The sequence below is a fragment of the Macaca nemestrina genome, chromosome 8 (genome assembly GCF_043159975.1).
Source record: "Macaca nemestrina isolate mMacNem1 chromosome 8, mMacNem.hap1, whole genome shotgun sequence".
Lineage (NCBI taxonomy): Eukaryota > Metazoa > Chordata > Mammalia > Primates > Cercopithecidae > Macaca > Macaca nemestrina.
This window is the reverse complement of record NC_092132.1, coordinates 33,960,494-34,104,672: the sequence shown is the minus strand read 5'-3', so window position 1 is coordinate 34,104,672 and position 144,179 is coordinate 33,960,494. Positions and strand designations below refer to the sequence as shown.

Below are 144,179 nucleotides of genomic sequence, written 5' to 3'. Positions count from 1 at the left end.
CACAGACACCACCCCTCCCCCATGCTCTGGCAGCTGCAGTCTGCTACTGAGAGCATTTCTGCACCCTGGGGAGAGAGAGCGAAAGCCAACAATGATTGTAAGGCATTGAACTCAGTGTTGCCTTAGTTATAGCAGAAAGTAAAACCTAACCAAACTCAGCTGATGCTTGCCCAGGGAGAGTGCATCAAAATCAGCCCTAACCAGATGGGAATTACCAATCCCATCAGTCAGAACTAGAGTTCCCACAAGCCTAGACACCATGGGCTAAAAAGCTCTGGGCCCCAAATACACATAAAAGGCAATCTAGGCCGCAAGGACTGCAACACCTAGGTGAGTCGTGAGGCTGAACTGGGGCCAGAGACTGTGGAATGGGTGGGCACACGACCTGCTGAGATAGTAGCCAGAGTAGCTAAGGGAGTACGTACATCACCCCTCTCCTAACCCCAGGCTTCATAGCTCGTGGCTCCAAAAAAGACTCCTTCTGGCTGAGTACAGTGGCTAACATCTGTAATCACAACCCTTTGGGGGGCCAAGGAGTGAGGATCACCTGAGGTTGGGAGTTCAAGACCAGCCTGACCAACATGGAGAAACCATGTCTCTACTAAATATACAAAATTAGCCGGGTGTGGTGGTGCATGCTCCTAATCTCAGCTATTCAGGAGGCTGAGACAGAAGAATTGCTTGAACCCGGAAAGCGGAGGTTGCAGTGAGCTGAGATCACACCATTGCACTCCAGCCTGGGCAACAAGAGTGAAACTCTGTCTGTCTCAAAAACAATAAATAAATAAAATTTAACAAAAGATTCCTTCCTTCCATTTGAGGAGCGGAGAGGGAAAGGTGGGGAGTACTTTGTCTTGTATCTTGGATATCAGCTCAGTCACATCAGGATAGGGCACTGGTCAGAGTCTCAAGGCCCCATTCCAGACCCTAGCTCCTGTACATGGCTAGACATACCCTGGGACAGAAGGGAACCCACTGCCTTGAAAGAAAGTACCCAGTCCTGGCAGGATTTATCACCTCATAACTGAAGCGAACTCGAGTCCTGGGTAGACAACAGCAATTCACAGTTTCCACAATGAAGGTCTTCAGTGAGAAACATGCTGGTTTCAAGCGAGACTCAGCATTTTTCTAGCTGTGGTGGCTGTGAAGTGAGACTCCTTCTACTTGAGAAAAGCTGAAGGAAAAGTAAAAGGGACTTTGTCTTGACTCAGCCACAAGGGTAGAGCAACAAGTGGGTTCTTGGAATTCTTGATTCCAGGACTTGACTCTTGGGTAGAATTTCTAGAGCTGACCTGGGCCAGAGGGGAGCCCATTCCCTTGAAGGGTGAGTCCCAGGCTAGGCAGCATTCACCATAGCTGACTTCATAGCTCTGGGCCTTTAGGGAACATTGCTGGTAGTGTGAGACTGGACTGCTCCCTGTGGGATTAAGGTGGTGGTGGCCACTAGGTGAGGCTATTTTGCTTTTGGAAAGGGTAGGGAAGAGTGGGAAGAACTGCATCTTATGCTTTGAGTGCCAGCTCAGTCATAGCATAATAGAACATCAAGTAGACTTATAAGTTTTTTTAACTCTAGTTCCTGGTTCCCAGAAGGCACCTCTGGACTTTCCCAGGGACTACGAAACCTCACCACGCTGAAGAAAAGGGTATAGTGTTGGCTGGCTTTGACATATGCTGATTGTAGAGCCCCAGGGCTTTGAGCGAAAATAGACAGTAGCCAGGGAATTGTTATAACAGGGCTTGAACAAGACCCAATGCTATACTGGCTTCGGGACCAATCCAGTGCAGTTTTAGGGGTGGTGGCTGCAGGGGTTCTTGTGTCAAGCCACCCACAGCCCTAGGTGGTTCAGGGCAGAGGGACAAACTCTGTTTGAGTGAATTAAGGGAAGAGAACAAGAATCTCTGCCTGATAGTCCAAAGAATTTTTCTGGAGCTTCCCCAAGACCATCAAGCTGGTTACCTCTATGAGTTTGCAAGAACCACAGCGCTATTGGTTTTGACATCCCTCCTAAAGCAAATGCAGCTTAGACCACAAAACCCAAGTATTTTTTAAATATCTGAGAAGATTCATCAAGAAGAACAGATATAAAGAAGACCAGGTTGTAAAGATTACATAAATATCAAACTCTTCAATGCCTGTACTCAGACAAACATATACAAGTACCAAGATGATCCAGGAAAACATGACTTCACTAAATCCACTAAATTAGGCACCATGGACCAATACTGGAGAAACAGATATGTAACCTTTCTAACAGAGAATGCAAAATAACTGTTTTGAGGAAACTCAAAGAAATTCAAGATAATGTAGGGAAGGAATTCAGAATTCTATCCAATACATTTCACAAAGAGGTGGAAATAATTAAAAAGAACCAAGCAGAAACTCTGGGGTTAAAAAATGAAATTGGAATACTGAATAATGTATCTGTATCTTTTAACAGTAGACTTGATCAAGCAGAAGAAAGAATTGGGGAGTTAAATAACAGCCTATTTGGAAATACACAGTCCGAGGAGACAAAAAAAAAAAAGAATACAAAACAATGAAGTATGCCTACAAGATCTGAAAAAACAGCCTCAAAATGGCAAATCTAAGAGCTACTGGCCTCAAAGAGGAGGTAGAGAAAGAGATAAGGGTGGAAAGTTTATTCAAAAAGATAATAAAGAAGTCCGCACAACAAGAGAAAGATATCAATATCCAAGTACAAGAAGGTTATAGAACACCAAGCAGATTTAACCCAAAAAAGACTATCTAGAAGCATTTAATAATCAAACTTCCACAGGTCAAGGAAAAATAAAGAATTCAAAAAGCAGCAAAAGAAAAGAAACAAATATCATACAATGAAGGTTCAGTACGCTTGGCAGCAGAGTTCTCAGTGGAAACATTTTAAGCCAGGAAAGAATGGCATGCCATTATTTGAAATGCTGAAGAAAAAACAAACAAATAAACAAACAAACAAAAAACTTGTACCCTGGAATAATATATCCAGCAAAATTGTCCTGCAAACATGAAAGAGAAATAAAGATGTTCCCAGAAAAAAGTTGAGAGATTTCATCAATAGTAAACCTGTCCTACAAGAAATGCCAAAGTGAGTAATAAGAAAGAAAGCTCATTAATATACAATAAGAAATTATCTGAAAGTATAAAACTCACTAGTAATAATAATTACAAAGAAAAACACAGAATATTATAACAATGTAAATGTGGTGTGTATGTTACTTTTATCTCAAGTAGAATAACTAAACAATGAACCAATCAAAAATAATAAATGCAGCAACTTTTCAAGACATAGTATAATAAAATATAAATAGCAACAACAAAAAGTTAAAAAACAAGGGCACAAAGTTAGGCTATAGAGTCTTCATTGTTTTCTTTCTGCTTGTTTGTTTAAAATAGTGTTAAATTGTTATCAGGTTAAAATAATAGATTATAAGATAGTATTTGCTATCTTATAACAAATACTATAATATAGTATTATAAGATTTAACAAATCTTATATGTCTCATAGTAGCCTCAAACCAAAATTAAAAAACATACAATGAATATATAAAAATACAAAACAAGCAACTAAATCATATCAGAGGAGAAAATTACTTTCACTAAAAAAAGACAGGGAGCAAAGAAAGAAGGAAGACAATGTTATGAAACAACCAGAAATCAGGAAAATATAGCGGGAGTACTTAATAATAACATTGAATGTAAATGGAGTAAACTCTCCAATCAAAACACGTACCGTGGCTGAATGAATAAAGAAACGGGACCCAATTAATCTGTTGCCTACAAGAAACATATTTCACCTATAAATATACACATAGACTGAAAATAAAGGGATGCAAAATAATATCCCATACCATCAGAAACCAAAAAAATATCAGGAATAGCTATACTTATATCAGACAAAATAGATTTCAAGACAAAAGCTATAAGACGAGATAAAGATAATGATAAAGGGGTCAATTCAGAAAGAGGATATAACAATTTTAAATATATATGCACCCAACACTGGAATGCCAAGATAGATAAAGCTAATACTATTAGAGCTTAAGAGAGAGTTAGGCTGTGATATAATAATATCTGGAGACTTTAGCATCCACTGGACAGATCTTCCAGACAAAATCAACAAAGAAACATCAGACATAATCTAAACTATAAAACAAGTGAATCTAACAGATATTTACAGAGCATTTCACCTAAGAACTGCAGAGTACACATTCTTTTCCTCAGGACCTGGATCAGTCTCAAGGATAGGCTATATGTTAGGTTACAAAACAAGTCTTAAAGCATTCAAAAAAACTGAAATAATATCAAGCATCTTCTGTGACCACAATGGAATGAAACTAGAAATAAAAAACAAGAGGAATTTTGGAAAGTATCCAAACACATGGAAACTACACAATATGGTCTTAAATGATGAGTGAGTCAATGAAGAAATTAAGAAGTAAATTGAAAAATTTCTTGAAACAAATGATAATGGAAACATACCAAAACCTATGGGATACAGAAAAAGCAGTATTAAGAAGGAAGTTTATAGTTATAAGTGCCTAGATCAAAAAAGAAGAGAAACTTCAAATAAGCAACCTAACAATGCATCTCAAAGAATCAGAAAAGCAATAGCTAACCAAACCTAAAATTAGTAGAAGAAATAATAAAGATCAGAGCAGAAATAAAGGGAACTGAAATGAAGAAACCAATACAAAAAATCGATGAAACAAAAAGTTGTTTTTTAAAAGTAAAACGACACTGATTTCAAGCAAAATAAATCAACAATAGAAAAGCATTTTCTGATAGAAAATCTCAATATCGTAAATTTTTTTCCTTAAATATATTTCAAATGAATTATTTCCATAAAAATACTAAATAGGCAACTTTTTCAAGGTTCTTAATTTTAAGGTGGAAAAATAAATATGGAACATACAAAGAAACTGCAAGAAAAATTCTGAAAAAGAAGAGAAACAGATAAAATATATCACAAAATGCTTAATTAAATACATTAAAATATATGAATTCTGTTACAAAGTAATTTTACTAAATTTGCTAATTTATTGAAATATTCCATAAAGCCACTACTTTTGATTTTTATGTCAGATGGATACACAGTGTAATAAGGTGTTTTGTGGAATATTTTATGCAATAATTTTTATTATTTTTGAGTATAGTTAATGGTTAGATGCATATATTCATATATACAATTTAATATTTATGCATTTTACTTATTTTATGTTTATATAATTTATGTATATCTGTTATGTTATTTAAATATTATTTTGGAATTCAGAGATCCTTCTTAAGGTAAACATTAAACCCTTAGTAATAAATTTGGCCTATACAAAAAGAATAAAACATATATTTTCAAAGTAAAAATACATGTCATTGGTAAAAATACTAGCAATGTATGGAGCAAATCCTTTATCTCATTAATATCATAAACATGTTTACTAAACATGAGGAAGAATTACAAAAATTGCCTATCAGGAAAAATAAATGAACAAAATACTCAGGAGAACAGTTCATTGAACCTTTTTTTCAGTGCTTAAAAACATTGTGAGAAAATCTTCAAACTTAATTATGACAAAGAGGTTTCAAACTAAAAACCAAATCTCTATACAGAAATTATTTTACCAGGTTGGCAAATCTCCACCATTTGATTTCACACAATGTGGATGATGGTTTCAGGAATTCAACACTGGCATATACTGATGATGGTTGTATAATTTGATGATATACAGTGTAGAAATATTATAAAATATTTAAAAACATTTAAATATACATTAAATTTTGACTCACTCTAGTTCAATAAAAGTAAAATGCTTTAGAAAACTGAGAATTTAGATGTGAAAATACTCAAAGTAGTTTTTTAGACCTAAAGTTTGAAACAAACTAAATTATTAGTTGGAGATACAGTAAGTATGCATTCATATAATGAAAACTCTACAGCTATTACAAAGAAAAGGGATAACCGACATGTGCTAATATAAGAAACTATAGTTTGTTTTCAATGAAATAGAACAATATGTGAAACTGTACAGATAATCCCAGCTGATGATATACAGATTTGTTAAGGGTGTTAATAGAGCTTTATCAGTAGACTCCAAGGTTTTAAAAAATATGAAATTCCAAAGTCGGATCACTATTTGCAGAATAGGAAATGTCTGAGAACCAAATACCTATATTCTTGATTTCATTTATCACTTCGAGAATAAAAAAGAAAAAAGTTTAGCAAATAGGAAGAAACATCAGAGGGAGCTTCTGCCTTGCCATGCAGTATTGTGAGAGGGTATGCCAATTTTTCACCCCTGGTCTGGTAAGAAAGCTTCCATGGGTTTAGTTGGCATGCTTTTCAATATATTCTTGTAGTTGAGACATATATTGTTGCTGAACCCACACCAGAAAAAGTTTGGCTATGGGAACTAGAAGGAAGTGCTTTAGGTTTCCCTGGACTCACAGAGTTTTCCAAAGCATTAATGACTGTTTTTTCAATCTTTTCTGCTTCCCCACCTCTTCTGTCCCACCCCATGAGCAAGATGTGGACCAAGCAGGAGAAAAAACTGAGATCGGGCCATATTGAATCCTGGCAATGATGTCTACATAAGCACAAGAAGCAATCCCAGGCCAGCAGCAAAAAGCTGAGAGGAAATGTTGGGTGGTAGAAATGAATCACAAGAAACCATCAAAAATAAGTTAACTCAGGTGATGATAGCCTCAGTTGAAAAGTCACCAGTCCTCCCTAGCGAATCCATTAAAACTCAATAATAAATATTTGTTGGGACTAAGGGGTACAAAGTCATCCTAGGAAGGAATGGATACAATCAGAATCTTAGCATTCCTCTATACTATCCATCCCAGGTCTGAGGGTGTAAGAAATTCTCCGGCAGGTAAACGTAATGTGAGAATGGAGGAGAAATAGAAAGTTCCTCTTTTTCCATAGGGACTTCAAACCTGAAGCATGCCCACACTGGGGAAGATGAGAGAATGTTAAATCAACTAAGATCTTGATGGGTTTCTTAGACTGGATATTATAATAACTGAATTGAATTTTTCCTTGTTATTCAACTTTTGAAACATACATTGAGAAAAGAACTATTTCTTAAAAGTGCACATAAAAACTTTATATTAGCCTATGTTTTTATCCAGGGTTACATAATTACACCCACTTAACAATGAGCAATACAAATGCCTTATACAATGGACAAACACATAATGTTTTGAATATCTGTGTATGCGGGTATACATACTGTTCATAATAGAATGTTAATATGTGATTAATTGTATTAAGCTGTGAAAACTGAGATTTGAGATCCAGACTTATTTGCTTTTTATTATAATTTTTAATTATTAAAGCAATTATTATTTCCATAAAATTGTTCTCTTCACATGTTTTAGGAAAAAGTTATTCTAAACAAAACAGAATATATGAATTCAACAAAATTTGATAAATTAAAAGAACATTATCATTCATCAATAACCCCATATGTTAAAATCTTTTAGCTATTTTGTATCTCACATGCACAATCATATATAAACCAGATCTCCTGTCATATAGATAAATATATAGACATATAATACATATATATCTTACTGTAAATAACACCTCATTGTAGATAACAAAAAATAATTAAAGTGACTACAACACTGAGGAATAAAACAAGTAATTGTTTTGATTTTTTAGTGATATATTGATTTTAGAATAATATATGAATTTAAAGATTAATGCAAATACTATATGATCTATATTAAAAACCCACTCATTTTCTAAAAAAAAAAATAGAATAACATGAAATTTGAAGGTAAGAATAATGCACTTCTACATAATAAAAGGTGATTTAAATAAGACGTATTGCATGGTAAATTGGACGTGACTTATCTTGTAGAAGAGAAATATAATTTATATAGACAAAGCAAAGTGAAGCATTTGCAATTATGCCCTTCCCCATAAGTTCAAAAATTTAGAAACAAAAAACAACACAATTATAACATTTTGGCAGGAAGATGCTATCCAATCTTTCAATTTTCTTCAACCACTTTTTAAAATATACAAATGCTCCTAAAATTAACAATGGAGTTGCATCTCAATAAATCCACCATAAATTCAAAATATCATGCCAAAAATTCATTTTATACATGTAACCTAGTAAACATTATAGATTAGCCTAGTCTACCTTAAATGTGCTAAAAAAAAAAAACAAAAAAACTTACATTACCCTACAGTTGGGCAAAAATTCTGACACAAAGTATAGTTAATAATAAAAAGTGTTAAATATGTTACATAGTTTATTTAATACTGTACTGACAGTGAAAAACAGAATGGTTGCATGGGTACTTGAAGCACTATTTCTACTGAATGCATATCACTTTTGCACCATTACAAAGTCAAACATTCTAATTTGAATCAGGGACCACCTATGATGTCATAATCTTACAATTGTCCAGCATTTATAATTCTCTTTAAGAATTTAGGAAATTTAATTATATTCATATCTTTACCTAGTTTCTCTATATTGTAATCATTAAGAAAACAGTAGATTTGATCAATAGGTACAAAGAGTTTTTCTTTTAGAATAGATACTTAGGAATAGAGAAGAAAAAAGTAATAATCATCTTTACTTCTTTCAGTCAATACTGCTTGAAAAGCAATGATGAACCAAAGTCCACATGTGTACATCCTTAATCCTTTGCACCAATACATAAAATTTAAGAATATACTGAAAATTTTCATGACTACATTGTTTTGTTATGATGTATCCCTAGGCAAATGTGCAAAAATTGATAACTGATTCTAGAATATGTTACTTTAAAACTATAATAGCATGTAAATATTGTTTTAAACAAGATTATTAAATAACTTCTAAATATTGGGTCTTAAAAATTGTTACATTTTATTGTTGAATGGTTATACACATTTAAAATATCAACCACTAGGTATATATTGGGTCAAATGTATATACTTACTGATACGGTTTGGCTCTGTGTCTCCACCCAAATCTCATCTTGAATTGCAATCCCCATGTGTGGAGGGAGGGTCCTGGTGGGAGGTGATTGGATGATGGGGATAGTTTCCCCAATTCATGATAATGAGTGAGTACTGAACAGGTCTGACAGCTTAAAAGTAGCACATCCCCCTTTGCTCACACTGTCTCATGACACCACAAAAGACATGTCTTGCTTCTTCTTCACATTCCACCATGATTGTAAGTTTCCTGAGGCTTCTCTGCTATGTGGAACTGTGAGTCAATTAAACCTTATTTTTCTTTATAAGTTACCCAGCCTCAGGCAGTTCTTTATAGCAGTGTGAAAATACAGGCAATAAGTCTTATTTAAATCACTTTTTATTATATAGAAGTGCATTATTCTTACCTTCAAATTTCATGGTATTCTATTTTTTTTAGAAAATTAGTTCATTTTCATATATTCATATATATTATGATATCATAAATATATTCACTAAAGAGTCATAAGCAGATTTTTCTGAATATAAGATACATTAAACACTATATTAGTTAATATATTATATAGTTAATATCTTATTAATAAAATAGTAATGTATTATATTAATATTAATAGTAAATGTATACAATAATATTTCAAAATGTCTGTCATACAGTTGATGTTTGAATAATAAAACACTAAAGCATTTTATTTAATAATAAACACACACTGATAAGAATTTAAATGCCTTTAGATAGGCATGAAAATTACTTAACTTACTCAATAAGCAATATTAAATTGACAAATTATAATTCAACTTAATGAAGTGCTTGGTGTGGGAGTAAGTGAATTTCTGCAGACCATGTGAATGACCAATCAAACAGCCACTGGCTATTTTTTCAGTAGTATTGTCCTATCTCAACTGAAGATAAAATTATACTTTCTCATTTTTTAATAGAGCAAAGAAAAAATTCCAAAAAATGTAAAATTAAGTTATAATATGTTTTCAAATTTACCACACTGAAGTATATAGAACTAAAATTATTTAAAAGAATTACTTCTGTGATAGAAATAAAGATAGTATTTGAAGTTTAAACAGAGGAAGTAATTAATTGAAAGGTTTGTTAAACATTGAAAAATATATTTACCAGCATCATGTTCAACCTGCATTAATTCTCTAGGGTACCTGCAGTTGCAACATTCGTTTGTATTTGGCACACACAGAGAGAAAGCATTCATAGTGAATTTCCATAGAAAAGTCCAACCAAAATTGTGCTGCATATAATGAAAGGCAAAGAAAATAGCATATTTTAAGAATGTTTAATATCATACAAACATTTTGTTATGTTTTGCTTTCTGTGCGTTTAATGGAAAATAGGAGAAATACTATTTTTTAAAAAGAATGGTGATAAATGGCTAAAAAGACATGCTGGAATTCTGTGTGAGTGAGAAACAGGGCAAAAAAAAAGGAGCTAAAGCTTCCTAATCTCTTTGAAGCCATGTTTATGACAGACCTGGTGAAAACCCTAAATGTTTTTTGTTTAGAGAATAGTGCCAGTGTGTAGTGCCGGTTATCTAGAATACTTAAAAAAAACAAAACAAAACAAAACCAGACATCTAGGAACTTATATAAATATCTGGGTTTAAAACGGTGGCGTTTCATAATCTACCTAGCTCTTTTTACGTGAAGTGACCACATATCCCATTTAGAGAGCCCATCTATAACCTAGGTCAAAGCGTGTTCAATGGGAGAATAAGGAAACTGAGGAGCTGTGCTAGGGGATCCGAGACTTGCCTCTCATTTGTGCAATGCAGTTTTTATATCCTTAAACATGTTTAGTTAAGCTTGATACTGGTTAATATCTCTGATGTATGGGAAGACTCTGATTCACAAATCTGATACTGTGTGTAATCTCAGATTGGTACTGTTGGCATGATTGTGTTTTAAATCCATGAGTCATAGTTGCTAATGCACTTTATGGCAAGAAATAAAGAGGTAATGATAAAGCACTGTAAAGACTTAATGTCAGAATGACTGTTTCTCTGGCCTCTTAGCATGAAGAAGTGAGAGCTTTGAAAGAAATGATAACAGTGTGAGAATGAAGAGTAATGGCATTTGAAGGAAATTGGTTTAATTCAGGTAAACAGACTCAGTTGATAGACAAGAAGCACAAAACTGAAAGGGATGTTAGTTATTATTATTATTTTTTTTCTGTTTCTTCACTCTTGCTAGAAACTGTAGCAAAATCCAGACACACAAAGATCAGAACCAAAGTCCATGTAAAATTCATTTCTGTATTCTCTGGAAAGTCTCATCATTGACTTTCATACAGGAGTAATTTATAAAATATTTGTTGAATGAATAAATATGCAAATCTGTAAAGACAGCATTCCAGACACTGACACTCAAAAAAATGCTTGCTCCTGCTCTATGAAACCTGTAAGCAGAAATGTGAAGAGTAGGCCTACCACAAGTTGATCTTTACCCCGGCTCTGCCAAGTTAAAGCTGTCAGAGTTCCATAAAATATTATTTTACTCGTGTGATGCTTTGAGGAAATGACAAGTCCATAGTTCCAGCCAGATTAATAGACTATATTAGGTCACTGGGACAATAATTCCTTTCATTGACATAGATATTGAAAATTAACATTGGTGTTCTGTCTTTGAGGTTTAATATTAAATAATTTGATCAAAATCAACCCTTCTTGAGGTTACAATAGAAAATTCAAAAGGTTTAATTGATATTTCTAAAATTCATTTTTCTTCCATTTTCAGAACTTCCTTTCTGTATGGAGTTAATGGAGCAAATCTGACTTCCTGAGACAGTACCTCCAGAACTCAAGAAGGTATTACTGCTCAACCATGCTTAATAAGGGCACGGATGAAAAACCAAGTACACTTTCTCATCACAATAGAAAGAGCATAAAGTCCTAATTAAATTTTTTAAAACACATTTTATAATTTTTCACAATATGTGACACTCAAAATATGTTTAAAGATGGCTAATTACATGTTTGGAAACAGATGTAAGATGACAACTCTTCTTATTAAAGATTTTAAATTTTAAAAAGTAAAATAAGCTTTTAATATGAATGTAAATAATCTCATAATTATATTAGAAAGTGATTAATACTTAAACAGTAGAATCTAGTTTTTCTGCTTGTTTTTGGCTTGGGAATTTTTTCTCTTCAGTTTTTCATTAAGAAAAATTCTGCAAAAGAATAATGCCCAATTTTTATCAGAATCACAATAACATCAAAGCACTAAAACATAATGTTTTAAATTGAATATAATTTGGTGTAATTTTTAAGCAATATAAGGAGAAAATGCTGATGTTTAAAAAAAGAAGTAATTCAACTTTCCCTAATTATTTCACAAAACTATTTTTTGCATAAATTATAATTTTTAAATATTTAGAGGCCATTCGTTAAAGTTTCCTACTGATTGTCTAAACTTGGTAAAGAACATGAAAATAGTAAACCAGATGTTTCCCTGGTTTTGGTTGCTAAATTTTATTCTCAATAAAGGACTGACTTGCTAAACATCAATGGAGTAGGCAGAATATACCTGCCTCAACTGCCAAATTGCCAAGATGTTATACCCAAATCCCTGAAATATGTGAATATATTTCGTTACCAGCCAAAAGGGTCTTTCAGACGTTAAAATGTAGAGATCAAACATTGAGACTTGTAACCACAGAATAAATTTCACAAAATCTGCCTGATGTCTGAGCTGGAATATTTGGGAATAACCAGGAGAATGACACTTTATTGCATATTTACTTAAATATATCACATACTAACATATCAATATTAGATTTTTTATAAGCTCACTGATTCTTCTGTCCAGTAACTAATATTCTAGAATTTAGCTAGCATTTGAAAGAAGGGAGAGCAACACATTTCATCACAACTGAAAAGAACAAATAAATAGGTGCTGAAGGTAAAAGCTAGAACTGAAGAAGAAATATGACAAACAATAAAGAGTAGGTTTAATGACCATTGAGGACACGCGGGGGCTGGAAAGAATAGATATTTGGGGTAGTCCTGGCATTGGAGTTTATGTGATATTTAGCAATAGAAAGCTCAACTGAATTAAGAAGTTTTTCTATGGCTTATATGTTTAATTTGGCATTGTTTAATGAAACTACTTAAGTTAATGTTCAATTATGTTTGGACCTAGAGATACATATTCTAAATTTGAACAGTGCTAAGCTAAATCATGAAACAAATTAGGTTTATTCCAGGTTCATACTAATACAAAGTAGAATATATGGCCCTTATTTATCCAGGGTTCAGATTTTAAAATACAAGAAAAAAATGCTTATATGGATCCTGTGAGGTTGACTTCTATACAATATGTACATGTATCAAATTAAACATTGCTCAACATTTTCAATTTAATTTGAAAAATATTAATCAAGTAAAAGATGAATAAAAGGTAAAAGGCAGTCAATAAATGGCATACTTATAAATAAAGCTAGTTTTAAATTTATTAAAAATTATTAACATTTATCATAAAAATAATAGAATGTTATCTGCCTAGGGCTCTTCACGATTATCATGTCTACAATAGTCTGATTCTTAGGCAAAATGTGTGCAAATATCATGTCTAATTACTGTTTCTACATTATCAACACCACCCGAACACCGCATTACTTGCAAATGTCTTTCATATAATCACTGAAAAAAATTCTATTGAATTTAACTGAATTGATCTGAAGTCTTTTGCCTTGACATAATTCTGTAAGAAAATGGATGATTGCTTTATCTGAAATATTTGGTTTATTATTTAACATGGTTCACAGGCTTCTCAGCCCTTAAACAAGAACTATGGACAGGCAGGGGAAAAGACATATTGCTTGGTAAATCACAATCTGTCTTGTAAAATAAAATGACATGGTCATGCAGTTTTGGAAATAAACAGAGTAGATGTTTTAAAAAAAAACTTTCGAGTTTGTCACAAATATTTGTAATTACAACATAAGGATTGTAAAAACAGATACAGGGTCATTACATTGTACCTAAGCCTATGGTTAGCAGAGCTGTCATTGTTACCACTGTCAATATTATTAACTGTTACAAGAACTTCATTTCTGCCTGTTTTGGCAAAATACCACATGTGGAATACTCGAATAACAAAGCAAAGATCTCTTCAGGAAGATACAATACTAATCACATGATTCAATAAAAACTGAGAAGATTCCTGGTCCTGAGCATGAAAAAGGCTCACATGTGATGCAATATTGCTGTCTTCAAAGAAGGCCAAAAGCCAAAGAAAATGGGCAGCCTCTAAACTGGAAAAGACAAGAAAACTAATTCTCCTCTAGAGTCTCCAGAAAGAAATGCACCTTTATTTTAACCACGTGAGACCCGTATTGGTCTTATGACCTATAAACCTTTAAGAGAATAAATATGCTTGTATTAAAACACTAAGTGTAGAGTAATATGTTACAGTAACAATAGAAAATTAATACATAATTTATGAGGTTATATCATAAATATGTCTGCTAACTTTGTAATATATTAAATGATAATTCCTTTAATGCCAGAAGGTACTAAGTTGATTAAATGAGCATTAGAGCTTAGCACATGATCCATTATTAGCGCTTAGGACTTGATACATTATTAACAAATTAGTAACAACATTATTAATGGAGTGAAAATCCAGTTAAATGCTGAGAAAAGGAATAGATATTTCATTTTGTGAAGTCTCTATTCAAGGCAAAAATAAAAACTCATATACATACAATATCTCTGTATCAACTACTAGCTACTGAAAGAAAGTTAAATGAATTTATTAAAAATGAATACTCCAGCATGTTTTGATGGCATTTATACCTCTAAAAGAAAAAGAAAATTGAATCAAAACTTATTGAACAACTATATGAATATGACAAAATTTAAAAGAGATACCTTGGAATAAACAGATTATGTTTGTAAAAAATTTTTTTTGCTTATTCACATTGAAATTAATACAAATATTTAGAATGCAAAACATTAATGCTGAAAAATAATAAGGATTTAGTACATTTTAGTTCACTATTATTTAATTCATATTAAAGCCAGAAAAATATATATTATTCATATATTTGTATGTGTACATTTCTGTGTGTATATATGTATATTTATACATACACATGCATTCATTATTACTAAATCAACACCATGCTGTTTGTCCTAAAATATATTCTTTATTTATTTTAATATCCCTATATTACATACATTTCCTGTTTGATTCTCATGATACTTTCAATAAAATTGTCTGGGTTTATTTTATGTTGTTTTATCTATATTTATCATTTCATTAAAAATACTTAGTCAATTAAAAATGTATAAATAGAATATATATGGAAATGATTGACAAGTTACATTTTTATATAAAGTATATTTAATTATCTAAAAGCATGGTTGAATAGAACATTTTTGTCTTTAAAAAGGCAAAAATCTGAATACTGAGCATACTTAATTGTTTGGAACTTTAAGCAATATTTTGAAATAGATCAAAATTATAGCAAATGCAAATTTTAGTTACATATCGTTTGCATTAATTGAACTACCTGCATTTTTATCTTACTTCTTTGCCAATGTATTGTTCTTATATAGAGAGTTTTTCTCCAAATAAGCCCTCTGAGATATTAATTCACAAATAATTTGCAGTAGAAAGTATTCAAATGTATACAGGTATTATGAATACATATTTTTAAAATTTAGATGTTTTATTCCTTTAATTGTTCTTAAAAGATATTTTAAAATGTAAATTTCACAGAAGGTATAAAATGTGCAAATAGTCTCTCTTAATATGGCTGAAAAAATGCAAAATACAAATAAGCATCTCACAGGTAAATAATAAACATAAAACTATATGTTAAGATTTCCAGGCTGTGCCAAGGTGCTAATTACACAAAATCAGTTATATATATCTATATAATGTTATTATTTCATACTTATAATGCATAAAAACCCTATATAGTTATTTAATCACTATGGAAAGAATGTATGTATCTATAAACATTTAAATGTATATTTTATAACTTAATTGAGCAATTATAATTTTGATATTTTGTAGGAACATCAAAAAGTCACGAAAGAATGATGTCAGTAAGATGGCTGATTAGTCTTTCCCAGAAGATAGATGAAGGTTCATTTTTTCCACACACAAAAAAATCAAAATATGAATAAAACAACTAAAATTTGACTGCAGTATCTTAAAGACAGCACTGGAATGAAGCAAGAAGGTGGCAAGATTCCTGTGGCACACAGAAGCCCAGCATGGCAGTATGGAGAAGGGATTGAGGCATTCCGCCTCTGCCACACCGTCTACCCTACCAGGATTGGCATGGAGCCAGAAATAACTCCCTCTCGAGGGCAAAAGGTAAGCAGAATATAACTCCCTCACTGTACCACAGACACCTACAATTCTTACAATAGGAGGATCCCACAGTCTCCACAAACCATTAGCCCAGTTTGGGGATGCCTGAAATTCAGACAGCTGCATTACTCCAAAGCAGGAGCACATGTTGTGCACTCCATAACCATGACACAAGCTGCTGCAGCACAATGCCATCTTGAAACTGGAACCATTACTGGAGTATGCCCTGCTCTGGGGGGCCAGTAGTCACTACACCTTTTCAAACTTGAGGTTCCACCATCATTCCAGCAAGTCCAGACAAGGGAACACAATGCCAAGCCCCTACTGCTCAGAGGCAGGGCCCAGGAATAGCCATGACTCTGGCCCAGCACAGCTGGGAAGACAACCCCAAGTGAGCTGAACTGCCACACACCCACACCATTAGCCCGATGAATGTGTCAGTCCCTAAGCTGACCAACCCATCACATGAATGAATGCCTCCACAGCTTGAGAATCAGCCTGGAAAGCCCAATACCAGCAAATCCACGCCACCACTGCCAAAGACTTCTGCAGTCTAGGCCACCGAGGCACTCACAAACATCACTAACGTGAATTACACCTGAAGAACTCCACAAACACTACACTATTGTGTCCAAACAAGATCACGGCCAACACATCCTACCCAACTAAAACCCTAGGATTCATCTCTGTTGAAAACAAAATAAGTCTTTTCCTACAAAAGCTACTCCATAAAATTAGAAGAGGTAATTGTTCCACCAAATGTGCAGGTATCAATGTAGAGACACAAGCATTAGAAAAAGCTAGAAAACATGAACCTACAAATGAACACAATAATTTTCTAGTAACAGACTCCTCCCCAAAATTTACAAAACAACAACAACAACAAAAAAAACAGCAAATGAATCAAAATAATTATCTTAGGAAATTTCAGTGAGATACAAAAGAATACAGAGAGATAATTCAACAAAATGAGAAAAACAATTTATGATCTGAATGTCCCTGCATAGGTTACCAAAATGTCGTGATCAACAACTGCCTGAGGCCATTGCGTGGGTGATTAAAATAATTTACAAGACATTTGTGGGGAAAGAAAAGAAGATTTATTGGATAAAAGGAGGAGATACACCTCAAGGGAACAACAGGCAAAACAGCAGAAAGAAGGCCAAGAGGCATGGGCTGGAGGGGAGTTACATAAGGTTGTGCTGCTTGGGCTGAATGCTTGCTGAAAGGATGCTTGGGTGCAGGTGAGAGGTGAGCTGGATGATTGTAACAGAATGCTTGGGTGCTGGTGAGCCATCTGTGGTCAACCCTGTTTCTTGGAACATTTGATCTCCTCTACACCTGTCTCTGTTCCTGCCAGCTACACCCACTTTTAAGTTTTGTTTTAACTCTAGGTCTCTACAATACCCATAAAGCTTTATCTTATTGCCCTACTTTATTTTTCCCACTGATCAAATCTGCCATTTTATTATATATTTGTTTATTTTCTTCTGTTCTCAATAAAAAGTATCCTAAGACTGCACAGAGTTCTTGTCTGGTTCAATGCTGTATCCCATTAAAGTGACAAGTGTGATTCCAGAAACTTTATGAGATATGAAATCACAATTGAATATATTAAATTAACAGTTAAATGAACTTATAAGATCGGTTGAGGAGGTTAAAGCAACCCCAGCTTGAATGCTCACTGCCATACTGACTTCTGATTAACACTTGTTCCAGGAACACCTCTAAGATTTCCACACTGTCTACCATTGAATTGCGCTGTTAAGTCAAAACAAACTTGACCATAAATTCTGTTTTTAGAAAGATTCATATAGCGTTCTTGTCTTTCTCTGAGAGGTTGAGTTCAATTATATGACACACTCCTCCCATATCGATGGCAGTGGCAGGCCATTAGGATCGACCACTGCCATCGTGCCGGCTGCAGTGGGGAGGCGCAGGCAGTGGTGGAAAGAGCAACTGTGGAAGCAGCAGGGACAGTAGTGGGACCCCTGTGCCCCTTGGCCCTGAGGCAGCATACCTGGTACCCCTGCTCTTGCACAGCTGGGCAGGACCCACTCCCAGGCCCGGATCTACTGTCATGGCCTCAACCTCACTCCCTACAGTGTCCCAGGCGTCCAGGAGCACCCAGCCGAAGGTGTGAAGTTCCTGCGCCCCAGGAAGAAGCTCTTGTGGGTTTGCCTGAGGTCACGTCCTTAGGCTCCACCCTGCATCAAGGTGACCGCCAAGCCTGATGCTCCTAATGGCCGGGCGTGGGGCCCAAGATCCACTCCCTGAGGTGCTCCCAAAGGCACGACAGCAAGCCAGGTGAGGAGTAGAGCCAGATCGCTGCTGTGCTCCAGGGCCACAGGAAGAACTTGTGGCAATGGCACCCCTGCCGCAGATGCCAGCCCAGTCCCAGTAAGAACCTGGAGCCCTAGATTGTGAGGAATGGACAGGGCAGCTCCCCAGGGCCACTTCCCCGAGGTCCCCAGAGCTTCTACGACCTGGGAAAGAGCAGCTCCACGCAGGAACATAGGTCAGGGGGCAGCAGCCCTGCGAGCTCCTCAAGGGAGGACGCAGCAGGCAAGGGGCGACTCAGTGCATAGGTGGCTTCGTCGTATGTGGAAGAGAATAGCGGCAGGGCTCAGTGATGCTGTACCACCTGGAGCAAGCCTGGATGCCCTCAGCCTCCAAAGGTCACTGAGGTACCCTAGGAGGTTGCTGTCCTGCGAGCTTGGCCTCCAGTCAAGCGGGGCTTCATTACATCTGCACCCACCTGCACATTGCTGCCACGCACAGCAGGCAAGAGCCCTGCCCTCCCAGACGTAGCTGAAACCTCTCAAGCTGCAGCTGCAGACCCAGGCATTTCTGCACTCTTGGGGACCAAGGAAGGCCCTCTTTCTCCCTGTAGGCCCAGAAGTGCCAATTCCCACTCTCTGACCTCTTCCCGCTCCCAGCACGCACTCCCAGCATGGAGCAAAGTGGAAGCTTAGCCTAGGCACCACTGTAACCTGCCCAGGTATGCACATGCTCAGTGCAGCACTGACATGCCAGGCCCCTGCTGCCTTGGCGCCCTCTGGACTTTGGGCACTGATGAGCACGGGAGGTATACCAAGTGGGACCTGAGGGCAGCTCAGTAATATTTATAGACATTAGCAATACTAGCAGAAGATTTTAGGTTTTCACCCATCTGCTCACATACAAACTAGTGTATGTTTTTCACTAAAGAAGAAATATAAATTACAGTTTCAAAATATAGCTTAATTACCTGGAATTCCAAAAGGGATGTATTATACTGTTTTGAGTCTGTTAAAATGGCCAAGATTTAAAGACAAAGAACAAACATACAAATAAAACAATACAAATTAGATAATATTTTTGACTTTCATTTGTTCTTTAGGGAGACATCATTAGCTATTTTTAAATTGAGGTTGATCAGAAGCATTGAAGCATACGAAAAAATATAAAACATTTTTAAGCAAAAGAGCAGTATAATACCTTGTCTTACCAGACAGTTAAATATATTACCAAATATTTATGGATATTAAAATTTGAATTAACTCAATGTTGTGAACTCCAGTTGGTTAACCCTTTGGGTCGTAATAACAGTAAGTATCATCTTTTTCTTTGATGACTATTGGAACTTAAATTTTCACACACATGTATATTTATATATTTTTATATTGTTTATTTGAATATTATTTTTCACTAGAGAGTAACTTTCCATAATAGAGATTAAATTTTGTTCCACATATCTGACTAAACACCTATAAAAAATAAAACAGGGGAAAAAAGAAGGTAAATACATCAAAAGCACGTACTAATCAGTAAATGACAATTTTATAACCATTGCAAATTCAATAATATGGAAACAATACATTGATAATTAGATAATAGAAAACTTGAAAATACCTAGAAACTAATAAAAATAAATTCAATCTTACTCATAATTAAGGAGACTAAAGCTAACAATTTTCTGTATTAAAATCATCTTTCAGTTTGGAGAAGCTCTCAAATTTGATGATACACATACAGTTGATGGTTTAGGGAAATACAGCACTTACATATATTGCTGAGTACTGTATACCTTGATAACAGATAATGTTAAAATATATTTAAAAATAAGTGTAAGCATTTTAAATGCACATACATTTGTGACCCACTTATTCTACTTCTAGGAAATTACATGTATAATGGAACTTTTATATTTTAAATAGAAACTATTAAAATAAGTTTTTGTGTGTGGTTTTTATGTGTAAAAACTAAACTTCAAGCAAGATAAATTACCAAAAGAAAGCAAAATGAAAATATGTACATATAGGGCCAGGAATAAGATAAACACTTTGTAAATTAAAAAAAAAAAAAAAAAAAAAAAGTCAATTTCCTAGGAAAATGTAAAATTAAAAATTTTAGCAAATAAACAATTTAGCTTCAAAATGCATATAAACTTACAGGAGAAGTAGAAATAAACAAAATTATCCTGGAGACTTCTTGCTATTCTCCCAGGAATAGCAAGAACAAATAGATAGACAATATTTATAGGAAAAAGAAGACCTCTAAAACCACCATAAAAAAATTAGCTAATCAAAAATTACAGAATATTTTGCCCAACATCGTCAGAATGCACTTTCTTTTCAATCACTTCCCAAGGACCCTACCTTCTAATACCATTACTTTGGGAATTAGGATTTCAACATATGAGTTATGAGGGTACACAAACATTCAAACCACAGCAAGCATGGTTGAATAAAATGAAACAAATCAAAAGGTTCAATAAAAATAAAAGATACAAAGAAAACACAAATTTCACAACTAAAAATTATGATAAAATGAAAAATTCAGTAGGTGAGTCCAACAACAGAATGGAGAGGGTGGAGAAAATAATAAATTAACTTGAAGATAGAATAATAGAAAGTTTCCAATGTGAACAGCACAGAGAAAATAGAAAAAAATTATAAAGGACAGTTCCTTAAGGACAATGAAACTACAACAAAGATCTAACATTTATGGCATCTGAGTCACAGAAGGAGTAGAGAAAGAGGATGGGGATTAAAAAGTATTACAAGATATAATGACTATAATGGTGCTGGAAAAATTAACCATCTACAGACAAAACAATAAACTTTGACCTAAACTTCACATGTGAAAAAAATTAACTAAAAATGGATCATAAATTTTACTACAAAATACAAAGTTCTAAAACTTTTAGAAGATAATACAAGAGAAAATTTTTAGGATACAGAGCTTGGTAACAACTAATTAGACACATAATACATACGTATGTGTTATATTATGCATAATATACATAAAACACAAATTGATAAATTGGACTTTATGAAAATTGGCAAATATTGTTCCATGAAAGATGTTTTTAAGAAGGAAGAAAGATGAACTACAAATTTGAAGAAATTATTGGCAAACATCTGACAAAGGAAGTTTATCTAGACAACACTCTCAAAACTCAATGGTTAAAAAAAATCAAAAATATGGAAAAATAGAACTTTTACTGAAGATGATATATGGATGGCAAATAAGCACACACAAAGATATAAAATATAACTGGTAGGGAAATACAAAGAAAAGCCACAATACAACATTGGTTCACACTTATTAAATTTTTTTAATGTGATAATGCAAATGCTAGAGAGGATGAGAAGGAATTATTTTTCATACATTGCTGGTAGGAATATGAAATGGTGCAACCACTATGAAAAACAGTTTAGCGGTTTCATAAAAACTTAAACATACATTTACCACACAGCTGAGCAATTGCACTCTTTGGTATTTATTCCAGAGAAATAAAAACTTATATTCATACGAAAACCTGTATAGGATTGATGACTGCAGCTTTATTTGTAATTGCCAACAATATAAAACAATGTCCCTAATAATTGAAGAGTTAAAGAAAAAGTGCTATATTCATGCCATGGAATATTACTCAGCAATAACAAGAACTACTGATATACAGAAAATTTCAAGTGGGTCTACAGGGCATTGTGCTAAGTGAAGAAGCCAGTTTTAAAGAGGCACATACATTATGATTTTGCCTATAAAACATTCTCAAAATGACAAAACCATAAACGTAGCAATCATTCATGGACGGGTGCAGTGGCTCACGCCTATAATCCCAGCACTTTGGAAGACTGAGGTGGGCGGATCGCTTGAGTTCAGGAGTTCAAGACCAGCCTAGCCAACATGGTGAAACCCTGTCTCTACTAAATATAGAAAAATTTAGTCAGACATGGTAGGGTGTGCCTGTAATCCCAGCTACTAAGGAGGCTGAGGCAGGAGAATTACTTGAACCAAGGAAGTGGAGGTTGCAGTGAGCCGAAATTGCACCACTGCACTCCAGCCTGGGCGATCGAGTGAGACCCAATCTCAAAAAAATAATAATAATAAAAGAAAAATAGAAAAAAAAGAAGAGAAAAAATAATAATAATAAAAAAGAAAACAATCATTTAGGGATTAGAGATGTTGGTGTGGGGAAGGTGGGGAAGTAGAAATATAAATGGGTAAAACTACAACAATCTTGGTAACATGGTACAGTTTTTTCTTTTTCTTTGTTTTTTTGATGGAGTCTTGCTCTGTTGCCCAGGCTGGAGTACAGTGGCTCAGTCTTAGCTCACTGTAACCTCTGCCTCCTGGGTTCAAGCAATTCTCCTGCATCAGCCTCCTGAGTAACTGGATTACAGTCACATGCTACAATGCCCAGCTAATATTTTTGCATTTTTAGTAGAGATGGGGTTTCACCATGTTGGTCAGGCTGGCCTTGAACTCCTGACCTCAAGTGATCCGCCCGCCTTGGCCTCTCAAAGTGCTAGGATTAAAGACATGAGCCACCAATTCAGGCCATGGTACAGTTTTATAAGCTGATTGTAGTGTTGGCTACACTAATCTACACATATGATAAAATGCAGTAGAATTATACACAAATGGCAATGTCAATTTTCTGGTTTAGATATTATGTCATAGTTTTATAAGACATAACTGTATGAAAACTGCTTATGAGTGAAAAGATGTTATATGTTTGTTGATGAACTGTAGCACTCAAGTCATTATTTGAGTCAGGATTGGAGTATTTTCTGCCAAACTGCTAATACACACACACACACACACACACACACACACACACACACACTCTGAAAAAGATTATAAAGGAAAAAGAAGATAAAAATCTTTCATCTTGACATTTTAGTGTTGAATTCTGGGGCAATCTTTTTAACGTATGAGTTTTCCTGTGTCTCAAGATACTCTGGCTTCAATTATACATTTTGAATTTTAAAGTTTTGCTTCCTTTTCTTACCATTATTCTGTCAGATGAATTTCAAAATAACATAGATATTATAAATCAAATGGTAAAATATCAAGGCAAGTAATTGAAGACTTAAGAACATCCATAATGTTTAATCCTTAAACATAATGAAGAAGAAGGCTTTATTACAGCAGCTTTGATTCTAGCCTCCTGCAAATTAGGTAGATTTACCAAAAGAGCAACCTCATTCTTTATTGAGATTGAATCTATATCCAAATGTTATTTTAACATAATGTTAAAATAATAAAGTCATAAAATGAAAACTTTCTATTTGACATAAAAAATGAACTGCTATATTAATCACATACAGGTTTTATAAAAATTATTTTTTCTTTTGTGCTTTTTTCGATTCTATCAAAAAAAAAAATCTTATCATGATGGAACAGTAGATATAATTATTTTATAGTAATGATTTCAATAATTCCAATTCCTAACATTGACCATAATGCTATTTGCAGTTGTTTTTGTTTTATATGATACTAGACACTTAGAATAATGAACGTCTCTCAATTGGATAATTATTGCATTAAAACTTACAGTGTTTTGCAAATATTTCAGTTTGTCAGTTGATATACATTAATTTTCCAATTTGGGTTTTTTAAAGGGGAAGATTTTATATGCTAATTTTACCTCTGTAATCACTATTATGTAATATTACCTTATATTTTGGAGAAAATTCTATATTCCAACTATAGTAGTAATTTCTTCAGAACTGAATTGAATTTAGAACAGCAAAAATACATTCATTCTTCATTGATTAAAGGACTCCTGCTTTACATGTTTTTACAGTGTAGGCTACCAGATGATACTCCACACACTCTGGTGGCTATTCTAGCTTTGTTTTAACTACTTAAGTTCACCTAAAGGAGAAAGTCAGATTAGTTGGCTTTTTAAAGTGGGAATATGAGCAAAAGATATATTGAGATGTAGAAAATACTTCACTTCTTATGTATGTTTGTTTCTTATGTTTGCTTCCTGTATTAGTCCATTTCACGCTGCTGATAAAGACATACCCAAACCTGGGAAGAAAAAGAGGTTTAATTGGACGACACATGGGGATTATGGGAGTACGATTCAAGATGAAATTTGGGTGGGAACACAGAGCCAAACTATATCATTCCAGCCTTGGCCCCTCCAAATAGAATGTCCTCACATTTTAAAACCAATCATGCCTTCCCAACAGTCTCCCAAAGTCTTAACTCATTTCAGCATTAGCCCAAAAGTTCACAATTCAAAGTCTCATCTGAGATAAGGTAATTTCCTTCCGCCAGTGACCCTGTAAAATTAAAAGCAAGCTAGTTACTTCCTAGATACCATGAGGGTACAGGTATTGGGTAAATACATCCGTTCCAACTGGGAGAAATTGGCCAAAACAAAGGGCTTACATGGCTCATCCAAGTCTGAAATCCAGTGGGGCAGTCAAATTATCTAAAGCTTCAAAATGATCTCCTTTGACTCCATGTCTCACATCCAAGCCATACTGATGCAAGAGACAGGTTCTCATAGTCTTGGGCAGCTCCACCCCTGTGGCTTTGCAAGGTATAGTCCCCCTCCTGGCTGCTTTCACAGGCTGGTGTTGTCTGAGGCTTTTCCAGGTGCACAGTGTAAGCTGTCGATGGATCTACCATTCTGGGGTCTGGAGGATAGTAGTCCTCTTCTCAAAGCTCCACTAGGTGGTGCCCCAGTAGGGACTCTGTGTGGGGGCTCCAGGCCCACAGTTCCCTTCTGCACTGACCTAGCAGAGGTTCTTCATGAGGGATCCCTTCAGCAAACTTTTGACTGGGCATCCAGGCTTTTCCATACATCTTCTGAAATCTAGGTGGAGGTACCCAAATACCAATACTTGACTTCTGTGAACCTGCAGGCTCAACACTATGTGGAAGCTGTCAAGGGTTGGGGCTTGCATCCTTTGACACAATGGACTGAACTGTACCTTGGCCCCTTTTAGTGATGACTGGCGTGACTTTGACGCAGAGCACTGAGTTCCTATGGGATCCTGGACCTAGCCCACAAAGCCATTTTTTCCTCCTAGGCTTCCCCTGTCTGTGGTGGGAAGGGCTGCCATGAAGACCTATGACATGCTCTGGAGCCATTTTCCCCATTGTCTTGGGGATTAACATTTGGCTCATTGCTACTTATGCAAATTTCTGCAGCCAGGTTGAATTTCTCCTCTAAAAATATTTTTTTGTTTTTGTTTTTTGTTTGTTTGTTTGTTTTGTTTTTTTCTGCATTGTCAGGCTGCAAATATTCTCAACTTTTATGCTCTGTTTCCCTTTTAAAATGGAATGCTTTTAACCCAAGTCACCTCTGGAATGTTTGCTGCTTAGAAATTTATTCTACCAGATACCCTAGATCATCTCTCTTAAGTTCAAAATTCCACAAATCTCTAGGGCAGTAGCAAAATGCCACCAATCTCTTTGCTAAAACATAACAAGAGTCACCTTTGCTCCACTTCCCAATAAATTTCTTTGTCTTCTTCTGATCCCTCCAAACTGTTCCAACCTCCACCTGATACCCAGCTCCAAAGTCACTTTCACATTTTCGGGTATCTTTTCAGCAACACCTAACTTTACTGGTACCAATTTACTGTATTAGTACGCTTTCATGTTGCTGGTAAAGATACACCTGAGACTGGGAAGAAAAAGAGGTTTAATTGGACTTATAGTTCCACATGGCTGGGGAGGCCTCAGAATCATGGCAGGAGGTGAAAAGCACTTCTTACATGGCAGTGGGAAGAGAAAATGAGGAAGATGCCAAAGCAGAAATCCCTGATAAAACCATCAGATCTCGTAAGGCTTATTCACTCGCATGAGAACAGTATGGGGGAAACCAAACCCATGATTCAAATTATCTCCCACCGGGTCCCTCCCACAACATTTGAGAATTATGGGAGTACAATTCAAGATGAGATTTGGGTAGGGACACAGAGTCAAACCGTATCACTTTCCTATTTTTGTCTTTCTAATCTAGACCAAAAATTTGTCCTTCAAATGTCTTAATTAGTGTCCTCATTAAGATTAACCATTCTGTTACCATGCGTTACTCAATGAGCAAAGCAATTTTGCACTAGTACTGGTGCTGGGAACAAAGAGATTTCCCTGGATTTGGCTGTTACTGCTTTTCTGGTAAATGAATAAAAATGAATTCAACTTTGATGTATGGCATAGGTTCATATATTTAACACTTCATAATTATCATACTGAGTAGTTTTGCAGCTCCAACTATTTATTTTTTTCCCAATCGGATTGACAAAGCAGTCTCTCCAGGCTCTTGTGTTATCTATTATACATAATACATATTTCACTTTACTAACTGAGGACATAAAATGCTCCCTTGGGTTCTTATTCTTTTGAAAAAGAGTTCAGTATCTACTATGAGACTACACAAAATATTAGCTTATTAAATATATAAAAGAATGCAGGGTTTCTGATTGAGTCTATAGGGGAAAACAATTTATATTCTGCAAGATATCAAAATAATGTAAGTTTTACTTATCCAGATAGCATCTTTAATGATAATATATTTTTGCCTTCTTGTTTTATCATTGTTTTCTTATTTCATTTTTGTATGTGTATGGCAAATTAAGGCTTATAATAATATGAAAATTATGAAAATATACTTACATTTAATTTTTTAGCAACTATTTCATATCCTTAAGTTACAATTGGATTAACTGTATCGTTATTGAAGAAGCAAGATATCAAGATAATGTAAGTTTTACCTATCCAGATAGCATCTTTAATGATACTCTATTTTTGCCTTCTTTTATTATTTCATTTTTTGCAGATCCTCTCTTAATATTAAAGCAAATATCATATGACATGTGTGTGGCAAATTAAAGTTTATAATAATATGAAAAGTATGAAAATACACTTATATTTAATTTTTTAGCAACTAGTTCATATCTTCAAGTTACAACTGAATTAACTATGATTATTGGAAAAGTATAAAATTTTCTGCTTTTATGTATTAAATAGAATCCAGATAACATTTAAGACACTTTTCTTAGAAATGAATATTTAATATTAGTTCAGCACATAACCCAGCACTGTTGAATAAATGGTAAGGTAGAAAAGTAAAGACATAGATTGCCTTTGCCTTGCATCTGTGGGGATCTTGGGTAGGGAAGAGTTTCCTGTTTATCCTTCAAAATAGCAGACCTCTGCTTTGCATCAGTGCAGGATTCCAAGAGTGAGTGGATTCCAGACATTCTCTCTGAGTTTGTACTGCTATAACAAAATACTACAGATTGGATAATTTATAAACAATAGAAATTTATTTCTCATAATTTTGGAGGCCAAGAAGTTCAAGATCAAGGTGCCAGGAGGTTTTCTTTCTGCTGGTGTCTTGTTGCTTCTCCCTCTGGAGAGAACACTATGGCTTCACATGACAGAAATGACTAAAGGGCAAGAGAGTGCAACCTTTAAGCAGAGCCCTTTAATAAGGGTGCTAATTCATTTCATCAGGGCAAAGCCTTCAGGACTTATTTCTCTAAAAGCCACCCTTTTAATGCTGTTGCATTAAGGATTAAGCTTCAACAAGAATTTTGGAAGGGACACCATAATTAAAACCATAGTTCACTCCCTCAGGGGCAGAAAGTTGTTGTTTCTACTCTTCCCCTGGAGGCAGATGCTTGCAGCAGAACAGAAGAATGATTTCAAGACCAGAAATGTTGCTTTGGCTTTTTTCACTTTCTCAGCAGCAATGAATGTTACCTATGACATTACCTCATAGAGATTGTGGTATTATGGTTTCCAGGAAGTCTACGGGCTTTTGTGCTTCAGTAGCATGGAGAGTGGCAACAGGACTATGCCCTACTCCCAGTTTTTATGTGAGCACTAAGTAAATCCCTACTGTAAAGAGCTGGTGAGACAATGTGGATACCTATTGTGTCTGAGGATCCCCTACATATGGTCTTAAGATGTCAATGAAATGTGAGCAATCACATATACAAACACATATGCAAGCATACACAAACAATTTATTGATACAACTCATAGCATGACATTATCATCCCATACCCACCCCAATCTCTGCAGGAAAAAAAAAAAAAGAATTCTTTATATATTGAAGCCCTAACCTCCAGTGTGACTATATTTGGAGATGGGGCATACAGGAAGGTAATTAAAGTTAAATGTTGTCATAAAGGTGGGCCCTCATGTGACTTGACTGGTGTCCTTAGAAGAAAAGAAAAATAAATACCAGATCTCTCTTTGCATGTGCTAGCAGAGGAAAGGCCATGTGAGGACTCAGTGAGAGGATGGCAATCTACAAGCCAGGTAGAGAGGCCTCACTAGAGACCAACCCTGAGAGCACTTTGATCTTGAATTTCCAGCCTAGAGAACCGTGAGCAATGAATTTCTGTTGTTTAAACCATCCAGACTGTAGTATTTTCTAACGGCAACCTGAGAAGACTAATATACTCCATAAAGAAACCCCATATTTTTGCCATCACTCCTTATTTTTCCTCGCCCCAGCCTCCAGCAATAGCTAATCTACTTTTTCTTTCCTCTTTTAGATTATTCTGAACATTTCATAAAAGTGGATTATACAATGTATATGTTTTTATGACTGCTTTTTTTTCACTTATCATGGTATTTTCAAAGTTTGTGGTGTAGTGTGTATCAGTACTTTCTCCCTTTTTATGTCTAAAGGATATTCCTTTTGGGGGAAAGTTTTATATGTTTACTGAAAAAATACTTAAAACAATTCATTATTTACTGTGGATAAGAAAAGACAGCAGGATCCCCAGAGCTTTCCTTGGGGGTGGTTGTGAGAAGAGAGCTCATAGAAGCCCCATTAAATAGAAGTTGCCACCACATATTTCCAAATAGGAGTACAAAATAGGTGAACAGTCTCCAACTCGTCTTCAGCATACTGGGACTGCTTCTTCAGATCACATCAGCAGTATTCACAAAAGTTTCATTTGTCTGAGTGGAATAATACTGTTCATCATCTCTGAGGATGCGGATGTCCTCATTCTTTACAAATTAATGGCCACAATCTCCTGGCTATATTGACCTAATTTCCCAAATCTGTATATACAATTCTCTGTTATCGGGCAGGTCATAGTTAATAATGAAGGACACCTGCGAGACATTCAACTCCCTGACCCAGATGTGTGTAGAAATGAGCACTCAGTGGGTGCTGCATTGGAACTCCTTCATGATGGACTCTCCGTCTTTCTGAGGCATTTCCTTTGTGCATCAAGGACTCTGAAATTGGCTTCTCTCATTTTCTCCATCAATCAACATTCCTTTTAATGTTACAGAAGATCACTGCCTGAATAACGGTTTGCATGTTGCAGAGATCACACAGGGTGTCATGTTTTCACTCTTCTTTCCACTGCCACAAAAAACTGTGTGATGCCTTCCACTTCATCACATTTCATCAAGAAGCATACTGGGTGCAACATGAACTCATCTCCAGGTTTTCATGAGGTAGCCTGGCACCCATGAGAATTACCCGAATTACTAGAGGCAAGTACTGTACACATAGTAAATCCGCTCTCTGAAACATTTGCCAGTTTATTATAAAGGATACTGCAAAGGAAACAGATGAAGAGATGGGTAGGGCGAGGCAGGAGGGAAGGTGCCCAGAGCTTTCAAGTCCTTCCTGGGTGAGCCACCCTCCAGGAACCTCCACATGTTCAGCTACCTGGAAACTCCCTAAAGATGTTCTATACTTTCTGCCTATCTATTAGTTTAGGGACATTTGGCTAATGTCTAACGTCTACCTTTTGGCTATTATGAAAACACTACCATGAATTTTTCCATATAAGGCTTTGCATGAGCATTTGGTTTAAATTCTCTTGGTATATACTTAGGAGAGAAATTACTGGGTCATATAGTAGTAGAGAACTTGACAAACTTTCTTCCGCAGCAGCTCTGTCACTTTCCTTCCCGACCAGCGATGTATGAGGATTCCAAATTCTGCACATCCTTGCCAACTCATGCTCTTTTAAAATTATTATTGTAGCTATTTTTGTGGGTTGAAATAGTATCTCACTGTAATTTTGATTTGCATTTTCCTAATGACTGACATTAAGAATTTTTTCATGTTTGTTATTGCATATATTCTTTCTTTATATAATCATTTTGAATAAATGAGTATTGAAATCCTTTGCCCCTTTTTATTTGAGTTATTTGGCTTTTTGTGGTTGAGTTGTAAAATTTCTTTGTATATTGTGAGTACCAGATTCTTATCAGATATGTGATTTGTAAATAATTTCTATTATTTTCTCTTTTGATTTGCTTTTTTTTTTTTTTTTTGAGACAGAGTCTCACTGTGTCGCCCAGGCTGGAGTGCAGTGGCACGATCACAGCTCACTGAAAGCTCTGCCTCCAGGGTTCACACCATTCTCCTGCCTCAGCCTCCCAAGTAGCTGGGACTACAGGCGCCCACCACCACGCCCAGCTAATTTTTTGTATTTTTAGTAGAGACAGGGTTTCAACGTATTAGTCAGGATGGTCTCGATCTCCTGACTTTGTGATCCTCCTGCCTCGGTCTCCCAAAGTGCTGGTATTACAGGCATGAGCCACTGCGCCCAGACCTGGTTTGCTTTTTATATAAATCTTACAACTGCATACATAACAAGTCTCTCAATATAATATCTGCTTTACCAAATAATACATATTTTAATAAATTAAAAAAAGGAAAAACCAAAATATTAATCTCATAATTGACTCAAATGTTTACCCTGAATATCTTCCAGGTGATTTCCATTAGTATTTAGTGTCATTTTCCTTTAAGCTGGCTAACTTCCTTTATCATTTTCTGTAGTAAAACTTTGTTGATGACAACTTTTCTGTTTTGGTTTTATCTCAGTATGTTTTTATCTTGCCTTGTCTCATCTTCACTCTTTTGAGATAGCTTTACTGAACACTGAATTCTTACTTCATAATTTGTTTAAACTTTACTGCATGAAATATTTTGTTCCAATGTGTTCTCCATTCCATATTATTTTATTATTTTCCCCCTAATGCAATGTGTTGGTTTTCTATTGTTGCTTCCAAGACTTTCTTTTTAGCATCCACGTCTTGGACTTTACCCTGATGTTTCCATCTATAAGGAGATAATTTTGTGTTTATCTTGTTTGTAGTTTGTCAAGTTCTTGGATTTGTAATTTAATACTTTCATGAGTTAGAAATTACCAGTCATTATTTCTTCACATACTTTTTTCTGCACCTCTCTATCTCTCCTTTCCTTCTGGGATTACAATTTTGAAATTTTGTATCACATTCTATGGCTCCACTAAATTCTAATATTCTTTATATTTTGCTTATTTTTTTCCCTTTCTGCTCTTTAGATTGGGTAATTTGTATTATTTATTTCTTTTTAGTCACTAATTCTTTCTCCTTGTATTTTCAATCTCCTGCTCATATCACCTACCAAAATATTTATTTCAGCAATCACAATATGCAACTTCAGATATTGTTTTATAGAATTTTTATTTCTCTATGGAGATTATCAGTCTCATTCTTCACAAATGCAACGTTATTCTTCAATATTTTGAACAAACTATTATTGGGGAAGAAAATAGGTCCTTTCTTACTTCCCCATCACAAAAATCTTGGCCAACACCCCTATAACAAGATAAGTTAACTAAGAAAAATATAACAAATGGATTTGATCATAGTCTTATGTGACACAGGAGCCATCAGAATGAAGACCAAAGAAAAAGGAAAAACTATACATTTTTATGCTCAGGTTCAATGACGTGTAGACAGCCAATTAAAAATATGATTGGACAAGAAGTATGTGATCTGATACTAACAGATTGGGTGGGGAAACTCAACAAGGGCTCTCTGTTAAGATTTTTATTGGCCTGTCTGTATTACAATTTTTTTCTCCTGGTTACGGGATAGGGGCCTACTGAAATGAGAGTCTTAATTTCTTTGAGGCTAGCTATTACAGAAAAATCTGGTAGTAGTAGCTGTTTAGAATAATATTTTTAGGCATTATGGCTATTATTTTGGAGTAAAATGATTCTGATTTCTCTGACCTGCTTTGGAGAAGAAGGATGCTAGTTTCTAGGACTTGCCTGGGTGAGAGACAGGAGGATAGGAGAAGATCAGAAAGAGACTTTGCTTCTCAGGCTGCTTCTTAAGCCTCCAGTTTTGGGCATTGTTTTTGGAGCCTTTATACTACATTTGATAACTTTTAACTTACTTACAACAGCTGCTGTGAAATCGTTGTCTTCCAAATACAACAGATGATTCCACTTGTAGTCAGTTTCTGTCTTTTTTCCTGATTATAGGTTAGTCACATTTTTCTTTTTCTTTGTTTATCTCATAGTATTTGGTTGAAAACTAGACAATGTAGATGATATGTTGTATAGATTAGATTCTGTCATGCTTTTCTGAGATTTGTGGAATGTTTATGTAATAGGAAGTTAACTGGCTTCAAACTATAGCTAAAGTATGCTACTTCTTGTAATCTCCAATTCTTTTTTACTTTCCACTGTCTTCTTAGGCTGGTACCCTCTCAGTTACTCCTCTCCCTGAATAAAATATTGACCAAATAAATCTTATAGTAGATGATAGAGCTCACTCTCCTTGTGGTTTCCTTATCTTTCAGACCTCTCCGGTCTTCAGTTATTTTGTTAGCTATGGACTCTATACTCAACTCTTTGAGTCATCTTACACAATTGAAGCATGTATCATGGGAAAAAAAAAATCATACTTATAGCTTCTTGTTGCTCCTTTTTTTTTTTTTTTTTTTTTCCAGACTGCCGTGCAGTGGAGCAATCTCAGTTCACTGCAACCTCCGCCTCCTGGGTTCAAGTGATTCTCTTGTCTCAGTCTCCCAAGTAGCTGGGATTACAGGCACCTGTGACCGTGCCCGGCTAATTTTTTGTATTTTTAGTAGAGACAGGGTTTCGCCATGTGGGCCAGGCTGGTTTCAAACTCCTGACCTCAGGTGATTCACCTGCCTTGGCCTCCCACAGTGCGAGGATTACAGGTGTGAGCCACCGTGCCCAGCTGTTCTATCTTTTAAAAGTGGATTTCTCTCTGGCCTCTGCCTCCTTTTTTAGCATCATGCCTCACCGCAGCTCCTAGGTCAGACAGTATTTTAGTAGCTCAACATGTGATTTTTGGCAGTCTATTCTTTGCATATGTTTCACTTCTCCTGTTTTATCTAGCTTCCAAAATTTACCATTTAATTCCAGATGATTTCTTAGATAAGAACTCTGATTTCTGGACACTTTTGATAATAAGCAATGAGATTACCACACTGCTGTTTTCCATGGCCATACCTATGGAATTTGATAAACATCCTTTTACTAGAAACTCATAAATTTTTAATTCCTCCAATTTATTTCTGTTGTAATTTTTGGAATTAACTGTCTGGCTTCTATCTGTATTTGAATGCTAACTATCTTTAAATATTTTTAAATGTCCTACAGATTTTTTTTTATTTTATGTATTTATTTATTTTTGAAATGGAGTCTCTGTTACCCAGGCTGGAGTGCAGTGGTGTGATCTCAGATCACTGCAACCTCTGCCTCCTAGACTCAAGTGATTCTTCTACTTCAGCCTCCCAAGTAGCTGTAACTACGGGTTCATATCACCATGCCTCGCTACTTTTTGTATTTTTTGTATAGATAGGGTTTCATCATCTTGCCAGACTGATCCCCAGCTCTTGGGTTCAAAGAATCCACCTGCCTTAGTTTCCTAACGTTCTGGCATTACAGGTGTGAGCCGCTGCTCCTAGCCTGTAAGATTTTTATAGTCTAAGTTCTTTAGATATTTATACTACTCTTGGAGAGATGAGAAGTGGCAGATGAATGTATTTATTATGTTGTATATGATCTCTCAAGTGACTTTGTCAGCCATTTTCCATGTAGAAGCCTTTGATATTCTGCCTATTTAAAAGTCAACTTAAGTGTTTCTGCTCAAGACATCCAAGAATACGGTTTGGAAAACAAACTCTGTTCTGGGGCCGTGGTCACACTCAGCAGTCACAGCAATATTCTTAATGTATAAAGTGGGGTTTTGGACACCAGGTCAAGACAGCATCGACATGTAAAGCAGGACACAAAGCATTGCAATTTTCATACCGGAACTCAAGAGATTTTTATATCTGAAAAGACTCTTAATTTGACTAGGGAATAGACATCATCTCTCTAAGAAAGATGTAACATGTAAAAAGATGTAATATGGTCCTAGACGATGACAAAAAAAAAAAAAAAAAAAAAGCAGGCAACCTCTTTAGGGACATAAACATGACTTAAGTTAGCTTATACTCACTTTGTATTAGCAAGGCTGCCACTGTTACTCTAATTTGCTATCATATAAGGCAACACTGCCATTTGCTTAATTTCTAAGTTACGTCTTCATGAATACATATCCTCTTAAAGTTTTCAGTGACCCAATACTGTGCTAACCCACTTGGGATAGAACAACTCCATATAATTCCAATCTACTTTTTAAATTTAGGACAAACAACTTTAGGAACAAATAATTTCTCAAGCCGTTTTATAGGAATATATATCCCCTCTTAGTCCTCATAGAATTTGTAAGCTATAATGTTTAGTTGATGTAATTAATATATAAACTTTATTTGCTGGTTATTTTAAAAAGTTACTTATATAAAATATTTTACACTAAAATAGATTTAATACCTTTCAGAAGAGAGATTATGTATTAGATATCTTTGATCATCTTCAAGTTATCTTACAAAATATTTCCAAAATAGAAACATTCAGTACTTCTTTTTTATTCTGTTGTGAGAGCAGGCGATATGGAAGGCCTATTTATCAGAAAACCACTCAAGTACCACTTAAAATCCTTTCAGAATCACTACTTAATCCAGTCAAAGCTATGGCAACCATTTCTTTGCAATTTTAGACCAGCTATTTGGTGAAGTTAACTCTCCTGCTGTCAGTCTTAAGTAGTTACCAGGGAGAGCTTTAGTTGTCTGGATGTTGCACAAAACTTAATGCTGATCCACTATATTTGTGACATCACGCTAATTAGATTTAATGAGAAAGAAATGGCAAGATTTCTAAATGCTTTAGTAAAATACATACATGTCAGATGATAGTGGATAAACACCACAAAGATTCTGAGATCAATTGTGCAGAGGAGGTCTGATGGAATGTAGTCATTTGAGGCATTCTGAGATAAGGCAAGTGAAAAGATAAGTTGCTGCATTTTGAATTTTCTGCCACTAATGAAAAACAAGAGTATTTAATTTTGGGGAGATTCTGTGAATTCAGTGAATTTTTACCACACTTATATACATATACTACTTCTACCCATTTATTGATTATTCAGGATACTGATAAAATTTGATTGCAAGTAGGAGTAAAATTTACTCTGTAGTTCAGGCTATTGTTTAAAAGACTTGCCATTTAGGACATTAATATGGCTTAGAATTGTGTCCCCACTCAAATCTCACCTAGAATTGTAATAATCCCCACATGTCTTGAGAGGGACCTGTTGGAGGTAACTGAGTCAAGGAGTTGGGTTTTTCCCATGCTGCTCTAATGGTTGAGAATATGTCTTATGAGATGTGATAGCTTTATAAATGAGAGTTACCCTGAACAAGTTATCTTGCCTGCTGCCATGTAAGACGTGACTTTGCTCCTCATTTGCCTTCCACTATGATTGTGGGGTCTCCCCAGTCATGTGGAACTGTGAGTAAACCCAACCTCTTTCCTTTATAAATTACCCAGTCTTAGGTATGCATTTATTAGCAGTGTGAGAACACACTAATACAGTAAATTGGTACAGGTAGAGTGAGATGCCATTGTAAAGACACCTGAAAATGTGGAAGCTACTTTGGAACTGGGTAACAGGCAGAGGTTGGAACAGTTTGGAGGCCTCAGAAGAAGACAGGAAAATGTGGGAAAGTTTGGAACTTCCTAGAGACTTGTTGAATGGCTTTGAACAAAATGCTGATAGTGATATGGACAATGAAATCCAGGCTGAGGTGGTCTCAGATGCAGATGAGAAACTTTTTGGGAACTAGAATAAACGTGACTCTTGCTATGTTTCAGCAAACAGATCGGCGGCATTTTGCCGCTACTCTAGAGATCTGTGGAAATTTGAACTTGAGAGAGATGATTTGGAGTACCTGGTGGAAGACATTTCTAAGTGGCAAAGCATTCAAGAGGTGACAGAGCATAAAAGTTTGGAAAACTTGCAGCCTGATGATTCAGTAGAAAAGAAAACTCATTTTCTAGGGAGAAATTCAAGCTGGCTGAAGAAATTTGCATAAGTAGCAAGGAGCCAAAAGTTAATTGCCAGGACAATAGAGAAAATGTCTCCAGGGCCTGTCAGAGGTCTTCACAGAAGCCCCCCCCCCCATCACAGGGGTGGAACATCTAGGAGGAAAAACTAGAGTGGTTTCCCCAGGGCCTTGCTGCTTTGTGCGGTCTCTAGACTTGGTGCTGTGAGTCCCAGAGTGTCTGAAAGGGGCCAGTGTACAGCTCAGGTTGAAACTTCAGAGGGTGCAAGCTCCAAGCCTTGGTGGCTTCCACTTGCTTATTCCGATGGTGCACACAAGTCAAGAATTGAGGTTTGGGAACCTCTGCCTAGATTTCAGAGGATGTATAGAAATGCTTAGATTTCTAGGCAGAAGTCTGCTGCAGGGGCAGAGCCCTCATGGAGAACCTCTGCTAGGGCACAGTGAAAGGGAAATGTGGAGTCAAAGCCCCCATATAGAGTCCACACTGGGACGCTGACTACTGGAGCCATAGAAGAGAGCCACTGTCCTCCAGACCCCAGAATGGTAGATTCACTGACAACTTGTACTGTGTGCCTGGAAAAGCTGCAGACTGTGAAAGCAGCTTGTGAGGGTGGCTGTATGCTGCAAAGCCACTGAGACATAGCTGCGCAAGGCCATGAGAGCCCACCTCTTGCATCAGTATGACCTGGATGTGAGACATGGAGTCAAAAGAGATCATTTTGGAGCTTTAAGATTTGATTCCCCCATTGGGCATCAGACATGCATGAGGCCTGTAGCCCCTTGTTTTGTCCAATTTCTCTCATTTGGAATGGGTGTATTTACCCAATGCCTTTACTCTCATTGTATCTAGGAAGTAAATAACTTGCTTTTGATTTTACAGGCTTGTAAGTGGAAGGGACTTGCTTTGTCTCAGATGAGACTTTGGACTTGGACTTATGGATCATTGCTGGATTATGTTAAGACTTTGGGGGATTGTGGGAGGGCATGATTATGATCTGAAACGTGAGGACATGAGATTTGGGAGGGTCCAAGGGCAGAATGATATGGTTTGCCTCTGTGTCCCCACCCAAATTTCACCTTAAATTGTAATAATCTCCACATGTCTCCACACAGGGCCAGGTGGAGATAATTAAATCATGGAGGCAGTTTCCCGCATACTGTTCTTGTGATAGTGAGTAAGTCTCATGAGATCTGATGGTTTTATAAATGGGAGTTCTCCTGAACAAGCTCTCTTGCCTGCTGCCATGTAAGATGTGACTTCGCTCCTCATTCACCTTCTGCCATGACTGTGAGGCCTCCCCAGCCATGTGGACCTGTGAGTCAATTAAACCTCTTTTCTTTGTAAATTACCCAGCCTTAGGTATGCTTTTATTAGCAGTGTGAGAACCAACTTGTTCAGCAAGAAAATTTAGGTTACTATGTGATAAAGGCTGTCCAATAAAAGATGGGTATTTTCACCTATTTACTGAATTGTTGATTTGATAATCATGCAGCTTACCATTGAATGATAGATTTGATTCATCTAGGACCAGTTCCAAGCAAATTCAGAAGACACAAATGGATCTGTTGCATTGATGCCTCTCCCTCAGCTCACTTTTATTTTTTCTTTCTGAAATGTTCTCCCTAATGAATTGCTGAAAGCTTCAAGTACTGTTAGTACATAGTTCAACATAATTTGTTTACGCTAGTTGTATATTGACCAAAACCTTCTTAAAATTACCCTCAGTTTGAGGCAGTTTCAGATAGGCTTCATCTGGACTCTAGTCCCTTGACATCCTTTTTCTTAGAGCATTTACTTTAACATCATCAACAACAAAAACCTTGTAATTGCAAATGATTTATCACTTTATTTGTAATGTACATCCTTTCCCAGTCTCTTGCTAGAGTTACAATACAGGAATGTCTTTGTCAAGGCCCTAGAAGTCATCCCTATGAAATATAATCATCTAAAAAGGCAGTACCTGTTTTCTATAGGAAGGTCAGAGCCTAATTTCAATAAGTATCAAAAAGCAAATATATACAGCCTAATCACATTGACTAACATCCCCTAACACTGTCTAGTACTTCTTTTCATTAGCTCACCCCAGCATTTGAAAACATTAATACCTTTTGTTACCGTAAAGCTGAGTTGAATTTCTCTCCCCTGCTGTGAGTCATAAAATCTTTCTTGCTTGTTAACTCTTCTCATATACATTTTTTCTTTAGTAAGAATGGCTATAGCAGTAAAACGTGACATAAAGGTGGCAGAAGAGAACTCTGGTCACAGGGAAGAGACAGCATGTTGTTCATTTCAAATGAAAGAAAAAATGATCTGAGTGAGTAGTTACATACTGACACCTGTGACAGATAGGGCAATGGAAAATGTCTGCTTGGTCAAGATCCTGGGGGAAATTAATATTGTAATATTGAGACAAAGAGATCTGAAAAAGAAGAATGTAGATGAATGGATTAGAGTAAGCATAATATATACGGTTTAGGTGAATTACATTAATACCCACTAAGAAACCATTCATCACAGAGATGACACTCAAAAACCAAATAGGGTCAATTTGGCCTCTGTGTGCCAGTTTGCCTTTTTCCTTGTTCATTCCCATATCAGTAAAATAGGCCCAGGAGGGGCATATCTATTTTGACAGGGATGGAGACTGTGTACAAGTTCAAGAACTATGGACTTTTTCTCACCGGTGACAACCTGGCTATTATCCCTGATGAATTTCAAAATTGCCAGCAACAAAACCAGGCACTGACCCCTTCAGGCAAATTCTTCTGGATCACTGAAAAAGCCAGACCGCACATTTAGTGACATGAGGCGTGAAAAACAAAAACAAAAGCAAAAAAACTCAGGCTGAAGCAGTAAAATGGGGGATGCAGGCTCTCTAACAGCCTGAACACAGGATGGTTTCTTGCCCAACCTTGAGACGTCGGACATTTTATTTGTCTCTCCTTCTCCCAGCTGTTGTGAGTCTTCATGTGTGCACCGACGGCAACAGAATTTGTTGCCCTTCCTGAAGGACCTCAACTGTTTTTGTTACTCAGAGTAGAAAGAACGAGGCAAGATACTGTGCCTTTCTTACAGCAATGTCACTCTTCTTCCCACTCCTGCACCAGCAAGAGAAGCTTTTTCTGGACATTCCCAGCCCTCCATCTTTCTCATGAGAACTCAGGGAGATCTTTGGAGAATAGCCTTCAACGTCGTAGAAATTCCTCTGGGCTTCTATACTCACATACTAGATCACATTTGGCCTTTGGCAATTCAGTAAACATTTTAGCAATTTCTTCTTTCCTGCCTGTCTGAAGACTTTGTCCTCCTCCTGCTGCCAAAGGTTTGCAGTGCTCATTTTAGGTGCTGGCTTCTTTAGCTTCCAGGCTGGTTGATTGTCATATGAACTCAGGTCTCTGCCAGGTTTAGAAAAAGTTATTATTTTATAGATTACCCAGCTGTGTCTAGTTGTCAGGGTGGGAATGATGTACTTTCTGGTTTTCTACATGCTATGCAGGAGATGGAAGTGTTTGCCTTCAGCATTTCCTGCAGTGCAGTTCTCCAGGCATCATCATCTCTCTGCTTTTGCCCATCTGTTAATGTCTTCATTTCACATTACCTTTTAAAGCATACATTAACTATGTATTTAAAGAGTTGATTGACAGTTCTTTCTTTTCGTTTGGCACATTAAAGATGCTTCTTTGCTGTTATTTGAATTGCTTATTTTCTGAGGAGAAGTCTCAGGTCAGAATTTAAGACTGTTCCTTTGTATGCATTGTATTTTCATATCAAAATTCTAACAGTTTTTCTTTATATCTTTCTTTTATGAATTTGATTATGATGTGATTTTGTGTGATATTCTTTGGATTTATTTTACTTAGTGTTTGTTGATCTCCTAGTTTTGGTACATTTTCCTTCAGACCAGGAAACTTTTAGGGTATTATTTATTCATATATATTTTTATGTGCCCCTCCCTTAGGGAACTACGGGAACATTTATATTGGGTGGCTTGATAAGATGCTATAGATTAGTGACAATCTGTTTATATTTTATTTTTTTTCCTTTCTCTCTTTGTGATTCAGTTTAGGTAGGTAGGTGCTATTGTTGTCACATAGCTTAGTGATTTTTTTCCTTCTGCCACCTCTCATGTGATCTAATTAAGAAAAATTTCACTTAAGACATTTTATTTTCATTTCTACCTTTCCCATCTGTTTCTCATTCTAGTCTTGTTATATTCACTCATTGTTAAAAGTATCAAGCACATTTATATTAGCTATAGCTCCTTAATGTCATTTTTTGTCAGTCCCATCTCTGTCATTTTTTTTAAGCCCTTCTGTCAGTTGTTTATGTTAATTCATAATTTCCTCCTGATTATGACTAAATTTTTTCTGTTTCTTTAATTTATAATAATATATAATTAGACGCAGGCATTGTTGTTAGATTGTTGCAGTTTAGATTTGCTTTTCTTCCTTTAATATAACTATCAAGTTACTAGCAAATCAGATCCACTGTTAAGGAGCTTGTTTATAAATTTTGTTAGCGAAGTCTGCAGTGGCCTTTACTTGGCTTAATTTCCCCTTACTGCTAAAGCATGTTTATTCCTAGTTCTCTACTGATTGCTCCAAATGCTCAACGAGCTCTCTTGATTCTGGCTATATGAACTTAATCTTCTCACACTCTATGTGAGCTCTGGGCATCAGTCATGATTGGCAGCTGTTTGTTTGTTTGCTTGTTTTGAGGGGTGCTGGTGGCATTTATGCATGATCAGAATATTTTAAGTCAAAGAATCCAGAAGATTTATTGTAGTTTAGCTCATTCTATAGTTCTCCCTCAAGTCAGATATCATGCCTACAATTTCCAGGTACTATTTTACATTTCAAACTCCAGTCTCTGTCTCCGAGGCTCTGAGATGGCCATTGTCTACTTAGGCTTCTCCTTTCTGATGTGGGGATTGAAAAATATCCTCAGGCAAAAAGTCAGGGCAGTGTTAATATGCACCTCCAGTTTTGGGGGGCTTTTTTCACTTTCAGGGATCACAGTCATGTCCTCCTGCTGACCAATAACTGTTCAGTTTTCTAATGTTTTAATGCATATGGTAAATCTAGTTTCAGGTACTCTACTACTTTTATAGTTCAGGTAACTGAGGAAAAGAACATGTAAGTATTTCCCCAAGGTCGATTTGTCAGAAGGTTTTACAAAGGCAAAAGTGTTTTCTGGCACGTTTAGGATCTGGATCTCAGGAAAAGAGGAGTTGAAAATCTAGGGGATAAATTTTCTTTAAATTGAGTCAGGTGAAATGGCACACAATACTTTTACTTAGTTTTCAGTTGTACGAACTTAGACATATGATCAAAAGTAGCAATTTGTTTAAAGAGATGAAAAATATATTCTATATCTAGATAGCCATAGGTCTAGGTTATTCTCTACTGTGCAAGAAAGAAGGAAACAAATTTAATCAATAATTCCACAATTAATTATGGCATATTCTAAAATTTATTACATGCATATTAAATGTTACACTAAGATGGTATAAATGACTCGTTAATACAAAATATATTGTCTATGATTAATTTCAATTAATTTATTGATGGAAATTTTATTTTGAAAAGACATTGGACAGTACATTTTAAAAAATTTTCTAACCCTAAAGAAATTTTATACATTATTATATTTCAGTTGTATATCAATGGGCATGGAATTTACAAAGTTGAAAGGTCAATTTTTAAAATTTTTCTGTAGTAAGTTTAGATCTTTCTGCCTTGTATTTGTGGGAAGAAAACATTTTCTGACATTCCCCCAGTAGAGTGGAGCTTACTTTTTTCTTTTTACCAGAGCAGGATCCTGTGTACAAACTGGTTTCTTTTTGCTCCTCTATGAGTTAACAGTTTTTGCTTCTGTCTCACTCTCAAAAATAGTGTACTTTTGCCAAAGACTGGAAATATAAGGGTTTACTACCCTTCACTCGGTGCCAAAATATCGTTGCTTGTTTTAGACCAAAGATTTTGGTCAGGTAAGGAATAAGTATACTCCCAATTCTAAAAGATTTTATGTATGATTGATCTTTTTATTGTTTAAATATTTGCTAGAATCCAGCAATTATGCTATTTGGGCCTGAGTTTTCACTCTAAAATTATGTTCAAAAGCAAATTCTATTTATTTAGAAAGGTAAAACTACTCAGATTTACTATTCTTATTTCAGTTTGATAATTTATGTTTTAGAAGAAACTTGCTTAGATAAATTAAACAATCATATGGCACCAGTTAGTTTATATAATCACCCATTATCAGCTTAAATTCTGTAGTACCTCTAGTGCTATCTGATGTTTATTTTTTATAAACTGGTATATTTTGTTTATTTTTATATACTGGTATATTTTGTCTCTCTCTCTCTTTTTTTTCTTAATAAGTGAAATTAGAATTTTATCAATTTTGTTAGTCTTTTCAAAGAACTAGATTTTCATTTTATAGGTTTTCTCTATTATTCGTTTTCCCCATTAATTTATGTCCACTCTTTTTTTCAATATGTTTTGGTGTTTCCTTTATCCACTTTGGATTTATTTTGGCTTTTTATTTCAGGCTTTCTAAGACGTATGCCTATTTCATCGATGTTTATATGTTTCTTCTTTCCCACCAGAAAGATTTAAAGCTATACCTATTCTTCTAATAGCTGGTTAATTTTATAGCATAAAAGTCTGAGTTTTGTTTTCATTTACACTGTTAGGCTATTTCCTAATTTCCTCTGTGATTTTTTTCTTTGGTCCATAGTTGACAGCGCTGTTCATATCTTCTTTATACTTATTTTTCCTCTTTATTTATTTTATAAATTACTGAGTTAGGGTGAAAAATTCTGTGAACTTTTACTTTTGTACTCTAGGTGCATGAAATTTTGTTTCGTGTACTTTGAAATCTCTTTTTAAGTATACACTTATTTAAGATTATTGTATCTCTTTGATTAATCAATTATTTTGTTACACGTCCTCTTAATCTGTGATAATACTCACAGTTTTGTAGTCTATTTTTCTGACTTTGGCATAGCCACACCAATTTTCATAGTGTTTGCATTTTTTTCATGGTTTTACTTTCCAAATGTACTTAATAAAAAAACAAAAACATGTATAGATGGGTTTTGCTTTTATCTGAAAGTCTCTGATTTTTCATAAAAATGCTTATGTTTATATTTATTCTTACAAAGTATTAATAGAATCTATGTAAATCTTAGTCTTAAAGCTTTTTGATTGAAAACTTTACTTCCACCTTATTTAATGTAACTATATGGATAGATTGAATTAACTGCTTTGCTGTTTATTCTTCTTTTTTCATCTGACTCATTTTTTAATGCTTCAATACCTTTTGAACAATAAGGCTTAAAATGCACACTGGCTAGCTGCCCATCTCCAGGCTTCCTACAGGGCTGCTTTGGCTGAATGAAGAGAGGGTCTCATGCCTTCCTTTCTACCTGCTGGACAGTCTGTTTCCTTTCACTGTTCCTCTTCAGTTTCAGAGTTTCAGACATCTTCTCTCCCTTTACAGTACAAATAAAATAAAATAAAAGCTTTAATATGCTAAAAAGTGTAGATGCTTACCCTAGTCCTATATTTATTCTCTACCTTCAAGCATAATTCCAATTACCTTTCTAGAAATTATACCTGCTTTGTCTACTGGAGACAGTCAGCTGAATCATCTTGCAGAAACATTGAGCTTTAGCACTCAAGGGCCCTGAGACAGCTGTATTCAACAATCTTATTGCATGAAAGAAGGCACTAGCACAGAGAGGGGTAAGACCTGAGTGAAGTCACAGGGTTAGCAGCATGGCTGAGGCTAGTACTGTTGCTCCAAGCTGGATGCTCCCTTTACTCCTCTGCTTCTTGCAGGGGGTGCTCTGGGGAGCATTGTCTTAAATGCTTATTGGACCAGCTGTATCTCAGGTGAATCAGCCTCAAAAGAATTGTTAAGGATAAAGTAATTTGTAATTCAGAGGCCCCAAGAGAAAGGTGCTTGTAAGATGACGAAAGAGGCAGATCCTGCTTCTTACCCTGTCCCTTCCTCTGTCCCCTAAAAGCTTGTCAGACTGGATGCAGGAGGTGAAGGGATCACATGAGGGATCAATGAGGGTTTGGCTGTGAGATGAGCTGCTGCTCTCTTCTCTGTCAGGTCCAGCTTCAGGAATATCCAATCCCATCTGCCCACTCCCAATGAGCAAATTGGTTTGTAAATCCTAAGGCTTATCATTGCAAGAACCTGCAGCCTCAGGGGAGGTCTGAGGGACACAGACATTGCAGACTTTTTCACCAACCAGGAAAACTTTTCAGACATCACCCAAGAGGTCAAGCTGAAGATGTAAAAGGTGGTCCCTAAGTCCATGCTGCAACTTGATGAGAAGAGTGAGGCAGCTGCCACCACTGGGGATGTCCTAAAGTTGACGTTCAAGCCTCTCATTATCATTTTCAACAGGCCCTTCATTGTGATGATCTTTGACCACTTCATATGCAGCAGTCTTTTCCTGGCCAAGGTCATTAGCCTAACCTAAGGGTATGCCCACCCAGGAGCCAAGGCACCATGTGACTTTGGGCATCAGAAACAACGTCTTGGGGAATGGGAGATTTCCCCAATGTTTTACGTTTTTTCCTGAAATCCAATGAGAAGTGTCTTTATCTTTAAGCATCTTGTAATAAATAAATGCTATTAGTGGGGGGAAAATAATATAAGGTGAAGTTTTTATTCTTTATCTTGTTATTTTGGAAGACAAGAAGGACTTCCTCATTCCTCTATATTCTAACTAGAAATGGGAACACATTTTATGTTCAAGTCTGCAAAATCTATTTGGCTTAGATTTTATGTCCTTCTCTATGGATCTGATAACATCTTTTTTGCATTAAAAAATAATTTCATCTTCGTGTGTGTGTGTGTGTGTGTGTGTGAGAGAGAGAGAGAGAGAGAGAGAGAGAGAGAGAGAGAGAGAGTTTCTTCTTTTTTTTTTTTTTTTTAAATAGCCTTGGAGTACCAGTGGAATTTTTGGTTACATGGATGAATTGTACACTGGTGAGGTCTAGGATTTTAGTGCACCTGTCACCTGAGTAGTACACATTGCATCCAATAGACAGTTATTTGTCCCTCATCCCCCTCCTACCCTGCCCCCTTCTGAGTCTCCAAACTCTGTTATACCACTCTATATTCCTTTGTGTACCTGTAGCTTAGCTCCTACTTGTAAGTGAGAAAATAGAATATTTGGTTTTCCATTGCTGAGTTGCTTCAGTTAGAATAATGACCTCTAGTTCCATTCAAGCTGCTGCAAAAGACATTATTTTGTTCTTTTTATGACTGAGAAGTATTTCAAGACATATATATACATATATATATATAAACACACACACACACGCACATATATATCTCCTAAGGATTATCTCAAGAGCCTACAACCTCAGGGGAGTTCTGGGGGACATGGACATACACAAAAATATATATGTAAATATATATAATATATGTATTTATATATTTATGTTTATAAATAAATATATATATACTGTTTTTATACAAAAATATTTTCTTTATCCACTCATTGGATGATGGGCACTTAGATTAATTCCATATCTTTCCAATTGTGAATTGTGCTGTGATAAACATGTGCACAGATGCGTTTTTGATATAGTACTTTTCCTTTGGGTACTCAGTAGTGGTATTACTGAATAGAATGGTAGATCTAATTTCAGTTCTTTGAGAAATCTACATACTGTTTTCAATAGAGGTTTTAGAGGTTTTACTAATTTACATTCCTACCTGCAGTGTAAAAGCATTCCTGTTTTACCACATACACACCAACATCTATTGTTTTTTTAACTTTTTAAGAATAGCCATTCTGGGTAGGGTAAGGTGGTATTTCATTGTAATTTTAGTTTGCATTTCCATGATGATTAGTGATGTTGGGCATTTTTTCACGTATTTGTTGGACATTATACATATTATTTTGAGAAATATCTATTCATGTATCTTGCCCACTCTTTGATGGGATTTTTTTTTCCAGATGATTTCTTTGAATTCCTTGTGGATTCTGGATATTAGTCCTTTGTCAGATGCATAGTGTGTGAATATTCCTATTCTGAAGGTTTTCTGTTTATGCTGATAATTATTCATTTGGCTGTACAGAAACGTTTTAGTTTAATTAATTCCCATTTAATTACTATTGTTTTTATTGCACTTGCTGTTGGGGGTCTTAAACATAAATTATTTGTCCAAGCCAATATCCAGAAGATACATTTTCCCAGATTATCTTCTAGAATTATTATGGTTTTAGGCCTCAGATTTAAGTCCTCGATTTATCTTGAATTGATTTTTGTATAAGGTGGAAGAGAGGGATACAGTTCCATTCTTCTATATGTGACTATCCAGTTTTCCCACCATTATTTATTAAATATGATGCATTTTCCCCAATTTGTTTTTGGATGCTTTGCCAAAGATCAGTTGGTTGTAAATGTTTGAGTTTTTTTTCTGGGTTCTCCATTCTGTTCCATTGGTGTGTGTATTTACTTTTATACCAGTACCATGCTGTTTTGGTTACTATAGGCTTGTAGTATAATTTGAAGTCAGGTAATATGATGCCTCCAGATTTGTTCTTTGTGCTTAGGATTATTTTGAGTATTTGGGCTCTTCTTTGGGTCCGTATTAATTTTAGGATTGCTTTTTCTAATTCTGCGAAAAATGATGTTGGTATTTTGATAGGAATTGCATTGAATCTATGGATTGCTTTGGTCAGTATAGGCATTTTTACAGTATTGATTCTTCCGATCTTTGACCATGAAATATATTTCTATTTGTTTGTCATCTATTATTTCTTTCAGTAGTGCTCTGTAGTTCTCTTTGTAGAGATCTTTCACCTCTTTTGCTAATTATATTTCAATTGTTTTTGTAGCTATTTTAAAGGGACTGAGTTCTGGATTTGATTCTCGGCTTGGTCAATGTTGGTGTATAGCAATGCTACTGATTTTTGTACATTGATTTTTTATCCTAAGGCTTTACTTATTTCATTTATCAGATACAAGAGTGCTTTGGATGAATCTTTAGAGTTTTCTAGGTATAAGATCATATCATTGGCAAACAGAGATAGTTTGATTTCCTCTTTTCCAGTTGGGATGCACTTTATTTCTTTCTCTCGCCTGATTGTTCTAGCCAGGACTTCCAGTACTACTTTGAATAGAAATGGTTAAAATGGGCATCCCTGTCTATTTCTAATTCTTAGAAAAAAAGTGTTTCAACTTTTTCCCATTCAGCATGATGTTGGCTGTGGATCTGTAATATATGACTTTTATTACTTTCATAAATGTTCCTTCTATGGCTAGTTTGTTGAGATTTTATATCATAAAGTATGCTGGATTTTATTCCATGCTTTTTCTGGATCTACTGAGATGACAATATGGTTTTTGTTTTTAATTCTGTTTATGTGATGAATAACATGATTGACTTGTATATGCATATGTTGAGCTATCCCTATATCACTGGAATGAAACTCACTTGATCATGGTGATTTTTTTTTTATGTACTGTTGAATTCAGTTTGCTAGTACTTTGTTGAGAAGTTTTGCATTTATATTAATCAGATATATTGGTCTGCAGTTTTTTGTCGTTATGTCCTTTGTTGGCTTTGGTATCAGGGTGATTGATAATGGCATCATAGAATGTGTTAAGAAGGATTTTTGAAATCTTTTCAATCTTTTGGAATAGTTTTAGTGGAATTTATACCAATTCTTCTTTGAATGCCTGGAATAAATCAAATGAATTCATCTGTTCCTGGGCTTTTTTTGTTGTTGTTTTTGGATTTCTTTATTTTATTACTGACTCAATCTCACTGCTTGTTATTGGTCTGTTTGGAATTTCTATTTTTTTCTGATTTAAGCTGAGGGTTGGGGAAAATGTTGCATGTTTTTAGAAATTTATGAATTTCCTCTAGTCTTTCTAGTTTGTGTGCATAGAGGTGTTCATATCAGTCTGGAATGATATTTTTTATTCCTGTGATGTCATTTGTGATCTTCCTTTCTGATTGAGCTTATTTAATTTTCTCTCTCTTTATTTTTTTTAATCTAGCTAGTGGTCTATCAATATTGTTTATCTTTTCAAATAATCAGTGGTATATTCATTGATCTTTTGTACTTGTTTGTTTCAATTTCATTTAGTTTTGCTCTGATTTTTGTATTTATTTTCTTCTGATAGTTGGGGGTTTGGTTTTTCCTTGTTTCTCTAGTTCCTTGTGGTATGGTATGATGTTAGGATGTGAATTTCTGATAATTCAGATTTTTCTGATTTAGACATTTAGCACTATAAACTTTCCTCTTAGCATTGTGCTGTATCCCACAGATTCTGATAAATTGTGTCACTGTTGGCATTCATTTCAAAATTTTTAATTTTCATCTTGATTTCTTCATTAATCCTGAAATCATTCAGGAGTAGATTGTTTAATTTCCATGTATTTGAATAGTTTTGAGAGTTCTTTTTGACTTATTTCTAGTTTTATTTTACTGTGGCCTAAGAAGATATTTAATATGATTTCTATTTTCTTAAGTTTATTGATACTTTATTTTGTGGCTTCTCATATGGTCTATCTTGGAGAATGTTCCTTGTGCTAATGTAGTTTTTGGGTAGAATGCTCTGTAAATATCTGTTCGGTCCATTTGTTCTAGAGTACAGGTTAAATTCAGTATTTCTTTCTTTCTTTCTTCCTTTTTTTTTTTTTTTTTTTTTGGAGACAGAGTTTCACTCATTTCCCAGGCTGGAGAGCAATAGTGTGATCTTAGGTCACCACAACCTCTGCCTCATGGGTTTAAGCGATTCTCCTGCCTCAGCCTCCTGAGTAGCTGGGATTACAGACATGTGAGGCATGTGCCACCATGCCTGGCTAATTTTGTATTTTTAGTACAGACAGGATTTCTCCATGTTGGTTAGGCTTGTCTTGAACTTTTGACCTCGGGTGATCCGCGTACCTCAGCCTCCCAAAGTGCTGGGATTACAGTCATAAGCCACCGCGCCCGGTCTAAATCCAGTATTTCTTCGTTGACTTTCTGCCTCTATGATCTTTCTAGTGCTGTCAGTGGAGTGCTGAAATCCCCCACTCTTATCGTGCTGCTATCTCTTTTCCTACCACAGTAGTAATTACTTTATGAATCTGGAACTTCAGAGTTAAGTGCATATATATGTATAATTATTATATCCTTTTGTTGAATTGATCCTTCTGTCATTATGTAATGGCCTTTTTTGTCTTTTCTTTTTTTTTTTTTTTTTTTTTTTTTTTTACTGTTGTTGCTTTAAAGTCTGTTTTATTCAATATAAGACCAGCTACCCCTGTTCACTTTCAGTTTCCATTTGTGTGAAATATCTTTTTTCACCCCTTTACCTTGAGTCTATAAGAATCCTTACATGTTAGGTTTGTCTTATGAAGACAGCAGCTATTTGATTTGTGAATTTTTAAATTCATTCTTCCAATCTGTATATATTTTTTGTTTGTTTTGTTTTGTTTTTTTTGAGACGGAGTCTCACGCTGTTGCCCAGGCTGGAGTGCAGTGGCACGATCTCGGCTCACTGCAAGCTCCGCCTCCCGGGTTCCCGCCATTCTCCTGCCTCAGCCTCCTGAGTAGCTGGGACTACAGGCGCCCGCCGGCTAATTTTTTGTATTTTTAGTAGAGACGGGGTTTCACTGTGGTCTCGATCTCCTGACCTTGTGATCCGCCCGCCTCGGCCTCCCAAAGTGCTGGGATTACAGGCTTGAGCCACCGCGCCCGGCCCCAATCTGTATATTTAAGGTGGATCATTTAGACCATTTACATTCAATGTTAATATTGAGATGTGAGATACTGTTCCAGTCATCATGTCGATTGTGAACTAGTGACTTTGTTTTCTTCTTTGTGTTGTTGTTTTATAAGTGTTGTGATTTTATGCTTTCAGGAGTTTCTATTCTGGTGTGTATTAACCTTGTATTTCAAGATTTAGAACACCTTTTAGTATTTCTTGTAGGATTGATCTAGTATTAATAATTTCACTCCACATTTGCTTGTCTGACAAAGACTTTATTTCTCCTTCATTTATGAAACTTAGTTTTGCTGGATACAGAATTCTTGGAGGATTGTTACTCCATTTAAGGAGACAAAAGATAAGACCTCAAGCCCTTCTGGATTGTAAAGTTTCTACAGAGAGGTCTCCTGCTAGACTGGTAGTTTTTCCTTTATAGGTTATCTGATTATTTTTTTTCCTTCCTGCTTCTAGAATTATTTTCTTCCCATTGACTTTAGATAGACTGATGACCATAAGCCTGGTGGTGTTCCTTTTGCAGTGAGTCCCCTTTTGCAGTGGGCTTATTGTATTTGGATATTTAAATCTGTAGCAAGGCAAGGTACGTTTTCCTTAATTAGTCTCTCAAATAGATATTCCAAAGTTTTACTTTTTCTTCTCTCTCAGGAGCACCTGTATTTTTTAGGTTTGGCTATTTTATTTAACCCCATGTTTCTTGGAGACGGTTCATTTATTTAAATCCATTTTTGTTTATTTTGTCTGATTGGCTTAATTCAAAAGACACAACAATGAAAATATTTCTTCTACCTGGTCTATTCCATTGTTTGAGCTTTCCACTGCATTTTATATTTCCCTAAATGTGTCTTCACATTTTCAGAAATTCTGGTAGGTTTTTCTTTAAAATATCTATCTGTTTAGAAATATTCTTACTCATATCCTGATTTTTAAAAATTTGTTTATGTTGGCTTTCACCTTTTTCTTGTATTTATTTGAGTAACTTAATAATCAACGCTTTGAATTATTTATCTGATGTTTCTACAGTTTCATTTGGATACACTAATAGATAGATAGTTTGATATTTTAGGGGATGTTTTAGACCCTGTTTTTCATATTGCCAGAATTATTTTTCTGGCTCCTTCTCATGTGGACAGACTATTCTTCTAATGACGTTTGAACTCATTTTTGATTGAGCTAGGTTGTCTTTTTAATTTCTGTTTTCCCTTAAGGATATGACTTTAATGTTTATAGTTTATTGTCACCTAGCTGCAGCTCCATGTGCTTTCAGTGGTGCAGACTCGGTATGAATCCCTTGGTTATAGAGAATCTTTGTGCAATGGCTTTCTCAGATGGTGGTTGTGGTGGTGATGTGCTGGATGTGTGAGCAGATTCACTGTCTCCTGTAGGGAGTTTTTAGTCTGGTTCACAATTTAGGCTGCAGCCTGCTGCTTCTTTCAAAAGATCTGTGGTTTCTTTCAGTTTTTCTGTTAAGTTACTTCGTTGCTTCTGAAAAGAAACTGCTTTTCTTGTGGCTACTGAAAATGAATTCCTCCTTTTCCCCTGAAAGCAAAGTAGTCCTATGGCCAGCAGCTCTCACTTGGAGAAGATCACACAGCTCCAGCAGGGCAGTCTTTTGTCTCTTGATCTCCCCTTAAATGTGATGACACACACTAACCCCGGCCATCTCTTGAAACATGGCCTCAAGCATTCAGCACCGTGGTGCGTCAAGACAGCCTGCCCAATCCAATTGCTGGGGCTGGATGTCTCTTAGGGATTGAAGGCTGAAGGGAGGATTGAAACTGGAGGTCTGGGAACTCCCAGTCAAGTAACCTGAGTAACAGTTTCATCTTCTGAAAAAGGTCTTTTTCTTGATTCTAGGTTTTATATGTTTATCTTAAACATTTATATTCCTCAAAGATCCTCTAAACTAACTACAAGCTCCTACACATCATCAGGACAAACACGATTCTAACTCTCAAAAGGTAAGTATAGTAAGTATCATGGTAGTGGAATTAAAATATGTAATTGCTACATTTTAAGTTATTAAGTTATAAGGTCAAATTTCAGAAAGAGGAAGAGTAAGTAGAAATGGAATTGCTTGGGAATGTTTACTTAGTTATATTACATTTCTTAACCAACAATAAATAAAACAACATACTTTAACCATTTCTAATTGCTTTCACTTTGTAAATGGTTTCAATCTATCGTCATCTACTTTTTAATATCTATAACCATTAATACAATAATTTTCAGATTTTCAAAATGACAAATGCTAGTATTTTTATCAGAAAGTTTTAGGATGTTCCAGATTGACCAAATATGTTGTTTTTTCCCTTGCTAACATAGAAAGCTAAGTCTTTAAGTTGCCTTATGTCACATATGACACCTCCATATTATAATATGCGTGCTGTCAATGTCCTGGGGATAGAAATGATATGTCTAGTTCTGAATTTCAGCAATTTTTACATTCCAGATTTATAAAAATTAGTCAAACCATTGTAAAGATTATATGTTTCATAAGAAAATGAAATATGCACTTAAAATTTAAAAAAACAAAGTCTTATGGCACTGAATATACTTTTCCTAAATCTCTTAACTTTATAGGGAAATTTATTTCACTAATCTTTTTTTATGTTCTTCTAGCAGTTGTTTCTAAAACACTAAGTTATAAGTTCATACAACTATTTTAACTTGGATACTATAAGTTATTGAAAAGTCTCTATATATTTATATGATAAATGTATGCAGATGTATACAGATTATACAAAATATATCAATTTTATAAGGCAACAAATATCATAAGTGTTGTGCAAAAGATTTAAACAGACACTTCACAAGAGAAATATAGAAAAGTCGAATAAACCAAATAAAAATTCTCAAAATAAGTGGTCATTGGGCAATGCAAATTTAAACTACAATGAGATATCACTACACATCTTTCAGATAAGAAAAATTTTAAATATCTGATAATTCCAAGTGTTAGCAAAGATGAGAAACAACTAGAATCCTCATAGTTGGTAGAAAAAAATAACTATTTGAGAACCTATTATTTTATAATATTAACATAGACTTTGCATATAATCCAACAATTCCACATCTAGGCATTTACAAGTAAGAAATAAAAGCAAATGTCCACACAATGTCTTGCACACAGATATGTAGTATTTATATTCATAAAGCAGAAACTGAAAAAGGACTATGTTTATCAGCATATGAATGGATAACCAAATGATGGCATATTCATACAATGCAACACTACACAACAGTAAAAAAAAAAATTCTGAAACAAAATAATATAGAGGATTCTTTAAACACTATTGAGTAAAAAAGTCAGACACAAAAATGCATTCCACTTGGCTCCCTTTTACATGAAAATCTGGAAAGACAAATCTATTACTGAGACAGAATGGATATTAGTGGTTGCCTGGGAACAAGGAAGTAGAGGATTTATTGGTATATGGCATAAAGGGATTTCGAGGGTAATTAAAGTTTTTTATGTCTTATTGTGATGGTTGTATAGATGTGTGCCTTTTTCAGAACCCATTATTTGTTGACAAAACTAAATTGCATTCATTGACCCATATGTAACAGGTGTTTATAAAAATTATTTTTGTTCTAGTAACAAATATTTAAAAATTATTCAAATGAGGCTTTATTTATTTGTATTTTTAATGTATTAGCAGAGCAATTGCTGGGTGGAAAAAGGTTCCAATTAACTAGTGTCATCTTTCAAGAGATAAGGACTTTTTTCTTTACATGTAAGGCTATATACATGATAATTTATTTTAAATACATTTATATTTTTATACAAAACCTAGGCATTCAAACAGAAACAAATTATACATCCTCAAGAAATAAAACAACTAATATGTGATTTTGTTAGTTAAGTTAAATGGTTATACAGAAAAATAGCTCCTCCAAAACATGAATATCATTTATATTACCAACAATTGTGCTTTTTGTAAAAATTTTAGTAACCTAAATAAGAAATATTTTTCTGTCATATTAAATTAACAATATTTAAATTAACATATTATGTTAAATAAACAATTATTCATTAAAAAGGAAATACAGTATTTCCTGGCTGGTCGCCAAGATTAAAATTTGTAGTCACGTCATTGAATTCAAAATTGCAGATTTAGATTTTTGACTCTGAGCACAGACCTGAGATTAAATAATACTGAAGACTCAATATATATCTTCATATGAGAATAACAACTAATCTTAAATAATAAGCACCTACACAATATTCACAATTAATTTAGAAGTTATGGGGGCATGTTCTGCTGGTTGTCCCTACCACCTGGGTTTAATATCCATCCTGCACTAAATGAGTTACATGGGCAACAGGCTAAACCAATCTAAGCCTTGAGAGACATAATGATAGTACTGTCAAGCAGGATGATGATTAAAATGAATGACATAATTAATACAAAGCACTTGGGTCACAATTAAGCATCAAAAGTACTATACAAATATTAAATATTCATATAGGCTTCATTTCTAAAATAGCTTCTCAAAAGTAATGCTAAATATTGTTAAAGTTAAATGACAAACCTCTTCTTTACAGCTATATTTCATATTTTTAAAAAGCTAAATTATTTTTTATTATAAAACAGGTAAATTAATATTTGTATAGATAATTATAAATATAAAATTTCAAAATATCCCATGAAATTATTTTTCATGAAGGAATTAACCAATGGTGTACATATAATTAAGAATATAAGTATAAATATATCTAAAATGTCTTCTTGGGTGACCAAAGAGTAAAAATTTAAACCAAATTCTCTTGAAACACATTGTATAGACAATCAAGTATGCTGTGAATAATATAATCACCCAATATCTTTTCTTAGATTTGAATTCAATCATAATAACTCTGATGTAAATAATTAAAATATTTGCTTTTGGTTCAAAATCTATTTTATATTGCATCTTATTTCATACATGGTGTTAGTGTACAAAAAATCATAAATGAAAGTTTACTTTATTAAATGCCATTTTAGGATCCATTGCTATCTCAATCCATGTTCACTATAAAACAGAGCCTGAGACTAAGTAATAATCCTCATTACCTTTGGGAGGTCACATTCCAATGTAGGTAGGATGATGCAAATGAAAGTGAAGCAAAGAGGAATGTGAGTAAAGGCAAAAAGGATGCATTAACAAACTGGCCACTGTCCCTTAATGAGTTAAGAACACTCATATCTGATATTCGGCAACTGCAAATATTCATCCAGACAGGGTTATCAGATGGAAGAAGCAAGAGAAAATTGATTTGCCAGTCTTTTCTTGGCTCCTGTACTCCATGGTCAGAGTTTGTCTCATGGAAGGATAACTATCCTATGCATCTGAGATGCCCAACATGGCCCCTTCAGTAATTGCTGGAGAAATCATAATGCCTGCACAGTGTTCTGCTGCTTCACCCAAATCTGGAAGAAGTGAGAGGAAGCAGAGACTCCCCATATGTGACTGATGAATCACAAATGACAAAACTCTCCAGGACACATATTTAAGAGGTGGGTCAGAGGTCTTACATGATAAACTTACTCTAGCATTTCAGTCTTCCTAAGTCTTTGAACATTTTTGTTTCTAAAATACTAAATAAGTTCTAGAATTTCAACATTATTTATACTAGGCTTTCTTTGGGTCAACATTTAATTTCTTAATTTATTTTTTATGTATTATTATTATTATTATTTGAGAGAGGGTCTCACTCTGTCACCCAGGCTGGAGTGCGGTCATGGGATTATGGCTCACTGCAGCCTTGATTCCTGGGTTCTAGTGATCCTCCCATGTAAGCTCCTTCAAGTAGCTGGGACTACAGGCATACACCACCATGCCCAGCTAACTTTAAAACAAACGTTTTGTACAGATGAGGTCTTGCTATGTTCCTCAGGTGAGTCTTGAACTCCTGGGTTCAAGTGAATCTCCTCCCTTGGCCTCTCAAAATGTTTTGCGCTACTGCACCCAGCTGAGTTCAAATTTTTAGTCAGCTAACCAATCAAACTATTGGAGTCTCCAAAACACTCAATCTAACATACTATACTTAGAATCTGTGATTATCATACACATATAAATAAATTCAGTCTGATCAAATGTTATATTCCTTTAATGAAATTCATCATATTTTTATTATATTGGGATACATGTGCAGAATGTGCAGGTTTGTTACATAACTATACATGTGCCATGGTGATTTGCTGCATCCATCAACCCATCATCTACATTAGGTATTTCTCCTAATGCTATCCCTCCCCTAGCCCCCCATCCCCCAACAGGCCTCAGTGTGTGATGTTGCCCTCCCTTTGTCCATATGTTCTCACTGTTCGACTCCTATTTGATAGTGAGAACATGTGGTGTTCGTTTTTCTGTTCCTGTGTTACTTTTCTGAGAAGGATGGTTTCTAGCTTCATCCATATCCCTGCAAAGGATTTGAACTCATTCTTTTTTTTTATGGCTGCATAGGATTCCATGGTGTATATGTGCAACATTTTCTTTATCCATTCCATCATTGATGAACATTTGGGTTGGTTCCCAGTCTTTGATACTGGGAATAGTGCTACAATAAATGTATGCGTGCATGTGTCCTTATAATAGAATGATTTATAATCCTTTGGGTATATACCCAGTAATGAGATTGCTGGGTTAATTGATATTTCAAGTTCTAGATCCTTGAGGAATTGTCATACCGTCTTGCAGAATGGTTGAACTAATTTACGCTCCCAACAGTGTGAAAGCATTCCTATTTCTCCACATCTTCTCCAGCATCTGTTGTTTCCTGACTTTTTAATGATCACCATTCTAACTGGTGTGAGATGGTATCTCATTGTGGTTTTGATTTGCATTTCTCTAATTACCAGTGGTGATTATCTTTTTTGTGTGTGTTTGTTGGCCACATAAATGTCTTCTTTTGAGAAGTGCCTGTTCATATCTTTGCCCACTTTTTGATGAGGTTGTTTTTTTCTTGTAAATTTGTTTAAGTTCTTTGTAGATTCTGGATATTAGCCCTTAGTCAGATGGATAGATTGCAAAAATTTTCTCCCATTCTGTAGGTTGCCTGTTCACTCTGATGATGACAAACCCACAGCCAATATCATACTGAATCAGTAAAAGCTGGAGGCAGTCCTTTTGAAAACTGACACAAGACAAGGTTGCCCTCTCTCATCACTCCTATTCGACATAGTATTGAAAGTTCTGGCCAGGGCTATCGGGCAAGTGAAAGAAATAAAGTGTATTCAAATAGGAAGAGAGGAAGTCAAATTGTCTCTGTCTGCAGATGACATGATTATATATTTAGAAAACCCCATCATCTCAGCCCCAAATCTCTTTAAGCTGATAAGCAACTTCAGCAGTCTCAGGATACAAAATCAATGTGCAAAAATCACAAGCATTTCTATACACCAATAATAGAGATACAAATCATGAGTGAATTCCCATTCACAACTGCTACAAAGAGAATAAAATACCTAGGAATACAATTTATAAGGGATGTGAAGGACCTCTTCAAGGAGAACTACAAACCACTGCTCAAGGAAATAAGAGAGGACACAAACAAATGGAAAAACATTCCATGCTCATGGATAGGAAGAATCAATATCACGAAAATGGCCAAACTGCCCAATGTAATTTATAGATTCAATGCTATCCCCATCAAGGAACCATTGACTTTCTTCACAGAATTAGAAAAAAAACTACTTTAAATTTCATATAGAACCAAAAAAGAGTCTGAATAGCCAAGATAATCCTCAACAGAAAGAACAAAGCTGGAGGCATCACACTAACTGACTTCAAACTATACTACAAGGATACAGTAACCAAAACAGCATGGTACTGGTACCAAAACAGATACATAGACCAATGTTACAGAACAGAGTCTTCAGAAATAACACCACACATCTAAAACCATCTGATCTTTGACAAACCTGACAAAAACAAGCAATGGTGAAAGGATTCCCTATTTAATAAATGGTATTGGGAAAACTGGCTAACCATATGCAGAAAACTGAAACTGGACCCCTTCCTTACACCTTATACAAATTTACGTTGTATTCTTAAAATCCTTTCACACACAAAAATGCCCAGATTTTTCTGTTAAAATAGTTCGAAAAAATCATGCAATTATTGTGCAACCATGGGTCTTACTTTGTACCTCACTCTTTGGGGTCCTTAAAGAATTAATACTTGTTATATGTCTCAAAGCAATGACTGATGCTAGTGATGAATTTTAAGGCAGGTCATCAGTCCCTGCTGAGACAACTAAGCTAAATATTAACAATTGTTTCCACAATCCTTAGTGCAGGGGAACCTCACAAGTGAAACTAAATTCTTCTGCACAAAAAGGACAAACATCACCTACTCTTCCATTTCTTTGGACAAAGGTTGTCAAAGTGGTTTCAATTCTGGGAGCAGATGCAACCGTCCACTGTGCTGAAAATAGAGGAAAAAAATTTTGTTGTATAATAATAATATATACTATTCTAGAAAAAGCAAATTTTTTTTTCCTGTAAAATTAGGGTGCTAATGATGGTAAGAAAAACTTTAGTTAAAACCGTGACATGTCTAGATGATCTGTGTGTTATAAAAACCAGAAAGTATGAAATTTTTTAAAGTAATGTAGCTCAAATGATCTCTTTTGCATAATACACTTCCACTGTTTAAACAAGGATCCTATAATTCTTTTTGCCTAGACAGCTGTTCAAAGGCTATTAATTTACATCACAAAATGAAATATAACAGTGTGATTGGGTTGGTGGTACTACAGAGGCATTTTTAGAATTCTTAATATAATGCACAGTAAATATCACAAGTTGTATTTCCAGGATGATTTTATCAAGTTAAATGACCTTGGAGTAGACTATTAAGGGCAAGGATACCTCTCTTATAATCGACTTCAGTTATTAAAGCCATACAGAATCTTTTCTCATATTGAGAAAAATTTATCCTCTACCCCCTGATGGCTACAACAAAGGGTTTGGGCTATTTGTTCCAAATCTTGTATATAACTCTATTACAGAGATATTATGCATGTTAAGAACATCTAAATCCAGTCTAGTCTGATGTACCTGGCTATTATCAGAATTTGTGAAAATGCCACTTATTTAAAAATTATTTCATAAGACTGCTCATGTATAGAAAGTTTCTGAATATATTCAGACTTCCATTGCAGTAAGAAAAAGTATGATAAAAGGATATGAAACACTTTTAATAAAAATTAAATATTACCAAATGTATTACAATACTGATTATAACTCTAAGTAATTTTTTATTTGCTTGTTTAAAAAATTAATGTATCCCTATTCATTGGCAAGTATGCTACCAAATGCTGAGGATTCATTCCCGATATTCCAAGCAATGAATGGGCACAATATCTCAAGTGTTCGCCTGGACATGTTCCAGCAATTTAAATACATAGTAATGTATTAATAATATAGGTTTTTTATCATTCTATAAGTATCAATTAAAGTTATATAATAGCCAAAAATTTAATTGCAGTCACACACACATTGCCTAACATTTCAGTCAACGGTGGACCACATATATAATGGTAGTCTCATAAGGTTATAACAGAGCTGAAAAATTCCTATTGCTTAGTGATGTCATAGCCATCATAATATCACAGTGCAACACATTATTTATATGTCTGTGGTGATGCTGGTATAAACAAAACAACTGTGCTGCCAGTCATATAAAAGTATAGAACATTGGGAGGCCGAGGCAGTGGATTACAAGGTCAGGAGTTTGAGAGCAGCCTGTCCAGTATGGTGAAACCACGTCTCTATTAAAAAGTACAAAACAAATTAGCTGGGTGTGGTGGCCCATGCCTGTATTCCCAGCTACTCAGGAGGCTGAGACAGAAGAATCGCTTGAACCCGGGAGGTGGAGGTGCAGATATCGCCCCACAGCACTCCAGCCTAGGCAACAGAGTGAGACTCCATCTCAAAAAATAAATAAAAACAATAAATAAATAAATAAATAAATAAATAAATAAATAAATAAGGACATACCATTTTGCACAGTATGTAATATTTAATAAAGATAGTAAATGACTATGTTACTTGTTTATGTATTTACCAGACTACACTTTTTATCATTATTTTAGTGTGTACTCCTTTTACTTATGAAAGATGTTAACTGTAAAACAGCCTCAGTCAGTCCTTGAGGAGGTATTCCAGAAGAAGGCATTGTCATCATAGGCGATGACAGCTCCATGTGTGTTATTGCCCCTGAAGATCTTCCAGTGAGACAAGATGTGGAAGTGGAGGACAGTGATGTTGATGATCGTGACCCTTGTTTGTCTTGGACTAATAATGTGTGTGTTTGTGTTTTAGATTTTAACAGAAAAGTTTAAGAAGTAAAATAAATAAATAAATTGTTAAAATAAGAATACAAAGTAAGAAAATATATTCTACAGCTATTCAATGTGTTTGTGTTTTAAGCTAAGTGTTATAAAAAGAGTCAAAAAGTTAATTTAGAAAAGATTTTTAAACATAGCATTTCAATATCTTTTGACCATTATGGTATGAATAAAAGTTGCTTGAATCTAGAAAGCAACACAAATTATTGCATCAATACGATGTATCTAGAAATACATAAAATGAAAATGATTAGTGAAGGAATTCATCTTAAAAGTCAATTAACTTACTGAAATTTAAGGATAAATGTTATTAACCAATTGTAAATAGGGGTGTTTTCCTGTGATTAAAAAAAGGGGTTGGCATACCTGTCAGTCAAGATGTTGTCTTTCTTCAGTGTCAACATGTTTGTGTCCTGTGAAACATTTTCATATTATTTTGAATGCTCGAACTGATCATTTTTACATCTATGCTTTCTTATTAAATTGATTTTCTTCACCAGATGCTGTTTCATGCTGTCCAACTCTAATGCCATTCTTAAATTCTGTATATTTTTAAGATATTTCTCAAGGTCTGTTCCCATCAGAAGATGAAGTTGGTAAGTCATATGGAATTTGAATTACACATGTCCCACTTTAAGTAAAGAAGTTAAGCTCTCCATCTTACAAGGCTGTGGATAAGAAAGGTTTTTAACTTTTTTTTTTTTATCAACACCTAAGAAAAAATTTAATATTTATTCTTCTGGATAGAGACGGAAAAAATATATATTTCTAGAGCTTTCCTCAGACCCATATCTGCCACCAGGCTACATCACATCTTTCAGAATTTCAATTGGATAAGCTTTCTTGCCACTGTTTTTTAAAATAAAAAGCTCTAGACCCTCTTGGTTCCATATATAATTACTGCACAAAATATTTTTAGTGTTCTCTTTCAAATTGTACCTGTTGCACTTTTTAGTTTTATATACAAGCAAATAGTGACTAAGTAGATGCAAAAGAAAAGTTATTAACACATTATTAGAAGCTCAGAATTTTAAGAGGTAGCCAGAGGAGCTAATTTAGAAACAATAGAAACTAAAGAAGTTCTTAAAATTAAGAAGAGAAACCATAACTGTATTATTAAGATTACAGACTTCATATCCTCTCTCTGTTCTTCATTCACTCAAAGTCCATTTTTTTTTTAAATAAAATGAATGGTGATCATTAAGTCAGTATCATTGGTGGTACATGATTTATACCTCACAATATCATTAAGTATTTTCTTTAAGAGAAATAATGTGATGAGGACATTTTAGATTGAAGAGTAAGCATGCACAAAGCATTAAAAGTTCTGAAAATGTGTGTAATATTCAGTAAACTGTAAGTAATTTCTCATTCTAGAAATGTAGGGTGTGCTAGGTTGAGGAGAGACAACAATGATTTCAAGGGAGATGACCAGGCAGATGTTTGTATGTCAAGCTTAACTGTGAACTTTATTTACTAGGCAATAGTGATCTATTGTAATGTTTCAAATAGGTAAATATATGTTATATTTATTCTTTAGAATGATTATTTTGGCATGGTTCAAATGATGAATGAAAAGATTGTGAATTTAGAGGCAGAATGTCAGCAAGGCTACACTCCCAACAGAACCAATAGAGGTGATGATAACTTGAACTAAGGCAATTATCAGTGTGGATATGAAGGAGAAAATTATCCCAGAAGTTGTTAAGGAGAGATAATTCTAGGTACTACAACAGCAGTTAAATGCCTGGGATAAGATAAAGGAAAAAGTCAGAAATAACACTTGCAGTTCTGGTTTTAGTGATTGCATAGATACATTAGCAATCCAAATATTCCTGTGTCTTCTTATTTCTCTCTCTCTCTCTCTCTTTCTCCCTCCCCCCCATCTCTCTCTCTCTTTAAGTTACCTGAGAGAGATTTGCTAACCAACTTGAATTCTGAAGTTTCCTCTCTTATGGATATGAATATCTTAAAATTCAAAATACCTTTACCAATCCTTTAACTAAACAGTAAAGAATCTCATATTTTTACATAATTGTTTCATCAGTGAAGAGTTTATAGATATAATTTATTCTTCATTTACAATTTCATCATGAAGAGCTTAGAGATAGAATTTATTCTTCTGGCAAATTCTTTTTATGCCTTATAAAATTAAGTGCTATGGGACTGTAACTATGTATGAAATAGTGAGGTATCAGCATAGATATTGCTCATCAGAAAAGGAAAAATGCAAAGAGAGAGGTTAGGGTCAAAAGTCTGGTATAGAAAAGCATTCTAAGTACATTGCTGAAACAGATGAGCTATTTTCATAATGGCATATACTATACTAAATCTATGTAGCTAGAATAAAATATTTCAGGATAATACAAGAGAAAAAAATGCACTGTTTAGGATGTTTCAAATTCTGTAGAGTTGACAATAAATTATTGAAAGATCTGAAGTAATGATCACAATCTTGATGGAAATAATGAGACATGATCCACAAGAAAAGTCAGTGGTAAAGTCAGCAGGGATCCACTAATTCAAAGTTGAGTTTCATTTTCTCTAGTATGTATGAGATGCTCTAGGTCTTATTTTTTTATGGTTACTATGATATTTCTCAATTCTCTGAGGCTCTAATCAACACCATAGGCAGAAAATTACAAATATTGTGATTGGGTAAACCAAACATTTTGTCTATTATTCTTTTTCAGTGTCTTACGTATTGCTTACGAGACTTTTGAGACCAAGTCCTAATATATGTAATTTCTAGAACTATTTAAGCTAATCTACATAATTCCCACTGGCCTGCTAATCAGAAAGTACTGCTCTAGAACCAAAACTTCCAGATCTAATATCCAAAGGATATGAGATAAATAACAAACATTTAAATTCATCCCACATATTCTGTTCCCTGGTATTTACTGAGGAAACATTTACAGTTTATGAAATAGAAATATTATTTAGGCATCTTGAATACTTTTGAAGTATGGATTTATCAAGTGGACTCTCTTCCTTAAAATCATAACAGACACTTTCTTTGCAAATATTACACGTAAGTTTACTAAGTAACAAGTCCTGTGCTAAGTAGTTGATTCACTCACAAGCTCCCTTTGTCAAGTGACCTAAATGTAAGAGTTAAAGAAAGAGGAAAGAAACACGAAAAGCAGCTCAACAGTCAAAGACAGGTTTAGTTTGGAGAATAAACCTGAGAGGGCCTTCAGGCCGAGTTAGGTCAGGAGCACTCTATCGTACAGACAAGAGTATTTAAGGGTTCAGGGCAGGAGAGTTTATCACAGGCTCAGAATGTCTCTGTCTCTTTGTCTTGCTTACCTGGGAGGGAGAGTTTGGTGTGTGTTCTCATATATCTTCCTGCAGCTGTAGGTATAACCCCCAAGTCTGCTTTTAGCTTCCTTATCTTAGTGCGCCTAAAGAGAAAGGGATGCGCTTATTAGGGCCCACCATTTTACTGGGGCCCATCGTGTGAGTGTGACGTTTGGTGGTTACCCAAGAGACTTTCCCTGATCCCCTTGTATCCAAGCTGTCTTATCTGTGTTTTACTGTCTGCTCTCTCTGGCTGCTTGTTGTTAGAAGAGAAGTGATTTTCTTGAAATGCATGAGGTTAGAAAGGGAGCTGGAACTTAAAGTGGCAGTGTTTGTCCAAGATGGCGGTGCTCTATCACTATACGGATAAGCAAATGATAGCTTTGACATGTTTAAACTTGTCCAAAGTCACATGTATTGTTAAGTAGCAGAAACTTGAGGTCACTAATTTATCTTTAAAGGTCACCTATTTAGTCAAAATATATGCTGTTTTAAGTAAAACTTTATATAAGTACCTCTGCAAGGCAGCAGACCTCAATTCCTATTTTGTGGCAAGAAGTCCTTTCTGACCATTGAAGAACACTCCTTTATTTAGAGGCTTAGTTGTCTTGTTCAGGGTCTGCAGAATGCTAAAGAGTATTCATTTGAAAACAGGTTTGAAGTATCCTAAGAAAGTCTGTTTTTAGTGTTGTAAATACATGCTAAAGATCAAAATAACACCTTTAGAATCATTATAACAGAAATAATACATACGATTAACTGTTCCACAAATAATTTTGCATAAGCACCTTGCTCAAACCATGCAATTACTCCATGAAGCAAATGTTATTTTTCCTCTATTATACATAAAGATATTTTTGTAAAGTTGCTATTATAATTATGGAAGTTTAATGGCTTAAAGACGTCATAGTACTTTTAGCCAAGGTAGACAGAACTTTCTTTTTCTACAAGTTACTGAGTTGAGATTTGTTTAATATTCTTCATTTCATAATCTGAATTTATTTAATTTGTCAGTTAATACTAAAATTACATAATCTCTGAAAACAAAATTTAGTTTCTTTATTCAAGGAATGAATATCTTTATTCTTTATAAATTGAACTTTTTAAATTTTGTTAACATTGTGTTATATGAACCATTCATTATTTGGCTGGGAGACTTTTTTTTTTTCTGCTCTGCTTAGGATTTTGGATACTTCTTTCTATTCAGTGAATCAGTGACTTAAGTCATTTGGGCTTGTGCACATGTGTTTGCGTTTGTGCTTTTTAATAAACCTTAAGGGTTATAAGCACTGGTGCATAAAACAATATCATACTTTGTATTTTAAATGATTTTTCTACAGAAAATAATCAGTCATAAAACAAAAACAAAGGATAACATATAAAATTCTATTATTTTTCTTGAAGCTATATGATGAGAAACTTGAATTTGAATGAATTTATTTAAAAAAAATGTCAATTTCTCCTCAATTTATTTTGAGGAATCTTGAAATACATCAGCTTTAGAGAGTTTTGTCATATAGAAAAAATATTTGAACCAATATTCTCCTAATATTTGGAAAAATTTATCTTTATTAAAAGCTGTATTCTGTATCCCTCAAAAAAACATGACAAAAGTACTTCAAGTGAATGAGGATATTAATATGTCTGTTTCATAAAATCATATCAACTCAATTTTAGAGACCCTTTACAAAAATAGTTAAAAAGGTTCAATAAAATCAATGGTTTTTCAATGGTCTGTTTCAACTGTAATCAAATTTCTACCTATTACAAGGCAACTTAGAAATACTTATGCACAGATCGTTAAAATTTAATATTTAAGACATTATATAGCACTTTATTGGGAATATGAAATCTAGAAAATAGTTATTTTATTGTAAATTATCTCTGTAACAAATAAGGGAAGTGAAAATTCTCACATAATTTGATAATTAATGACAATATAGTGAATTGTCAAGCAAATCCAATTGAATATAACAGGTTAAGTGACAGACTCACTATACCTGAAAATATTGTTTTCATAAGGAAATTTTCTAAGAAATAAAATAAAGTCGACATTTGTTGACTTTATATTGTTGACTTTATTTATAAAATAAAGTCGATATTTGTTGATGACAAAATATCACTGACTTTTGTTGTTTGTCACTTAGGAAAGAGCCATTTAGGAAAGAGCCATTTAATTTGATTAAAAAAATTCTTAATATGAATGCTTATGCAGACTCTTTTAAAATTATATATCTTACTAGAAGTAAGATACTTTCATAAAAACTAATGGTTCCTTCATTCAAGTATGAAAAAAATCACAATTATCTAAATGAGTTTAATTTGTTGGAGAAGGAGGATAGTATTTCCTAATTACTTTTCTTTTACCAAAAAAAAAATTTATATTACTCCTCAAATATTTTCTCTTTTGTTCTCTAAATGATCTGGCATTTTAACTCTATCTGGCAATGTAACAATTGAATTAGTAAAATGTTATTTTTATTTAAAAATATATAAATATGGATTTATATCAGATAGAATTACATAGAAGGAAAATAGTATAATATAGTATAATTATAGCATAATTACTTGCCACTGAATTTAAAAAGGGTTAGAGAAAAGCCTACCAGCAAAAGTTATCAACTTCTATTCTGGGGATGGTAGGAATGTGGACAGGTTTTGAGGCATAGTTGTTGTTGCCAAATTTATCAATTCCTGGCAGAAATATTATCTATTATCATTTAAGAGCAATACACTGAATGTCATCTGTTTTATTAATGATATAGAAAAGTGTTGTCAAATTAACTTTTTGTGATAATAGATATTGTCTATATCTGTACAGCTTAATACAGCAATCACTTGAAACCTTGAAATGTGTCTAGAGAGATAAAGTGGTCTTTTGGCTGTATGATACACCTTAACTTATGGGGTTTCTTTCTACATTCTTTTTACATACTCTAACTCTTTAGTTCTCTCCACTGGAGAATAAGACTTGAAAATGAACTCCATTAGGAAATTCAGTCCTATGCCTCATATAATGCCTCGCTGGAAGCAAATGTACAGCTTTGGCATGCAGAATTAGCCTTGGTCTGTAACATTGATGATTTCTTTTTGATGCATTGTGTTTTTCACCCTTAAGACTGGGATTCTCTTTACTTTTGCCTTGGGCTCTATTTTTGTTTGGAGCTATAAGATAGCCTTAAACCCCATTTGACTACATGCTGACCTTCTGGTGACAAGACTCTTCCTTTGTTATGCAGGACCTTACTGAAGCACTATATTGAATCAAAGCATTTCCAAAGAACACAATGTTACATGTAAGAAATGTCTCCAGGAATCCACTGCCTGGAAATTCTTCTCCTTACTCTTCTTGCTAGATTATATTCTTCCTTTCTATTGAAATTGCTACTATGTTAGACAATTACATCATAATCTTTAAACTCTCTCAGAAAATTCCACTTTTAATATATTTTTCTGTCAATCTTATGTCTTCTGGCTTCTTCTTTCTTTTCCCTGCTTCAGGGGCTGAAATTTTAACATGCTGAAAAGACAGTCACTGCTTCACACCAATTTCTCTAGTTTTGAGTAGCATAAGGTTTAGGTGGAATAAAGTGGATGTATTCATGTTTGCATAAGAAAAAGATCAAATGTATGGGTTATAGATAATTTAGTTCAATACATATATTTATTGTAATTGATATATAATCCTTGTGACTATTCTACATGTACACTAAATAAGCCTTCTATCAAAATACCCTCAGGTGAAAGATGAAATAAAAATTCAAGTAAGTTTCTTAAAAAGCAATGAAAATAATATTGCATATTGAAATTTGTGGGATACGTTTAAAGCAATGAACAGAAGAAAACAGATTAATTAAACGTCAAGATTAAAAAAATAGAAAAAAATAACCAGCAAAGTAAACAAAAAATGTATAGGAAGAAATAAAGATAAAAGCAGAAATTAATGAGGTAGAGATACAATAGAAGTAGTCATAATTAATGTAGCAAAGTTTTGTTTTTTTTAAGTAATTGATTTAGAGAAATATGGATAAACCACAGATTTATATAAATAAGCAATGTCTATTGGAAAACAACCAGTAAAGGAGCGATTAAGTAACTGAACAAATAAACAAATGATTCATTTACAAACCTCTATATAAATAAACATGAAAACCTCAATACAATAGATAATTCAGTATCAAACATATAAAAAAAGAGACATCATTCACAATAGATAGTATAGTGGCAAAAGAATAAAAAAGAGGAGACTTAAAATAGAAAGTTTAAATAGCCCATTTTCCGCAGATTAAATAATAAACTCACCCACAAAAATCACCAGGCTCCCTGCACTTTGGGAGCCTCCCGTGGGAGGATCACTTGATCCCAGGAGTACAAGACCAGCATTGAAAACATCGTGAGACCTTGTCTCTAGAGAAAAAAAAAAAAAAAAAAATTCATCAGGCCTAGATAATTCACAGAAGAATTCTCCCTATTCTTCAAATGGCAGATGTTTTCAATGCTCCACAAATGTTTTAGAAATTGAAAATGAAGGAAAATGCAAGAGTTTTCTGGTTTCTCGTGCAGCATATAAAAAGCTGGAAGCCACCACTTTGTCCTGACAAGTAAAAAGCTGAACAAACTGAAATATCAACACTCTTTTCAGATCTGTCAGAGAAGTGAGATCACAGGGCAAGCCAGGGCTCCTCAAATCGGAGAGAATAACTGTCAAATGCAGAGAATATTGGCTCATCTGAGCAATAACCCGTGAGCATAAGCCACTTGAGAACCTGTGCTGAGTGCTGAGACTGGGAAACCTGAACTGTGACAAATTACTATAGGCTCAGCATGGACAGGTTTGAGACATAAAAACCTCCAGGGGGACCCAATCACTGAGTACCCCATACGTTTGTAAGTTTTATCTCCAAAAGTTCTACCAGGTTCATGGGCCAGGCGCATTGACTCACACCTGTAATCCCAGCACTTTGGGAGGCCTAGGCAGATGGATCATCTGAGGTCAGAAGTTCGAGATCATCCTGGCCAACATGTTGAAACTCTCTCTCTACTAAAAATACAAAAATTAGCCAGGCATGGTGGCATGCACCTGTACTACTAGGTACTAGGGAGGCTGTGACAGGAGAATTACTTGAACACAGGAGGCGGAGGTTACAGTGAACTGAGATTGTGCCACTGCACTCCAGCCTGGTCAACAGAGCAAGACTCTGTCTCAAAAAAAAAAAAAAAAAAAAAAGAGTTCTACAAGGTTATCACTATGAATATTAAAGAAAAACCCCTGCTTCTGTCAGGAGAAGTGAAAGGAACCATTTTGACATAAGCCAGAGCACTTTTCTTAAAATGTCTGCCCTCAGGAGAAATAATTTAAACAGAACCTAATCTGCTTGGGTTTTATCAGAGCCTAACGAACCTGGAGGAAAGAAAACACCAACTACAGCCCACTCTTGCCATCCTATCCGACCGAGAAGGCAGCAGGACGGGATTTGCAAAGTTCACAGTCCAGAGGCGTAGGGTCACTAAAAGACTGAGACCTAATCAAAGGAGCATAAAATGCTTCCCCTGTCATGTCATTATTAAAGGTCTATTTATAGAACTCCTTTTTCCCAGTACTTCATATCCAAGTATTAACACAAAAATGACAGTCCATACTAAAAGGCAAAAAAAAAAAAAAAAAAGAGAAAGAGCAAGCATTAGAACCAGATCCAGACATGGCAGTGAGGTTTGAATTGTTAGACAGAAAATTTAAAACAACTATAATTAAGGTGTTAAGGACTCTAATATGTAGAGTAGACAGTATGCAAGAAAAGATGGACCACAAAAACAGAGAGAGAAAGAACAGATAGACAGATGGACAATGTAAGCAGAGAGAGAGAAATTCAGAGAAAGAACCCAAAAGAAATGCTACAGATAAACCCACTGTAAGAGAAATTAAGAATGCCTTTTACGTACTTACTGGTAGATTGGACATGGCTGAGGAAAAAAAAAATACTTCGATCTTGAAGACATCCCATCAGAAACTGTCAAAACTGAAAAGCTAAAAGAAAGGCAAAGAAAAACATAATAGAATATCTAAGAACTGTGGGACAGCTACAAAGTTTGTAACATACATGTTATGGGAATTCCAGAAGTAGAGGGTAGGAAGAAAGATAAAGAAAACTAAATTTTTTTTTTTTTTTTTTGGCTATTACAAGAACCACTTTATTGGTATTGACAGAAACCCATGAACAAGTCATGAAAAGAGAAGTAACTTTTTTTTTTTTTTTTTTTTAAGGCGGAGTTTCACTTTTGCCTAGGCTTGAGTGAAGTGGTGCGATCTCGGCTCACTGCAACCTCTGCCTCCCGGGTTCAAGCGATTCTCCTTCCTCAGCTTCCCGAGTAGCTGGATTACAGGCGCCCACCACCATGCCTGGTTGATTTTTGTATTTTTAGTAGAGATGGGTTTTCGCCATGTTGGCCAAGATGGTCTCGAACTCCTGACCTCAGGTGATCCACCTGCCTCTGCCTCTCAAAGTGCTGGGATGACAGGCGTGAGCTACCGCGCCTGGCCTACTAATTCTTTTTATAAAGGCTGTTTAACATTGATTTTCAAAAATGACAAAGATAGCACAAAAATGAAAATTGTTAGCCGATATTTTTTAGAAAGGTCAGTGCAAAACACTAAATAAAATGGTGATCAGAAGTCAATACCCCATTAGGACAATAAAACTTTATGGTCAGCTTGAATTTATTTTAGAAACAAGGTTGCATCAACATTACAAAATATCTTTATATCATATATTAAATATTAGATCTAAGAAATTCTAAATATATAGAAATACTTTTAAAAACATGAATAAATATGCCTTAATTACAAGTCCAATCTTAAGTATTTCATTTATTTGTTGCTATCATAAAGGGATTTTCTCCATCTTTTAACAGGTAATGGTTTCTTTGTGCAAAGGCTATTGATATATGTGGTAATTTTATATCATAATACCTTAGTGAAGACTTTTAGAGTTTAGGTTAGCTTTATCAACAATTCTCTGTGTTTTACAGATATTCTATCACGGCATCTACAAATCAAGAAAGTACAAAGATGAGCCTGGAATATCTCCAGGTTTTATAAGAAAGTGCTCAAAAATGGGCTTCCCATAGAAATGATAAAGGAGTCAACTTTAATTAATTCCTATTGACTAAAACTGTGACAAGTTTAGCAGTAAAATAAATACACATGTTAGCAGGTTATAACCTATAAAATATCATTTTATTTCTCAACTTTTTTTAGTTAAAAATTATTCCAAAATTCAAAGTTAAAACAATCAAGAATAAATGTATTTAGGAACCTTACTATTTTTTCTCCTCTTTCAGAACTCATCCCCCTTTTATAATTTAAAGATATTTTTTGTAAAAGTTAAATTAGGTACCTAACTCACTTGAAGCAAAAATCTACAAGTTAGATTTATTGTTGGTACGTGAGAAAGTTGTTTGAATGTATGACTTTAAGTTTATTTTAAATGTCAGGTACTCTAAATGGATACAGTCAAATAATCCATTAATAAAGAGTCAATCCTTATGAAAATAACTCTTTCTAAATTGAGAGAATATAAAATGTATGATTTCCACTTTTACATGCTCATTTTATAATCAAATACACTGGAGTAATAAAGCTGCCAGTTCACCATTCATTCTATTCTCTGGCTCATTTTCTTTCTAGGTAAAAGCTCAGAAGTATTGATTTCTCATAATGCTCCTTAATTTTCAACTATAAATTTATATAATTTGGAAGACTAGACAAGTCTACAATTAGTTCAAAATCCCTACAATATTGTTCTGTATCTTTAATTTTATGTGAGTTGTGTTTCCCAGTTCTATCATTGCTATTAGAACTATTACCATTATTCTCATAATGCAGCACAGAAAACGTGCAATATTTGCTGACTTTTCCACAGTATGGTAGTGACATTCAGAGTCTGTGTTCACTTGCAATAGTTGCAAAAATAACTAAAAAATAATTAACTTACTGATAGATTACACTTTGCCAAGCTGTGTGATGAATGCATTACATATAGTATCTCCCTAGTACTTAATATAGCCATATAAATAATTATTGCATAATTTGTTTTCCAAATTAGTCTTATAAAACATAGATAGAACACACTTTTTAAAAAAAACTTCAAAAATTGGATAGCAGGATAACGAATAACCCAATAAAAACGGACAAGATATTTTAACAGATGCTTAACTCTGGAAATATTTGGGTGATAAATAAGCAAGTGAAAGCAGTTCAACATCATTAGTTACGAAGAAAATGCAAATTAAAATCCCAAGGAGATACCACTACACATCTATTACAATGACTAAAATTTTAAAAAAGTAACCGTTAATGAGGAGTAGAAAAATTAGAACTCTCCTACGCTGTTGGTGGGAATTTAAAATGATACAACTACCTTGGAAAACTATATGTCAGTTTCTTAGAAATTCACGATACACCTACCCTATGATCAAGCCCTTCCTCTCCTAAGTATCCAACACATGCCTTCCCCAAGACTTGATTATGACCGTGTATAGCAGCTTTATTTATAATAGCCCCTAACTGGAGGCAGCCAAAAAAATCTAAAACCAGAATGAGTAGACAAACTATGGTCTAAACATATAATGGAATACTATTCATCAGTAAAAATGAATAAATATGGATACATGTAGTGACAGAGATGAATCACAAAATAACTATGCTGAGTTTTAGAAGTCAGAATGTATGTTCTATACTTTATGATTCCATTTCTACAAAATACAAACTTATCTATGGTAGTTGTTAGTAAAGTAGACCATGGTGAGAGAAGGACTCCAAGAAGCACAAGGAAAATTTTGAGAGAGATGTATCTGTTGGTTTTCTTAATTGGGTGATAGTTTCACAGTGTGATATGTTAAAACCTATCAAATTATGCATTTCAAAATTTCAGTTTATTGTATGACATTTGTACATTAAAACAACTCTTTTTAGGCCAGGAGTGGTGGCTCATGCCTGTAATCCCAGCATTTTGGGAGGCCGAGGCGGGAGGATCACTTGAGGTTAGGAGTTCGAGACCAGCCTGGCCAACATGGCAAAACCCCATCTCTACTAAAAATACAAAAATTAGCCAGGCGTGGGGCGTGGTGGCATGTGACTGTAATCACAGCTACTTGGGAGTCTGAGGTGGGAAAAATGCTTGAACCTAGGAGGCAGAGGTTGCAGTGATCTGAGATTGCGCCACTGCACTCCAGTCTGGATGACAGGGCAAGACTCCGTCACAATAACAAAATTAAAAATTTTTAAAAATCCTCTTTTTAAATTGAAGAAACTTTAAAAATCTACCATCACACAATTATTCTCTGCAAAATTTTTATTATATGATGTGTAGAAGCAAAAATCATATTAGTTGGTGAAAGCGGAGGTGTGATAGAATTAATGACTTAAATGTACAAACTATCTTCTATTTTATGGTAGAGATAGCACTTTATTTATTTGGCTTTTTAAAAATTTCTTTAAAAAATAATGAATGGAATACATGTACAGAACATGCAGGTTTGTTGCATATGTATACATGTGCCATGGTTGTTTGCTGCACCTACTGACCTGTCCTCTAACTTCCCTCCCCTCACCCCTACCCCTTTAACAGGCCCTGGTGTGTGTTGTTCCACTTTCTGTGTCCATCTGTTCTCATTGTTCTACTTCCCCTTATGAATGAGAACATACAGTGTTTGGGTTTCTATTCCTGTGTTAGTTTGCTGAGGATGATGGCTTCCAGCTTCATCCATGTCCCTGCAAAGGACATGATCTCATTCCTTTTTATGTCGGCATAGTATTCCATGGTGTGTATGTACCACATTTACTTTATCTAGTATATCATTGACGGGTATTTGGGATGATTCAATGTCTTTGGTATTGTAAACAGCACTGTAATTAACACATGTTTGCATGTGTCTCTATAGTAGAATGATTTATATTCCTCTGGGTACATACCCAATAGTGAGATTGCTGGGTCAAATGATATTTCTGGTTATAGATTATTTGGCTTGTTTTACTTTCCTATTTACATGACTTGAGATCATTGTATTTTTTGTGTTTTTTTAATCTAATAATTATTTGAAGTAATGTGTTAATTCTTTCTACTTATCCCCTCCAGAAATATATGTTTTCATGTTAGATATTGTTCATGTTTACACTCAGGAGTCAATATTTCACATTCTTTTTTGATATTGTATTAAAGTACTTGAGTTGTTTCATCCACCACTGAGTTTTTACTTTTACATTCAGACATAATAGATGTACATATTTTGGAGTTATGTAATAATTTAATACATTCATATAACTTGTAAAGATCAAATTAGTATAATTGGGATAACCATCACCTTAAATACTTGTCTTTTATTTATGCTGGAAACATTCAAATTATTCTCTTCTAGGTATTTTGAAATATATAATATTTTAAATTAAAGTCAGCCTACTGATCTCTTAAACATTAAGTTATATTTCATGTATCAAATTGTATATTTGCACCCATTAATCAAACACACTCTATCTTCGCTCCTTTATTCGTTTCCCAACCATTGGCAATCACCCATCTACCTCTCTATCTTTAAAAATTGCACCTTTTTAGCTCCCAGAAATGAGTGAGAACATTTTTCACGATATATGATAAATGTAATATATTGGGGATACGTGTGATAACTGAATATATTCATATAATTTGTAAAACTGAATCAGTATAATTGGAATATCTATCACTTTAAATATTTGCTTTATTTGAATTATTCTCTTCTAGTTTGAAATATATGATAGATTTTTCAAGTTTTTTCATTAACCTCATATTTTATTTATGTACGTTATAATATATCTTGAGGATGGCTTTGTAGAAGTTTTCTATTTCATTGCTGTTTTTTAAAATAAAAGTTAAACACTTACTTAAAATGAGGACTTTTTATTTACTTCCCTGGAAATACTTGGTGTTAGTGATGACTGGAAATTACTTTTAAAATTGATGAAAATTGATATCAAATACAGCATACAGACTACAGTGTGAAGATGAGACAAAGTATGGTGCTTAGAAACAAGACAAGGATGGAAATGAAGATAAAAAGAAAGTGGATCCAGAAGCAAGTGATCAAGAAGAAAGTTGTCATTAGAAGTCAGAATAGATCATTGTGTTACAAAATATTTAAAATTATCAAGTCTATGATGAGGCCAGGAGATAAATAAGTCAAAAAGAAAGAGAGAGTAAGAGCAAGAGAGTGAGAGTTCATAGTAATCATCATAAGAAGCAATCAGAGATAGGACCACAGAAGTTCTGCAGTTAAGAAAAAGTGGGAAGTCTAGGAAGTGTATGTAAATAAATGTAAAGTAAAGCTCATCCTTCTGCCAGAAGACGTCTGCTTGAAGGGGAGGTTGAACAATCTATGCTGGTTTAGCAAGAACAAATTAGTGAGCCATGATAGGGATATGATAAGTGGATTAGGTTTGGTTTTGTGTCAGTCCCTCAGGTTTTATCAAGAACCGAGTGTTTTCTGGCAGGTGACTGATATCAAGAGTCTTTATACCCTGTGTTAAGGGCATAATTTTAAATATTTGGCAAATCAATTCAATGGGAAAAAGAAAAGTCTTTCCAACAAGTTTTACTGATTTAACTGGATATCCAGATCTCTTTCTTAAAAAGGAACTTTGACTCTCTCCTCATACCATAAACAAAATTAATTCAAGACTGATTATAGGCATAAACATAAAAGCTAAAATCATAAGAGAAATATAAGAAAATAATTTCATGACTTTCAGGAAAGCAAGCATTCTTAGAAGGACACAGAAAGCAAAATAAATAAATAAAGAAAATATAATGTTGATAAATTAGACTTGTTCAAATTAAAAACTTCTGTTTATTAAAATTTGTTAAGAAAGAGTAAAGCAGCCACAGATTGACATACTATTTATAGAACAGCACAAATAATCATCTCAGAAATAATATAGAAGGAACATGTATAACACTGTAATAGAATCCTAAGTCATTTAAATAGACATAAGATTGTCAGAATGATAATTACTGAAGCTAAAAATGGTCATATAAATATTTTTATACTGTCCTTTCTACTTTTCAGTGTTATTTTTTTTTGTATTTTTAAATACAAATGAATTGAAGGTTTTAGCATTTGAAATTAAACCATGAAACAATTTTGAGTTTAAATCAATGCAAAACAAAACAAAACAAAACAAAAAGTGTATCTTTACAATAGTAGGTATTCCTGCCAAACCTGATTAGTGTCTACTTGGTGATGAAATACCTTCTAGCAATTAGAAAAATAAATTGAGATAATCAGCAAATCATCTAAGGAAAATAATTGGAGATGTTTTCTTTAAATATTTAAGAAAACATTTTTTTATCCCTGCATTGTGAACAAATTGAGCTGTAGATTACTGTCATTAACTATAAATATCTAATTTCTATTAAATTAATAGAATAATAATGATATTTAACCTCCATTATTTTTATATCGCATTTATAGTAACAAACAGTAACTCATGATGTTACATGTATGTGTTTGTATTTCTGTGTATACATGACTGTTTATTATTTTAGATCCAGAATTTTGTTTTTAAAGAGAAAAAAAAAGTGAAAAGAAAATATGTAGGTTTTATTGCTTTAAACACGGTAAACACTTGGAATATTAAAATTAACTTTTAATATCCCGGGAAGAAAATACATCCATCTTAAAGATGCCAGATGTAGAGATACAATATTGAAATTTTCAGTGTGTGGATAGAAGTAAAGAGAATAATATCTAAGTTATATTAAAATATCCAGTAGATATAAAAAAGAAAATCTCAAATTTCACCAAATATAGAGTTGTATAACTTTTACATTTAAATATTGCAAATAAAACAATAGAAGACATCAGAAATATAAATCTGCATGTAGAGAACTACTGATGAGTTCATCTACATAAAACATGGGTAACTGCTCTATAATTTTTATATAGTAACTGTAAGACTTAATTAAATGCTTACAATATATTTTAATACAAATAGATCTTGCTAACAAGATATTTTAAAACAATTTTCTGGAATATGTTTTGTGAACAGAGTTGAATATTTTTGACTTTTATTTTAGATTCTGGTGGTACTTGTACAGGTTTGCTACAAAGATGTGTTGCCTTTATGCTGAAGTTGGAGTCCAGTAGAGCCCATCACCTAGGACATGAGCAGAGTGAACAATAGGTAGTTTTTCAGCCCTTATTCTCTCCTTACCTTCCTCCATTGTATTTTGCAGTGGCTATTGTTCACAGTTTTATGTCCACGTGTGCCTAAAGTTTAGCTCCCACTTACAAGTGAGATCATGTGGAATTTAATTTTCTGCTGCTGTGTTAGTTTGCTTAGGATAATGGTTTCTAACTGCGTCTATATTGCTGCAAAAGACATCATTTTATTCTTTTTTTACACCTGTAAATTCAACTCTTAATTCTTTGAAAAACCCTTAAACTGCTCTCCACAGTGGTTGAACTAATTTACATTCTCACCAACAGCGCACAGCCCCACTAACATTGGTTATTATTTGACTTTTTAACAAAAGCCATTCTGACTGTTGATGATGGTACCTCATTGTGGTTTTGATTTTCATTTGTCTAATGATAAGTGATGATGGGCATTTTTCATATGTTTGTTGACTACTTATATGTGTTCTTTTAAAAAGAATCTGGTCATGTCCTTTGCCCACGTTTTAATGCAGTTATTTATTTTTCACTTAGTCGTTATAGGTTCTGGATATTAGGGCTTTGTCGCACATATAGTTTGCAAATATCTTCTTTCATTCTGTAGCTTGTCCATTTACTCTATTGATAGATTTTCTTGCTGTGCAGAGGCTGTTTAGTTTAATTTGATCCCACTTGCTTATTTTTGTTTTTGTTGCAATTGCTTTTGAGGATTTAGTCATAAATTCTTTCCCAAGGCTGATGTCACAGAGAGTATTTCCTAGTGTTTCTTCTAGCCTTTTAACAGTTTGAGGTCTTACATTAAAGTCTTTAAACTATCGTGGGTTAATTTTTGTATATGGTGAAAGGTATGTGTCCAGTTTTATTTTTCTGCATTTTACTATTCAATTATCTCAGCACCAATTATTGAATAGGAAGTCCTTTCCTCATTGCTTATTTTTGTTGAAGATCAGATCAAATGAATATGAGATGTCTGTAGATCAGATGGTTGTAGGGTTGTGGCTTTATTTCTGGGTTCTCATTATTTTCCATTGGTCTGTGTGTCTGTTTTTGTACCAGTACCAGTGTCTGTTTTGATCACTGTTTTGTTGCAGTTTGGGACAGTTTGAATTTGGTAATGTGATTTCTCTGGCTTTGTTCTTTTTGCTTACGATTGCCTTGGTATTTGCATTCTTTTTTGGTTGCTTCCGAATTTTAGAAAAGTTTTATTATTTTTATTATTATTCTATTAAAATAACTTTGGAAGTCAAATCTGTAAAAATATGTAAATTCCTTTAAGCATTATGAAAGTGTTAACAATATTGATTCTTCCAGTCCATGAGCATGTTTGTGTTACCTATGATTTTTTTCAGCAGAGTTTTGTAGTTCTCCTTGTAGAGATATTTCACTGCCTTGTCCTAGGTATTCATTCCTTTTATGGTGTTTGTAAATGGGTTTGAATTCTTGATTTGCCTCTCTGCTTGACTATTATTGATATATAAGAATGCTATTGTTTTTTTACATTAATTTTGTATTCTGAAAATTTATTGACATTACTTATCATGTCTAGCAGCATTCTGGTGGATTCTCAGAGTTTTCTACATATAAAATTACTTCATCAGCAAAGAGAGATAGTTTGATTTCTTTTACTGTGTGGGTGCCTTTCATTTCTTTCTCTTGAACAATTGCTTTGACTAGGATTTCAAGTACTATGGTAAATAGGAGTGGTGAGAGTAAGCATCTTTGTTATGTTCCAGTTCTCAAAAGAAATGCTTCCAGCTTTTGCCCTTCAGTATGGTGTTGCCTGTGGGTTTTTCATATATGGCTATTATTATTTTGAGGTATTTTCCTTTGGTGCCTACTTTGTTGAGGATTTTTAATTTTATGAAAAGATTTTTCTGCATCTATTGAAATGATCATGTTTTTTAAATTCAACTTATATGATGAATCACATTTATTCATTTGCATATGTTGAACCAATCTTGTATCCCAGAAATAAAGCCTGCCCTATCATGCTGAATTAACATTTTAATGTGTTGCTGGGTTCCATTTGCTAGTATTCTTTGAGGATTTTTATGCCCACGTTCATCAGGGATATTGGCCTGTAGTTTTCTTTTTCTGTTGTGTCTCTGCCATACTTTGGTATACAATGATGCTGGCTTCACATAATGAGTTAGGGAGGAGTCACTTCAGGTTTTTTTTTTTAAAGTTTCAGTAGATTTGGTATCATGCCTTTGAAAATCTAGTAGGATTTGGCTGGGCCTCTATCTTGTCTAGGAATTTTTTTTGGCAGGGGTGGGTGTTGGTAGAGTTTTTCTTATTGATACAATTTAGGAATTAATTATAGGTCTCTTCAGAGTTTTTTTCTTCCTGCTTCAATTATGGGAGGTTGTGTATTTTCGGGAATGTATCCATTTCCTCGAGATTTTCTAGTTTGTGTGCACAGTGTTGTTTATAATAGTCTCTGAGGATCTTTAGTATTTCTGCGGAATTTGGTATAATGTCATCTCTGTTATTTCTGATTGCGCTTATTTGGATCCTCTCTCTTTTTTCTTTGTTAATCTAGCTAGGGGTCTGACAATGTTACATAATCCTACCAAAGAATCAACCTTTGGTTTTGTTGATGTTTTACATGGATTTTTGCATCCCTGTTTGTTCAGTTCTGCTCTGATTTTACTTATTTATTCTGCTAGCTTTGGGGTTACTTTGTTCTTGTTTTTCTAATTATTCTAGCTTAGATTATTAATTTGAGATTTTTCTAACTTCCTGATGTATGATTTAGCACTACAATCTTTTTTTTTAACACCGCTTTTGCTTCACCCCAGAGATTTCAGTATGTTTTCTCTAATTTCAAATAATTATTTGATTTCTGCCCTAATTTCAGTATTTACCCAACAGCTATTCAAGAGTTGGTCATTTAATTTCTGTGTAGTTGTGAAGTTTTTTGAGAAGTCTTCTTGGTATTGACTTCTATTTGTATTGCTCTGTGGTTTATAAGTATGGTTGATATAGTTTCAATTTTTTAATGTATTTAAAACTTATTTTTATGGCTGAACATGTGGTCAATTTTAGATTATGATGTGTGTGCAAATAAGAATAATATATATTTTGTGGTTGTTCAATTGAGTATACTATAAATGTCTATTAGGTCCAATCGTTCAAGTGTCTAGTTTAAGTACAGAATTTCTTTATTAGTTTTCTGCCTCAATAACCTAGTGCTGTGAGTGGGTTGTTAAAGTCCCCCACTATTATTTTGTCACTGTGTAACCCATTTTGTAGCTTTAGAAGTACATGTTTTATAAATCTGTATGCTCCAATATTGGGTTTGTATATATTTAGAATAATTAGATCTTCTTGTTGAATTTTACCCTGTATCATTACATAATGCCCTTTATGGTGTTTTTGACAGTTGTTGGTTTAAGTCTGTTTCATCTGATATAATAATGACTCCCTATTCTTTTTTGTTTTTTGTTTGAGTGATAGATCTTTCCTTTCCTTGCCTTTGAGCCTACGGATGTCATTACATCTGAGATGTGTCCCTTGAAGACAACAGAAGGATTAGTCTTGTTTTGTTGTTTAACTTGCCACTTGTGCCTTTTAAGTAGGGGCCTGTAGACCATTTACTTTTAAGGTTAATATTGATATGTAAGGCTTTGATCTATTGTGTTGTTAGTTGGTTGTTTTATAGACTTGACTGTATAGTTGCTTTATAAGGTCTGTGGGCTATGTACTTAATTTTGTGATTGTGTGTGATAACAGGTTATCTTTTTTTTTTTTTTTCATTTCTAAATTTAGAATTTCCTTAAAAACTTCTTGTAAGGCTGGTCTAGTGGTAACAAATTCCCTTAGCATTTGCTTGCCTGGAAATTATTATATTTATTTTTTCCTTATTAAGCTTAATTTGGCAGGGTACAAAATTCTTGGTTGAAATTTATTTTCTTTTTTTTTTTTTTTTTTTGAGACGGAGTCTCGCTCTGTCGCCCAGGCTGGAGTGCAGTGGCGCGATCTCGGCTGACTGCAAGCTCCGCCTCCCGGGTTCACGCCATTCTCCTGCCTCAGCCTCCCGAGGAGCTGGGACTACAGGCGCCCACAACCGCGCCCGGCTAATTTTTTGTATTTTTAGTAGAGACGGGGTTTCACCGTGGTCTCGATCTCCTGACCTTGTGATCCGCCCGCCTCGGCCTCCCAAAGTGCTGGGATTACAGGCGTGAGCCACCGCGCCCGGCCTATTTTCTTTAAGAGTATTGAAAATAGAACTCAATTCTCTTCTGGCTTGTAAGGTTTCTGCTGAGAAACCCAATGTTATCCTGATGGGCTTCCCTTTGTGAGTCACTTGACTCTTTTATTCTGGGTGACTTTAAGATTTTTCATTTCTCATTGACCTTAGAGACTCTGATGACTATTTGTCTTGGTGATGGTCATCTTATATAGTATCTTGCAGCGTTTCTCTAAAATTTTTGAACTAGGATGCCATTCTCTCTAGGAAGATTGGGGAAATTTCCACAAACTGTATCTTCAAATATGCTGTCCAATTTGCCTACTCTTTCTCCTTCTCTATCAGAAATGTCAATGAGTCATATATTTGGTATCTTTATATAATCCCATATTTCTCAGATACTTTGTTTATTTCTAAATTCTTTTCTTTTCTTTTCTTTTCTTTTCTCTGACTGGCTTAATTCAAAGGACCAGGTTTCAAGCTCTGAGATTCTTTCCTCAGCTTGGTTTGTTCTGCTGTTAATGTTTCCAACTGTACTATGAAGACCCTGTAGGGAGTTTTTCAATTCCAGAAGTTCAATTTGGCTCTCTCGTAAAATGACTATGTTATGTTTCAACTCTTGGAAAAATGTACTGTTTTCCTTATACTGGTATTTAATTTTCTTCTGAATCTAGTTCAGTTACCTTGTCAGCCAGATTCTGATTTCCGATTCTGTCATTTTAAACTGGTTAAAAATCTTTCCTGGAGAGCTAGCATAGTCATTTAGAAGTAAAAAAACACTGTCGTTTTGAATTGCTGCAGTATTGTGTTGATTCTTTCTCATCTGTGAGGGCTGGTGTTCCTTTATTTATTTGTAATTGCTTTCATATGAATGGGGCTTTTTAATTTTATGTGTGTGGTTTTTTAAAAAATTTATTTCCATTAAGGTTTGGCTGGGGTTTATGCTGAATATAGTGAATTGGCTTCGTTTCTGGGTGATTTCAGAGGTATAAGGCTTTATGTAGAATGTATATTTGTCATTATGTTCCTGATTGGGTTTCACTGGCCATGTGTGCTAATTTTTTTTCTTTTTCTTTTTCTTTTTTCGGTGTAATTCAGGCTGTGATCCTGTAGGTGGCACTTAAGACTGAAGGCCTGCAGATGCGTTTTTATTTATCTGCATAATTCTTTTATTTCAGCACATTCACAGCATTGCTCTGGGATGGTGGAAAGAGGGCAATAAGTAACCCCCTTGCCATGTCTGTTCCTGGGCCTTAGAACTGTCTCCAATCACTGGAAACTTCATTTCCTTTGCTTCAAGGAAGTCCCTGGTAGGCTGTACTCTCTCAGGGAAAACCAGCACTAAAGGTAAGGTAAGCAGGAGACCTGCAACTCCCGGAGACCTGGTGGCTCTCTGCTTGTCAGAGTCAGAGCATGTCTGTAGGATATGTCTGTAAGGTATGTCTGTGGGTGGTCTGTTGATGCTTCTCAAAGCAGTTTAAATCTTAAACAGACCAACAGTCCCATACAAAATATTGAGTTAAATAAACAGGTCACAGAGTAAAATAATAAACTTTAGTAATACATTTTCTTCTTGTCCTCTCTTTTACCATTCTTTTTACCATAAAATTTTGATGAATTTCATCAGAGAAAACATCTGGGTTTGTGTGTGTGTGTGTGTTGTTGACGATGAAGGGCAGGAAACGAAAAAGTTTATTACCAATTCAATTCGTTTAGTAGATATAGGACTACCTTGATTGCCGATTGTTCATTGGTGTTTTTTTTTTTTTCTTTCTCTCTTTCAAATAATTAGTTTAATTTATCTGGGTTATCAAACTTACAGTATAACATGATTCAAAATACATATTTTTAAATCATTTAATTGCCTAAGGAGCTGTAGTAGTGTGTTAGTCAGGGTTCTCCAGAGAGATACAACCAATAGGGGATTGTATATACTTTACTTAATGACATTTATTATGAGAATTGTCTCACACAATTTGGAGACTAAGAAGTCTTATGTTCCGCCATCTGCAATTTGAAAAACCAGGAAAGCTAGTGATGTATTAAAAATTCAGATTCCAAAGGCCCAGGAACCAAAAACAATGAGAATAAGAGGAGATTGATGTTCTAGCTCAGAAAAAGAGATTACATTCATATGTTTCCAGCTTTTTCTTCTATGCAAGACCTCTACAGATTGAATAATGCTCATTCACATTGGAGAGGGTCATCTATTTTACTCAGTTAACCAATTCACATGCTAATCTTCTCTGGATGCCCTCCCAGACAAACCTAAAAATAATATTTTACCAGCTATATAAGCATCCCTTAATCAAGCAAGTATACACATTAAAATTAACCATCACAGTTGTATACCTGTCTCTCTTACTATTGGAAGTGTGTGTTTTATCTCATTTTTACATGATCAATATAGATAGATGTTTGTCACTTTTATTGTTCTTTTCAAAAACAATTTTTGGTTTTCCAATGAAACCATTGTGTATTGTCCTTTTGTTTTTCATTTATTTATGCTCTTGTTATTATTTTCTTTGCCCTTTTTTGTGTAATTTACTCTTCTTTTTCTAGCCTCTTAAGGTATAAACTTAGCTTATAGAACTTAAACCTTTTTTCATTATTTAATATTGTTATAAAACCAACAGTTTTGTATGCCTGTTGCACAGTAATAAGCCAATTACACTAAGACAGCAGAATTTTCAGCAAAAACGGAGTTTAATGATCTCAGGGTCAAGAGATGGAAGGAGACCTACAAATCTATATCCCCAAAGAACTCTGGACTAGAGTTTATAGACTTTGTGGACTTGGGTGGAAGGGGGTGAGGGGAGTGAGGAGAAAAGACTAAACATTGGGTACAGTGTATACTGCTGTTTTGGTGACTATGGCTTCATAGTATGGTTTAAATTCAGGTAGTGTGATTATGTCTCCACATTTGTTCTTTCTGCTTAGTCCTGCTTTGACTATGCAGGCTCTTTTTTTGGTTCCATATGAATTTTAGATTTTTTTTTCTAATCCTGATATTTTGACAGGGTTTGCATACCTATTGCATTTAATTTGTAGATTGCTTTTGAAAATATTCAACACTAAAATAGTGGGAAACTTCAATACTCCACTGACAGCATTAGACAGATCATCATGACAGAAAGTCAACAAAGAAACAACGGATTTTAAACTATACATTGGAAAAATGGACTTAACATATATGTATATATACAGAACATTCCATCCAACAACCACAGAATACACATTCCATTTAACAGCACATGAAACTTTCTTTTTTTTTTTTTTTTTTTTTTTTTTGAGACAGAGTCTCACGCTGTTGCCCAGGCTGGAGTGCAGTGGCGCGATCTCGGCTCACTGCAAGCTCCGCCTCCCGGGTTCCCGCCATTCTCCTGCCTCAGCCTCCTGAGTAGCTGGGACTACAGGCGCCCGCCACCGTGAGATAGACCATATGATAGGCCATAAAACAAACTTCAATAAATTTAAGAAAATTAAAATTATATCAAGCACTCTCTCACACCACAGTAGAATAAAACTGGAAATCAACTCCAAAAGGAACCTTCAAAACCATGAAAATACATAGAAATTAAATAACTTGCTCTTGAATGTGCATTGCATCAAAAACTAAATCAAGATGCAAATTAAAAAATTCTTTGAACTGAATGACAATAAATGACACAACTTATTAAACCTCTGGGATACAGTAAAGGTGGTGCTAAGAGGAAATTTCAGAGATTTAAATGCCTATATCTAAAAGACTGAAAGAGCACAAATTGACATTCCCTCAAACCCAAACCCAGCAGAAGAAAGGAAATAATCAAGATCAGAGGAGAATTAAATATAATTAAAACAACAACAAAAACAACAAGAAAAATACAAAAGATAAATGAAGCAAAAAAAAACTGCTTATTTGAAAAGATACATAAAATTAACAGAACATTAACAAGATTAACCAAATAAAGAAGAGAGAAAATCCAAATAACCTAATTGAGAGAGATGATTTAGGGCATCTGGCAGAAGAAATTCCTAAGCAGCAAAGCATTCAAGAGATGACTTGAGTGCTGTTAAAGGCATTCAGTTTTATTTGGGAAGCAGAGAATAAAAATTTAGAATATTTGAAGCCTGATAATCTGATAGAAAAGAAAATCCCATTTTCTGAGGAGAAATTCAAGCCAGCTGCAGAAATTTGCATAAGTAACAAGGAGCCAAATGTCAATCCCCAAGACAATGGGGAAAATGTCTCCAGGGCATGTCAGATGTCTTCACTGAAGGCCCTTCCATCACAGGCCAGGAGATTTGGGAGGAAAAAGTGGTTTCATGGTCCAGGCCCAAGGTGTCCATATTGTGTGCAGCCTAGGGACTTAGTGCCCTGCTGCTCCAGCCGTGGCTGAAAAGGGGCAATGCAGAGCTTGGGCCGTGGCTTCAGAGGGTGCAAACCCCAAACCTTGGCAGCTTCCATGTGGTGCTGAGTCTACAAGTGAACAGAATTCAAGAATTGAGGTTTGAGAACATCTGCCTAGATTTCAGAAGATGTATGGAAATGCCTGGACACCCAGGCAGAAGTTTGCTGCACGGGTGAAGCTTTCATGGATAATCTCTGCTAGGGCAGTGGGGAAGGGAAATATGGGGTCAGAGCCCCCATACAGGGTCCTGGGACGCTGCCTAGTGGAACTGTGAAAAGAAGACCACCATCCTCATGACACCAGAATGGTAGATTCACTGACAGCTTGCACCATGAACCTGGAAAAGCCACAGGCACTCAATTCCAGCCTATGAAGGTAGCTGAGAGGGAAGCTGTACCCTGCAAAGCCACAGGGATGGAGGGGACCAAGACCATGGGAACCTACCTCTTGCATCAGCATGACCTGGATATGAGACATGAAGTCAAAGGAGATCATTTTGGAACTTTTAGATTTGACTGCCCTGCTAGATTTTGGACTTGCATGAGGCCTGTAGCTCCTATGTTTTAGCCAATTTCTCCCATTTAGAATGGCTATATTTATCCAATGCCTGTACCCCTGTTGTATCTAGGAAGTAATTAACTTGCTTTTGATTTTACAGGCTCAGAGGCAGAAGGGACTTGCCTTGTCTCAGATGACATTTGGGAGGGGCCAGTGGCAGAATCATATGGTTTGGCTGTGTTCCCACCCAAATCTCATCTTGAATTCCTACTTGTTGTGGGAGGGACTTGGTGGGAGGTAATTGAATCATGGGGTTAGGTCTTTCCTGTGCTGTTCTCCTGACAGTGAATAAGTCTCATGAGATCTGATGGCTTTAAAAAGGGGATTTTCCCTGCACAAACTCTCTTCTCTTGTCTGCTGCCATGTGAGATGTGCCTTTTACCTTCTGCCATGATTGTGAGGCCTCTCCAGCTATGTCATACTGTAAGTCCAATAAACGTCTTTCTTTTTTTTTTTAATTGCCTAGTCTTGATTATGTCTTTATCAGGAGTGTAAAAATGAACTAATACACTAAGTTCAGGGCCTGTTAACACTGAGAGACTCCATGATAGCTAGGATTGTTGGCATCTGTGATGAAAATGCGGACTGCTGGGATCTTCTGCTTACCTTTTTCCCTGAAATGGGGAAATCCTTTTGGTTTATAACTGGTGTCTGTCTGGCTGCTTTGCTCCCCACACTATTCTGCTATCCCGAGTTTCCATATCCCAGAGGGTCTTTGTCATTTCCATGCAGAATTCCATTGTTCTCCCTTAGAAGTTCTATTCAGTGTGTGTTTATCTGCTCATTTTCTTCATTTCTCTTTTGGAGGAGGTGAGTGTTGTGTGCTTTGAGTAAGCTATCTTGATGACATCTCTCTCATTTATTGTTATCTGTAGTGTTTTTCTCTGCCAGGTGAGGGTGATGTTATTTTGAAGTAGATAATTTACTTGCAAGGCCACTTCAAATACTGTCCTTTATTGAATGATAGTGTTCAGAGACAGTCACAATTCTAAGTTTATGAGCTGTTAAACAACCCCTCATATCTGTTATGTAAAATGTAGTCCAGAAGAACATTGAAGTCAGTACTCATATTTTTGGTAAAATATTGATTAAAATCCTTCTTAATTATATTCTCTAAATAAAGACCCATTCTTTTTTTGATACATTTGAATAAAAAGAAAGTTCTTATGAATTTATTTTATTACTTCAGAATTAATTCAATATAATTGTAATATATTACATTTCTTATGAGGAAAGCAATGTGGATATAAGAAAATCTCATTATTAAAAAAATTTGTATGCAAATTAAAGTTTACTTATTTGAATTAGATGAGATACATCAAAAACTTATATATACATTTTCAGAGCTATTAAAGCATAATCTATAAAATAGAAAACAAGAAACATTTAATTAAAAAAAATAAGTTGTAGATGAAGAGCTCAACATTATAAGTAACTGATACTTCTTTGACCTCTGTATTCTCTGTAAGTAGTAGAAAGAAAGATATAGCAAGTGAATTGATAGGACGAAAAAGGGAATTAGATAAGAACATAGTGTGAAACGAGAAAATTTTCAAAAATATTTTTGCTTGTTTAAATTTAACTTATGACCAATAAATGTGAGTGTGATAATATGAAAAACTCACACAAAAAGATAAGAAATGTATAACAAAATATTATTTTAAGTTTATACTATCATAAAATTAAGAAGAAAAAAGGAAGAGAAGAATAAGTTGTTCTAAAAAATGTAAGAATACTTTATCCCCTAGCAAAGTAAACAAATTGAGACATTGCTTGTTATCTAGGGAAGAATATGTTTATAAACAATTTAAAGTTGCTTGTGCAGGTTGTATAACCATGAAGCATGAAGATTACAAATAAGTAAATATGGAAAGAATTATCTTATTTTAATAGAAACCAATATGTAATTTACAATAAATGTAGTGTTGTCATGCATGGTTTAGGACATGCCTAGGGCATCTCTTTTTATAATGCTTACAAAGCATTATTGTCTACAAGAGTGGCAACAGATCAGGAGCAAGTGACTTACTCAGCTTGCATAGTCTCTTTCATATACATGGACAGTATACTACAGCTCACTGTGCTCAGTTGCAACCTCTCATCAAGAATTTCTAGAAGATACTTTGCAAGCTCATGCAAGAAACAGTTGGGCTTCCTGATTTAGAAACACTGCTGACAGACATTTTTTTCCCCTTCTTTGCTCTCTCTATGAAAGGAGGCAAAGAATATTTTCACACTGAGACATAAAAGAAAGAAATAACTTACCCTTAAGTTTTAGTAGAAGTAGACTTACAAATTAGAGTAGATATAATTATGAGGGTCGTGGTAAGAAATAATGTTATACTAAGAAGGAGTGATATAAGTATTTAAAGGAGGGAGGATTACAAATGTGGATAGAATGAAGGTAAAATTATGAAACTATGATAAAGAAATCTGGGTCTAGCAGCAAAGGGAAACTATCACCCTTGGAATTAAAAGGGCATGCAGAATGAGTTGTTAGAATTAAGCAGAAACTATACCTGTAGAACTTGACCACTAGATGGTATTTATAAACTTGGTTAGAAAAAAAAAAATGAGCCTGTTGTTTGAACCAAGCATGGGAAAGAGGTCATGAAATTCCCAGATAGTGCAGTACGTTGTAATCAAATGTCAAGTACAGACAGCTGAGCAGAGAATGGATGGGGAAAAACAAAAAAGATACCGAACATAGTCTACCCATTTCTCTCACAGCATCCACTCTTATTTTTACATCCAGAAAACAGAACATTTTCTTCAAATCCTGGAGACAAACTCCTATCAACTACCTTATTGTTCAGTGATATGAATCCAGGAACACTTATCTAATGAGCTGAATTGTGACCCTAAACCCAAAATTATGTTGAATTTCTAATCCATGTTACCTGTAAATGTGACTTTATTTGAAAATAGGGTTACGGTGGATATGATAAAGTTAAAATTAGTCATTAGATCCCTAATCCAATATGACTCACATCCTCTTAAGAAGAAGGGACTTTGGACACAGACAGACAAACACACAGATAATTCCAGGTGATGACACACAGGGAAAGAGAATTAAAAACAACATCTTCTAACGTCTTAGAAATCCTCCCCACAAAGGTTGTAAAGGAAAAATACATTTTTATTTCTCTCCTTCCTCCCTTCCTTCCTCCCTCCTTTCCTCTCTTCCCTTCTCTTTTTTCTTCTCTTTTCTTTTCTTTCTTTCTTTCTCTTTCTTTCTTTCCTTCGTTCTTTCTCTCTTTTTCTTTCTTTTTGTTCTTTTTCTTTCTTTCTCTTTCTTTCTTTCTTTCTTTCTTTCTTTCTTTCTTTCTTTCTTTCTTTCTTTCTTTCTTTCTTTCTTTCTTTCTCCTTCCTTCTTTTCCTTTCTCCTTCCTTCTTTCTTTTCCTTTCTCCTTCCTTCTTTCTTTTCCTTTCTCCTTCCTTCCTTTCCTTCCTTGCCCCTTCCTTCCTTCCTTCCTTCCTTCCTTCCTTCCTTCCTTCCTTCCTTCCTTCCTTCCTTCCTTCCTTCCTTCCTTCCTTTTCTTACTCTCTCACCCAGGCTAGAGTACAATGGCCTGATCATGACTCATTGCAGCCTCAACCTCTTTGGGCTCAGGTGATCCTCCCGTCTTAGCATCACAAATAACTTTTGTAGTTTTGGAACTACAGGCTTGTACCACCATGCCTGGCTATTTTTTTTTATTTTTTTGTAGAGACAGGGTTTCACCATGTTGCCCAGGCTGGTCATGACATCCTGGGATCAAAAGATTCACCCATGTTGGCCTCTGAAAGCAGCAGAATTACAGTTGTGAGCCACCATGCCCTACCAAAATACTTTTCTTACCCAATAAGCATTAAATCAAAACTTGATATATATCACAGACAATCAAGAGATGCAAGGACAGAAATAAAATTCCACTGTTTTCTGTAGCCAAGCAGAATTCATGTTTCATACATGTTCTGTAGATGAACAATATGTAGTTCTCAGGTAAGAGGATCCTCTTACACATAATTAATCCTAACTTTACCTGGTTATTAAGGTGGTCTGTTATTAGCAAATTGGCTATATCCAAAAGAAAAACAAACTTCTTATGTTTTTATGACATGAGGTTAGGTTTGCAACTTGGAGAATGGCACTCACTGAAGTTAGACTCCTCGCCTCCCACACAAATTGGGAGATAAAGATAGTATCTCCCTTGTTGTTGACATTTCAAAGAGATGACTCTCAAGTTTTTGAGAAAGATGTTCTTGAATCATAAAGATGATAAAAGGTCTATTCAGTTTACCAAAAGATCTCATTATATTTCAAAGAAAGGAGAAAGTATTTTCAATTTTATATTTTCTAAAGTAGATGCTCTAAGAAAAAAGAGGGAAGAGAATCTCTTTCCTTAATTTATCAGGGACAATGAAGCCTCTTATTTTTAGTTTGTATTTGTTCTTACAAGATAGAATAAGACATCGGACATATGTTATCACAAGTCAAGGATTATTCTGGGCTACCAGAAACTGGAGGAGGCAAAGAAATATCCTCCCCTAAGGTTTTAAAGGACGCATGGCTCTACCAACATCTTGGTTTCAGGTTTCTAGCTTCCCAAACTGTGAGAGAACAAATATATATTGTAAGCCACCCAAAAAACAGAAGTGGCTATAAAAATACTTGGTAAAATGTAGATGATGGGTTGATGAGTACAGCAAATTACCATGGCACATGTATACCTGTGTAACAAACCTGCATGTTCTGCACATGTATCCCAGAACTTAAAGTATAATAAAAATAAATATTTGGTAAAATGGTGTTTGTTGAAATTAAGAGCTCTTGTTATCAAAAGAAACTATGACTAGAATTAAAAATTAAAGTCATAGTGTAAGAGAGAAACTTGCATTGTTTATTTAAAAAGAGGTTAAAAAAAAGCTATTTTAAAGTACAAATAAACGCAGCTTGAAATAATTAGAAAAAATGATCTGAGAATGCACTTTATAAAAGAGGATATTCAAATTATCATTAATCAAAAGATAAGAATTTCACCTCATGAACAAATAAATGCAAATTTAAATTACAACATTTTTAAGTCAGTAACTGTGAAGTGTTATTTTACCCAATTTACAAGCTAATGGGAAAGTCTGACACACAGAAAAATAAACATATAAACAAACGCACACATGTAGAAGAATGAGAAAGACAGAGAGAGAAAGAAAGAGAGATTGATATTTGGGTTAAAGACAAAGACAGTTTATCACTCACAGCAAAAGCAGAAACCAAGTTAAAATTACAAGCTGTTTCCTAGAGCACCAGTTCCCATTGGGCAAAGTAGTGAGTTCCAGTTGATAACTTTACATGTAGCAACAAGATGTTACAGCATAAAAAATACAAGTTTGGGACACTCGAATCTTATGTAGTAGCTGCCAGTAAACTTGCTCATCCACCCTCTTTTCCAGAGACAAATGTCAATTTCTTTACCCTGGAATATAAGTAAATATTTCCAGGGAGTAGGGAAACGCACCCCTATCTTGATTACCCAAAAAAGTAAGCAAGAGTTTTTTTCTGGGAGAAACATCTCTCAATTTTTTAGAGAGAATTGTTGTCTTTATCTTTACTTGTCCAAAAAATAAAATAAATTTGCCTCCGAGGGATTTTCTGTCTCTGTTTCCAGGGCTGCATACAGATTCCAGAAAAGACAGTCTCAAAGCATGAAGATTGTTTAATACCTGAATGTGTAGTACCTCCACGAATCTATGAAAAAATTGTCTTCCAACAAATATAATACCAATTAAATAGAATAGCTAAGTTTGCAGAAAATGTCAAAATCAAGTTTTAGCTATAATATCAAAAAACTGGAAATTTCATGTAATGCTGGTCCACCAAAACTGATCACCTAAACTGATTATAAGCATACTCTATTTCACAACAAAGCAGTTCCATTCTTAGTAATATAACTTAAAGAAATGAGCAGGATTATTCCAAAAGATATGCAAAAGCAAGTTCAGAGCAACATTATGTGTAATAGCTCTAAACTAGGGGGGAAAAAACATCAATCAAAAGTAGATTTATTTATTTTATTTTTTCAAGTAAAGCTTGTTTAATATGGAGTAGTAGAACATGGTTATATTATACCATTTAAGACGTTCTGTCATATGACTCTTCTGTCAATCATATATTTAATTTTCTTATTCAACTTGTAGGTTCAGGTACATGTGCAGGTTTGTTACATGGGTAAACTGCATGTCACTGGGATTTGGTGTTCAAATAATTTCATCACCCAGGTAATGAGCATATTACCCGATTGGTGGTTTTTGACTCTCAGCCTACTCCCATCCACCACCTTCAACCATGCCCTGGCACCTGTTATTCCACTCTTTGAGTCCGTGTGTATTCAATGTTCAGTTACCACTTTTAAGTGAAAGCATGCGGTATTTGGTTTGCTGTTCCTGCATTTATTTCCTTAGGATAATGACCTACAGGTGCATCGATGTTGCTGCAAAGGACATAATTCCATTCATTTTTATAGCTGTGTAGTATTCCATCATGTATATGTACCACATTTTCTTTATTCAGTCCACTGTTGATGAGCATGTACTTGCTACTGTGAATAGTGCAGCACTGAATGTGTTACCAGAGGGTCCTTGCTCCCAGAGCTCCCAAGATGGTGGCTGTCTGCTTCCAAAATGGTGGTGGGCCACTTCCAAGATGGTGGCAAGCCTCGTGTTCTCTGACCTGGGGTTCTTGGCCTCATGGATTCCAAGGAATGGAATCTTGGGCCATGGGATGAGTGCTATAGCTCTATTAGAAGCCAGTGGGTCATGGAAGAGAACCGTGGAACCCAGTGACTAGTGTTCAGCTGGATTAAGATGAACCCAGGCACTTAGCCATGCAGGAACAATGGGAACAATGGCAAGCCTTTAGCCCAATCAGGAGTGGCAGTGGGCACCTCCCTGGATCAGGAGCAGCGCGGACACCCTGCTGGATCTGGAGGGATGGAAGTCAGTGGTGAGTCTGCAATGGCGGCAAACAGTAGTGGTGGACAGCGGGCAGAAGCTTACCTGGAGCTGTAACAAAACATGGACCAGAAGAGTTTAGTTGCTAATAGAAATAGAATGAAGACAGAGCTCCCACATAAGGGAAGGGGACCCAAAGGGGGTTGATGTTGATGGCTCAAATGCCTGGGTTTATATCCTGATCCTTGTCCCTCCCGCTGTGCTCTCAGGCAATAGATGATTGGCTATTTCTTTACCTCCTGTTTTGCCTAATTAGCATTTTAGTGAGCTCTCTGATTGGTCGGGTGTGGGCTAAGTTACAAGCCTGGAGTTTAAAGGTGGATGTGGTCACCTTCCCAGCTAGGCTTAGGGATTCTTAGTGGGCCTAGGAAATTCCAGTTAGTCGGGTCTCTCGAATGTATGAGTGCTTGTGTCCTTTTGGTAGGGCAACTTATTAATATTTTCCTTTTGGTTTATATCAGTAATGAGTTTCCTGGTTCAAATAGTAGTCCTAGTTTAAGTTACTTGGGAAATCTCCAAACTGCTCTCCACTGTGCCTGAACTAACTCACATCCCACCAGCAGTGTATAAGTGTTCCTTTTCCCCTACAACCTCACTAACATCTGAGTTTTTTGATGTTTTAATAATAGTCATTCTGACTGGTGTGAGATGGTATCTCATTGTAGTTTCAATTTGCATTTAATAATTAGTGATATTGATAATTTTTTCATATTCTTGTTGGCCCCATGAATGTTTTCTTGAGAAGTGTTTGTTCATATCCTTTGCCCATTTTTTTTTTTTTTTTTTTTTTTGAGATGGAGTCTCACTGTGTTGCTCAGGCTGGAATGCAGTGGCGTGATCTCGGCTCACTGCAAGCTCCGCCTCCTGGGTTCACGCCATTCTCCTGCCTCAGCCTCCTGAGTAGCTGGGACTACAGGGGCCCACCACCACTCCCGGTTAATTTTTTTTTTTTTTTTTTTTTTGTATTTTCGGTAAAGACGGGGTTTCACCGTGTTAGCCAGGATGGTCTCGATCTCCTGACCTCATGATCCACCCACCTCGGCCTCCCAAAATGCTGGGATTACAGGCATGAGCCACCATGCCCGGCCCCTTTGCCCATTTTTAATGGAGTTTTGTGGTTTTCGCTTACTGATTTGCTTAAGTCCCTTACAAATTTTAGACATTACACCTTTGTCAGATACATAGCTTGCAAATATTTTCTCCCATTCTGTAGGTTGTTTGGTACTTTGTTAATAGTTTCTTTTCCTGTGGAGAAGCCCTTTAATTAGGTCCCATTGGTCAATTTTTGTTTTTGTTGTAATTGCTTTTGGGGACTTAACCAAGAATTTTTTGCCAGGGCCAAAGTTGAGAAGGGTATTTCCTAGGTTTTCCTCTAGAAGTTTTACAGTTTTAGGACTTACATTTAAGTCCTTAATACATCTTGAGTTGACTTTTGTATATGGTGAAAGGAAAGGGTCAAGTTTCAATCTTCTGCATATGGCTAGCCAGATATTCTAGCACCATTTATTGAATAGGGGGTCCTTTCCTCAGTGCTTGTTATTGTCGACTTTGTCAACAATCAGATAGTTGTGGGTGTGTGGTGTGGCTTTATTTCTGGATTCTTTAACTGGTTCCATTGGTCTTTTTTTTTTTTTTTTTTTCCTGTACCAGGTTCTTTGGGTTACTGTAGCCTTGTAGTATAGTTTGAATTAGGTAATGTGGTGCCTACAGCTTTGTTATTTTTGCTTTGCATTTCTTCAGCTATTCAGTCTTCTTTTTTGTTTCCATATAGATTTTAGGATAGTTTTATTTAATTCTGTAAAAAAAAATGATGTTGGTAGCTTGATAGAAACAACATTGCACCTGTAAATTACTTTGAGCAGTATGACCATTTTGACAATACCGATTCTTCCTGTGCATGAGCATGAAATGTTTTTTCCATTTGTTTGTGTAATCTCTGATTTATTTTCAAAGGATTTTGTATTTCTTATTGTAGAACTCCTTTACCTGCTTGGTTACTTGCATTCCTAAGTATTGTATTCTTTTTGTGGCTATTGAGAATGGGATTGCATTCTTGATTTTGCTGTCAGCTTGGATGGTACTTTCGAATAAAAAAGCTACTGAATTAGGCCGGGTGCGGTGACTGTAATCCCAGGTAGAGGCTGCGGTGAGCTGAGATTGCGCCATTGCCCTCCAGCCTGGGCAAAAAGAGTGAAACTCCGTCAAAAGGAAAGAAAAGGAAAGGAAGGGGAAGGGAGGGGAGGGGAGGGGGAGGAAAGGATTCTACTGAATTGTGCCCATCGATTTTGATCCTAAAACTTTACTGAAGTTGCTTCTCAGTTCTAGAAACCTTTTTGGCAGAGACTATGGTGTTTTCTAAGTATAGAATGATATAACCTGAGAAGTGAGATAGTTTGACTCCCTCCCTTTCTATTTGCATGTCTTTTACTTTTGTCTCTTTCTCTTGCTTGATTTCTCTGGCTAGGACTTCCAGTACTATGTTGAATAGGAGTGATGAGGATGGGCATCTTTGACTTGTTCTGTTTCTCAAGGGGAATGCTTCCAGTTTTTGTCTATTTAGTATGATGTTAGCTGTGAGTTTGTCATAGAGGCTCATTATTTTGTATGATCATTCAATGCCTAGTTTGTTGAGGGTTTTTAACATGAAACGACATTGAATTTTATTGAAAACATTTTCTGCATCTATTGAGATGATCATGTGGTTTCCTTTTTAGTTCTGTTTATGTGATTAATCACATTTGTTGATTTGTGTATGTTGAGCCAACCTTGCATTTTCAGAATAAAGTCTACTTGGTCATTGTGAATTAGCTTTTGAATACATTTGCTGGTTTCAATTTGTTAGCATTTAGTTGAGCATTTTTGTGTCTATGTTCATCAGGGATATTGGCCTGAAGCTTTCTTTTTTCATTATGTCTCTGCCGTGTTTTGGTATCAGAATGATTCTGGCCTTATAGAATGAATTAGAGAGGAGTCCCAGTTCCTCATTTTTGAAATAATTTCTGTAGGATTAATACCTTTGGGTATATACTCTGTAATGGGATTGCTGAGTGGACTGGTAGTTTTATTTTAAGTTCTTTGAGAAATCTCCAAATTGCTTCCCACTGTGGCTGAACTGATTTACATTACCACCAAGAGTATGTAAGTGTTCCCTGTTCACAGCTTCACCAACTCAGGTATTTTCTCAACATTCTGCCTGGTGTGAGATGGTATCTCATTGTGGTTTTGATTTGCATTTCTCTGATGAATAGTGATGGTGAGCATTTTTCGTATGGTTGTTGACTGCTTAGATATCTTCTTTTGAGAATTCTTTGTTCATGTACTTTGCCTTCTTTTTAAGGGGGTTGTTTCTTTTTTTTCTTGTTGAATAGATTAAGTTCCTTATAGATCTGGTTATATTAGACCTTTATCTGATGCATAGCTTGCAAATATTTTTAAATGTCTAGAGTTCACCTGGATTTCTTGGCCACTGGCCACTTTGTTTATCTTCCAAGTTATAATCACTGGTTGAGTTTTAGTTTCATACTACATTGTTCTGTAATCAAATATCCTTCTTTCCCTCTTATAAAGACCCTAGCGATTACATTGGGACCATGTCGATAATTCAGGATAATTTCTTTAACTTAATATTCTTAATTTAATCCCATCTGCAAAGTCCCTTTTACTAGACACAGTAACATATTCACAGGTTCTGGGAATTAGGACATGAATAGCTTGGGTCAGCACAGGGAGGCATTTGCTAGCTTTCTTTACTTTCTTTTCCTTTTATTTAGTTCATTTTAAATCAGAGGCTCTTTTTTAATAAAGTTTTTAAACAGAAATTATCACAAAGGAGTGGAAATCTGGAAGAATATTGGAACTAAAGGGAAACTAAGCGGATTGTTACTGTCTTGGAAAGGAGAAAGATTGAAAGGTGAAAGGAACCTGATTACTTCTAGGAGAAGAGAAAGTATATACTACTTCACCTCTCTAGGAACACAGAAGGATGTCTTTCATATGAATCCAGTTTAAAAGAAACCTTGTTTAGCATTCCATTTTGTGAGCAGTTTAGGCCCACAAAATCTTCAAATTTTAGCACTATTACAGATGTGTTCAAACTAATAAAAGTGTTTTTTTCTGCAAAGAATACAGAAGTAGTAGTTTTATTTTAGGTTTCTGAAAGTAAAAATATGGTAAACCAAGAATCATGGATCAATACATAGCCCCAGCTTTCAAATGTGATAAAATAGTAATTTTAAATTTTATTATGCTTATATACTGGGATGAATTGTTTTATGATAGCATACATTCATTTTCTATTTGGATTGTTTTCTATCAAGCTGTGAGTGTTATTTTTATATTCTAAATACTAGTCCTTTGTTGGATATGTGATTTGCAAATATTTTCTCCTATTCTATAGCTTGTCTTTTTATCCATTTAGTAAGTCTTTCAAAAAAGCAATTAAAAATATTTTGATGAGGTTCAATTTCTCATGTCTTTCATGGATAATGCTTTTGGTGTCTTTCATGGATAATGCTTTTGGTGTCAACTCCAGAAACTTTTCACCTAGCCTTAGCATCCGGGATTTTATTTTGCATTTTTTTTTTGAGATTTGTTTACATAGTCTTATTTGAAGAAACATTAGCTGTTACCTCAAAGTCATTACAGCTCCATGTTTTTTACTGCTGTTTACTTTGGCACAGGAAAATCTGCTAATTCAACCAAGTATATCTGTGAGTTTCCTATTGCTATACTGGATTTGTAATATCCCTATTATGATATAAATTATCATAAACTTAGTTACTTGGAATGGCACATATTTATCACCATACACTTTTAAAGACCAAAAGGTCAAAAGTTGGTAGGGATGCATTCTTTTCTGTAGTCTCTAAAGAATTTTCATTGTTTTGTTTGTTTGTTTGTTTGTTTGTTTGCCAATTTTGGCTTCTATAGATTGCTCTCATTCCTTGGCTCATATCCCTCTTCCATCTTTAAAGCAGAGAATGGGGCTAGGTGTGGTGGCTTATGCCTGTAATCCCAATACTTTGGGGGGCCTAGGCGGGTGGATCACCTGAGGTCAGGAGTTTGAGACCAACCTGGCCAACATGTTGAAACCCCATCTCTATTAAAAATACGAAAAAATTAGCTGGGAATGGTGGCAGGCACCTGTAATCCCAGCAAACTCAGGAGGCTGAGGCAGAAAATCGCTTGAACTCAGGAGGCGGAGGTTTCAGTGAGCCAAGATCACCTCATTGCACTCCAGCCTGGGCAACGAGTGAAACTCCATCTCAAGAAAAAAAAAAAAAAAGGCAAAACATGGTAATTTCTCAATTCACATACTGTGATTGACTCTCCTGTGACCTTCTTCTATTTATCCATTTATTATTACTCTAGTGATTACATTAAATCCCAGATAACTCAGAATACTCTTCAGATCTCAAGGTCAGCTGATTGCTAACCTTAATTATATTTGCAACTTTAATTCCCTCCTACAGCAAAACATAACAGTTACAGTTTCCAGGAATTAGACCATGGGCACCTCTTATGGGCTATTTTTCTTCCTACCACAGTATCTGTAAATGTCAACAAAACTGTTGAGCAGAATTCAGTTATTTCAACTAATCTCTTGGCATTGTGTAGGAATAGACACAACAAAGAAAGATCATAATATCATTTTATTTTTGAAAACTTCATCTGACTTTCCTTTCCACTTGAAATAAGCTTTGTCACTTGATAGCCTTAGTTTTGGTTGCTACAACAAGATGCACTCAGAAAACATTACTCACTTCAGTTGGGATTAATAAATAGAAAGCCTCAACTATTATTTGTTTTTCTTCTTTTTCCTGTCCCATAATACATAGCAATTTCTTTTTTTTTTTTTTTTTTTTTTTTTTTTGAGATGGAGTCTCGCTGTGTCGCCCAGGCTGGAGTGCAGTGGTGCAATCTCGGCTCACTGCTATACATAGCAATTTCTAAGCAAGCAGTGGTAGAGCAACCTAGGGGAAAACGTAACTTCCTGGTGTTAAAGCTTTTCTCCCAGGAGCTTTTAACCAGAGATATGAAAATAGTATTGAGCAAGAAACACAAGGTAATAACAAAACAAGAAAAGGCCATGTTAACTCTACTCCTTAAAAACAATCCTATTAACCCGAGGTGAAAATAAACCTAGGACCACATTGCTGAATATCCAAACCCCACTGCTTAAATGGAGCTGTTAACTATAAAACAACCTTCTAGTAATGTTAGCTACATCAAATATTACCTACTAAGATAATACATTTTAAAGAAATTCTTTTTGCATGTTGGATTGGGTTTGTCTCATTACATGCAAAATATAATATCTACTTTATTTTACATATATTTTCAGTGTAGGAAATGGAGAATAAAAATGATTGTCTATATGTATTTCAAAACATTTAAGGAGAAAATGATAAGCCTGACCTCCATTGGCATTTAAATTTGACATCAATATTTTAATCTTAAAGTTGAATTTTTTCTCTTGTTTTATACAAGAAACTAGGTAATTTTACTTAATAAATACCACTATCTAATTGAACTTAGTCTAATTCTAAAAGAAGACATTTTGTATAATCTTATATTGATTTCTTACATATCACCAAAAAACTGCAATACAGTTAAGTTAGTTTTAAATTAAAATTGTATTTTTCAGGTTTAGGTACATATTTATTAAATAAATATTTATGGAACATTTATTATATTTCCCATTATGGATACAGCAGAGAAAATAGCCTCTTTCTTAAAGCTTATATTCTAATGAGGGAAAAACACAAATAAACACATAATACTACACAAGATTATGTGAGATTATAAAATGAAGAAATTTAAAGCATAGTAAAAAAATAAAGAAGGAAGGGCATCTGTTTTCATAGTCAGCAAACTTATCTCAGTTATAACCTTTTCATTACCTTGTTGGCATACAGCAGTCACAGACAATATGAAATTAAAACCTTTTATAAATAAGTAATATTCATTTACAAGACTCAGGCAACGGAGACACAGATAATGAATCAAAGCCTATTTTTATTCTAAAGTAGCTTGTTTTTTATATTAGTAAGAAGATGTTATAAAATTATACTGTAACTAATGCACTTCAAAATATATTCTACTAAATACACAATAAAACCTCGAAATTGAAGTAATCTTTAACTAGTCACAAAATTAAAACTGTCACCTGTCACATTTAATTTTTGTTTTTATCTTAAAGCAATTTGAAATATGAAAGATAGTAATTTCTATGTATAATGAATCCATGATTGAGGGTTTCAGCTATTTTATTATTTTGAAAGAAAAAAAAAACAAATGCATCAAGCAAGAATAAAAATTCAAATAGTCACCATTATTTCAGATCAACTGTGTTTTTGCCCAAAGATCTAGCACTTTTAAATGGGAAAGTGAAGGATATAAATTAAAAGGAACAGTTGCAGAAGTTCAATGAAGATTGGGCAAGAGATATGTGTTAAATCTATATTTGAAGCTGTTGTGTTCATGCAAAGGTTTTGTCCTTTCAGTGATTATCAGTTCTGTTATGAGTACACAGAAGACATATGATAGAGAAATGGATCCCCAGCTCTCTTCATATCTTCCTGGAAAATTAATATAGGGTCCATTGTACTGGGCATTGAGAATACAAAAATCAATGGAAAATTCTTCTTTTATATCAATAGCTAATAAGCTACCGATGAATTGGCAAATCATTTTCAATTTATTTGCTTAATTTAATCTATTGTCAATAAATGCTTGGAGCTCATCATGAAAAAAATATTTCCCACCCATAGTGGGGTTTCCTTTTTAAAATTATAATATCAATTATGGACAAGGTGTTTTATATCTGTTGTGTATTTGGTGAATATATATATATATGTATCATGTGTCATCTTTACCCAACCTAGTCCACGTAGTACATGCAGTTATTTTTTTAAAGTCTATATGAACTAAAATTTAAAAACTTTCTAGAAACTCACTATAGAATGACAGTGAAAGAATTTCATTTTACTGAATCAGACAACAATATTTATGAAGATTTAGGAAACAGAAGAGTGTGTGAAATGAGAAGAGAGGCACAGATATTATTCATTATAATTAATAATTGCCTGCAGTCTAACATGTATCCTACAAGGTGAAAATAATTTTATTGTTGTTCTTAATAAAAATGTCCAACAAATCCCTTCAGAGGTTTTACTCATACCTGAGTAAATTCTTCATAATGATTCAGTTTCATCATGTAATTAGAATGGGATTTACCATTAACATCCCAAAATTATATAATTAATTACATTCAGCTTCAATTACAATTACTAATTGATACAAGGCCTCTAGCTTAACTCCTAGAGGTAATCAATTTTACAATAGGCATTTTGAACAAGTGATTAGATCACATTAGCCTACTAGTTCATATGAACTGGCTAATTAGACAAAATTTTGTTTTGCTAAAAATCTCAAGAAAACCATACCAGGAAATTCCATAGGCAAAATTTCTCCCAAAGTTATTTATTCATGTGATTTTCACCTGGATAAAAAAGGTTCTTTCTTTGGTTGTCAGCACTTCCAATAGTCTTAACTATGTTCTATCCTTTAAGTCCTTCTCTAGTTTTTCCCTTATTCACTTTCTTGTAAATGTAATGTAAATCCTATTCAAGTTAATTTATTAATTTTTCACGTTCTTTCATGTTATCAGTGCCAGCTGTAGTTTGTTGCAATTTCGCTTATGGTATAAACAAATAATAAGAGACACAGAAATAAAATTTATTTCTCAGCATTCCCAAATTTCAAGGAATAATATGGTTAACCTTAATTGTGGTAAGGAAGTAGATCTTTTTTTTCCTTTTGCAGTTTTTGAGTTCCTGGGTTGAAGCATTAGACTTTGAATTTGGGGGCATGTATGTATCACTGGATATGTTTCTTAAAATACAGATACCTGAACACACAGAGAATCTGAGTCAGAGACCCATAGCCTGTGGAGCACAATTTTAGAAACATTGAACTAAGATAGAAAGATATTGTTACAGGTACCAGGAATTTGAGGCTCTTCGGTGACTTCAAAAATCAAACAGACAAAATTTATCTGACTTGTATGAGCTGTGGGTTTTTATTTTACCTGGGATGTCAAAACATCACATGCAGGAGAGGAACACAGTTCCTTAAGCCTGGTTAAATGATGAACATCTTAACCAATATTTGAATAAATTCTTATGAAACCTTTTTCCAGTGTAACATGTTAAAGTGTTCTTAGTTCAATTCTTTTTCAGCAACCCAATTACCAATATGATATGAATGGGGTTGAGAAAGAAACATTGATAAACAAGAATATATAAGAAAATCTTCTCCTTCAGTTCAGAAATTTGAACATGGTTTCCTTGTAGTTTTGGTTTACCCAAGTGATGAAAAAATGGTTGTCTGCTAGGCAGCTTAAACCAGAGACCTGCCTCAAATCACATGTATAAGAAAATAGTAGTAGCATGCACAGTTAAAATAAAATGAGTATATACTTAAAATATATGTAACTTTAAAAACATTCTAAGTGTTAAAAAAAATACAGATAAGGGTCACTGTGTACCTAAACCTAATTTATAACATGTAAGTTAGAGCCACAGACTCAAAATTAAAGCCCTCAATAATATATGTACTCATAATTTGTTTTATGTTACAAATTCTGCGGATATTTAATAAATATTCAGGCTTTTTGCATTAATTTGAAAGATCTCAACTATTGTAAAAAATACATACACGTATATATATACACATATGTGTTTATATACAGCCTACATATATACTTTATAAAAAGTTTGTAAATATTTCAATATACATGTACTATTTTGCAATAATTCTAAATTTATGCAGTATATAGCACTACATTATATAAGTTATTTAAATATTCTAATACTGCTATTAGTAGATATGTCTGTGTGTATGTAAGGATAAAATATTTTATTTAAAACTTGTTTGGGTGCGAGTGACAGGAAACATGAAAAAAATAGTCTTAAATAAGATAAAGTTATTGACTCATATAAATGAAAACCAGTAGTACAATTATATATTCAACTCCAGCCGTATTAACTGTTTAAACAGACACATGATTTGGATTCAATATATCTGTTGACTTGACTTTCTTTACCTCAATGCGTTTACTTATTTTCTTAACTGTGTGAAAGTTTGATTTTTGTAAATTCTGTTTTTAGTATAATAGATTAAAACCCAGCAAGAATTATTAATGATGGTTATTCTAACATTACCTGTGGGATCTGAATTGTTTAATTTAGCTTGTTTTATGAACCTAGTCCTGAACCCCTTACTATGAACAGGGAAATATCATTAGGGTGAAAAAAGCATGCCTCCTACAACAATGATAGCCTAGGATTTTCAAGGAGAATGACTAGGTTTTTGGCAAGTTTAACTAAATGGCCCATTCCTTTTAAAATATAGGAAACTTCAAAAGAAAAAAAAAATTAGAGTGTTACCATATTATCTATTATAACCACTTTGAGTTTTAGAGGTTTGATAGCATCTAGTGCTAATGTTAAATAAAATGTTAGCTGTATGACCTGGAGTGTTGAAGAAATTATACACTAAAAAACATCAACTTGAAAATCATCAGCATAAATGTGATTTAAAGTTTGGATTAAAACATTAGGCCCTGAAACTTTTGTAAGAATGTTGAAGAAGTTCTAGTAAAAGAAGGCAAAGAGACAAAGACAAGGGAGTGTTAATTCCATGGGTGCTGATGGCAACTGTTTCCTCTCCAACTGGACACATGGTAGAAATTACTTCCTGGGCTGTTCTGTTAGGTGATGCTGGGTGGCTGGTTTTGCCAATGCAGTCTTGTGCCTATTTGTGAATTGTAGCATTTGATCGTCATATGGTACTCTTTAAGATTCTCTCACTTTCTCTCTCTTTCTTTCTCTCCAAGAAATAGCAATTTAATGATGCCAGTTACTCTAACTGCCTGGATCCATGAGTAACTCCAGTGAGCACAATTTCTCTGCTAACCAGAAATGGACAAGTAATTTGAATAAGATATAAATGTGTGTTGATATTTATAACTGCATAACCGTGCCTATCCTGGCTGAAACATGCTGTGTTTCAGCTACAAATGGAAATGTATTCAAAGGAACATGTAAAAACAGTCTATAAAAGCAAACTGAAAATCAAAACCTATCCATCAGATTGTTTATCAAAGGTTAAATGTCAGCAATTATACAGATATCGATCCTGAAGTGAAATATGAAAAGTTTAAATATTTTACATTCTTTGTTCTTTGTTATTCTGGGAGATTGTTAATAATTCTAGGAGTTATTAAAGAAAAATATACTACTAATAGCTTGAAGTTTGTAGTTTCACATTTATTACTTATATTGTGATCAGTAAGGAAAGTGCTCCTCATATAAATAACACAAAATTAAATAACCATTACAAACATTTTACCAGCACTGCTTTGAATAATCTAAAAAAAAATCCCTCTGCAATAAGTCTGAATGGCCACTGGATGTCAGGATTATGTTATGCCTATTGATTACTTACTTTTGTTTAGTAATTTCCTGTAGATATTTCAAATTTTAGAAATCTGTATTTTTAAAGACAAACTTCAAACAAAAATAAAATAGTCATATTATCTTAAGATTGTTTATGTTTAGGCCGTCCAATATTTAAATTCACTTAAAACCTAACAAGATTTGTTTTGCGTCTTTGACACTGAATTTCAAAGGTTTGTTTTTGAAATACACAGAGCAGTTATTTTTGTTTTAATATGCCTATTTCTGTAATTTTGACATTGCCACTTTAGCCAGTAAGAATGTTCAGAATGGAAGTTATATATATGTTTCTTGTTATCTGTTGAAATTACCAAATTAAGATTATTTTAAAATTGGTCAACTAATTCACAAATATAATTTGACATTTCAAAATTATTTTAAAAATTGTGTTTGCCTTAATATGTTTATCATATTGTTTCATAAAACTAAATTTTTATGAATATTTCAGTGTGAGTTTTTAAGAATAATATGTGACTAATGATAAACAAATTTATCAAGTTGGTAGAAGTGAAAACAATGAAATTTTTTAACTAGAATAAAAATATTGAGTTAAATGCATTACATTGGATTTCTGGATATGAGATCACAGCTATTTGTAGTGCATCATGGCATTCTTGCTACTACTAAAAATGTATATTCTTTCTGAGAATACCTACGATTTTGTTCTCTGAGCAATATTAAGTGGTCTAAATTACCATATGATGATAAAATTGTCATGATGTAAATTTTTCACCTTTGACTGGAGCTTGATTGATTCATTTCTTTTTAAATTTCTTAGAGAAAATTGTGCTTATTAATTTTCTGAGACAGTGGTTATGAAGTATTTTGTCCCTATATCTTCTCTCCTTAAGTATTTATTCAGAATATTTTATTGACTTTTAATATTTACTTAAAAATGAATACATATGTATATAAGCAAAATATATAAAGATAACAGAGTTTATTCAAAATTATTAAAGAAAATCTTATTAAACTTGCAGGTTCAATGCAATTTTAGACAAATTTTTAATGTTTTTACTCGGGCTTTTACCTTGAATTGCTCACATTTTCATTCACAAATTTTACTTTGAATGTATGTTACTTGGTTAAGTAATATGAGTAATATCACTTACGGAAATGCTCAACATTTATACTCTACATTGAGTTTTTTTCATATGATGATGAAAGTTTTACAATAATTTGAGAAATCAACTATATATCACATGAAAGTGTCAAAATTGCCCATTTTTCTTCTATGCCCAAATTTATATTATGTATGGAAAGTCATTTCATGTGGGATATATATGCAAGAAGTTTGATCTGGATGGGATTCCTTAAACCTTGGACACGCAGAACATCAAGGAAGTTTGTCTTGTCAGCCCTGAGTGTTCATGGGGCACTGGTTTCAGGACTGCTCACTAATACTCAAATCCAAGCATGCTCAAATCTCTCATATAAAATGGTGTGCTATTTGCATATAACTTACTCACAGCCTCCCATATACTTTAAATCATCTCTAGATTACTTAAAACATCTAATACAATCTAAATCCTATGAAAATCATTGGTATCTTATATTTAATTGTATTTTTGGTGTATTGTTTATTTTTTTAAATATTTTTGATTGGAGGTTGGTTTAAACTTCAGATGTAGAACCCATCGACATGAGGGACTAACTGCATATAGTATCAACTGGAGTGAGGAGAAAAAATGCATTTAGAGTAACATACAATTTACTTAAATAGTATTATTTCATATTGATATTACAGTCAATGTTTTTCATTTTCACTTCAGCTACCAGTATAATGGAAATACAAGGAGTATCAAACAAATGGAACTGAAATAAGAGAAAAGGATAATGTCTTAATTTTGTGGTATAACAGAATATCATAGACTGGGTAATTTACAATAAAAAGTTTTATTGGTTCACAGTTCCGGAGGTTGGGAAGTCCAATATCTAAGTGCTGGCATTTAGCAAGGGCCTTCTTGCTACATCATAGCATGGTTGAAATCATTACTTTGTGGAATGGCAAAAAGTAGGCTAGATGTAGCTAGAAAAAAGAGTCAAACCACTCCTGGGATAATAAGCCCACTATTATAATAAAGGCATTAGTCCATTATGAGGCCCTAGCCTTCAGGACTTTAACACCTCTTAAAAGTCCACCTCCTAATATTGTCGCAATGGCAATTAAATTTCAACATGAGTTTTGGAGGAGACAAACATTCAAACCATAGTAGACGACGATACATTTTTATACTACAAAACAACCAAAACCACAACATTTCAAAAATTGAGTTAACCGTTTTACCTCTTTTTAAGGCCAAAAGGTGTAATTTTTTCCTCTTTCTTATTAAGACATGTTCTTTTTTTTTCTTTTTCTTTTTTTTTTTTGTGATAGACTTTCTGCCTTTAATCTTGGTTCCTATGGATAGTTGGGACTTGCAATGTCACTGGTATGGCCTTGAATCAGTAATTTTTATTACAAGTGATCCTATTATTTAAGTGATACAATGTATTCAGTACTAACTCCAAATACCTTAATGAGAGAATCTGACTGATCTAATCTGGAGATTAGAGATCTGGATCAGTTAGCACCTGTCATATAATAATCTATTACTAGTATTTTGGATGTATATGCTATAGGGTTTCTTGTTTTTATTTTTAAAGAAGTTTAATGGGTTCCCACTTCTTTAGGCTTAAAAGGAAACGTGGTGCTGGCATGTGTTTCAGGTGAGGCCTCAGGAAACTTACAATCATGGCTGAAGGTGACAGGTATCCAGCATGTCACATGCAAGAATAGGAAAAAGAAAGTGAGGTGCTGGGAGGAGGGTCCCAGGCTTTTAAACAACCAGGCCTTGAATGAACTTACTAAGCAAGAACTCACTTATCACCAAAGGGATGGTGCTAAGCCATTCACAAGGGATTTGTCCCCATGATCCAATCATCTACCTCCACAGCCCACCTCCAACATTGGGAATCATATTTTAACATGGATTTGGAGGAGTCAAACATGCAAACTGTATCACAGACTTAATAACCATCAATAGGGGATTAAATAAATTATGGGGCTGTGTGTGGTGACTCAGCTTGTTATCCCAGCACTTTGGGAGGCCAAGGCAGGTGGATCACTGGAAGCCAGGAGTTTGAAACCAGCCTGAGAAACATAGAAAGATCTTATCTCTACTTAAAAAAAGGGGGTACATCAATAATCTGAATACTATGCAGCTATAACAAAACACAGGAAGCTCTTTATGCACTTACATGAAACAATGTTCAAAATCAATTGGTATATGTAAAAAGTCAAGATGCAGAATAATGTGTAAAAAAGCCTAAAATTTGTCCAGGTCTGGTGGCTCATGCTCATGGACCTAGCACTTTGGGAGGCCAAGGTAGGGGGATTTCTTGAGGCCAGGAGTTCAAGACCAACCTAGTTAACATAGCAAAACTCCACCTCTATTAGAAGAAATAATAAAGAAAACTATAATTTGTGTTAACAAGGGGAATAACAGTAGTATTCATGTGTATATTTGATTGCATTTACATAAAACATCTTTGGAAGGATAGGGAAAAAGAACTGAGAGGCTGGGAATGGGGTGGGAGGGACAATTTTCACAATTTGACCCTTTATACTTTTTTGGACACAGGATGTTGCTGTCACCCAGACTGGACTGCAGTACCACTATCTTGACTCACTGCAATCTCCGCCTCCTGGGTTCAGATAATCCTCCCACCTCAGCCTCCCAAGTAGCTGGAACCACAGGTACATGACACAACACTTGGCTAATTTTTGTATTTTTTGTAGAGATGGGGTTTCACCATGTTGTCCAGGCTGGTCTCAAACTCTTGAGCTCAAGTGATTTGCCCCCCTTGGCCTTTCAAAGTGCTGGGATTACAGATGTGAACCATCGCGCCTGGTCCCTTTTATACTTTTTGGATTTTGATTTTTGTTTCGGTTTCTTCTTCCAAGGTTATCATAGTATGTATACAGTATTATTGCCCCACTTTGACAAATAATACAACAAACACTTAGGATGTCCAAGTAGTTTTTCAAAGTAGAAGAGAGAACAGAATATAGGCACTCTGGTTGTATAAACTGCTTTTGTTTTTCACTTTAAATTTGCTTTGTATTTTAAATTAGGAAATAATATATGTTCATAGTCACTAGGGAAACTATAATGAATAAAGAAGATGAAGAAATTCTTTCTATCATTCCCTTATCATTTTTGTAGAAGATACATACAGATAAATAATGTTGAACACCACCAAGTATTTTGTCTTCAAATACTTTCTCCATTTTCAAACATAACTAGTGTATTCAGAACCATTAAAACCTATAATCCTCGAGAATGTGAGAAAACAAAAAGTTCATTTTTCTCATGTTAGTAAATTACAAAATAAACAAAAAAAACGTCAAAGTGAGGAAAGACATGCAAAGTCTTTGTAAGGAGATAAAAAAGCTTCCAGTTGGTCTGATTCAATTTAAATTAGATAGAAGGTGTTAACGTATTTAAAAATTATTCTACTGCCAGGGGCAATGTTGATGAACAATGAACGTATAGAGAAAATAAAAGTAAGCGTGGCAATTTGGAGACTGTTTATCCTTGTATTGTCCAAAAGAGTGGAACATATTATCATCCATTGACCAAGATAATTTTTCCAAATTAAATGTATTAGTTAATCGGACATAGCTTCATATCTTGGAAGATTCATATTATTTAACTTCCTTTATTTTCTTTAACACCAAATATTGTTTCTTCATTCTTATGTAGATTTTCTTATAAAAAATACTTTATTAGTATGACCTTACTATTTAATTGCATGTTATAACATTATTTTTCATTAAACATTGATGTTCAGAATTTGTAACAGTGATCAGGAGATTATTATGGGCCAAATAATCCATTAACTTTACATACATCATCTAATTTAATCATCATAGTAATTAAATGAAGTTAATGTTATGTTTTCATTTTACAACTAAAAAAAGTTGATCATTCAATAAGTTAAATGATTTAGGCAAGGTCAGATAGCTAGGATATAGAGAAGGAGACAGGTTTTCAAGTTAAAGTGAAAGCTGAAGAAAAATCATTCTATAGAGATGCAACAGTCAGGAGTTTCAGAGATTTTTATTCAACTCATATCCCTGGGCATAAACTAAACCCCTGAAGCCTGAAGCATAATGCAATCTTTATAATTCAGAAATTCAAATAAGAACATGTTTTACTTTAAAATTAAGTGCAGCATATCTCTTCCTGCAATGAGTTTGCCAAAATCAAAGTTAATGGAACAGTTTCCTGCAAAACTGCCCTCACTTTAGACATCATCAACAAGTTCAGTGGTCCCAAGATAACTCTGACTTCAAACCACTGACTACAAATGTGAGAGTTCCTACAATCGTGGTAAGGTTCTATAATTTGCTAGAAAGTTACACATAACTCACTCCAAGTACTTTATTCACTATTGCAATTGTGCTATGGCTAAAAGATAAAAAGGAGAACCAACTAAAAAAAGAGAGAGAGAGAGAGATGCATAAGGCAAAACATGGAAGGATTCCAGGCGTGGAACTTGCAGCATCTTCAGGAAACAGTTTTCTCCTGATGCTAATAACTAGCTGTGGAACCTCAACTGAAGTCATAGGTGTTCGGAGTTATTATTAGGTTGTATATTATAGGCAATATTGATTGAACCATTGCCCATATGATGCAGTCTTCAGCTAGAGGTCAGGCTAATATCAGGTGGCTCAAAGCCTGAGCTCTCTAATTATGGGATTGGTCTTTGTGGCATGATTGGCATATGTCCTGAAGTCATGTGATTAGTATAAACTATCTAGGGTTTCATCATAAACACCTAATTAGCATAATGAGGACCCTATCATCAATAACAAAGGCACTGTTATTAGGAAATTCCAAAAATGTATATACATCTGAAGTGTATCTACATATACATCAATCAATATCTCTCTCAAAATCAATCAGTCTCTCTGTCTCACATATATACACACATAAGAGAAAGAGAGAGAGAGAGATTGATTTTAAGAAATTGGCTATGTGATTGTGGATGCTTGGCAAGTCCAATATCTGTACAGTAGTCTAGTAGGATGGAGACCCAGAAAGGAGACGCATTTCAAAGGTAATCAGCTGGAAGAAATCCCTTTTCTTTCAGGGAGGTCCATTTTTTTCCTAGGCTGTCAACTGATCAGATGAGACTACCTATGGAAGGTAAACTATTTTATTCAAAGTCTACCCATTTAAATGGTAACTCATTTCATAAAACACAAAACTATCTAGAATAATGTTTGACCAAATATCTGGAAACTCTGACCCAGTCAAGTTGACAAATAAAATTACCCATAACAAGAGGCAAACTCTCAAGAACCAGAAATGGATGCTTTATTATACACTTCCTACCTTGATTGATATAAATGACATAGTGCTCAATTTTTTTTCTCCTGAAATGATGCTTTATTTCCCCATAATTTATTCCCCTCGTGGGGTTCAACACATATCCAAGAAAGTAAAGCTGAACAACACCTATTAATGGAGTTCAATTCAGAAAAACAGGAACAGAGAAACATTTGACAGTGACTGTGAGAGCTCCAACAAATAGCTGCTCTTTCTCATCTTAAATTCCTGACCCAGAGTTTCAAAGATTGTAATATGTTGGAACAGAATAATTGACAACTTCACATATAGGCTGAGGAGAAACAGCAGGACCCTGGCATGGTTATAGAAAAGAGATGGCTTTAGGGGAGAAAGCTGAAAAACAGAATTCAGTGTTAGAGTTTCTTTTCTCAAAAAGAAGTGAGCTTCAAGAGATGGTACCAGAGTTTATATGAAAATATCCATGACTTCTGACAAGCTATGGATATGCTGAACATCTAGAGGGACCAGTTCTCTGCAGACTCTGAATGTCATCTACATAATGTTGTTTGGTAATAGATCATGTATCTTTTCTCTTTAATAACTAATAGTTTAATACTACATTTGCATTTCTTTATGTACTTTGTTATTTACATTTTGTAAAGACTGGCCTTAGAGTGAATGAAAATTAACCACTGAGTCAAAGTGCTAAATTGTCTGGTCTATGGACAGATGTTCTTTGTATGTGCAGAGCAAGACATAGATATGTTTCTAAATTTTGTTATCTTTCTATTTTAATGGATTATCTGTGATTAGAAGTCATTTGAAGAAAAATTAGATTCATGGCATTATCAAACTACTTGTTATCCTTTACTTGTCTATTTAAATAATAGACATTTTATCACATGCTTTTATACTTGGAAAATATTTATGCATTAAACAAAGTAGAAGATTGTCTATTTAGCTCATTTTATTAAGTCAGTAAGTTTGTCAAATACTGTATTTCAGGGGTCCCCAGCCCCTAGGCCACAGACCAGTACTGTTTCGTAGCCTGTTAGGAACTGGGTCACACAGAAGAAGGCAAGTAGCCAGCACACAAACAAAGCTTCATCTGTATTTAAAGCCACACCCCATGACAACCATTACCACCTGAGCTCAGCCTCCTATCAGATCAGCTGTGGCATTAGATTCTCATAGGCCTGTGAATCCTATTGTGGACTGCACATGTGAGCGATCTAGGTTGCACACTCTTTATGAAAATCTAATGCCTGATGATGTGAAGTGGAACTGAGGAGGTAATGCTAGCACTGGGGAGAGACTACAAATACAGATTAACATTAGCAGAGATGTTTGAATGCACAGAGAACATACAAATCAAATGTTTGCAGATTCATATCAAAACCCTATCAGTGAGTGGCAAGTGACAATTAAACTGCATCTGCTGGCTGGCTTTATAGTGGTATGTGAGTTGACGTACTTCAATTGTACAGCTGCATCTGGTGGCAGGCTTTAAGTCAGGATCTGACACTTATTCTAGTCCATGCATGGGCTGCCCATTATTTTATTTACCACTTCTGTTCATGCCTCTTTCCTTTACTGTGCACTTGTCTCAGCCACAGTTTGGGTAAGCCCACAAGCTAACGCTAGCCAAAATGAGTAAAAAGTAAATGTCACTGGAGTTTCTTTGAAAAGAGGAAAAGATGCAATGATGAGACAGCAGAAAATTCTACCACTGACAACAAAAATACAGCTGAATTTAAAAGAAAATACCAAGAGTCCTACTTAAATTGTGGATTCATTTCAAAAGGTGATTCATATTCTGTAAATCTGCTTTGTATATGTGATGACCAGCTATTTAATGAAACCATTAAACTGTCAAAACTGCTTCATCACATGGAAACCAAGAACCCTGTATTAAAAGACAAGCCTTAGGAGTTTTTCAAAAGATTAAAAAAAAAAAATGTTGTGAACATGAAGAACAGAAGCAATAAAGGCCACCACTTCATCAAATGTGTCTGTACCGAGAGCATCATTTTTAGGGGCTAACTGTACTGCTAAAGCTAAGAAGCTCTTTACCATTGCAAAGAGCTAATCCTGCTTGCTGCTAAGGACATTTGTTGTGAACTTTTAGGAGAGGCTGCAGTTCAAAAGGTGGCACATGTTTCTCTTTTGGCTAGCATTATAACTAGACAAACTGATGAAATAGCAGAGGATATATAGGCACAATTGTTAGATAGGGTTAATGAGTCACTGTGGTATGCTATCCAGGTTGACGAGTCTACCGATGTTGACAAGAAGGCAACAATGCTTGTTTTTGTACGTTATATTTTTCAGGAGGATGTTCATGAGGCTGTGTTATGTACACTTTTGCTGGCAACTAAAAACACAACTGCAGAACTATTCAAGTCTTTAAATGATTACATATCTGGAAAACTGAATTAGTCATTTTGTGTCAGTATATGCATGCACAGAGTGGCTGCCATGACTGCATGGCTTTCTGGTTTCACTATTGGAGTCAAAGAGGTTGCATCTAAATATGAGTCTACACATGGTGTCATCCATAAAGAAATACTGGCTAGCCCAAAAATGTTACCTGAACTTAACAGTGGTTTGCAGGATATGATTAAAATTATCAACCACATGAAAGTACATGCCTTTAACTCATGTCTGTTCACAGCACAGCTCTGTGAGGAGACGGATGCAGAGCACACACGTCTTCAACACGTAAGTGATGTGGCCTTCTAAAGGTAGATCACTGGCCAGAGTTTTTGGGATGTGAGAGTCACTCCAGAGATTTCCTTTAGAAGAACAGTTACCACTAACAGCACATTTCAGTGATCCAAAATGGGTTGCAAACTTGCTTATTTGTGTGACACATTTAACTGGCTCAGTGAACTCAATCTATCACTTCAGAGGAGACTGATAGCTGTGTTCAAGCCACCAGATAAAATGGCTGCATTCAATGCCAAACTGGAATTGTGAGGACAACAAGTGAACATTGGGATTTCTGATGTTTCAAGCACTAGCAGAGATTTTGAAAGAGAATGAGCCAGGGCTTTCTTCCTCCTAGGTGGTGCATGATCACCTATCTCAGCTTTCATAAGAGTTTGAGCATTACTTCCCAACTACACTACTTCCCTGAACTGGGAAGGAATGGATCCGTGACCCATCTGTGAATCAGCCAGTTGAGTTGACTCACCCCATGCTAGAAGAGAATCAACTGCTTGAGATCACAAAAGATGGTGCCCTTAAAAGTATGTTTGAGAAGACATCAAATCTCCATACGTTCTGGATTAAAGGCAAGGCAGAATATCTTGAGATTGCCATAAAAGCACTGAAAAGCATGCTTCCATTTCCAACATCCTATCTTTGCGAAGCAGACTTTCCTGCAGTGACAGCAACCAAAATGAGATTGCAGAGTAAACTGAACATAAGCAACACACTTCGGGGTCACTGGCTCCCATCACCCCAGATGGAACCAACTAGCCACAAAACAAACAACAACAACAACAAAACAACAACAACAAAAAATAATCTCAGGGCTCCCACTGATTCAACATTACCATGAGTTGTATAATTCCTTCTTTATATTTTACAATATAATAATAATAGATATAAAGTACACAATAAATGTAATGCACTTGAATCATCCCAAACCCATCCCTCCTTGCCTTCTGTGGAAAAACTGTCTTCCACAAACCGGTCCTTGGTGCCAAAAAGTTTAGGGATCACAGCTTTATACAATTTCCAGTATCATTTAAGAGATAAAATAAATTAAACAATTTAGCGACCATATTACCAAAGCAGTCAAAGAAGACGTGCTCAAGAGGAATGTTTGTGTACAAATTGTGTGGGTTTGGAACAAATATGTTTAAAGTGCTTTGAAAATCTAGATGGTTTCACATTTTACTACCTTTTTTCACTACTTAACCTTTTTTCCACATGTGTATTTTCTAAGGGTCCAGTCACATGCATAAAAAACAGAATTTAACCTTAATTTGGCCAGCAGAGTTAACCAGAATGGTAGGTTAGTTAGAAAAAGTATCTAAGAACAATGTGTGACAGGTCTGATTTCATTTACAGACTTGACTTGAATATCTTTATGAATAATCTGTTGAAAGCTACTGTAGACCTCTTATAGCATACAGAGGTAACTCACTTAAGAACTACAATTCCAAGACTATCTTGCAAGTTTGGGGACATAATTTAGATTCATCCTTTCAAGATTTTGATTCAGAACCAAATTACATTGAGACAGAGAGAGAGAGTACAAAACATCCATTGCAGAAAAATTACAAAAACCAACCTTCATGATTATGAAATGACTATGGTACTTAGTCTCTGCTGCTTGATTCTGAAGCTTGTGTAGTTGGTGATAGTAGAAATTCTGGCAGTTGTAGTGGGGTTATGCATTCAGGAGAGGCCCATGTCCTTTCTCATGTTTTAGCCCCAACCTGAACCCAGATAAAGGGTGGAGAGAGAAGTAATAGAAAAAGAAAAAAATAGATATATTAATAAATGATTAATATCTTTCTTATTAATCATTAATTTAAATTAACTACATATACACACACACAAAAAATGGAGAAATTTGTATATTGAAGAAAATAAACATCTCCACAGTTTCCATAGAACAAATCTGTACACCACAAAAAATAACAAAATACCACATAACATAGTAATTTTTTCCTTTGTTTTTCAGTGTAGTCTACTTTCATAAACAATTTCATTATTTTCTGCTACGCGAAATAAGCAGGTGATTTTGTCTATTTCCTATTTAAATATAAAGATATTATTATGTTAATTTGCATACAAAAAAGCCAACAAACATCTGGAATGAGTATGACTTTGATAAGCAAATGGTAAATTATTATTTCCAAAATTAAAATTGATTCAGCATGTACCTAGTCAGGGAAAGTACCTTTTTTCTTTTCTTTTTTTATTTTACTTTTAAAAACATCTCTTCTCTACTAAAAAGAATCATAATGCTTTCTAAAAATTAGTTCTGTGATAAAAAGTTCTCAGTTTTCCAAAGGAAAATTAATATGTATTATGTTTATCTTTAATGCAGTTATTGATTTAATTGTAAGCAAAATAATAGGTTAGATAAATAGAATATTGGGAAACAAAATTAAAATTTGACATGATCTCAGCAAGTAAAATTTGGCTTATTTATTACTTACTTATTAGTAAAATTGACTCAAAAACAAAAATTAGAGCTTAAGTGAAACAAGCAAATATACTCTTTACTATGGCAAAAGGCATAATATAAATAACAAAATTTAAATGTTATCAAACTACTGCAAAATACTATTTAAATGACATTGTATTAATATGCATAGGAAATAGTTATAAGACATGTTCTCTTTACTTAAAGATTTCACAATTTTAGCTTAGGTATATGAGCACTTGAAAGCAAGTGTAATAATTAAAGCAGTAAATAAAAATAAAGGATTCAGAAAGAAACAGTGCATGAGTAGTTTATTGTCTGTTATAAAAGTAAAATCTCTAGGGCAGACAAGGACATTTATGATCTGGCCACTATATCTTGGTTCTTCTCTCTACCACTCTCCACGTACTGTACAATGTGTTCTAATTTGTGTGTGATTCCTTAAGTAGATCAGAACTTACGTTCGTAGTACCGGTGTTTTCTGCTTAGAATAAACTCCATCCCTTTCAGTCTCCTGACATTGTCTTTAAGACTCAGCTGTGTCTAAAATCCCTTTGGAGTCCTTTCCTTCAAAAACTTTAGAAAACTTTAATCTTTCCCTGATTTCTAGCTCCAGATGAGATACCTGTTCCCTGATTTTTTCATGGTTAGGAGTTACAGGTATCTTCTACTCGCCTGTTGGCTAGCGATTTTTCAATCATAGTATTTTGCATGACATTAAAATCTTTGGCTTACATTTATTAGATGTGTTTAAAAATTTGATACATGAAATCACGTTTTATTTTCAAATTATCTCTTTCCCCACCTCCATTTCCATGAAGAGGCAGGCCTTCCTGTCCTAAGTTGCCCCAGAATGGCTTATGATTCTTCCCTAAAGATAAAGCTGGCCGAATGTACTTTTCTTCTTGGTATTTTGTTCTGTTTTTCTAAAACCTATCTTTTTTAAAACTGGGATTCTTGTAGAATGAAGGGAGAGAGGCGTGGAGGAGATCCAAGGAGGACAAATATGATTAGAAGCAGCAGCCCGCTTGGGAAGTAGCAACACCAATGAGAAAGTGACTGAGGCACACATAGGGAGAATGAATCTCAGGTCTAGCACCTCCTAGCGTGAGTGAATCTCACCCTAGGCCATGGGCCCTTATAAACATGTCCAATTGACCCTGCTCCTAGCATGGCCTGTAGCAGCAGATCCTGTGGACAAGGGAGCATCATGGGAGCTAACATAATGGGTATCTCATCTGGAGCCAAAATAGTCCCATAACCAGTGAGACCTCCCCTGTCTATCATCTCCTTTGACTGACATTGTACATAGAAAGGCATGGAAAAATGTGATTGAGATTGAAACTCCAGTCGCCTCTGTCTGCTAAGATTCTAATTTTAGTTGATTTACATATGTATACAATATTTAAAAACCTATATCTATGCCAAATAATTGAACTCATTAATAGTTTACCTTGCTTTAGAAATTACTGAAATTGGCCAATCACAGTGGCTCGTTCCTCTAATCCCAGCACTTTGGGAGGCTGAGGCAGGCAGATTGCCTGAGCTCAGGAGTTTGAGACCAGCCTGGGCAACATGCTGAAACCCTATATCTACTAAAATACAAAAAAGTTAGCCAGGCATGGTGGCGTGTGCCTGCAGTCCCAGCTACTCGGGGTGCTGAGGCAGGAGAATTTCTTGAACCCGGGAGGCAGAAGTTGCAGTGCCCTGAGGTCGTGCCACTGCACTCCAGCCTGGGTGACACAGCGAGACTCTGTCTCAAAAAAAAAAAAAAAAAAAAAAGAAGAAGAAGAAGAAAAGAAAAAAAGTATTGAAACTGCTTATTAATTTATTTGACTTTTTTGGTCGTGAAATCTTGGAAGGCAGGCGTCCTGTTTTCTTTTTATCTTCTGTAATCATCATAATGCCTGACTCATAGCAGATACTGTATCAAATGAACATATACAAGACAGAATATGTCTCATGTATGTTATACAATAATTATTCACCCTGGATTTCAAAACCCTTATTGAAAGACTAAATAACTTGAAATTCCTGTAAAACTACAAAAGAAGAACATTTCTCGGAGTTCAGAGAATGCCAAAAGCTCGTTCATCTTTTGGCCTAGAGCTATGTGGGAAAAGAAAGAAAGCCCACTTCTTGGGCACACGTAATCAGGAGCCAAGGTAGCTTTGATTAGATTGCCCACAACGTTGCATAAGACAAATATCCATGCCTTAGTAAACATGCTGCATTGTATATATTTTCCTGAGAGCCATTGGCTATAAGAGAAATACATATGATTGCTCTTGCAGGTGTTGACTATGACACTAAAATAGAGAAGCCAACTGACCCAGAGATGAGCTAAGTCAATTGCAGAAAAGAAAACTAATACACAAATAACAATAATACAACAATAAAGTGATGACAGAAATGTGTGAGCTCATTGCAACATCTGGGGATTATTTTCCTCACCTGAGTTGATGAAATGAAGTTCATATTCCATTTGGATAGCATGAGATCTTGCCAGATAAGTATTTGAGACAGCCTTTCTCCTGAGATGGTGGGCAGGTTTTCGTGGCACTGGATCCAATTTTTGTTCTGAGGATTTGGTTAATCTTAACATTCTAACTAATGCATCTTTTAATAAATTAATGCCTTTGTAAAAAAAAAAAAAGGTTTGTTTTATATCTTGTTCTTTCATTTATCTTCTGAACTGTAACTTTTTAATATATTTCACTCATGTTCACAAAATGTTTAGATGGTATGTGTGTATGTGTCTAAATATTAATAACAGCTACATAGAAACACTTCAGAAGAGGATATTATGATGTTTATTTTAAATGATTCCAGAAATAACTTGTGTATATTTTTAAATATTCTAATTGATAAAAGTTTTGTCTGAAAATACGTATTTTAAAATTAAATACCACTTCATAGAATTCATTTCAAGATTTGGAAGTAAATATTTAATTTGTATAACATTTTTGAAATATTTTACATAATAAAATTAGTAAATGAAGGTCTTCAATCTACATGAAGATTGTTCAAAATTATTTTTTAAAGCTAAATCAAATAACCTAAAGATTTTTTACATATTTAGAAAATGTTGGACAAATAGTATCTAGAGTACAATAATAGTCAAGAAGAATACCATTCTTAATGAAAAGAAAGACTTAAGAGCTCATAGTTATGTATATTTTACCTACTTTAAACTCAAATCACAAATGAAATGCAACTAACTTAATGCAGTTAGGAATAAAATCTTTAGGCTTGCAACTAAACTAAAGTTAAACTTAACTGCTTCACACAGATAAATTGGATGGCTGAAGAAAATCATATTATACAAAATTAATGAGCATCAAAAAGCAGGGTCTATTTTTTTTTTAATGACGTCAGGAGACACTTTTCTTTCCTCAGAAAACAGCAATTTAAGACCCAAAATAAGATAATACCAGCAGAGGGACAGTGTGGGTGTCCAGGCCACAGACTTTCATTTAGATAACAAGGTTTTGGACAATTAAATTCTCTCTGGGTTATACAAGACTGTAAGTTAAAATAATGTTATGCTGAATGTAAAGAAATTTGAGGTCCAAAGCCATTCTACCTTTCCTAAATTTTTTATGAAGTTTAAGCATCTATAAAGAATTATTTCCTTTGAATGTTATTAGAGTAACATCCAATTCTCTTATATTAGAATACAAAAATATGCTGTAGATAAGGTCCTTCAACTGAAACCAAAGGATCTAACTCACAGTCTCAAACAGGTATATCACAATCGTAATATGGCAAAACACCATGTCCAAAACTTTGAATGTCAGCATGGTATAGCTTTTTTATGAGGACAAGATGGGTTACAAGCCCAAGCTTTTTAAAGTTTGAAGATGTTTGATGTAGGAGAACTGTATTTTCCAATATCTGCTCACCTTCTCTACACTCAGATATGTCTTGAAGTCTATTTTGAGAAATTTAGTAGCCACAAGCCATCCACTCTTAGTCTTTTGAAAATGAAGATAAATTCCAGTCTTGAAAACAGGATTACAATGAAACACTTCATTTTTATTTCTTGTAGAATTGAAAAAAAAAACTTTGTATAAACTGAAACATTAGACTGGTTCTAAATATCTAATTTTCATAAAATTTTTGTTAGATTATTTTGTGAAAATAAGCATAAATTAAACTATCTATTCATTTTTAAGTATTCATTAATTCAATCTTTACTTAGCCTTTTTATGTGCCAAATACTCTTAATTAGACATTCATAAGGCAAAACTCCCTTCAAAAAGGAATTGAAGCCTGACGGAAAGCACGCGCACTATAACACAAACACATGTGCTTTGTCTATTTGTGTGTATCTATTCACCACATATTTTGACACTTTGTAAGAAAAGTATGAGCACAGAAAGAGTAGCAGACTATCTTTAAACTAAGAGAGGCTGGCACTATCTTCTCACACTTGGCTGTAAATGTTCAAGATTTTTAGACTACCTTATTGGGAGAATCATTGACTACAGAGCAGGAATTTACTGCTTCTATAAATTTATTATAGCTATTTTACCACTAAACTGAACTTACCAGTCACTCCCAAAATTGTTGTTACTGTCTACTAGGCCCCTACATAAAATGATTTTCAAATCTTCACTTTCCCAAGTCTTTTGAGAACCAGCATCCATGAACTGTTTAACAAATTACAAATTATCTGGACAAGACCATATTTAAAACTACATTACATTTAAGATAATTTGCTCAGGCTGGTCATTGACATGCTTTAACCTTTCAAAAGAAGGTGATTTTTAGCATATTTAAAAATGTCTGGCATCATTTGGAGATTAAAAACCCTTCAAATAGAAATGTTTACATTTCCTTGAATTAGCAATTTTATCTTAGCATATATTTTAATTTTTATGCAAGGCAATAAATAAAATCCTTCTTTATCAACTGAATTCAGAGCCAATTAAGAGTCAGATTCAGGGGTCATCCTCATGGACATAAACATGTTAATCTTATTACTGAAATTCACTAAGTAATTTATCAATCAGCTTATGTTAAGTACATTATGCTACAGTAACAAAAGACATTTAAATTTTAGTAGCTTACAACAAGAAAGGTTTATTTCTAGATCATATTACATGTCTTTATTTCTTGATCATATTATACGTCTATTGTGGTTTGGCTAGAGCACTGCTCCATGTCTTCTTCAATTTTGGGTCTAGGTTATAGAGGCAGTCATATTGGAGCCCCTACACCCATCTCATGGTAGAGAAAAAAAATAATAATGGCAGAATCACACTATGATTCTTAAGATTTCTACTCAGAAATGGTTCATATCACATCACACACATTTCATTATTAAAAGCACTCTCAGACACAATATTACTAACTTTGGAGACCAGATAATTATTTGTGGTGGGGTTGGAAGAGCTATCTTGTGCATTATTATTTAGCAGCATCTTTGTTTTTTACCCACTAGATGCCAGTAACAGCCCCACAGTTGTAACAAACAAAAATGTCTGCAACATTACCATATGTTCCCTGGGGGACGAAGTGGTCCCAGGCTGAGAATTATATGTCTAAAGCCAATCACTTGGCTTAGGCTGGGGAACAGTGGTATAATCTTACACGATGGAGATGTACTGTAGAGAAGAACCTGCTATGGAGTGTTCCATAAACTAAAAGCCTGATGAGAGAGCAATGCATATTTTTACAGCAATACAATCTACAAGTACACAGAGAACACACACACACACACACAGAATTAGCAAATATTTGAACTTTCTGTGCGCATGATGGATCAAAAGAAAGATTAAAATTAAGTCATTCTGTTTGTGATGTCTGTCATGTGCCCCAACCATTTGCTGATGATCTGAAGATCACTGAAGGGAAGGTTATGTTATTCTTCACAGAATGGTATATTTTAAAAATAGTCATAAAGTGGTAAAATTGATTTGAATGCTACTCTGAACCTCAAAAAAAATCCAAATGTTCATGACATATACTATACAAGGTTTTACAATGAGACTCAATGATAAAATACAGATGCTACAAAAATAAAATCCCAACCATGAGGAGATGTCCTCAATTTCAATATCTACCATTAGCACTGGTAGGGAGAAATTAATTATGGATCAAGTATTAAAGTACAAAGGGACTTTAGATGCCTTTATGCCCTTGAGGTAAGTTAAAAAATTATTGATTAAATAAAATCCAAACTTAAATAATATTTTAACATGAGTTAAAAAATTTAAAAAAATTATTACGAAAGTATTAAAGGACAAAACCATCTCTTTCATTAAAAAAAAAAAAACTGCACTCATTTTAATCCTGAAGCATGCTGAACACCTAGTTCAAGGATTATAGCTCACATAGTATATCTGGAAAGTATTTAAGTCTCTTCAAGATCTTTATTTATCCATAAGTGTTCACTGTGTCTATCAAAAAGCCAGGCAAGCAAATAAGAAAGGATAGGCTTATCCTGATTTAGTATTATTAGTTCTTGTGTTAAAACTATTCCTGAAAAAACTATATTTGAATAACCCAGGGCCTTGCATTGGCAACTACCCTGGCAGCCTTTTCTTTTTGTTTTTTTAGTCAGAATCTTGCTCTGTATTCTAGACTGGAGTACAGCCACTGCTGAAGGAAACTTTCCACCAGCAGAAGGATCTGGAGCTCAAGGCCTGCCATCCAAATTATTTGGTCCCACAGGATGTTCCCTTGATGTGGTGTGCTCCCCCTTCCCCCAGGAGTGGGAGTCCCTGGGTGTCAGTGTATAATTATTAAAAATTACTTTTATTCTACCTGCTTAAACTCTGTGACATTCTATAAGGTCTTCTTATGGACTGAATGAGTTCCACCAAAATTCATATGTTGAAATCTTAACCCTAAATGTGATGGTATTAGGAGGCTAAGTCTTTAGCAGATAATTACATCATGAGGATGGAATCCAAATTGGAAGAGAAGAAGTGAAACTATCACTGTGTACAAATGATATGATTGAATACCTAGAAAACCCTAAAGACTCATCCAAAAAGCTCCTAGATCTGATAAAGAATTCAGTAAAGACTTGGGTTACAAAATCAATGTACACAAATCAGTAGAATTGCTATACAGCATCCACGACCAAGCTAAGAATCAAATCAAGAACTCAATCTCTTTACAACAGCTATAAATAAAACCACACACACACACACACACACACACACACACACACACACACACACACCCCAATAACAAAAGCACCTAGACATATACTTAACTAAGGAAGTGATAGATCTCTACAAGGAGAACTACAAAACAGGCTGAAATAAATCATGGCAGACACAAATGGAAACACTCATGGATTGAAAGAATCACTATTGTGAAAATGATCATACTGCCCAAAGAAACATAAAAATTCAATGCAATTTCCATTCAAATACCAACATCATTTGTCAGAGAATTAGTAAAAACAATCCTAAAATTCATATGAAACCAAAAAGAGTCTGAATAGCCAAAGAAAACCTAAGCAAAAAGAACAAATCTGGGCATCACATTACCAGACCTCAAATTATACTATAAGGTTATAGTTGCCAAAACAACATGGTAGTGGTATAAAAGTTGGCACATAGTTCAATGGAAGATTACAGAGAACCCAGTAATAAAGCCAATTATGTGCAGCCAACTGTTCTTTGACAAAGCATACAGCAACATGAATTGTAGAATGCACACCCTATTTAATAAATGGTGCTGGGGAAACTGTCAAGCCACATGTAGCAGAATGAAACTGGATCTCTAATTCTCACCATATAAAAAATCAACTCTAGATATATTAAAGACATAAATCTAAGACGTGAAATCATAAAAATTCTAGAGGACAATATTGGAAAAACTCTTCTAGACATCAGCCTAGGCACAGAATTCATAAGTAAGACCCCAAAAGCAAATGCAACAAAATAAAAATAAATGAGACCTAATTAAACTAAAAAGCTTCTGCATAGCGAAAGAAATACAGACAACCCATGGAATGGGAGAAAATATCTGCAAACTATGCAAATGAAAAAGGACTAGTATCCAGAATCTATAAGGAACTGGAACAAATCACCAATTTAAAAAAAACAAATTCTCTTATTAGAAAGTATGCAAAGGACATTAATAGACATTTCTCAAAAGAAGATTTATGGCCTGCAAACATATGAAAAAATGCTCAACATCACTAATCATCAAGGAAATGCAAACTAAACCACAATGAGATATTACCTTACTCTTGCAAGAATGACAATTTTATTATTAAAAAGTCACAAAACAATAGATATTGATGTGGATGTGGGGAAAAGGGAACACTTATACACTGCAGATGGCAATGAAAATTAGTACAACCTCTATGGGAAACAGCATGGAGATTCCTTAAAGAACTAAAAGTAGAGCTACCATTTGATCCGGCAATCCCACTACGGGGTATCTAAAACCCCATAAAAAAGAAGTAATTATATGAAAGGATACTTGCACACATATGTTTATAGCAGCAGAATTCATAATTGCAAAGATATGAAACTAACCTAAGTGCCTGTGAACCAATGAGCAGATAAGGAACATATGATAAATATACACCATGGAATACTACTCAGCCATTGAAAGGAACAAAATAATGTCAGCAGCAACATGGATGGAGCTGGAGGCCATTATTCTAAGTGAAGTAATACAGGAGTGGAAATGCAAACACTGTATGTTCTCACTTATAAGTGGAAGCTAAGCTATGATTATGTAAAGACACAGATAGTGAATGATATAATAGACTTTAGAGACTCAGAAGGTGGAGGGTGGGAGGAGATGAGGAACGGAGAACTATCTATTGGGTGCAATATGTACTACTTCGGTGATGGGTGGACTAAAATCAAAGCATTCACCACTATATAATTCATCTATGTAACAAAAAAACCACTTATACACAAAAAACTATTTAAATTTGTAAAAATAAACAAATAAAATGATTATATACTGACAAAATCTAGGTTTGAATATATGGCTATAGATTTAATTAGATAATTGATTATTTATATTATACTCCTGAATAATTAGATCCATCTAAACACAGAAATTAATAGAATGCAAAGGCTCTGTGATGGAAATCTGTCCTACTAAATCTAATAAATGACCAAGAAAGAATGAGAATAGATCCTTTGTGCAAGTTGGCAGAAATAAAGGGAATGAAGGAAGGTAGGGCTGAGCTAAGTGTAATCAGTGTCTCCTTATAACCACACTCTCAGTTAAGCCAATCTTCCCTTAATAGTGAGAAACAACTGTGGAACGTGAAAGATACCAACAGTACCACTTAGAAAAACTCACCCACATAGAAAAATAGAACCAGAAAATAAAAGCTCCCCTCACCAATATGACAAGTACTTTATTGAATGTTCTACTGAAATGTTTCAGTGATGAGTACTAATATAATAAAAACATACGGCTTGGAATAAAATTCAATCTTTAGAGAATAAGAAAAAGAAACTTCTTTTAAAATACACATGATTCTCTATTATATATGGAATTAGATTAAATCGTAACGCTTCCTGAGTGAGTTGTCCTTAGCATCAAAAATGATCAAGGTTGACAAAAGTAATTGTGTGGTTCTTTTTAATTATATATTGCTCTTTAGATACAAATATATTAGTAATGGTTTGATATTGTATTTAGAAAATAAAACACAAATAAATTTACAATATATCTGAATAACTTCATGTCTCAGTCCCAGCTGCTATAACATAGTACCTTAGACTAGGTGGCTTGAACAACAAACATTTATTTCTTGCAGTTCTTGAATCTGGACGTCTGAGATCAGGGTGCCAGCATTGTCGAGGTCACAGACTGCAGACCTCCTCATAACTTCAAATGGAGGAAAGAGGACAAGAGAGCTCCTGTGGTCCCTTTTATCAAGGTAATAATCCTGTTCATGAGGGCTACGCTCTCATGACTTAATTATCACCTACATTCCCCACCTGTTACCATCTTGTTAAGGGGTAGAATTTCAACCTATGAATTTTGGGGGGACACAAACATTCAGTTCATAACACATTACAACTTTTAAATTTTCACATTAGCTCATGCTAACATTCATTATTCATATCTCAAGTAGATAATACATCTCTTTCTTCTTTCTTATAATATTGAGGAATAAAGTTCCCTTAGAAGATACTGCCCTTCACTTTTTTTATTAGGCAGTGATTTTTATGGGCTACTTACAAAGTGGACAATAATTTTATCTCTTTGAAGTTACAATGTAGTGCCGTGTACATTCAAAGACATCACACTTTCTTATAATGATGATATTAGAATGTAAGTTGTTATTTTAAATGACCACCAATACATTCATTCAACTAGTATTTATTTGACACAACATATATGTGGCATCTTTCTAGGTACGGTAGGCTATTAGGTTTACTGAAATATATGGCTTATGAAGGGAGAAGATAAAGATGATTCAAGAAATGCAACAGAGATTTTAGTGACAGAGTAGTCACTAAAAACAATAATTTTGGTAATAAAAAGAAGTATATTTTTATGAGATAAAGAGTAAGTTTTATTTTAACATTGAGATACTGTATTTTTCATTGTTTCCCTAGATAGGTAGATCAGAATCAGAAATCCATTGTTTAAAAAATACATTTTTCTTTAACAATGCATCTTAAGTTGCTACTCTTATTTCCAAATTATATTTGGGAAGGTTGTGGTTTTACTTACTATATTTTAATATATTTTATTTTAACCTTAAAATCCTACATTTTAAAAATCATAAACATTTTGTTCTATACTGTACATTTTAAAATACCAAAATGGTATTGAAAATGCTTCAGAATTTTAAATAAAATTAAAAATCTTAGTTAACTTTATAAAGTTACCTTGAGATTCTTATTGTCCTGGAATATATTATACAAAAAAATCAATTAGGAAGAATGCTACTCAAAATACATTACAAAATTTTTGTGACTTACATATGCCTTTTTTATTGGACATATTTATAAAATAGAAATTGTTGGGTTATAAGGTATGCATATGTAGTAGATATGCCAAGGAGTTTTACAAGCTTTGTTGAATAAATGTAGTCCACGTGTTCCAGAAAACATTATATTATGTCAGTTTATTTAATTTAGTCTAAAGGTTATCTGTTTTGGGTTTAATATATAGTAAAATTGACTTTGATTTTGGATGTGAATTTCTATAAATTTTAGCACACATTTAGCCACGTATAACCAACCACACTACATCAACTCTATATCCTGACAATTACTGATCTGTTCTCCATCACTATAGTTTTGTCTTTTCAAGAATATCTTATAAATGGGATTCTTATAAATATAAAGTAAATGTTTATTTTCTGGCTATACAACTAGAATAGAACACATAAAGACAAGTATGTTTTATTCCTTACTGGCATGGTACATAGTAGCTTGCCATGGATATTTGTCATACAACTGAATAAATGATGCTTGTTCATTTATTTCAATTAAGTGTTTGTTTCTGTCATTTTTAATGAAAAGGAGCATTTTCACTGCTCTCATTTATTTTTTCTTTCCTCAATTATTCACTCCCTCATTGAGAAACAATTCATTATGTATCTTTCTCAAAATATTAACCTTATTTTCACTTTAAATAGTATACATGGAAACTAATATTTTGTGTATGTTAAGTATATTGATTTACTTGAAAAATAAAAGCACCTAGTATATTCTCAGTATACCTATGATGCCATAAAATGTACAAATATATTGAACTACATGTGTCTATTGAACAGACTAATCAATTATAGCAACAAAAATATAAATACAAAATCCAAGTAATTTTGATCCAGAGAAGTAAATTATTAGTTATATGTAGGTGAAAGTAAACATTTTATTTAAAGAATTAAACTTTCAAAACAAACTTTGGGCTATTGCCAACTTGTTAGTTGGAAATATTGTAGTGTTAGAGAACTTGAAAATCTGCTCAAATGTGTAGAACAGTGCTTCACTTCACTTACTGCAGTCCGCAGAAGTTTAAATGAGGTTAAGATACTTAGTTCAAATCAATATTTTGCTAATCCATATGTGAAAAGGTATATTCAACTGACTCTCTTAGTAATACCAAGTAACTATTAGAATAATTCCATGGGTATGTGTGTTTCTATTTTTATTTTTTTTCTCTGAAAGCGTAGGGCATTGAATCTCTTCATTGCCTTTGTTAAATCTCATATGTAATTGAGACTTTGTTGGAAACTCAGCCAAGTCTTAAAGCTATTTCAAGATAGAACATACATTGTTACATAACTAGAAAGTGCAATAATCTCTCAGGAAACGACAGTAATTTGCATATGGCATGGATCATGACTTAATTTTATGTTTGCTAAATTCCCTATCAAATTATTTTGAGATTTTTCTTTCCAACATAAGAAAAACAATTGAAAAATGGAAAATTAGTGAAACCAGACCTGATGTTGCATTTCAGCAGGGACTTTTGGGTAGAAAGCATGAGACTTCTTCTTTTTTTTTTTTTGCTTCCTCTGCAGTCAGTGCATGAGGGGATGTTATGTCACAGTGTTTCACAAGTCTGCTGATTCTAAGAAAAAGCAAACAAACAAAAAGAATAACAGCAACAAAAATGAGTTGCTTTCCAGTTTTATACTAAAATAACATGACTTCAGCTATTACAAATACTTGAGTCTGAGTTCCAGTGAGTTCACTTAGATATATGAAGATTTTAATTATGAAAGACTAAGGGTTATATTTCCCTCCCTTTCCCCTTTATCATCTAATTGCAGCATTTATTTTTCCCTACTCATCATCGACAGCTTTGTATAACATATCATTTTCTTTGTAAAACATAGTTCTTAATAGGATACTGGATGATACAGTTTTGGATTAGGGAGGAAGAGAAAAAGACAGGGAGAGAAAGAAAAAGGAAATGAGAAATGAAAAAATAGAGAAGTGAGAAGTGAACAGGAGGAGGAAATGGCTGAAGCAATAAATGGATGCTGCAAGAAAGGGAAAGAGAGAGGCACTGGACTTTTAGCTCATGAAACTAGAAGCTACAACAACTCAATCAGACATGTGCAATTTTATTGATAACAAGATAACGTAGGATAAAGAACAAAGATAGACAGCAACCAATAAGAAATGTGATGTTTAAAAGAAATAGGGCTTAAAACAGGACAGGCAGGCAGTATACATAGGCAAGAAAATAAAAAGGTCAAGGAGTATGTTGTAATCAATTGTTAAACACAGGCTAGGAAGAAAATACTCTGTAATACTGGTTCCACCAACAGGGGAATAAAGTCAGTTTGTAGCAAATTGTACAAGATCAACTTTAATATAACATTATATTATCTACATCATTTCCTATGAGATAGTGCTTGATGCAAAATGAACTTAATGGTCAGTCCAGAAACTAAAGTTTCCATAAAAAATGTACTTTATTTTTACATTAAATATATGTATTGGTAATAGGTTCCAGTGACTTATGCATATAGAAAAATATGTATTTATTGAACATGTAAAATATGTTTTATTATTTAGATGTTGTATTAAAGTTTGTACAATACAGTCTAAATTAATGATATTTTCCTTAGCAGTTATAAAAACAAACAGTAATTGTTATACAAAAATTATTTTTCTTAATATCTCAATTTGCAATGTTCATCTATGTGAGTTTGTTAGTAAACTTTCACAGCCTCATTTTTAAAAAAGTGATAATAAAAAGATACTGCATAGAGTTATTATGAGTATTAAAGCATTTTTAAAGCACTTGGGAAAATCTCTGACAAATAAAGAATACACAAATATTAGATATAATTGAATATCTGTCTAAGGAGAGATAAAGAAGGGATTCTTGATATGAGATTCTTGATATGAATTTGTGTCTTTATTTTTGGAAGTAAGCACTGTCTGTATGTTACTGTGTCTGTAATTATGTTTTTCCATGTTACTGAATGCATTCTTCAAAAGGCATTTGCAATGGATACATCCTAGTGATGGTAGCAGCAGCCCATCTGGGGCCGCAGTTCGGAAGACGTTGTCTGCAGCGAGGGAGGCGTGGTGGGACTGTGCCTCTGTGGAGCTGGTGGGGCCGGGAACATGCAGGACTCCCGCCCCTATCAAGTGGCAAGGCAAGAGCCCCTCACTCCAGATGCAACTGCAAGGGTGACTCCAGACCCATATGCCCTATGCTCCTATAGGCTCGGAAGTGCCTGCTCCCACTCCCTGGCCTGTTCCGGCTCGGGCACCCACACCACTGTAAAGCAAAGCCTGGGCGTTGTGGCAACCCAGCCGAATGTGTGTGCTGGAGGAGACACTGACATGTCAGCCTCCACCCCCACACCTCAGTCCCCGTGGGACTTTGGGCACTGACGATCAAGGGACAGAGGCCAAGCGGGGCTGAAGGTGGTGCACTGTAGGCTTGCGGGCAATCATTGGCATGAACAGCCTTCATACCATGGATGACATGTTGATGGAGGCAGGAGGCAGACAAGGTCCTGGGCAGAAAGGGGTGGGTCCTCGGTGAAGCCCCACCTTCAAACCAGGGACAGGGAAGACTGGGGACCAGGCTGCAGGCCGCCAGGAGTGAGAACTTATAGTGCTTCTTCCAGGCCCACCCATGGCCACCATGAACCAATAAGCATGCACTTCCTTCCTTCTGAAGCCATAAAAATCCTGGACTCAGTCAGATTCACACAGATTACCTGCCTACAGATAGGAGCTACCACTGTGGCGCTCCTCTCCGCTACAGATGTCAGGAAGACCTGCCTGCCTAAAGGAGCTATCTACTCCTGATCTCCAGGATGACCTGCCTGCTTATAGGAGCTACCCACTCCAGATCTCCTCTCCACTGAGGGCTGCAGACTTGACAGGACGACTGCCTGCGGGTAGGAGCTACCCACTTCAGGTCTCCTGAGAGTTGTACTGTTGCTCAAAAAAGCACTTTTTCACCTTGCTAACCCTTCAGTTTTCCGCATACCTCATTCTTCCTGGATGTGCGACAAGAATTTCAGACCTGCTGGATGGTGGGACTGAAAGAGCTATAACACAAACGGGACTGAAACACACCCCGCTGCTCACCATGTTGCAGGCGATGAGAAGGAGAGAAGAACTGCGGCCCTTCAGGGAACTCAGACCTAAGAGCTCCCTGAGCCAGGGCTGTAAAACCCTCTTTAGGGCTCTGCAATTTCTGGTGTCTCTGAGCTTTTGGGTGCTACCACATTCCTTCTGTCCAGACACCGGTGCTCTCAGGAAAAGCCATGTGCAGTACATCTGGTCCAGCTGCAGCCTTGCACGGAGCTGGCACCTGCACCAGAGCCTGGAGCTTCCCGTCCTGCCACAGCAGCCGGGGTACCTGACTGTGGCCGGACCCTGCGCTCACTTGCTGACACACCCCTCACTGCTCTGTACCTGGCTCACCCTTGGCAGGCAGGGAATCCAGGCTGGTAGTGCAGGCTGAGCACAGACTGCTGGGCCAAGTGGGCAGAAAAAGCCCAGTGGGACTGAGCAAAAGTCAGGCAAAGGCACCACTGACCACAGAGGTTTCCAGATGGTGAGATGACGCCCAAAAGATCCTGTGACTCTAAGATGATTAAATTTGAGTCACAGTCTTGCGTAATTCCTTTTTGGGATGAGTGCCACCAGGACTTTTGACTGTTCTAAGTCAATGGAATATGAGAAATGTGACAGGATGCCACTCCATTGACTAGATTATGTTACATGGCAAAGGTAAAAGGGGTGTCACAGTCTTGGTTACATTGCATTATACAACAATCTTCCTTAGTAGGTTAGCGTGAGAGTGATAGATCCACTTGTTGGCTTTGAAGAGGTAAGTTGACATGTTGTGAGATGACCATGAGGCAAGGAACCACGAGAGGGTTCTAAGAGGTATGGTGCTGGCCAACAGCCAGCAAGAAAATGGGCTGTAGTCCTACACCATAAGGTGATAAATTCTGTCATTGGTCTGAGGGAACTGAGAAGCAGATTGAGACTCTAATGAATGTATAACCCTCACGGACACCCGGATTGCAGTCTGATGAGACTCTGAACAGAGGAGTCAGTTAAGTAAGGTCATGTACACACACACACACACACACACACACACATATATTTCATTTTTGACACAAATATACATATACATAGTCTACCTCATAGATAAGCCTCAGCAAGATAATCAATTCCAGACTTTACCTTAAATGTTATTTCAATACAAAGCTCTGTGAAAGTTAATGCTTCCAGATAAACCTGGTGAACAACAACAAAAAAAAAACCTCTTCAAATATTAGCTGGATAATTAATTATATTTGTGCATAACTGAATATATATTATCTACTCAAGACATAGATTTCCTAGATTGTAATCCAGGCAAAAATTAAGATAATTATATAAATAGGTAAAAAATGCACTCACTTTCAAATAACCATTTGCTGTTAGAAGCAGGATAAGAGGGCAGGTTATTGTGGTGTTTTGGGATTGGTTTTCTGCTCTAAGAAAAAATAAAATAAAAGATCCAGGCTATAATTTCAGCCTTCTACTTCATATAACATGTGTGTCATACAAGTTGAAATCTTGGTGTCCTCCAACTTTCATATTCAACATGTGTCTTTTTTACAGTGGTATTAGAGTTACTATTGCTGCACAATGATCACCCCAAAATTTAGTGATATAAAATTATAAAAAGCCTATACTACTGCAGATTCTTTTGGGAAAAAAAATTAGAAAAGTCTCAGCGGTGGTGGCTTTTTCTCTGCTCCACAACATTCAGGATTTGCCTTTGAAGACCTGAATGATTGAAAGTTGAACAATTAGGTCTGAAAGATTTACTTCCCAGATATCTTCTTCAGTGACATCTTGACCTCCAGATGGGTCAGCTGAAGTTTTGGAGTAGTTGGGATTGTCCACACAGCATCTAGAGGTGACCTCTTCATGTGACTGGGGCTTATCAGAATATAACATCAGTATCTGAGTGGAAATACTATGAGAGGTATTATCCTCAGAGCTAGGTGAAAGCTGGATGCCTTATTCTGACCCAACTTCCAAAATAATGCATTATCATTTGATCACATTCTATTGATTACAAGAAGTTATAAGCCTAGCTCAGATTCAACAAGAAAGGATTCAGCTCTGAATTTTGATGAAGGGAACAGAGTGGAAGAGTGTATTAGCTGGGAGATACTGTGATGGTGGCTAAATTTGGAAAATACAATCTGTCACACATACAGTATACCCAGAGGAATATAAATCATTCCACCATAAAGATACATGCATGTGAACGTCCATTGCAGCACTATACACAATAGCAAAGACATGGAATTAACCTAAATTCCCACCAATGACAGTTTGAATAAGTAAAATGTGGTACATATACACAATGGAATACTATGCAGCCATAAAAAGTGAGGTCATGTCTTGTGTGGGATCATGGCTGGGACTAGAGACTATTATCCTTATCACATGAATGCAGGAACAGAAAACCAAATACTGCATGTTCTCACTTTTAAGTGGAAGCTGAATGATTAGAACTCATGAACACAAAGAAGGGAGCAACAGACACCTCCTTGAGGTTGGAGGATGACAGGAGGGAAAGGAGCAAAAAAAAATAACTATTGAATTCTAGGCTTAGTACCTGGGTGATGAAGGGATCTGTACAACAAATCCCCACAATATGAGTTTAACTATGCAACAAACCATCCTATGTACCCCTGAACCTAAAATAAAAGTTAAACAAAAACCCAGAAGATTTGTGCTATAATATGTCTTCTAATACAAACACAGTCAGTAATGACTGCAGTATTTCTTTTATTCATATAATGTTTGGAGTGTTTGAATTGCATAATCTATATAGTTGTATAGGGCTCAAATAATATATGATCCAGAATGTAGCCTTCAAGTGATCTCTGGTGGTTCCCTTATGTACTGCAGACTGCTGGGATAGTTATTAAACCAGCGCATAAGCACTAGTTTAATTTGATTTCTACTAGAAAACAGTAAAGCCAGATACAAAGTAAATGATATGGAATAATATGGCCACTAATAGAATTTTATATTATTTAGGTAAAATGTTACCTTGAGGTATAACATAAAGAAGGTCTTCCTTATTTTGTTCATTCAACAATTGTCAGTTACGTTTCTTCACTGCCATTACGAGAATATATCATAATATTAATATATTTTTATTACAAGAATATATAATCTTTCATTTGCAAACTGCTACTTCAATAAGACATCATAGTAAAGAGGCTTAATCTTTATTAGTATGTTATGTAACTTTATAGCTTGAAAAATAAAATGAACTTGCAATTACTTAGGAGTTTTAGTGAGATCCTTATACTAGTACCTATAAATATTTCTAGTCGTAGAGTAATCATTTGAGTAATAAGAATTCAGTGAAGAAACATAGGTTGGTTGGAAGGCAGAAGATGATTCCAGCTTCTTAAATATTAGATGCAACATGAAGTATCATTTAGAAGTAAGATAATTATGTTTATGATACAAGTTTTGCATAATAGCAAACACAATACTCAGGATTATAGGAAATTTTAAAACTAAAAATTTTAGTGTTTATTTTCATACTTAATAGCTATATATATTTTGATGTTATTCAGACATTAGTTGATTCTGATGCAAAATAAGAGCTAGATTTACAGACTTTCAAGGCTCCTTACATATTAAATTTCCTTGAAAAATAACATAAAGAGGGTAATTAAAATCTCAGTCAATATAGTAAAATAATTGACATTTTCATAGCATATATTGAACACCTTTAATTGACATTTTAATGACAGATGTTGAACAGTAAACAGTTACATCTAGACACCTATCCACGTATTTATTTATATATCTTTTTATGCATCATAGAATCACAAATAAAATAGCAGATTTAGCATTAGCCAAACCTTACTCTATGAAATAAATAATACATTGTCATTCAATAGATATACATATATTATCTGTTGTCACCAAATATATGTATGTATATACATATATACACAATAGGCAGGATAGGCAGTCAAGAAAGTGATCATGTTCTCAGGATGCAGCAACTGTGTTGACCATCAACACAATCAACACAATAAGCCTCAGCACTCGCATTGTATTTGAGCTCATTCAAGCAAAGCTATCTTCAGTAGAGACTTTCCCTGCTAGACAGCATGAGCACTTTGATTTTACCTGTCCTCAAACTGACCCATTGCTCATTATCAAAGTTAAAAACCCACTCCTGGGTGGAGATTTCATATGCCAACTAGACATGCCATCTATGAACAAGCATGTACAGCTACTGTGCATGTGCAGACATAGGACCACCTAGAACATGTTTATGACCAATGCCACTTTCCACCTCCTTATGCATAATCATGTAAGACTCCCATAAAGAAAGCCTTCGTACTTCCAGTCTTTGCTGTCTTGACCTTATGAGCAGCAATGCTCTCTCAGATTGTATGTCTCTTTTGCACGTCACTTTCAAAATATTCTTTTTCTTTCACAATAAAATACTCTATGCTACATCTCTTTTGCTGTGTGTCTCTTGTTTAAATTCTTTTAAACTAAGAAAACAAGAACCGAGGTATCATATCAGCATTTCTGGTGCCACAACCTGGATAGACATTTGTCTGCTTCATTGATTACACTTTCCCTTCACCCGTGATGGGTATTATGGCAGAACCAGGCTACCTGGTTGACTATCACTGCTTTTCCTAGCTTTATTTTATTTAGCGTTTTGAGGAGGACCTTTTAAATAACTCACATTCTCTGAGCAAGTACTTGTGATTACTTTCCATTTTGCTGCTGCTTTGGCAATATTAATAATTACCTTATTCAGATGAAATGTCCTGATTATTCAGTCTTTGGATTCTTTTGCTGTTTTTATCTCACTGTTTGTTTTGCTGTCCCATTCAGGACCATCCTGACCAGTAATAATTGGCCACTGTAATTTGTTTGTTAAACAAGTAATCTCTTAAAAAATTTTTGATCACCTGGACACTTTAAATCTAATTTTGCGAACAGTGCCCTGTCCCTCTAGGCTCTATGTGTTCTGAGACTCTTTTGGGAGACTTTGCAAGAGGCCATCCATGTTGAGCACAGGTGCATGTCCACATGGATGCACAGTCATGGTGAGTACACCCAGGCATTCAAAGCATTATCATTGGGCGTCAAAATGGCAAATCAGTGAGGTAAGGGAAGACTTGTTGACAAGTCATCAGGGACCCCCAGCTGGGAGCAGAGGCCATCTCAGCTGGGCCTGGAGACGGCCAGCACTGTGAGACCCAGGACGACGCATGGCAAACACCCATGAACTCCTAAGGTCTCAGTTTAATGGAGTTTCAAAGGGACGCCCTGGACCCCTCGTGGTTCAGCTTGGCTCATGGGTATGCCTATCAGCCTTCACTTTCTGCCCTGGACCTCTGCCTGCCAAACACTACACTGTCATCAGTGTTAATAGCAAACCCCAAACTAGGATTTTCACTCTACCCTACAGCTGACCAACTTCAACTGCAGTAAAACCTAGGGGTATGGGGCCTGCTCTTAACAAAAGTAAAAAGTTACTCCTTTTAAGTTATCACAGAAACCCACAACACAGACTCCAAGCTATTCCTGTGAAGCTCTGGAGGATCTAGAGCTCCTGTCCAAGAAACAGCCAGCACCCAAACATCGAACAATTATGATTGCCTAAGCACCAGCTTCTATTCAAGAAAACACTTGCAGTGAGACCTCCTTAAGAGATAAGTAATGTTCTTATTTTTCTCTTATTTACTCATTGTATTTTAGGCATTCTTGGCTAGCTTATTAAAATTAATTTAGACTTGCTGGCTTTGCATGACTACTGAAAGTTGAAAATATACCAAACCTGTGCCTCAAGAAAACTGGGCCAAAACTTCTATACACCTCTTGGTACAAACCCATTGGCCCATAATATGGGAATATCTGACTAAACAAGCAATACAAAGAGACTTTCTTGAAATTGGCTATGGCCAGTTCAACTTTCCACTTTTAACTATTCATAATAGCTCCACTCTGCCAAAGGGAAAATTGCTTTCTTACCTTACCTTTTACCTGCAGGAATTCCCCTTCTGTTTTTATAACAACAATGCCAGTTCCACTACTTTTATAGAAAAACTCTAAGAGACAGTCAGTGTAACCAAACATTTGTCAGTGAGTCATCTATACAGCTTATGATGAGACCCTAAAAGGGGGATCTGATTTAAAAAAAAAATACTTATGAACACCACCACCCAACTCTACTACCCTCTGATAAACCCATGGCCACCAAACTTCTATTACTTTTACTATCTCAATGCAAAATACTTTTGCAGCACAAATTTCACTATCACATGGAATTTTGGGGGTTTGTGAGACCTTTGGCCTATCTACAACTTCCTCTACTATGCAAGGGGTGATGCTCCATTGCCTACATTTCTCCTTATTTAACTTTCACATGGATTAAAACATCTCTTCCTTTCCCCATGTACCAATATCACAAGATCCACCTCTGAGCAGGACCTTTTATTCCTTTGCAGTAAGTACTATCTTCTCCTCTGGGACTAACCCAGTCAGCCATGGGAAGCAGAGCATCAGTGCCTTGCAGAAATAAAACAGTCTCAGAAGACCATAGTGGCCCTCCAAAAAGTGGCTAAGGGCCTCACTGGACTTCAAACAACTGCTAGACTCCCTGGCCACTGTAGTCCTACCGAACCAAAGAGGCTTAGGTCTTCTCAGAGCCAGGCAAGGAGTACCACTTTGTATCTAAAAGAAGAATGCTGTTTTTCTGTCAATCAGTCTGGTTTTATCCAAGAAAATGTCAAAAATATGATTACCTATGCAGACAAAATTGAATCTTCAGGAAAGTCTAAGGGAACTTGGAAGGAATGGTTATTGTCTGCCTTGCTGCTTTTAGTGGTGTCAGTCATTACCATACTTTTAGCTTTAACTTTTGGTCCAACTTTGTTTAAAATGTTCACTTAATTTTTGCTCTTGCTTACAGCAACTCCACTTCTCCATGATGGTTTTGCAAGGGCTTTCAACCTCTGGCTGCCAGCAAGTTACCCACCAGTCCCATAGACAACATGGTTTCTACTCCATTAGATCAGGCAGGAAGAGACTTTGGGGCCTAGGGTGGGCAGGGTCAGTGCCCCACTCAGCAGGAGGCAGCTTCAGACAACCTTACTTAACCCCTCAACTTCCCGTATGATCATAGTTCCTAAGATCTCTTAGGGGGAACCTGGAGCAGGAAAGGTAGTCAAAGAAATGACCATGTTCTTGGGACGCAGCCACCGTGGTGACCTTACCGTCAACACAATAAGCCTCAACATTCACATTTTAATTGAGCTTATTCAAGCAAAGCTATCTTCAGTAGGGACTTTCCCGTCTACAGGGCAGGAGCACTTTGATTTTACCTATCCTCAAACTGACGCTTCGCTCATCTTAATAGTAAAAAACCCACCCCGGGGTGGAGATTTAAGTTGCTAATGAAACATGCTATGTGTGAACAAGCATGTACGGCTACTGTACATGTGCGCCCAGAGGACCACCTAGAACATGCTTACTAGCAACACCACTTTCCACCTCCTTATGAACAATCATGTAAGACTCCCACAAAGGGACTCTCCCTAGTGCCGGTCTTTGCTGTCTCACCCTTACAAGCAGCCTGCCCTGAAATCTCTCTCTCGGGGCGTGCTGTCTATTCTGCACTTCACTTTCAAAATATTATTTTTCTTTCACAATGAAATACTCCATGCTGCATCTCCTTTACAGTGTGTCTCTCATTTAAATTATTTTAAATTAAGAAAACAAGAACTGAAGTATCACATCAGCCATCAATACACACATGCACACACACATAAACACACATACACACATATATAGTCACCAAAATATATTTGGGTGATGAAATAATCTGTACAACAAACCTTCATGACACAAGATTACATATATAGCAAACCTTCACATGTACCCCGAACCTAAAATAAAAGTTTAAAAAAGCCAGAATGTGTATTTAAAATGAATATGAATAATTTTAACTTGCAATTTTTCAATTTTTTATATATATATATATATATGTAACATTTGGGAGAGTTTTTTTGAAAGCAGATAAGTAAAATTAAACTATTAACCATACTTTTTTGTTCTTTGTATTTTATTGGTAACGCATCTCTTTGAATCAATTTTCTATTCTTATTCCTTTTCAGGAAGCCCATTTAACATTTAACTAAATAAGACCAATAAGTAGAAACTGCTTAGAATTGATGCACTCCAGCCTGGGTGACAGAGCGAGACTCCGTCTCAAAAAACAAAACAAAACAAAAGAATTAACAAACAAAAACCTAGAACCTGGCAAATTCATACTTTACTTAGAAAGCCAAATAAGCGGTTTCTGTAAAATCTGTTCAGAATCTCACTAACATATCTGAAATTTTAAAGTTAAGCCTTATTTTTATAGCATCATATATTAAAATGAAACTATGTCTTAGATTAAATTAGAGAAGGTCGTTAAACTAGAAAAACACTTGAAAGTGATACAGTGACATACAATGTTCAATGTGGAAAAAAAAAAATATCATCTGAGTCCTGAGGCCTGATTTTCCAAAATGTATAGAAATACAGTGATTTAGAAGATAGCTTTCTCAGGTTTGTGATTTGAGAAGAATTGGTTGCATTTCCTAAAAAGGGCTGAGTAAAATGCTTACAAATTGTAATTTTTGGAAATTGAGTAATGATTGAGATTTGGTGCTTTGTATAATAAAGTATTTAATTTGCAAGAATATATATATAAAAATAAAAAATCACCTCTAAATAGATTAATTATTAATAACCTATCACCTACAAACATCCACTGGTAGCCACTAAGTGAATGGAACATAGCAATAAGATGTTTTGCTGGAGACTAAAGAGCTGAATTTGATAGGTATGAAGACAGGCCCATTTTCAGCTAGGTATGGGTGTATCCAGTGTCAAATGGAGAATATCTAAATTGTGGTGCTGAGGATATTGTAATTTAAGTTACAGTTATTAAAGAGAGAGAGTTGAAGCCTACTCATAAGATTTTCCCAGATTACCCTTTTGAGATAACATAGTCGTTTAAATATTTTTCAAATTTAAAATATAGTACATTTTTCTAGTTTATAATTATGTTTTTCCCATTGTTTAAGAAGTTTATGCACTAGATTTTTAGAGTAAACGGAAATTTGCATTGAGTGAAAAAATAAAGCCTGTGAATATAGAGATAAAATATTCAAGAATTCTTTCAAATTATAAATGGCTCATTAGATCTTCTTTGGCAGTAAGAAACCTAACATAGGATTGAAAATGTGGATGAAACAGAGCACTTAGGACCATGTACTCACTGGCACTGACAGACATAAGAAAGGCGAAATTTAAAGCTTCCTCTTAAGTCAGTATGTTGACTGAATGCTATAATGGTGCAGACTAATCTTTAGTTTACATCACTCTATCAAAATCCACTTGGAATGAGATTTACATGACTAAAACCGTAACTTATATAAAAGTTATATTTAAAAACAAAAGTTATATTAAATAGTATAATGTTACTTTTCTTGAAGGTTCTAAATGTTTCCAGAACGGCATTATTTTAACAGTGTGCTCACTGTAATATATAACAAAGGAAAATGAATTCATTATAGAATAATATAGAGCCACAATTTCTATGTTAATAAATGGCTGATAGGTCATTACTGTGAGCAAATTAGAGGAAAGATTATAGTCAGTTTGTCAATTTTAAGGATGCTCAAATGCAAAATAATAAATACAAATACAAATAAAATAAAATAAAAATTATTGAGACTGAAGTTCACATTTAGAAATCCTGGAAGTTAAACATATGGTTAACCATATAGAAATACAACAAATTGGCCTGGCACAGTGGCTCAGGGCTGTAATCCCAGCACTTTGGAAGGCCGAGGTGGGCAGATCACCTGAGGTCAGGAGTCGGAGACCAGCCTGGCCAACATGCTGAAACCCCGTCTCTACTAAAAATGCAAAAATTATCTGAGTGTGGTGACAGGCGCCTGTAATCCCAGGTACTTGGGAAGGAGGCTGAGGCAGGAGAATTGCTTGAACCTGGGAGGTGGAGGTTGCAGTGAGTAGAGATGGAGCCACTGCACTCCAGCCTGGGCACCAGAGTGAGACTTCATCTCAAAAAAAAAAAAAAAAAAGAAAAGAAAAGAAAGACAAGGAAATAAACACAACAAATGTTTCCATTTGACAACATTGATTAGGTTGAATTGATGTTTTTATAGTTACCTCTAAAATGTAACAGAATTACACTCTGCACTTGCAGCTTCAAGGAACTAGGTAATCATTCTCATTCATGGATAGATAGATGAGAAAACATAAACAAATTTTTAGTTGTACATGATGAAAATTATGAATTGAATGTTTTTAAATAAGTTTAAAAAGTAAAACTAAAACTAAAACCTTTTGAAGAAAACATAGCAGTACATATCCATGACCTTAGATTAGGCAATACTTTCTTAGGTACAAGACAGACACATACAAACATACATTTGGTACTACTAGGTTGGTGCAAGAAAATGATTGTGGTTTTTGTCATTACCTTGGCAAAAGTGGCAATTACTTTTGAACCAATGTAATCCAAACAATACAATTAAGAAAGTGAGTCTGGGTGTGGTGACTCATACCTGTAGTCCCAGCAATCTGGGAGGTCGAGGGGGGAGGATCCCTCGAAACCAGTAATTCAGGACCTGCCAAGGCAACAAAGCAAAATATTGTTGCCACACACACACAAATACAAATGAAATTAGCTAGGCATGGTGATACATGCCTGTAGGCCTGGAGTCCCAGCTACTTGGGAGGCTAAAGTAGAAGGATTTCATGAGCCCAGGAGGTTGAGGCTGCAGCGAGCTATGATTGTACCGCACCTCTGCACTCCAGCCTTAGCGACAGAAGGAAGACCTTGTCTCAAACAAAAAAAAAAAAAGAAAAAAAGTAAAAAGACAACATGTAGAATGAGAAAATATTTGTGACTCATGTGTTTGATATTGAATTTGTTCCCAGTATCAATAAATAATTGTTGCAATTCAATGATAAAAACAATTAACTCATTCATTATTTGGCTCTCTGCTTGTCCATTGTTGGTGTATAGGAATACTTGTAATTTTTGCACATTGATTTTGTATCCTGACATTTTGCTGAAGTTGCTTATCAGCTTAAGGAGTTTTCAGGCTGAGATGATGGGGTTTTGTGAATACACAATCATATCATCTGCAAACACAGACAGTTTGACATCTTCTCTTCTTGTTTGAATATGCTTTATTTCTTCCTCTTGCCTGATTGCCCTGGCCAGAACTTCCAATACTATGTTGAATAAGAGTGGTGATCGAGGGCATCCTTGTCTTGTGCCAGTTTTCAAAGGGGATACTTCCAGCTTTTGCCCATTCAGTATGATTGTCTGTGAATAGCTCTTATTCTATTTATTCTTATTCTATTTATTCTTATTATTTATGACAGCTCTTATAAGAGCTGTCATAAATAGCTCTTATTATTTTGAGATATGTTCCATGAATACCTCGTTTATTGAGAGTTTTTCACATAAATTTGATCAAAGACTTTTTCTGCAATTATTGAGACGATCATGTGGTTTTTGTCACTGGTTCTGCTTATGCGATAGATTGTGATTATTGATTTGAATATGTTAAACCACACTTGCATCTCAGAGATGAAATCGATTTGATTTGATCATGGTATCAAATCGATCGATTTGATCATGGTAGGTAAGCTTTTTGATGTGCTGCTGGATTCAGTTTGCCAGTATTTTATTGAGGATTTTCGCATCGATGTTCATTAGGGATATTGGCCTGAAGTGTTCTTTTTTGTTCTGTCTCTCCCAGATTTGGGCATCGGGATGATACCGGCCACATTAAAAAAAATTAGGAAGGAGTCCCTCCTTTTCATTTGTTTGAAATAATTTCAGAAGGAATGGTACCAATTCCTCCTTGTATCTCTGGCGGAATTCGGCTGTGAATTCATCTGGTCCTGGGCTTTTTTTTGGTTGATGGGCTGTTAATTACTTCCTTAAATTTAGAACTTGTAATTGGTCTATTCAAGGATTCAACTTATTCCTGATTTAGTCTTGGGAATGTGTACGTGTCCAGGAATGTATCAGTTTCTTCTAGATTTTCTAGTTTATTTGTGTAGAGGTGTTTATAGTATTCTCTGATGGTAGTCTGTATTTCTGTGGGGTCAGTGGTGGCATCTCCTTTATCATTTTTTATTGTGTCTATTTGATTCTTCTCTCTTTTCTTCTTTATTTGTCCAGTTAGTGGTCTATCTATTTTATTAGATTTTTCAAAAAAACAGCTCTGGGATTCATTGATTTTTTTAAGGGTTTTTGGTGTCTCTATCTCCTTCAGTTCTTCTCTCATCTTAGTTATTTCTTGTCTTCTGCTAGCTTTTGGATTTCTTTGCTCTTGCTTCTCTAGCTATTTTAGTAGTGATGTTAGGCTGTTGACTTGAGATCTTTCCAACTTTCAGATGTGGGCATTTAGTGCTATACATTTTCCTCTTAACACTGCTTTAGCTGTGGCCCAGAGATTCTGGTACATTGGCTCTTTGTTCTCGTTGGTTTCAAAGAACTTCTTGATTTCTGCCTTAATTTTATTATTTACCCAGTAGTCACTCCGGAGCAGGTTGTTCAGTTTCCAT

At 34.9% G+C, this 144,179-nt stretch overlaps 1 long non-coding RNA gene across 1 annotated transcript; it reads left to right on the top strand.

Annotated features, from left to right (window-relative positions):
* Positions 1-40,048: 40,048 nt before the first annotated feature.
* LOC139355654 (uncharacterized) lies at positions 40,049-130,713 on the top strand. Its single transcript, XR_011606469.1, has 4 exons — positions 40,049-40,103; positions 52,441-52,505; positions 126,314-126,436; positions 130,476-130,713. It is a non-coding gene; the product is annotated as an uncharacterized lncRNA (long non-coding RNA).
* Positions 130,714-144,179: the final 13,466 nt, after the last annotated feature.